Genomic DNA, 144,179 nt, shown 5'->3' with positions numbered 1-144,179 from the left:
TATTTATTAATATGTTATCTATAAGAAACAAGGAATACTTTCCAATTATTAGTTATTATTGTTTATTATGAACTATCAAACCTATTATCAAATGTAATAGAAAGAAATATGTTTACTGTCCTATTAGTATGTTTACTATTTTTTATTTCTGTATACTCGTAGATTTATTTAATACTCATAGGTCTTTTTAATCCATTGCAAATAAAGTTCGTTTTAAAACTCCAAAAAAAAGTTGCAAGCTTGGTCTCAAAGCCACAGCCTGTCTGGACAAGTTGGAGCCTGACACAACCCATCTTCTCTTATCCAAGTATTGTGAGGGACGAGGAGATTACACAGATGCCAGTTGGAGAGGCCCAGCAAGAGGTGCTGACTACCAGAGGCATGTTGCAAACCCCAAGTCCTGCTCCCCACTTTTCAGAAAGGTTACCCCCTGCAGAAAGTATCCCTCCAGGGTGGGGATTTTATCCAGGCCAGGGGTGGATTCAATGCCAATGGATGCCAGCGCCAACAAAGCCCTGGATTGAAGGGGATCTACCCAGACAGCAGACAGCAGGCACTCCCCCTCCAACCAGGCAGGGAACCAGGCAACACCCACCCTTCTCATGGCAACCACTAATGCAAACCCCAATTGGAGCAACCCTGCAGAGACCCCTCTCCCAGAGAGGCGCAACCCAGCCAGGCTTTAGGGCCCCTGCCCAGTCTAGATACGCAGCCCATTAGGCTCCTTTCATTCCAGTTCAACCTGCAGGTGCCAGGCCCATACCACCTCCCCAACCATGACCCAGACCAGACCAAATACCATTCAAAGTCATTTTTGATGGCCACCATGAGCATTTTAATTACTTCCTCACTCAAATCCAGTCCCACATAGAACAATTTGGAGATCAATATGCAACAATACGCAATAGCGCAATTTGGTTATTGCCATAACAGATGGGATGAATGAAAGGGATGCATCTGACTGGGTGGCTCAACTACACAATGAACAAGCAAGATGTCAATGGGTTTATTCGATTATTGAGACTCAGATTTGAAAATCCAGACAGGGTGGCAGAGAATGAAGAGAAGTTAATGGAAATGAAACAAGGCAAGCGACCCTTATCAGACTTTATTTGGGACTTTAGAAGGATCACGAGCCATCTCATGGATTGGCCTGAAAGGATGATTTTACACTACTTTAAGAACGCCATTGGGAAAGGGAGTGATGGCCAGCCGAGGAGAAGAGATGCGGCTCTCCTCAACCCCGCTGGCAGTCTCCCCCTTTTTCACCACCTCTACGGGGTGGCTTCAGCCCCAAATCCAAGCGGCTCAGGGTGCTCCAGCGGAAACCGTGCATGATCGTGGATTTTGGTCTGTCACCAAAGAAGCCCAAACCGGAACTCCCAGAGGAATACCAGAGACTCTGCAATCATGGTATACCAATGCCCTCAGATTAGACCGCGACATCAACCTACATAGAAAACCCCTTCCTGAAGGCCCACCTAAGAGAACTGTGGCTAGGAGACCGCTAACCAAACCCACTGAAACTATTTGTATCCAACCCAACAGGATGATAAAATGTTACCACTGTGGCCAGAATGGGCATAGAGCAGCTGACTGACTGGCTCTCACACCTGCACCACGAGCACCACAATCAAAGTCTAGTATAGCTGTCAGAGGTCAGAAAAGTCAAGGAAGACCTGAGTTTCCGGTTTGTCGGCTTCGCGAGTGGCAGGGATTTGCGAAGCTGCGCGATCCCTGCCGCGCTAGCCGTTTTTGGGGCTCCAACCCAGACGGGTACGGAGCTAGGCTGCCCTGCAGGGGCAGCTGAAGATAGGGGGATCCAGAGAAGGGTTTGGGGGTGTTGCAGACCCCCTCCCGGCCGGTAGAACCCCTTTTCCCAGGACGGTGCAGCGGCGACCGTAATGGCCGCCACAAAGAAGCTGGCAGCCGGGTAAGAATGCGCAGGAGGAAGTGGAGAAAGTGCTTGAGAGGAGAAAGTCTTTCTTGGTTCCTAGGACTCTAAGACATATTTAACAAATTTCCTGAAAAGTATGACTTTCTGAATGATACCTTCGAGAAGAGGAAAAAAGCGGCAGTTTAATGGTGCTGAAAGGATAGCTTACCCTCTTTTTTTACGGAATAAAAAGTGAACATTAAGAAACCTATTTTTTTTAGGTGAAAACTGGCTCTAAGCGGTGAGTGGGAAAAGAGAGGACTAAAAAAAAATATTTGTATGTTAAGACCTTGTTGGAGGAGATGCCTTAAGGATTAAAAGACTAAAATATATTGCAATAAGATTTTAAGAAACAGATTTGGACTTTCTTTTTTTTTAATTGATACTACCCCAGGAGGAGAGAGTGGGAACTCTGTCTTGGTTTGGACTGACTGAGAACTTTGGGATTGTCTTATTTTTCCTTTGGAATATTCTGGCTGTTGTAAGAGAAAAGAAAAGATTTATAATGGCTTCTTCTATCGAGGAACTGAGAAAAGATTATGAGCAAGCAAAACAAAATGGTAAAGATGGTTTGAAAGAAGCCTTTCTTTTTTTAGAAATGGCGCTTATTAATTATCAACAAACATTGCAACAGATGAAGACAGCAGAAGAAGAACAAAGAGAGGAAGCCATCTTTAATAAATCTCAGAACTCGACCAAGAGGGAAGGAAGAGGAAAAATAAGAGAAATAAAGGACTTAAGATTTAAAAAAACATTTAAGAAAGGGAAAAACAAGGTGCAAAATCAATATAAGGATGGTAAACAAAAGGGAAGAGGAATACGACAGAGAAGAGAAGCCAGTAAGGCAGAGGCTAGAAGAAGGGGGGCTAGAAAGGTTTGTTGGGGGAAGAAAGAAAGGGAAAAGGTGGAGAAAAGCTACAAAGTTTTGAAATTAAATGAGAAAAAAGAAATTTTTTTTAGGGATAAAGGATAAGTACAATTTCTTCAAAGAGATTTTGCAAGGTACATAAGATGATATTGTAGTATTGTATCAGAAATAGAAAATCTAAATGGCTTGAGAGTTGATAAGAGATTAAAATGTTGGAATGTTAATAATGATTGGTTTGAAAATATATTATGAGGGGAGATTTAGAATATTAAACTTTAATTAAAGAGTTTATTAAGATTATGGTATTGATGTTATTATAAAACTTTCATTATAGTATTTTGTTTTTAATATTTAAATCTATTGCTTAACTATGTATTTAATTGTTTTAGATGTATTATTCAGTTAGAATGTACCAAGCAAAATCGGATTGGGTAGTTTAAAGATTAATTTGATTAATTTAGTGGGGAGATAGAAAGGCATCATACTCTGATTAGTGATTTCAGGAGAAATTTCTTTCTTTTTAAAAGGAATGAGACAAAGGTATAATAGAGAATGGACAAAAGATATAAATATAATGACTCAAATTAAGATGATTAATTAAGATAGAATCAAGAAGAGTGAAATATGTGGAGAAGTTAATATAGAAGACTTAGAATGGTAAATAAAATAAGTAATGATATGTAAGATGAGCCTGAATATTATTGAAGTCCATGAAAAGAGAGATACCTGGGTCCAAGTTACTTTCCAAAAAGATCTTTTTTATGTTTTGTGTGTTGTGTGATTATGTTGTTTTTTTTGGGGGGAAATTAATAAAACCTTGTAGAAATAATAGAATGAGAATAATGGTAACTAAGTCAGAAAGAAGGAGATGAAATAATAATAATAAAATTGAATAAGAGTGAAGAGAAATAAAGGGAAATTGGATAAGAGGTTTTTGTATGTTTATATGGAAATGGTTTAAAACAGAATTATAGTTTATCTGACTTGTTAAATTTATAATGGAAAAAGGTTTAAACATGTAATGGATAATGATGACTTGTGTGTTTTGAAAATCAATAAAACTTGTTTTAAAAAAAAGAAAAAGAAAAGAAAAGTCAAGGAAGACCTCCGGACATTAGCTGGTTTGCTCGATACAGCTTGGAAAGTCCCCTCTATGCAGAAGGGAGCAGCAGACTTCCAGACCGACATCACCTCCTCGAAAATCCGACTGATGAAGACGACCCAATGGTGAGTGCTCCCATCATACCTTTTACTGTCAAAGTTAAGTTAGTGGTACCTAACAAAGGGGAGGCCAGGGAGTTAGAAACTGTCATTGATACTGCCATTGCCCCCACTTCCCCCCACTAAGAAAACACCAGCCGACTTGAACCCAAAACCTGAACCAGCATCCACAGCATCTAACCTTCTCCCAGATACCCCCCAAATACCCAACCAATACAAAGACTTGGCTGAAGCATTCAGTGAAGAGGAGTATAATGTTTTACCTCCACGTCGAGCCACTGATTGCACCATAGAATTAGAACCCGGGGGAAAACTACCAAAACCAAAGATGTATTCCATGACACCTCTGAAATGACTGAATTAAGAAATTACATCAACAACAATTTGGACTGAGGTTTTATTGAACCTGCCAATTTGAGGTTAGCTGCCCCCGTGTTGTTCAAGGAGAAGAAAGATGGTGGGTTTTAAATTATGTGTGGACTTTAGGGGCATAAACGCCATGTGTGTCAAAAACATGTACCCTCTCCCCCTCATGAAGGACTTATTAAGCGACCTATCGAAAGGCAAGATATTCACCAAACTAGACCTGAGAGAAGCTTACTACTGGGTCCACATCAAAGAGGGAGACAAGTGGAAAACAGCTTTTAACTGCCCTTTGGGGATTCCAATTCAGAGTCATGCCTTTCGGACTTCAGGGGGCTCCCGCAGTATTTATGCAACTCATCAATGAATTACTACATCTGCACCTGTACCGGGGGGCCCTCATATACCTGAATGACATCCTTTTATTCAGCAAAACCATCAAAGAACATGTCCTGGAAAAACTTATATCTGCCAAATTATATGTAAAGCTCTCAAAATGCAAATTCCACAAAGAGTCGCTGGATTATTTAGGCTACCAAATATCCAACCTGGGAATTGAGATGGACCCTGGAAAGGTGAAAGCTGTGCTGGACTGGCAACCCCCCAAAACCTGAAAACAACTTCAAAGTTTTTTGGGTTTTGACAATTTCTATAGACAATTCATTCCTTCCTTTGCCGAAGTTGCCCTCCCTTTAATGGAGTTATTAAAAATAGGCCTGTCACCCACCAAACCAAAGCCCAGTCAAATCTTGGCTTGGACCGTGGACTATCAGAAAGCTTTTGAAACTTTAAAACGTCTCTTTGCCACTGAGCCCATCCTCCAGCACCCAGACCTGACCAAACCTTTTATTGTCCAAGCTGATGCAAGTAATGTAGCAGTAGCAGTTGTTCTGTTACAAAAAGACTCTCAAAACCAACTGATGCCTTGCGGTTACGTGTCAAAAAAGCTGACAGACACAGAGCGAAGATGGGCAGTCTGGGAGAAAGAAGCATTTGCCGTACAATGGGCTTTGTTGACTTGGAGGCATTTTCTAGGAGGGGTGCAGGAGCCGTTTGAGGAATGGACTGATCACAAAAACTTCGAAAGCTCTAAAGACCCCTCAGAGGTTATCAAACAAACAAGTCCACTGGGCCCAATGCTTCAAGCGATTTAACTTCAACATGAAATATATCCCTGGAGGAAAAAAATGTATTGGCGGATGCTCTGTCCAGAAAACCCCAGTTTGACAAGTCACCGAGAGGAAATAGTACAAGCCAACCTGGGAATTGAGATGGAGCTCAATCGGCAGGCCAAGTAACCACTCGAGGCCAAGCCAACCACAACCCCAAACGCCTAGAAGACAAACTGACCATGGAATTGAAAGCTGCCCTATTGACCGATCCCTGGTTTCTGGACCATCAAACCAAATTAACAATGAATGAGAGACTGGCTTGGAAAGGGACTAAACTTTATGTACCCACAACCCTAAGACTATTGGTACTAAAGTGTAGCCATGACTCACGGCTGGGAGGCCACTTCAGGTTCTTAAAAACCCTACATTTACTAAGAAGACAGTTCTGGTGGCCAAAAATGAAACCTGACATCGAGAACTATGTAAAAAGTTTCTCAATTTGTGCCACAATGAAACACAGAACTGAAAAACCCCTGGCCTCCGCCAACAAGCCGCTGAACCAACCCAGCCATGGGAAGAAATCGCAGTGGACTTTATCGTAGAATTACCTGAGAATGAAGGGAATACAATCATTTGGACGGTCATTGATTTATTCTCTAAGCAGGCCCACTTTACAGCCTGTAAAGGACTTGCATCTGCAAAAAAGCTTGCAAAACTGTTCATGAAGCATATATATAGACTACATGGAGTACCTCATAGAATAATATCAGACAGAGGGGTACAATTTACCGCTAAGTTCTGGAGGGAATTCTTAAAGTCTATTGGGTCCTCCCAAGGGTTATCCTCCGCATTCCATCCAGCCTGCAACAGAGCAGCAGAATGGACAAACGCCATGATTGAACAATACATTAGATGTTATGTAAATTATTAACAGGAAAACTGGGCTGAATTATTACCATTTGCAGAGGTTGCTTATAATAATGCAATACATAGCAGCACGGTGCTGACTCCATTCCAAATCATCACTGGAATGTCCCTACGCCAGAATTATCTAAAGAACCTCCCACATCCATGGGAGCCTCCGCCAGCCGTGGCCTCAATTCACAGCCTGGGATAGCTCCCCAAGCCACCGTGGGTACCTTGTGGGCCGGCCGCTACCCTTGCGGCCGCCCGGCCCCATCACTGGCCTTCCAAAAGCCCTGGAGCTCTTTGCCGGCAGTGGCCTCAATCCATGGCCTGGTGTAGCTCCCCAAGCCGCCATGGGTACCTTGTGGGCCGGCCACTACCCTTGCGGCCACCCGCCTCCGCTGCCGGGCTTCCAAAAGCCCGTGGACCTCCTTGCCGCCGTCTGGCCTTGCCCTGGGCCTCTGGAGGCCATGGCCTCCAGCCTGGGGCCTCGCATAGCCAGCCAAGCCATCGCAATGGCTTGCACCGTGTTGCTGAAATCATCTGGAGCTCCTTCCCTCAGCCCAGCCTCATCCCGAGCTTCCAAGCCACAGCCGCCGTGATCGCCCTCCCCCTCACAGGCTTCTAAAAGCCCTCAGAGGTCCTTCTAGCCAGGCTGATGCCCATAGGCTCCAGCCTAGCCAGCCTTGTTAAACTAATCCACCTCCCTCCCCCTCCAGCCTCCAGCAAGCAGCACTTACCTCCTTCAGACGCCTTCTGCCTTGCTTGTGCTGCATCCAGCTCATCGTTGATGCCTGCCTGTTTTTTTAAATTGGGGAAGTAAGTGGCTTTTTTTTCTTATTTAAATCAGTGCAGGGGTCTTCAAACTTGGCAAATTTTAAGACTTGTGGACTTCAACTCCCAGAATTCCTGAGCTAACATGACTGGAGGAGGAATTCTGGGAGTTAAGTTCACAAGTCTTAAAGCTGTAAAGTTTGAAGTCCCCTGATTTAAAACAAGGGTCTTCAAACTTGGAGGAGGAATTCTGGGAGTTGAAGTTGACAAGTTTTAAAGCTGTCAAGTTTGCAGTCCCCTGATTTAAAAAAAAGTAAGTGTGTTAATTTTTTTCCTAAAAAATAGTCATACAAAATTTGGGAAATTTTAGCTGCTTTTCTATTTTTAGAAAGCAGCTGCTTTGTGAGGTTGTCATTGTGTGTGTATGGAAGTTCTTTTAAATTGTGTGAAATGTTATGTGCCTATAAATTAAAGCTATATTTTTAGATTTTCCAGCTGTATCTGCTTTGTGAGTGTGTGTGTGTGTGTAGTTTTCAGTTGTGTAGGGAGTGTGTTTTCAGTTGTGTAGTTTTGTGGGTCTGCTGCCAATCCAGTCATGTTACATGACTGTTACATGACTGGATTGGTAGCAGACCCACAAAACTACATAACTGAAAACACACTCCCTACACAACTGAAAACTACACACACACACTCACAAAGCAGATACAGCTGGAAAAAATCTAAAAATATAGCTTTAATTTATAAGCACATAACAACATGTCCTAGCATTTTTTTGATGTTGATGCTTGCAGCATGCAGGCCAGGGGACATTTTACGTGAAGTCCAGCTGCTTGGCAGCAACTTTACTTTCTGAGAAAATTAGTAACGTGTTTTGGGGTATAACACTTGCACCATTATTAAAGCTGGTTTTAACATGTTGAGATTTCTGGACCTGAGCCTGCTTGATGGGTTTTGAGTGTCCATGATTGTCCTGCTTTTGTTCTTGCCTGGGTCTTTTGTCTTTCCTATCATGGTGGTTAATTCTGCCAGTTATCAGGAAAAGGGGACCTCCAGGTGATTTACCTTAATAATGGCTGTACTTTAGTGTTGCTTTTTGTTGTCTTGCTTGTTTGCCTGGGGGTTTCTTAAAGGCAGAAGGGCTGAGATTTCTGGTGTGAGGTTTTGAGTCCTTGGGGGAACAATCCAGGGTTTTTCTTGCAGTGGCTTTGCCTGGGGATTAAGTAAAAAAATGGTTTTTATCTACAGTATTTTTTTTGGGGGGGGGGGGGAGATACTCTCAAAGTTGTTTATTCATTAACAATGATCAAATACTAATAATATTTGCTTATCCTTACTGAAATTTTTTATATAATTGGTGTTTTCTTTTATACTTCTACATTTCTAATTTCTGTTTCTAGCCATTGATAAAAGAAATCCCATGTTAAAAAGTATTCTAAGCCTTCTCCTTGATTGTAAATTTGTAATTGTTAATTTATTCATTTCTGCACATTCTAATATTTTTTATTCATTTTCATATCTTTGTTCTTCTAGTGTTGTGTATACACAATTCTAGCAGCTGTTAACATGTATAAAATTAAATATGTATTCTACCCAACAAAATATTTCTGATTTTAAATCCATATGTTGCTTTACCATTGTTTTAACCATGACACCACTAACAGGCTACTTGCCTTGTACTGACCTAAATACTGAACCTAATCCATATAATCAGTGAACTGACTTGAGGAATCAATTTTATAAAAAAGAAATCAGTATTGCTCTGTGAATGTACCTATGAAATTCATTCTTATTGATCTAGCTTCTTAGATGATGTTGGAAGAATTATCCTTCTGGGTTCAGTTCTGGAGAAGAAAGACTGGAAACATGGTGACTGCTTGGGAAGATGGTTTAATGGTGGACAGGATCACATGCCTTGAAGCTCTTGGGCTGAGAGATGCTGAGAGTTCCTTGGTTTTATGCCCTCTGTTGGGATTTGAATTTGAGCTTGTATTCTGATTGGTTGTCAGGCTCCCATGGGGGAGGGGGCACCTGTGGTGGCTCGGGCAGGGCCGGGGGAGATCCATTGTCTCCAGCAGAGGAAGGTGAGACCAGGGTGAGCACCAAACAGTGGTGTCCTGCAGCCCTCTGCCAGCGAAAACAGAACTTCCCAAGCTCCATTTTCGCTGGCAGAGGCACCACGGGCTGGTCCTTCGCTGTTTCCAGGGCAGCCTTGTGGGCCATATCTAAGCACCCTGTGGGCCTGATCTGGTCCCTGGCCTTGAGTTTGATATCTCTGCCCGATACCATTTCAGATAGCTAGTGATTGTTGTCCAATGTTCTCCACCATCTGAGATATTTCTGTCTCTATATTTCTTCCCAATGAATCTGGCTGCCTTAAAAACAAGCTTTTCTTGTAGATTTAAAATATTTAATGTCTTTTTTAAAAAAATGTATTGCACAGATTTTATCAGTTTGTGGGAACCCCCCCCCCCCCCAAAAGAATAAAATATTCTGAGTAATATTAAAAAGGCAGGATATTATATTTCCCTAAATGAGAAATGGAGAAACATATTTTAGAGACAGAAAGCAACTCCCACTTTCCTTAATAGCCCACAGCAGATGTCAGCACTTAAGAGATAAAGAGCTTATTGAGAACTAGATAGTTCTATTCATAGGCAAAGCAAATATTGCAAGCAGAAATCCATTCAAGACAGGATATTTTGAAACTCCCTGCAGCATAGTCTGAACAAAGACACAATGATGGGATTAGCCTTCACTCAAGATCCAAAACAGGACAAAAGCCATTAAGCCACAATAGGAATTGCCCAACACCTTTTCAGAGCAGTCCAAACTTCAATCAAACTTAGCTCAGACAAACACCTCAGACAAATTTCCTCTTTTGCTTTTATAAAGCCAGTTATGACTCCTACATAACACCATAGGAAACTGACAACAGCCAATAGAATACATGTTCTTGCACAGGAACAGGAAGCTCAAGTGCAAAGCCTAGAGAAGATATAAAAACCACCCACTCTCAACTCCCTGTGGTCAGCTGCCCAGAACCAAAAACACGTGGTTCTGGTTCATCAATAAACCATCTTTCCAATCAGCCTCCATGTTTCCAGTGTCTTTCTCTCAGCTTGGAACTGAACCAGATGGATATTTCTTCCAACAATTCGTCAAACCTTTACAAAAAAAAAATCAACTAAAGATTGTATCTTGCTAGCCAGACTCTGCTTTCCCGGGTGTCATCCTCCTCCTTTTCTCTGTAATCAGATATGATGTTGTTCAAAGCAGGGAGGAAGTGAAGAAGGCTGAGAAGATATTTCCTGACTATTTTGATCTAAAAAGTTTTTGCAGGTTAATAAAATCCAAATCCTATGTCATCTCCTTTGATTCCATACAGAAAGCAAAAATTAATGAAAGCAGTTAGATCAAAGAAAGAAAGAAAAAAAAAAAAACCTCAGAAAGAAAGAATCAGCTGAAATAAATCAGCATTCAGCCAGCCAATTATCCAATTTACAATTAAAGCCCATTTGCACCCCCAAAATAATAAATAAATTGCAGAAGGAGAAGGATTAACAATACTTCTGCGCAGGCAATTCTGAAAGAGACTAAACTAAAGTTGGATTAAACCCTTCCTTCCTTCTTTCATTCATTCTCTCCTGCCTGACTTCCTTCTTTCCCTCCTTCTTTCTCCTCATTCCCATCTCTTTCCTTCCTTCCTTTTCTTCTTCATTTCTTCTTTCCCTCCTTCCTTCTCCTCATTCCCATCTCTTTCTTTCCTTCCTTCCTTTTCTTCTTCCTTCCTTCTTTCCCTCCTTCCTTCCTTCTCATTCCCATCTTTTTCCCTCCTTCCTTCCTTCCTTCCTTCCTTCCTTCCTTCCTTCCTTCCTTCCTTCCTTCATTTTTCGGTCTGTTTTTTGTGGGCATTTGGGGGGCAATTTTGAGCATTTTTCAGGCCATTTTTCAGACCAATTTCAGGCATTTTGGGGGGGCATTTTCTGGCTGTTTTTCAGGAAAATTGCCTGAAAATGACTGAAAAACACCCCAGAAAATACCCCGGAAAATGGTCGAAAATTGCCTGGAATATGGGAGGGGTGGTGTCAGCCAATGGTAGGATTAGCCGGTTTACTGAACTGGGCAGAATTTTAACAACCGGTTCACCCAAACCGATCCTAACCAGCTGAATCCCACCTCTGCCTAACCCAATAGTAGAAACTGCAAAAAACTTGGAGTCCTAGTGAACAGTAACTTAAATATGAGCCAGCAGTGTACTGTAGCTGCCAAAAAAGCCAACACAGCCCTAGGCCGCATTAACAGAAGGATAGAACCAAGGTCACGTGAAGTGTTAATACCACTTTATAATGCTTTGTTAAGACCACACTTAGAATATTGCATCCAGTGTTGGTAACCACAATATACAAGTTCAGAGACACCCTCTTAACTCCACCCGGTCACATGACTCTACCATTCCTCCTCCTCCTCCTCCTTTCAATCTCTTTTTCCTTGCTTATTTTCTTTTGTGGGAATTGATCACTTCCTTTATCCCCATATTTTTTAGTGGTAGAACTTCATGCCATCAAAATTTTGCTCCAGGAGAGTAATTCCAATTTTAAAAGTAGATAAAACACGTTCCTTTATCTGTGTGCTTCTCTTCTTTTCAGCTCCTGCCAAATCTAAGAGAAGAAGATCTGCAGGCCTGATCTCTCCCCCACACCTCCACCTTGCTAGGTTTTTTTTTACCCTAGAGAGAAGCCTCTTTAAGTCTTTGAAAGTCACATGTCCTTTCCCATGCACTGGGTTGAACCCAATTAATGTGACCTTCAAAAGGCCTGTCAGGAAACCTGCAGTGAGATAGAATTGTAAAATAGCTCCAAGGAGATTTGAATCTTATCAAAATTGAACCACCACCACCACCCCCCCCCAAAAAACCTTTGGAACCACAGTTTTCTAATATCCCTGGAACAGCCCAGCTAAGTTAGGTTTCACAAGTTGTGAAGGGTATTCAGAAACTGGCAAAGAAATGGGACAATTCCCATCTTTTCCACAGGTATGAATCACCAGCTGCAAATGAAAACAGGATACTTATCATTTAGTTTCCTCAGGTGAGAGGAAACCTCCCTTGTCCACATTTTTGTGTGCAAGTATTTTCTCTACTACAAATTTCTACCACTGCCAGTTCAAATTGTATTTATGCTACACCAAGTAATTCCACCTGATTTCTGAAAGTTACAGTGATGGATTTTGCTGTATTCATCCCTACAAGTCATAGAATGTTCTCAGAATTCCTCAATTTTTATTTTACCACAAATCTGAACACAGGATCCATTTATTTTTGACATTAGGATAGTCTTCTTCCTCCAACTGCCCTCCACCTGGTGGCTGTTTTCATTTGATGGATTTAAAAAATTCCAGAATCAACCACTGATTGGTTTAGGCAGGTATAACTGCCAATGGGCCCAAGAATGATGTGACATCTAGATGAATTAGACAAACAATATTCATGGTAAGTACCATTGGCATTTTCTAAACAGAGAATATTTAACACTTTGAAAGAAATATGAATTGATGTTGAGTTCTTGGCCTAGTATTTATCTTTGAGTAATGGCACTCTCTTTGTATTTGAGGACTCTTTTTCCCATTCTTAGATACGTACAATTTCAAGACATACAAGTGCAAAGCTGTTGTTAACAAATTCATTCTGGGTTCTTAGAATGCATTTTAGACTCATGTGCAAATCTTGTAAAATATACAGAAAACAACATTTCTTTATTCATTTATTTAAAAGCTACTATATGACTCTGAAGAGGATATAATACAGTAATATACTAGCATTTGGATGCTGATTATGAATGTTAAGGTGCATAAGACCCCTCAAATGCATCATTACTTATTCAAGGTCTTTGATATACCCACCCACAACCCACAACTACTTCTGTCCTAGAGATTCACCTGCTAAATAGCAGGAGAAAGCACTACTTCCTTTGAGTTGGCCTCAAATTCTGGACATATCCATATCCTTTTCTTAGCAATTATTCCTTAAGCCTGTATTTCATGCCAGCCTAGTAACAGTCAACAGTTCAAGAAATAGAGTAAGGGTAGGGCTGAAAGAAGCTGCCCACAGTTTTGGATTGGGAAAGGCATGCAATGAGCTTGTTTCAAAATTGTCTTTCTACTGACAGAAAAAGGGTTGTTGTGACATCTAGTGGTTATGGAAAAATGCTGCTGCTTTTTGTTTCTAATATCTAAACCAAGGGTCTTCAAACTTGGCAAGTTTAAGACTTGTGGACTTCAACTCCCAGAATTCCTGAGCTAACATCACTGGAGGAGGAATTCTGGGAGTTGAAGTCCACAAGTCTTAAAGCTGTCAAATTTGAAGACCCCTGATTTCTAAACTGACTCCAAAATGCTGATTATGAAGGTGAGACATGGAAGATCCCTAAATTCTTCACTACTTGTCCAAAGATGTTGACAATCCTACCTCTCCGTCCCAGAAATCACTACCTTAAAAAAGGGTGAAAAAAATACTTCTTCTGAGTTGGACTCAAATTCTGCACATATCCATATCCTTTCCTTAGTAATAATGCAGGTGTGACTTTTCACTGTTTTCTTCTGGGAGATTTTTCTTAACATTCACCTAGGCTGAACATATTAAGTTTTCAAGATCACTCCAAGGTCAGCCAGGTTCTGCAGCCTAGCTGGCTTTGGTTGAACAAAATATACTGATGTTATTTTAAAACTTGAGAAAGGAGAGCAAGAATTTAAGTGTTGTCAGGAGGGGAAAATTGGTAATGACACATTCAAGAATATATGAACATCTTATATAGGATCATGTTCTCCCTGACAATGCCACTGATCCTGATAACTACATATTGCTTCCAATATCAGAGGCCATTATATTCTTGCAATTTTGAAACCAGGGAAAGATCCAGACCTTTCCCAAAGTTGCAAGCCAATTGCTCTTCTGTGTGTCACCTACAAACTTTTAAAAGACTTGTGTTAAACCAGAATAGCCCAAGCAGTAGAATCTACAATTCAAATAAACAAGCTGGATTTTGCCACAAACATGATTGCAGTGATCAAGTCCTTTCACTAACTTCTTATCTGGAGAACGGATTCCAAAGAAAAAGAAAAAATGCCTCTATTTTTTGACCTCTTGGTGACCTATGATACAATCTGGAGAGAAGAACTTCTCCTCAAACTAATCAAGGGTATACCTTGTCATAACACCCTTGCCTTGATTGGCAACATTTTGTGCAACAGGTTATTTCAAGTTTTCTATCAGACTCTGTAATAGCTTTGTTCCCTATGCCATCTGTCTGGTAAACTTGCAAGATTCATCTTTCTTGCCATGTATACATTCAAACTAGACTGTGTTATTTCTCTATGTGATATAATATATCTGGGTATATGCATACTTTTGTATTTATTTGTTTGTTTGTTTAGTCAGGTTTATGTAGTGTATATTGGATGTGGTGACCCTTTGAGAGCTGTATGCAATGACGTTTCATTTTAATATATGCCAATTAGTGTACATTCAAAGTGACAATAAAGTTATTTTAAGTCTAATTCAGTAAAATAAATAAATATTGACATCTTGGCATCGGTATATAGAAATTGATTGAAAGTACACCATTTCAGTCAGAAGACCACTCAGCATTTGAAAAACAAAGAAACGGTGTTGTTTTCATAATTAGGAGGGATATAATAAGGACAGGACTTAGTACAATGCAATCAATGATTGATTAATATCAATTAGAGTTTGTGAACAGCCCTTTAATATGACAAATATCCTTCTCTTTATGATTGTTTATTTCTTTAATTTTAAATCCAGATACCCAAGAGACCCTACTTACTGGAATCTGGTTATTTCACCTTTAACTGTGTTCTGTGGCAAAATGAAAACATCCTTGTTTGTCATCCAGTTAATCTACAACAGACAAAACTATGGAGCTACACTTTGGAATAGCAAATATTTACCTCACCATTCCTTAATGTTGTAACTTGTTTCCTTTTTCAGGCTTCAGAAAAGTAAAAAAAGAGGCTGTCCTCCGGGTAAGATAGAAGCATTTGTATTTAATTTAAAATTATAATAAAAAGTATTGTGGGGTGCAAAATGGAAATGATTTATATATTGTTATCAGTTAAAAGTGCATTCAAAGTGTCCTCCTTTTAAAGTATGATCTAATCAGACTGGAAAGACTAAGTCAATTTGCCTAGAATCTCTTCCTTTCTGGTCAATGGAGTTTCCATTATTAGATTTCATAAAATTGTCTTGCTATCAGCTCCATGTTTAATGGGGACTCTGTTAATAAATGTTACCTTGAGTAAGGCCTTTTAAATATGAAATAATGTAGACTTTAGTATTTTCATTATTGTGTTGGGTTATTTCAGTGTAAGAATGAACACTAAGTGAATTTGGGAAGATCTCTAATCTTAGTTTAGCTTAATGTGAAAGTAATAAAGCAACATGAGATAATCCCATTGATGTTACCTTTAGAAAAAACATTGGGATAAATGAGTTGGATGGGTTCTATTACATCCTCCAAATGCCAAAACATCCTTTTTTAATTACAATATTAACTTGTGTCATCAATTTATTCACCAGAAAGAAGTAATTGAAGTGCAAAATGAAAACTAACTTTTTGCTGGTCTTTGGACTGATTACTGAAATGTACATATCGAATGGAATAGCAGAAAATTCAGGAGTGGAGGTACCACAGAGCGTAATGTTAAATCTCTTCCCTTTCAATGATTCTGATAAACAATATCCACACGATACTACTCAAGAATCATCTACAGAAAGCCCTTCACCATTAGTCTCTTTGCACAATTTCACAGAAAAGATTAACAATTTTGGATTCAATCTCTACAGGAAAATAGCACTGCAGCATGACAACAATATCTTCTTCTCCCCACTATCACTATCTTTTGCTCTAGCAATATTCATGTTGGCTTCCGAAGGGGAAACCCACCACCAAATAAGTCAATCTTTAAATCTTTCATTTATGAAAGAAAAAGATGAACAGTTTCTGACTTTGTTCCAACAACTAAGGCTTAACATCACCCAAAATGAAGAGTTCACTCTTTCGCAGAATAGCTTCTCTTTCATCCAGGAAGAATTTCAGATCAAGGATGCTTTCCATAACTTGTCCAAGCAATACTTTGACATGGATTTTTTGACAGTTGATTTCCGCAACTCTACTCTTGCCAAAAAAATTGTCAATGAGCACATTAAAAAGAACACAAGAGGAGAGATCCCTACACTGTTTCATGCTTTTGATCAGCATGCTAAAATTATTCTACTGAATTACATACTATTTCAAGGTAACTGTTTTTTCATTGATTATTTCATGGATTTTAAAGAGGAGAGCTCAGGGTGCCAGCTACAGTAGTTTTATAAGAGTATCTCTCTGTAAAAATGTGGGGAATCTCTCCTTAACTTAGTCTCCCCAAATGTTTTAACAGAAGGGTTCATTCTCAAAGTTATTATTCCTTTTCCTATATGTTTTGTTTATGGGTGGAAAGGCCAATTGGTTTGCATCAATTATCCTTCTCATGTGACATACGTCACTGATATTTCCATGTAGTAAAGGCTATTATCACTTCTGGTCCTCATTTCTTATTTTGAACTTGAAGTGCAAATGTTGCAAGTGGTATTTAGATGGAGAAATGTGTATACATTATGCATAAGTGCACAATTGTGCCTACCGTCCTTGTCCTATTGTCCCCAATTATTAGTTCCTATTTCATGTATTTAAACTTGTGCTTATTCTTATTTCTATTATACTGTAAGCATTTGACTAAACAAACAAACAAACAAACAAATAAATAAATAAAATTACTTACCTTCAGGAATGTACAGTGCTATTTCATGTAAAATTTAAGGCAATTCACCACCTTCATAACAAGTGAAAAAACTAAGATATAGTGAGTGGTACAGGTAGTCCTTAACCTACAACCATAATGGAACCTGCTCATTATAGTTGTATGTTGTGACAGCCATTAAGTGAGACAGCCTTGCTTAATGATCACTAATGCTCTCCTTGATGCAGTCATTAAATGACTATGTGGGTCCTGAAGCAGAGCATGGATGCCTCAGGGATGAGAGGAGGCCCTAGGAGGTCTACCATAGGCCTAAGCCTGCCTATCCCAGGCCTCTTAAGCTATCACCTGAGACATCCCATGATCTGCTTCCCATTCCTTGGTGTCCACACTTTGTTGCTGGGCAATGTGACATGAATCTGGATGTAGCCACCATTTCTTGAGCAACCACAATTCAATGTAGCCACTCAGAAAATGGCAGCCTCTTCCAGGATCACACCACATGACCCTGCAACAAAGTGGCTTGCTACCTTTAGTTCAAAGGTAAGTGAGCAAGAGGATATGGGGCCTAGTGGGTTGGGTAGAAGGCCCAAGGCCTGCAGTGACCTGGTGGGGTCAATGGAGGAAGATAGGTGGTAGAGATAGGCAGGTGGGTACTGCAGCATTCCTAAGGGCGAATGACAGAGGAGGTGCTGCCATGGTTGTAAGTAGCAATAGCACTCTCTGGGCAGTTTACAATGTCAGCATATTTCCCCCAACAATCTGGGTTCTCATTTTACCAACCTCGGAAGGATAGAAGGCTGAGTCAACCTTGAACCCCATCAGGATCAAACTGCAGACTGTGGGCAGATTTAGCCTGCGAAACTGCATTCTAACCACCGTGCCACCACAGCACAAGGGGTCTGAATGAACTTTGAATGGCCACTAGTTATAAGTTGAGAACTACGTTTATGATATATAAATTCCTTGTGGTTTTGTGGAATTTGTCACTGAAAAAAACTGAAATTACCACAGCCCCTGAAATATTCAGAATTCCATTATTTTAATTGAACCAGAATGCTAAGCCACCATTTCAAGGGGAAGTTGATTGATTATTTGATTGATAATTTTATATGGTCCATTTCACCTAAATGACTCTTCAAAAGTTCTTTGAAGTTGACCCGGAATACATAAAAAATCCCCACATTTTAATAATCAATTCTTATATAAACCAGGAGTGAGAAATTAAATTTTCTACAGTTCTACATTAATAAAACAGAGCATGATATTCCCTACCTGGTGACTCCTATTTGTTTAAGATATTGTTAGAACCTCCAGCCAGGTTTCTGTGACCTGAGATCCAGCACAGGTAGAAGACATCAGATAGGGAAGGAGTGATCTGGAAAAATGGCTACGCAAATATTGCTGCATAATCATTTAGCACATTAGCATGTTTCTTATCCTATTTGCTGAACCCAGGACATAGCAAAAGGAAAATTCTAGTTAATTTTTGTAATGGTATTTAAGGGAAATTCAAATGGCATCTTCTCTCACCCTAATGTATTAAGAGACTTATAGTAGGGATGAAGAATATTATATGTGAAAGTGAAATGAGACAATGCTTCCTTATGCCATTTCTGATCTTTATCAATGTAATGTTAAGTCCAGAAGGAGTTTTATGTCCAGAGTTCTGTATATGTTTTGGCTGAATGCAGTTAGATTATCAAGTGAATTCTCTCCCCCTACTAAAATATTTAATGAATATAATTTTGAATCAAGGCCAGGCCTCATACAGATGTCCAGATTCATTATACCTCTTCTTGCAATTTTCATGGGAGGGTCAATTAAGTATTGCCTTATTTGGGCTGTATATTGTTGAATTTCTAATTTTTTAATGAATATCATGAATTTCATTTCTCTGTCACTTTCATAGCCAAAAAACGGGGAGTGAATGGGACCAGAAAAATATTTCCAGCATAGGCTGTTGCCTGTCAAATATTTGAAAAGAGCTCCATGGCAACTAAAAAGCCTATTGCAATTAAATATTGCTAATTTCACTTCTGTATTTTTAGCTCTTGCTCTGATTCTTTTCTAATTGCAAAGTTGCAATAAAGTGTGTTGCTGAGAGACGAGGGAGGATGAGTACATCCACTATCTTGAACATAAAGGGGCAGTTTAAATCATAGAGGGTTCGGTGAGTTTTAAGCAAATTGGAAAACATGCAGGATGGCACCCATTCCAGCTGGAGTTTACAAGGAGGTAACTAAACATTTCTTGGTGTGTGGGGGTAGGGAGAATTGGCATGATCACATTGAACAGTAAGGCACTAGCTTTTAAGAGACCAAAATATATTGCGATGGAGCCTCTAGTTCTGCCTCCATAGCTATTCAAAGAAGTCTTGTTGATCCCACAAACTTGTGCTGGGAATGATAGTGGAATGGGAGACCTTTGAATCTCCAACAGGGAAGGAAAACTGGTCAATAGCATAGATATCAAATGTAGAGCCACTGACTTCTCACTTGAGGCCATGTTCTGCCTTAGCATTGCAAGCAAAGTAGGTAGCACCAGAACCAAGAAATGGTTAAGCAGGATAATAGTTAGGTATGAATGAATGAATTTTGGATTAAATGTACTGAGTAGGATTATTCTCAAATGGTGGGAAGTCCAGATTTAAGTCTCCATTTGGTCATGGAGCTCACTGGCACTACAGTATTAATCTGTGACAGTGAAGTAGAACTGCACACTGATGCATGGAGCCAGTCAGTACGAAAAAGTAAGCAGTAGCATTTATCAGCTTTTAAAAATGAAATGAGACTGGATAGAACTGGCAATTCATATAGTTAATCACTATATCTCTAACAAGAGACTTGATTAATGTGCAGCTCCTATTTATGAAAAGGAATCTCATTGGAAACTGGCATTAGTCCCTGTCATTGGAACAGAACCAGAGATTCAAACACAGGAGTGCAATACAGATTTAAAGTTTCAGCCATACTATGGAAGAATAGAACTTCATCTTTCAACTGAAGTAAATCAGGCTGATTTGTACCTGGATTACTGTTGGATTTTCCCTCAATAATTCTGGATTATATCACAATATAAAATAACATGTTGCATTTCTTTATATTCTCAGGCAAATGGCTACATCCATTTTCTGCTAAATTTACAGAGCTGGAAACTTTCTATATAGACAATTACAGGACTGTTCAAGTGCCAATGATGTTCAAAACAGACAGGATTGCCTCCATGTTTGATAAAGCCTTGCAGTGTTATGTGATAAAGCTGCCATACAAAGGAAGTGTGCAGATGCTGATTGTTTTGCCTGTGAAGGGAGCTGATTATATGTTTGTTGAAGATGATCTAATCAATGAACGTGTGGAATCTTGGCTTCAGACCATGAAGATCAGGTACAAATCATAGCAATCATGTCACATTTTTGATTCCTAAAATCACGGATACAAATCCTGTAGTACAAATTAAAATGGCCACTCTAACAGAAAAATAGCAATAGAAACCACAAGAAGAGAAAGAAAAGTGAGTAGGCCATTGAATAGGCCATTGAAATTTGCCAAAGACAGCCTTTTGATCTTTACAATATATTGCTTCATCAAAAATAAATAAAAGCCATTGAGTTCCCTATTACAGAGTCTACTAAGAAAAAGAATTGGCTTTTACTTATTTAGAAAGGTCTATATCTTCTGTAATATCTTCTGCATCATTTTTGTGAAAGCCTTCCAGATGTCTGAAATTTTCATAGAGATTCCTCTTGCACAAGTTAAACCTATCCAATTAATTGAAGTAAGACTTGTCACAGTCATTGCCTTTGCATCATTGGTGCTCAAATTTTCGTAGCACCCAGAAAGAAGGGGACAATATGCAAATGTTCTGCTGCCCGCTATTTATCATCACAAGTTTTTTTTGTATATGCAAAGGCCAGTGTGTGCACATTTCCCTTCAATTTGCATTTATATTTGTTTCCATTACAGGAAAATGGATATTTACTTTCCAAGCTTCAAACTAGATCAGACATATCACATGGATCAGCTGCTTCAGGATTTGGGAATTAAAGATCTTTTCTCTTATAAAGCAGACCTAAGCCATCTCACAGATCATAAATTTGTAAAAATATCACAGGTAAAAAATAATAATTTGTAAATTCTGGAGCTTACTATATTGTTCAACCAAACATATTTAAGAAATAACATGAAGACCCCATTCATTTACTGGAGACCCACTTGCTAAACAGTTTCTTTCTCAACTTCATTATGCTAGCTATTTAATTAGTTGGAGGCAATAGAAAAAAAGAAATAGGATTCTTATAGTTCAGTGACCCCTCCAATCTTTTGGGCGCCAGGGACTGGTTCCATGAAGAGAGGAGAGGGCGTGGTTTCTATTCTGTCCTAGGCTTCCCCAAATAGTACTAAACAAATGGCAAAACCTCTTTTATTAAATGAATGTGAATTTATTGTATTCATACTCAGCCAACAGCCTGGCAAACAGTCTTGCAAAGGTATAATCATTAGCTCAGACCTTCTCTATTTTTGAAAGCTGCCTGATAAATATTTCCACATGCATTGCTGACAGGGAAGGATTGGGCACAGAGTCTCTAGGTTGCACAGACAAATCTTCACGAGACTGGAACAAATGAATGAATGAATTGTTTCCTGCAAAAGCCCCCCCCCTTTGCTCCTCTTTTAATCTTTATGGAAGGGGCCATTCATCGTCTACCTGTGGTCTTACTTCCACGTCGACCCTGAGTTCTTAATTAATTGTTCCTTCTTTTTGGCAGCTCTGCACACGCACAGGCTGGGAACCGGTTCCAGAAGCTCCCCCGCCTCACTGCTGTCCGAGTCTGAAGGCAGCTGATGAGTGCTAGCCTGCCCTGGCCCCATCTCTGCCTCTGACGCAGAGCCCTCGTCTGAGCCTTCCTCAGCCTCCAGGACCGGCCCAGGTTCCTGCCCAACCTCTTCACTGTCTGACTTTGCTGCCAGCTCCATCAGCTGCTGGCGGGCCACAACACTTTCACATGTTGCCTACATCCCGCAGATGGGGATGCAGGTCCAGTTCTCCTTTCCCCTCATGATTCGCACAGGCAGTGGGTTGGAGTGCACTTCTGCACACACACACACACACACACACACAACTTATGCAAACTAAGCTACATGCTCATGCACCAGCCCACCGCACACACAGCCCAGTTCTCCTCTCCCCCCTCCCAGCTAGGCTACCAACCGCAGAGGTTGGGGACTCCTGTCCTACAAGAAACCTGCTTCCTGCTAATAACTTCCTTGACTGTGTTAACTGTCCTAGTGACTTTTGGGGCTCAGTCATGTCCAGAAATCTGGAGATATTTGATCTTTTTCACTGTCCATTTTAATTTCCCTTTTCCTAATCTCCCTTCAACAGAATTTTTATTCTTTGAAGTTCAATGCTGGTGTATCCCCAGTATGTTCTTATTGAGACAAAGTGTTTGTAGCTGTGGATTTAGGATGCTGCTTCCATATAAGTGAAAAAAATGTATGCATGCTCAATTTTCAGTAAGTTAAGTGGAAATCTGCAGACCGGTTGATAGGAAATGTGAGCATTTTGCTAAAGATCTCCCTACATTTTCACTCTTTTTTAGATTCTTCAAAGAGCAAGGATTGAGGTGGATGAGAAAGGAACAGAAGCTGCAAGTGTCAGTGGATCAGAAATCATGGCATACTCTTTGCCTAATATTATGCGGATAAATCGGCCATTCATTTTTATGATATATGAAGAAATTACCAAGATTTTATTGTTTTTGGGCAGAGTTACTAACCCTACAGAACTGTGAATTAAACAAAACCTAGTAATTTCTTTTTGATGCACCCTATTTTAGTGGCATACCCCCGCTCCTACCCACCACAAGTCAAACTACTTGTTACACCAAGAACACATTTTAAATATGCCTTCTCACTAACTTCTGAATTTTCAGGAGAAAAATAGGTATGCAGAAAACAGGTAAACATTTTCCTCCTTAAAATATTTTCATCAAAAATTCTCTCCTTAAAACAATGTTTTTCTCTTATGCTATTAAATAAGGCAAGCAGTATCTTTCAGGAAAATAGAATTGGAATAGAAATCTAATGGAAGAAATTATATTCACACAATCCTTTTTCCCAAAGCATTCAGCACTAAAATAGTAAAAAGGAGCATGGTCAAAGAGGAAATTCCTCTTTGTGGAGAATATCTTCATTCAGACAAAGCAATATGTCAAAAATAATGGGCATGTTCTCCAGAATTATTAATCCATGATATATAAAAAGCAGGGAGTTGATGACAAAAAAGTATCATTTGTTCAGATGTTATGGTCATGAGGTCTACATTTAAATATAGCTACAAATTACTGCACTTTTTAAAAAGGTATATTGTACGTTATTGTTGTTTAAAAGTAGTTGGGTCCTCTTCTCAAATAAACAAATTACAAATGTTTTCTGCAAGCTGATTAGAACTGAGACCACAGCATAGTGCTATAAGTTAATGCTACTATCAAAAGTATTTATTAGCATGGGAGAATTGTTACCTCTGGTATCACGATCCATTCTGGAGCTTATCTAACAATTTCAGTCTGGCAGAGGAATTGCTGAAAGCAATCAATCAAAGCTATTTCAAGTCCTTTGTGAGTTTATCCTGATCAGCTTGGTCTTGCTTGAAGTGCACAGATCCACAATAAGAACTTTGCACTTGTTACATGGAAGATTAGCAGCAGAAGTGAAGAGAAAATAAAATGTATTTCATGTAGTTAGCATGAAAATGAGAAATGGCAGAGGTGGGGGAGCAAATCAGATTGTGGAAACTACAGAGGCATCTCACTGCTATACGACACCAAGGCAAGATCTTTGCCTGCATTCTCTTGTATGGACTTGTCATTGTCTTGGAAAGGAATATCCCACAGGTGCAGTGTGGCTTTCGGGCAGAATGGAGTACAGTGGGAGTAGTATTTGATATGAGGTGTGTCCAGAAATGCATTGAGCAGAACACACCTCTTTACTGTCTTCCTTGATCCCACAAAGGCATTAAACACTGTAAAGAGGGAGTCTCTCTGGATCTTCCTGAGACATTATGGACATCCAAGGAAATTTGTGAGGTTGATTCAGCTACTCTACAACAGAATGACAAGACAAGTTTTTTACCATGCTGATCAGCTGCATTTGTCATTTCCAATGGAGTTAAACAGGATTGTGTGCTAAACACAGTTCTATTCAATCTGTTCTTCACTTGCATGTTATCACATTTTGTCCAAGTGGTACTGTCTATCAGGTACCAATTGGATGCTCCTTTCTTTGACCTTCACCCCTTGAATGCACAAAGTGCTTCTATATAGTCACTCTATTAACCCTCTTTGCTAATGATTGTGCATAGCTGATGCACAGAGACAGTGATTTCCAATTGATGCTGAACAATTTCTCAGATACAGCTATGATCTGATTATCAGCTGATTAGATTATCAGATAATCAGCCTGATTATCAGTCTGAACAAGATTGAAATAATTTAGCTGGCCATGCTAAATTATCTATATCTGTAGAACCAAAGGTCACTATTGATGACACCTAGTTGACAAATGTAAACAGCCTCAGATTCTTGGGAAGCATCATCTCTAGTGATGGATCTTTGAACAAAGAAATTGACTCCAGAATTAGCAAGGCCAACCAGGCAATACCTGCACACTAGAGTGCTTTATCAACATATCAACCTTATCGCCACAAAACTGAAAGCCTCCAGGGTGGTGGTGATCCCTTCTTTCTTATATAGATGTGAGCCTGGACTCTGTACTGAAGACACATCAAACAACTTAAGAAATTTCATATGTGCACTCTCTAGTCCATCTTTGGCAGAAGTTGGCAAGATTGTATCTCCAATCTGGAAGTCTTGGTTCACAGAGTCAACCAGAATTAAATCCCTGATTTTAAAACCCAGATGATTAGGGACTTCCGGCTTGCAAAGCTTCGGCAGCGGCAGGGATTCGCAATTCCGCGCGATCCCTGCTGCGCTCGCTGCCGAGGTTCCTCCAATCCGTTTGGATTTGGAGGATATAGCTGTCCCGTAGAGGCAGCTGAAGATAGGGGGGATCCGGACAGGGGTTTGGGGGTGTCGCAGACCCCCTCCCCAGCCGGCAAAACCCCCTTTTCCCAAGGCGGTGGAGCGGCGGTCAGTAATGGCCGCCACAAAGAAGCCTGCAGCTGGACAAGATCATGCAGGAGGAAGAAGGTGAAAGTTTTTGTTTTCTGGCTGAACCGGGAGAAAGAGGAGCCTTTAAAACCTGGAAATTTGCCTTTTCTATTGCTACATTGTTTCCCAGAAAGACTGTGCAAGCGGCGAGAAAGTTGTGAAAGGGAAAGTTATTTCTTCTCACTCTCCTTCCCTACGGAATAGCAGACGGAAATCTGGAAAACCTGCTTGGCAAAGAAGGTAAATAAACCTAAAAATTAAAGCCAAGGGGATAAAAGATTTTGGAACATTGGAACTAAAAACTAAAAGTTTATTGCTATAAGTGGGAAGGAAGAGGTAAAAAATTTATTTTAAGACTCTATTGAAGAAGACTGCTTGAAGTTTTTAAGACTAGAAATTAATGACAATAAGGCTTCTACAAAATCATTTTGAAACTGTCTAATTGAATCACACCCCAGGAGGAGGGAAAAAAAGAAAAGAAGAAGAAGAAGAAGAAGAAGAAGAAGAAGAAGAAGAAGAAGAAGAAGAAGAAGAAGAAGAAGAAGAAGAAGAAGAAGAAGAAGAAGAAGAAGAAGAAGAAGAAGAAGAAGAAGAAGAAGAAGAAGAAGAAGAAGAAGAAGAAGAAGAAGAAGAAGAAGAAGAAGAAGAAGAAAGTGTTAATGGAACAGTTTGTTCTGATTTGGATGGTTTTGTAACTTTCTGACTTTGGGATTTTTGGGGGACTATTCCTTGAAGGACTAAAAACATTTGGGTTGCTCCTTTAAAAATAATAATAATAATAATAATAATAATAATAATAATAATAATAATAATAATAATAATAATAATAATAATAATAATAATAATAATAATAATAAAAATGGCATTATCTGTGCAAGAATTACAAATGAAATTTCAAAAGCTACAAGAGAAACAAGAAGGTAAGGGCTCTCTTGGATCTCTTTTGGAAATGGCGATTTTTACATACCAAGAAGTACAAGAACAAGAGGACTGGGATGAAGAAGGAGAAGCCATCTTTAATGGACAAAAAATCACAGCTCAAAAGAACAAGGGGGGAAAGAAAAGGGAGAATTTAGAACTTAAAAAAGCAACCAAGAAAGGGAAAAATAAGATGAAAAATCGATACAATGCCAGAAAGAAACAGAAAAGAGAAACACAACAGAGAGGGAAGATTCAAAAAGTGGAATTTGAGAGATGGGGGGGCAAAAAGATCAAAAAGATCAGAATTGATAAGAAAGGAAGGGAAAAAGGAAAGAGAAGTCATAAAGGTTTAAAACAAGATTTAAAAAAAGGCTTTTTTCAGAGACAAAGGGTAAAATCTAAATTAAAAAATATATGATTCTGCAAAAATATATAAGATTGTATTGTAGATATTAGTATTTGAAATTGAGTTAGAAAATTGAAATATTATATGAGTTAATAATGTATTAAAGGGAATATATAAAATGTTTAAGAGTAAATAATAGAGTTTAATTTTCTGTGGAATGTTGTTCTATCATACTATAAACTCAAGCCCTTTTTTATTTTTGTTTTATTATTATACTTTGTGTTAAGCAGAATCAGTATGGAAAGTATGTATTATTTCAAGTATCAAATCTAGGGGAAAGATAAAAGTTGTCATGCTTCAACCAGTGATTACAGGAGAAATATTGTATTGGAAAGAAAAGATAGATAATTGAAGAAAACAGACAAAAATACAAGTATAATTATTTAAAATGAGATGAAATAAATATAATAGAATTATGAGAGTGAATAGAGGAGAGAAAATATATAGAAAATACAGAATGTTAATTAAGATATGAGGTAGTATATTGAGTGAGTATGAACTTGATTTATGTCTGTATAAAAAGAGGCAACCCGGGGTAAGCCGCTTTCCAAAAAGAAGTTTTAGGTATTTATGTTTTGTGTTTTGTATGTCCATGTTTGAATTAATAAAATCTTAGAAGAATGTAAGAATAATGTTGGAAGAGAATAATGAAATTGTAAATAAGACAGATGGATATAAAGAATGTATACAATCTAAAGTAAAAGAAATATAATTTTAATAATAGAAGGAAGAGAGAAACAAAGAGAAGTTGGGATAAGATATGAAGCTGAATAGTTAAGGTAAATATATATACTAAATTGTGCTTGTATGGAAATGTGATAATTTGAAATTATTCTGTCTTTAAATAAGATCTTTTATTGATCTCTTCAGAAAAGATCTCTTATGTTATTACATTCTATACTTTGTTTGTTTGTGTATTGTTTTGTGAAAATCAATAAAAATTTGTTTAAAAAAAAATAAAAATAAAACCCAGATGATTATGAGTGCAACATGTCACCAGAATGGATTACCATCATATGCCTTACCAGCTGCTCTATAGCATACTGGAATCTGGGAAAAGACCTCAAAAGGTTGACCATGCAATTGCTCAAAGATGCTGCAAAATAAACCTTGGGTCACTGTGACATCCAGCCAAAGGAACTAGAAACTGTGGCTGCTGACAGAATCTACTGGCTAGCCCTGCACTATGAAGCTTCCATCAGCTTTGAAGACAGCACTGTCAAAAACTGATGGAAATCTGTGAATGGCATCATAGTGTAACACCGATAGTTACTACGGTACAACGGTGTATTTCCAGTGCCTCCCCCCTCCCCCATTGTGCTAGACTCTGCACCTGCAGACTGGGACTACAGAGCCATATCTGTGTCCATGGATAATTGCACCAGTGCTTCTTCTTTGAACCCAAAGGACCACTATACAGACTTGATCACATAATTTATAATTATGCAGCACTCTGCAAAGGACAATATGCACAAAATACTGGAAAGTTTCACTTTTGGGAAACAGTGTATGAATTGCATCATAAGAGAAGGCTGTATTGGATGTTAGTTAAGAAAAAAGGACTGACACTAGGTAAAATCTGGGACAGTGTCTATAGACATGATAAAGAAACATCACGGAGGAATTTAGTTGTTACATTTGGAGGATTGCTGAATGCTCTCCGCATGATACAAAAACAAAACAAAACCCACTTATTCCAAGGCAAGCCACTGGTTCATGGAGCTCAATATCATTCAAATATGGCAACAGTTCTCTGGTTTCAGATAGATATGATTTGCAAACCCATCTCGAAAGACCAGGTATTGAAGCTAAAATCTTCAACACAGAAAACATGCTCTACTCACTGAGCCTTTCCAGCTACTGGTGTTGCTACTTTAGTGTTTAAGTGAATAGCTTATTCTTCAAGAGGATGAACAGCGAATTTGCTGCATGTATATTAGACTTACGTATTAATCACTAATGTAGCAGATACAGAATATTTCTGTCTCCATTTTTTATTTATTTTTTCTTAAATTTAAATTAAAAGCTGCAAATTAAATCTCCCACCCAAAACATTCCAATATTTTAATGGCCTAAGTTTTATTGTGCATAAAGCATTCATTATTTCACATTGTAAAAAGTAACCACACATTTATTCATTCACAAATTAGATTATCTTTATCATACACCAACATATTTAAAAAAACAGATACTCTGATATCAATATAGTTTTGCTGATTGCATTTGTGAAGTAGAGAAGCTGACAATAGCTTCATACAGTCTCTCTCAAGTATTGGCATAAATTGAATGTTTTAAATAGAACTGCACTTTGCAGACAAATTTTGATAGGAATGTTAGCATGAATACAAACAGAATGATGTTGATATAGCTAAAAGCATGATGGCTTGAATTAACTACTAATTAAAAACTAGATTAATCATTTCTAAAATGTTGGATAAAGAGAAACTACAATAGGATATACTGGTAAATTAAACAAAGTATTTGTACAATAAAATTGCAATGTGAAATTTAAGAAATCATTCATATGCTATTTGGAGGTATCTGTTTCTTATTAAAAAGTGAAAAGAAATCCTCTTGACATTTCATACACCAGATAAGCAATATTATCTAAAATTATAGCAGAGGTTTATTTTAAAGGACTACACTTCTCCACATTTCTCTGTTCATGCTTCCAGATTCCACACTGAAGCTTCTTCGATATTTAAAAGCTTTTTCATAAGAGAAAGTGTCACTTGTTCAATTAATTCTTATACGCAGAGCAATTTCACACATATGGCCCTATTTCCATAGCAAAGGCAAATTAGAAGTCCATAAGCTTGTAAATAGCTATATTTTAAAGTAGAGGGCACTTTCATTCCAAACTGAATAACCTGAACTAGTAGAAGGCATAATTGAGAGGGGGGAAGTAGGGAAACCCTGTCTCTTTAGCTGCAGCAGATTTAAAGCACATTGCTAAAGTAACGTTGAATTAAGCACTTCACTTACAACATTGGCATTCTGCACATATTACATTATTTCTATGAAGATATTTTACAACATAGGAATTTATTTAACTGACAGAAGATGTTAACATTATGGTATCAAATCAATCCCTCCTTCCTGGTCCTTAAATTCAAAGTTGTACTCTAGCTTTGTCCAATCCTGACTTCAGCCACATTGCCTCCAGTGGTCTTTGGTGTGCATGCTTTCTTTCACCAATTCTAGGAGTTTGATTTTCTGTTTTTCCTTGAGGGGAAACAAAAACACTATTATCACACAGAGCAGATTACATTAACGGTGTTCAGAATTGCTAAATTTGTGCAGTCATCATTCACAGCTCCAAAACTGTTGTGATCTTAAACACATGTATTGTAACTAAAAAGAATCAACATTATTTCTTTGAAATCCAATAATAAGATGCTTTAAAAAAACCATTACTGATTCAAGGCACACTCACTTTTCCATCCATTGTGCCATCCAACTCCATTAGCTTCCTTCCCACCCATCCCCCATACCCAGTGGATTTTCTTTATGCTGAAATTATCCATAGATCACTATACAACAAAGAAAAGTCTGCATATAGACCTGAGAATACACGTATCTTAAAACTGTTTGGAAAAGATACATGCATACATATTAAAAGACTTTCCTTATAGAATATATATTTTTTAATCTGACTCATTTGTTTTAATAGTGATCAACAAGAAAACTGGGTGAAGCCATCCTTAAGCACGTGGGTATCAGTAAGCTGACAATATGTGGTTCTACAACTACCCCTGGGGCTGAGCCTTCCATGAGATGCTACCAAGGTGCATCCTCAATGCTTGGATACTTATGGGTTTGGTAGGAAGAATCACTTCAAGCTTAAAAATACTGAATGATAGTATCATTCACCTATGCAAAGTTGGTCTGCAATCTGAGGAACCTCTTAGACTTGTGATTCTTGTCTGAAAACCAGATGGCAACCATGGCCAAGAGATCTTCATACATACTCATTTCTGGATCAGAAGACATTTCATGGTCAATCACACCTTAGTCACCTACTGATTGAACTACAACAGCATGCTCTACACACGGGCTGTCCTTAAAAGCATTCAGAAGTTTCAGCTGGTCCAGAAATCAACAGCATATGCAATGCATATGTCTTACTACAGAATCCTGATACAATATTGCTGCCACATGAGTTACAGTGATTTCCATCTACAATTCAAGGTGACAATTGTTACCTTTAAAATTCTACATAGCATGGAACCAAGTTACTTGCATGACTGCTTCTCTGGTGGTTTCTGTCCAAATCCAACTGTGCAGGTAGGTATTAGATCCCTTTTGGTGGGCCTTAGGAATCATGCCTTCTCTGTCATGCTGTCTGTCTTGTGGAATAGCCTGCCCCTGAGATAAGGATGGCACTAAGCCTAGTAGCCTTTCAGAAGGCTGTGAAGATCAACTTTTTGACAAGGACTAGGACTAGAAGCTCAATGGGCTTCTGGCATGAGTTGAGTTTTATATATTAAAAATGATATATTTAGGGCCCTGTACTTACTCTTTATTTAATGGATTTGTAAATCTTGGATGATAATTTCATTTTTGTGCACTCCCCTGAGTTCGTTTGATAGGTGGAAGGCCTTATACATTTTTTAAATATACAAATAAATGTAAACAACAAAGAAATAGTGCTTCCCATAGAAAAGAATATATGTAGCTCAGGGTTAAACAGTGCAGTCATTGGTTTTCTCTTTTCAGTAGTGTGTAAATATGGTTTATTTCTATGTATCTATTGGTGGTTGATCTGTCTGAATGCCAAGTTTCCAGGAATTCCTTAGCCTTTTTGTGTTTAGTTTTAGTAGAGCAAGCTACTAAACAGGGAGCAAATCCCACATTAACTTGTATTAATTATGTTACCTACTTGAGTAATGAAATATCTACAGACAAATGCTGTAAGCCACCCAGAATCGTTGGATATGACATGGGTGACAAATAAATTTAATAATGTTTAATAAATAAACAAACAAACAAGCTCAGAGAGCTCCTAGGACTCCACAAGGATTCCACATTGGAATCTGTTTCTAATATGGTATCTGTCCATATAGGACAATTTTGACATATTTTTCAATGCCTGCAAAGGGGAACACTGAAGATCCTTGTTGACTGTGACTCAATGGAGCCTACAATCAACTAGAAAATTATTCAGCACGGTTACAGGAGCTAAGAAATTTTTCACTGGCAAACTGTCTCTGATTCAACTTCTCCCATCTCTTCCCTTTTCTGCCCTTTTGGCCACTCTGCCATCTATTCCACCACTGCCAATGCCATCAACTGAATTTGCCATCTTCTTCCTCCCAGTACTGGCCCAGGACCCTGGCACTAGATGAGGGGTTGACCCAGGGACATGAGCAGAAATTGCAGGAAGAGTGACAATGCCTCATTTGCCAAAAGGTATTTGCTGGGCCCATCCAGGGAAGAAATAGCTGAACAAAGCTGGTAGAAGAGACAAGGTGGTAGTGCGGAAAGGAAAAAATAGAGCGATGGACCAGTGGGGGCCAGCAGTTGCCTCAGCCAGGCATGCCCTTCCTCCTGCTGGCTCCAGTGTCTAGTGGGGCTCCCATAGTTGATTTTCCAGGAGCATCTCCAATGCGAGCTGCGGAGCATGCACTGCATCTCTGGGAAGCCCTTGTCCTTCTGCTTCCTTCAGTTCTGCCCTACCCTGAATGACATCTTCCATTTAGTCACTACTTTCATCTAGGGAGTCTCCACTGCTGCCTCTCCGGCCTTGCCTGGTGATGGAGCATGCTACCATCCCATCCTCCTGTACTATCCACAGTATGTAGGCTATCACTCCTCATACTGGTAGCAGATGATGGTGATCCTCCTCCACTTGCACCGCAGGCCTGCCTCCTCCATTGGCCAAGCTCAGAGACCTCCCTTCAGAAGACAAGGCTCCACCACCTAGCCATATTCACCATACACATCCCAGCACTTGGATACTAAGCCAATATTGTGAGGAAGACAGAAAAGTCAGCTAGGGAAAGTAGAAGTGGTGGCAGGGATAGGCAAGGTGGCAAAAAGGGTGGAGATGTGGGAGGGAGTAGAAGCAGAGGCAGTTCATGCAGGGTAAGATTTGTATTTATTTATTTAATTAAAGAATTTATATGGTCACCCACTCACTTTCAGTGACTCTAGGTGGCTTACAAAAAAAAAAACCAATATAAAAAGAGTAAAAACAATAATACCCCCACCCCATGGCGACAACAAGCCATCAAACAAGTTACTTGATGGGCTCCATCTCACTATTGGTTCCCCAGACCCATTGACAAAACCAGGTCTTCTGGGCGTTGTGAAAGAGTGTCAAAATGGAGCCAAGTGTAATCTCCATGGGGATGATGTTCCAAAGGGAGGGAGCCACCATGGAGAAGACCCACCAAATTTACCTCCTTAGGGTAATGTGACTGTGGGGTGCTGCAACCATTGTAAAGGCAGGCCAGTTGCCAAATACTCAGATTTTAATCACATGACCACGGGGACACTGCAACAGCCAGAACTTCAAGAAATGGTCATAACTACCATTACTGTTATAATTTTGAACAGTCACTGAATGAATCATCATTAAGCGAGGACTACCTGCAATTAATTCATATACTTGAGGTGTCTATTCCAGTCCTTCAAACTATGTGTTAAATTACTTTTGAAAATGGAGAGGCTTTCAAAATATGACATGAATGATGGCATGACATTTATTTTAAAGAAGAAAAATTAATAATCTATGGCCAACCAGGTTTTTTTGGGTATGTGTGGGTGTGGGTGTGTCTAATTTAGCTTGTTGGAATATAAAATATAAAAATGATAATTTAGTTTGTTCGATCCTAGCACTATGAATAAATTATATTTTTATTTTTATTCACTTTGTATGGATCCATTCTTTATGTTGCTTTCAGCCATATTCTGCTTTCATTGCTTTTTTTCTTTCTTCCTAGCATTTTCTCGCAAGTGCACTTTTTTCAGATCAGAGTGTTGACTCATTGGTTGCAAGACCAATTGGGTTCTCATTGGAGCCTGACATCTTAGGCTGAGAGAGTGACTGGCCCCAAATCATCCAGCTGGCTTTCATTGTGGGATTAGAACTCATAATCTTCTGGTTTCTAACCTGGATCTTTAACCCCTAAACCAAACTGGCTCTTTTCTGCTACCATTGCTTAACTGTTAGAAAGATTATGCTGAAAGACAACTATCTTAAACATAAATAATATTGCCAGAGCAATCATACCTACCTGTCACTGTTACTTGCATTTCTTAATTTGATGAGTAATAACGTGAATACGTTTCCTGTGTTTTTCATAAAGATATTTATTTCTGAGTACTAATGTTAAATTAAAGGAGTTGTTTAGAACATTAATAGATATTTTAGAAGTATATGCCCACATGGTAAAGTATTACTTATCCCAACCCACATTAAAATTATTCATCTTAAGAATACTAATGCCTGACTAGTTATATATTTTAATGTTTTGTGTAGGAGTGTAAGAATGTAAGTTATTATGTTGAAAGAAAATATCCAAAGCTCTTCACAATGAGCAGACATGCAAAAGTTAATAAAACCAAATGCACTATCACAGTAGCAGAACATACTTTTGTAATTCTCTATGTTTGTGATTCATGTTTGCTGTCTATTTGAATATGACTCATCGAACATAGTCTATTTGCTAGAAATGGGAATGAATATGTTCTGTTTCGAAAACTCACTGATGCAGGTCTCCTGTGGGTAAAATCGCTTTATGGATGAACTCCTATGAATAGCAATACACTACCAATGAAAGTTACAGGCCTACTGTAAACTGAAAATTGATTCAGGTATCTGGGAATTCTCAAAGCTTCCAGCTGAACACTACTGAAATACAAACTGGGATGCAATCGTATATCTTTCTAGTTTTCAAAACAATGGTACAGATAGTCCTCAACTTACAACAGTTCGTTTAGTGACCATTCAGTTACAATGGCACTGAAAAATGTGACTTGTTAACTGTTTTTCATAGTTATGAGCTTTGCAGCATCCCCACGATCATGTGATCAAAAGCTTGGCAACTGCTTCATATTTATGACCAAAGTCAAGTGATCACCTTTTGCGACCTTCTGACAAGCAAAGTCAACGGGGAAGCCAGATTCACTTTAACAACCAGGTTATTAATTTATCAACTGCAGTGATGCACTTAACAACTATGGCAAGGAAAGTTGTAAAATGGGGCAAAACTCATTTAACAAATGTCTCATTTAACAACAGAAATTTTGGGCTCAATTGTGGTCACAAGTCAACAACTACCTGTATTCACAGTGCTCTTCCATGTGCAAAATGCCTCCGCCTCCACCAGGCAGCAGAAACAGGGCTCATATGTTTGCAATCAAAGCCCTATTTCTGCAGTCCAACAGAGGGGCTGAGGTCCACTCAACAGGCAGCAATTTCAGCCAGCCCTCAGAGGCAAAAGGGAAATCTGGCAGGTGGTAGCAGCTTGCAAACTTCTCTGCTGGCTTCCCTACTGACTTTCTGAAAAAGTTAGCAGAGATAATTGCAAATGGCAATCACATGATCACAGGGCATTGGTCATTAAGTGTGAATAGGTTGCCAAATGTGGTCATGTGATCACAGGGGGAGCAGCACAATGTTTTATAGCAAGAGCACTTAAGACTTATATACTGCTTCACAGTGCTTTATAGCCCTCTCTAAGTGGTTTACAGAGTCAGCATATTGCCCCCAACAACTGGGTCCTTGGAAGGATGGAAGGCTGAGTCAACCTTGAGCCAGTGAGGATTGAACCCCTGGCAGTCAGCAGAATTAGCCTGCAATACAACATTCTAACCACTGTACCACCATGTCTTATGATGGCCAGAAGTGTTTTATGGGCCATAAAGCACTCTTTCTGGGGCAACTGTAATTTCAAATAGCTGTAAATTGAGGATCACCTGTAATATCAAATTTCAAAATTACAGTGCCTACAGTAAACAATGTTTCTTTAATTATCAGTACATTCATACATATGAATTGTGCCTCTGTAGACCATCATTTGAATCCATGGCTCAGTTTAAGATTATTCCAGAATGATGATCAGTACAAGTACAAAGTCATATGTGTGATTCACAAAGATAGTGAATAGTAATTCCATATTTCTCTTATCCACATCTAACAGCATTAACATACAGTGATAACTCGATTGCAGCTATTTCTGATAATAATGATTTTTTTAGTCATCATACTAACCAAAACTACCATAAGAATTCTAGTTCTTTGCACAGTATATTTGGGCCAGGAACATTGTTTTTGAGATGAAATAGCTTACCAAAACACACATAGTCTCCCAAATACTAAATCAGAAGGGGTGTTGGTCTTACCTGAGACGCTCCTTCTCAGATGGTGGAGACAGGATCCAGGCATGGGATATATTCAGCTCTGCTTGAATAGAAAAACTGAAGACACCTCCCCTTTGGGCTACCGTCTCCAGTTCTCAATGGAAATCGAGGTCTTATTGTAGTCGCTGTAACAGTTTCACCATTAGGCATAGCCCATAGCTTGTACCGTCCTACACACCCAAGACCATAGAGGCCAGTGAAAGGGGTGAGATTGGATCCTGTCTCCACCATCTGAGAAGGAGCGCCTCAGGTAAGACCAATGCCCCTTCTCCAGAGTGGTGTCGACAGGATCCAGGCATGGGACATACCAAAGCAAATGTCCTAAGGGTGGATTTCTGGCCGCTACTGAGAGTAAGTTTCTGGCAAAACCTTCTGTAATACCCTTTGTCCAAACGCCGCATCAGTGGAAACAAAGAAGTCAAGGCGATAGTGCCTAATGAAGGGCGAAGGGGTAGACCAGTTCGCTGCTCGACATATCTCTTCCACCGAAGCCTGTGTAGTCCAAGCTGCTGTTGTAGTGGTGTTACGGGTAGAGTGAGACGTGACATGTGTTGGACCAGGTAAACCTTCTTCTGCGTAAGCTTTGGCAATGGTCATTCTAATACACCTGCCTATGGAGGAAGAAGATACCTTCTGATCCAAGGAATTCTGATGAAAGGAAATAAACATAGCCTCCATCTTTCTAAAGATAGCTGTTCTTTTCAGGTGTATGTGAAGAGCTTGCCTTACATCTAGAATGTGCCAGTCTCTCTCTAGGGTGAGATGGATTTGGACAAAAGTTTGGCAAAATGAGTTCTTGTGCCCTATGGAAATAAGAATTGACCTTAGGAATAAAGATCAGATCCAATCGCAGGACTGCACGATTAAAGTGAAAGATACAGAAGTCAGCCCTGACTGACAGGGCTGCCAACTCTGATATCCTCCTGGCCAATGTAATGGTCACCAGGAAAATAACTTTGTAAGATAGATATTTTAGGGCGACAGTTCTTAGAGGCTCAAATGGTGGGACCATAAGGGCCTGAAGAACCTTACATAGATCCCAGGTGGGGAACCTATGTATCACTGCCGGTCTTAAGTTGGTTGCTCCTTTGAGAAACTGACATATTAATGGAATCTGAGCTAATGACTCTTGGTTGCCAAAGGACAGTGCAGATGAGAGTGCTGCCACCTGTCTGCACAGTATGGCGGGAGCAAGACCTTTGTCCAACCCTTCTTGTAAAAACTCTAACACCTGGGTGACCGACGCCTCAGTGAGGTCAAGACACTTTCCTCTGCTCCATATACCGAAGGCCCTCCATGTGGCTTCATAAATTTGAATGGTCAATGGTCGTCTGTCCGCCTGGATGGTGTTGATGACTTGAGAAGACAGATTGGCCCCCTTCAGAATCCGCCTCTCAAGTGCCAGACGGCCAATTGGAGCCACTGGGGCTCTGGATGTTGGATTGGCCCCTGGCTGAGGGAGATCCTGTCGGGGGGAATTCTCCACAGTCGTGACACTGACAGACTGACCAAGTCCGCCAACCACAGCCTTCTGGGCCAGTATGGATCCACAAGGAGAATCTCCGCCTTCTGCTGCAAGGTCTTCTTGATGACCGCCGGAATGAGGGGAAACAGAGGGAAGGCGTAAAGGAGCCCCTTCAGCCACTGACAACGAAGGGCATTGACCCCTTCTGCCCCCTTAGATGGGAACCTAGAGAAAAAATGAGGCAATTGATGATTTGTTGCAGAGGCAAAGAGATCAACTATTGGAGGGCCGAATCTTTCTGAAATCTCCTGGAACAGAACTGAGTGCAGGGTCCACTCGGGAGTGATCCATTGTGTCAACCAATCTGCCCAAACATTCAGCACCCCTGAAATGTGCTCTGCTTTGACTGATATTATGTTCTTCACTGCCCACTTGCAGAGATGAAAGGCCTCTTTCATTAAAGTTCTGGAATGCATCCCCCCTTGACGATTGATGTGCACCTTAGTGACCACATTGTCCGTTAGGAAAAGCACATCTTGTCCCACAATTTGCAACTCAAATTCCCTGAGAGCAAGGTGGGCTGCCTGTAGCTCTAGCCAATTGATGTTGTTTTTTAAGTTGGTAATGGTCCAAGTGCCCTACACGACCTTGTTTTGACAGTGGCCCCCCATCCTGACAAGCTGGCATCAGTAGTTATTGTTATACGGTCCTGCTCTCTAAACAAGCACTCTTTATCCAAGGCTGGGGAGGTCCACCAAAGTAAAGATGACATTTTTGGTGGTAATCTCACTTGTATGTGCGAAGTTCCTTTCTTTGCCCTCTGATATGGGAGCAAGAACCACTGTAACTCCCGTGAGTGCATACATGCCCACGATACAATATTGATGCCCGATATCATCTTACCCAGCAGTTGAGACATTTGGGTAGGGGAGGCCATCCTGGTGGAACAGAAATGATGTGCTAACATTTGTAGACCCTCCCGTCATTGCTGGGAGAGATAAACCACTTCGGTCGTCGAGTCTATTATCGCCCCAAGGTGCAATAGATGTGTTGTGGGATAAAAATGGCTTTTTACCCGGTTGACTAGGAACCCGTGAGTCTCTAAAGCCTGCAACGTAGTTTTCAAGTCATGTACTGCCTGATCTTGGGAGACCAACTGAATAAGGATATCATCCAAGTAGGCCAATATCCGTATTGGGACAGTTCTGAGGTGAGCTGTCAAGGCAGCCAGGATCTTGGTAAAGATCCTGGGAGCCGACCCCAAGCCAAACGGGAGGGCTCTATATTGAAGGTGCCTGCCCGCGTAGCAAAACCTCAGGTACTGACGATGGTCAGATAGGATGGGAATATGCAAGTACGCCTCAGTGAGGTCTATTGATGTTAAATAGTCCTCATTTCTCATGCTCTTCAAAATGGATTGAAGCGTGTGCATCTTGAACCTGCAATACATAATGAAAGAATTTAGTCTTTTGAAGTTCAGAGTAGCCCTCCAGCCCCCCCAAAGCTTTTGGAACCACAAACAGCATCGAATAGAAGCCGTGTCCCTGCTGCTCCTCCGGAACCACTTCCATGGCTTGAATTATCAGGTGGTGTTGAATCGCCTCCTCCATCAGTTTTCGTCTGGAGTTGTTTGTCGACAAAGGGCAGCAGATAAAAAACCTTGGGGGACTGAATCGGAATTCTAGGGCAAGTCCCAACCTCGTTGTTTGTCTAACCCATGTATCAGAGATCATTTGCTCCCATTGGTCTGCGAGAAAATAGAGTCTGCCGCCAACAGGAGTCACAGAGTGAGGTTCATTTGCATTTGCGAAAGGGCCTGTTGGTAGGCCCTCGAAATGGCCATTTGCCCTGTGGTTGAGATCTTGCCTTGTAACAGCCACCTTGTGAAGTCTGGGTGTCTTGTCGCTGACCAAAGCTCCCTTGATTCCGCTGTGCAATTGTCCTGTAGTATGGGGCACGAAAGAAATGACGAACAAAGGGTAGGAACCTGGTTTCTCCCTTCCTTGAAACCGACTGCAGGATCTTGTGTTTGTCCCTGGACTCAACTAGAACAGGATCTAATGGGGCACCAAAAAGTTTGCCACCTTTATACAGTGCTGACACCAACTTCCACTTTCGTTTGGTGTATTGCCTGCCAATATCTGAGCCACAGCAAACAGCGAGCTGCTACTGCTGATGACAATGCACGGGTTGCAAACTTCACAGAGTTCAGTGTTGCATCTGCCATGGACTCAGCCGCTGCAATTACCTGGTTGAAATCCTGTTGTGTTCTAATGTTGCTGGTAGGTACCTGCCCCTGCATTTGACGTAGCCAGATTAAAGATGCCCTGGTAAAGAAGGATGCCGCTGTGGCGGTCTGAACTGCCCATGCCGCTGCCTGGTGCATCTTTCACCAAACTAAGTCCTCCTTCTTATCCTCACCCTTGAGGACATCGTCTGCATTGTTAAGTGTGGCTGAAGAGGAGGCGAGTGCTAGGACGGGGTCATCTACCTCCGGATGATGTAGAGCTTTTGCAAGCAGTGTGTCCATGTTGTAGAAATGCTTGTCGAAGGCAGTAGCCCCTGAACAAGATCCTGGTAAATCTAACTGCCTTTAGACCATATTGAAAAATATCTTGTATGAGGGAATTACTTCAGCCTCCTCCTTTGGGTCTGTGAATAATGCTTCATTACCCTCAGCCTTATTTGTAGGGATCGGGAGCTTTGTGTTAAGATCTAGCCCAGTCGCACTCTTGGCCTTGGGTAACAATGGCTTAAATAAATGGAGTCTAAAAAGCCCTTTGAACCCAGATTTTTTGGGTTCAGTTTCCTCCTCCGACAGTTCCTATATCTCAGGGTTTGCCAACCTTTTGGACCTCAGGGACCACCAAAATCATAATTTTAAATCCCGGGGACCACTAATATGAATTTTGACTGATGGTGGCTTGCTGACATTGGTGGGAGAGAGAGAGAGAGAGAAAGAGATCTGATCTAACCTCTGTCTCTTTCTCTGTCTCTCTCTCTCACACACACACACAAACACACAAACACACAGAGGCAGGGGTGATATTCAAATTTCTTAACAACTGGTTCTGTGGGCATGGCCTAATTTGTGGGTGTGGCTTGATGGTCATGTGACTGGCTGGGCATGGCTTGTGTGTAAATATTATAAATATTTATGTAAATATTGATTGTTTTTATTTAAAAAAGAGCAACTTTTACCCAAAATCAGGTAAAGCAGGTAGGCAGACTGAGTTGCTCACAGAATCACAGATTAACTTAGAGATCTATGATTCTGCAATTGGCTGCCTGAGTCTGTCACATAAAATTTGCTTGCAAGCAAACTCATAAAATTTGCTAGCAAACTCACAAAATTAACTCACAACGCACCATGTATGCAAATATTGAATTTTTTATTTAAAAAAGAGCAACTTTTACCCAAAATCAGGCAAAGCAGACAGGCAGATTGAGTTGCTCACAGAATTACAGATTCACTGCAGTCGGCTACCTGTACTGAATAATAGAAGCTTCAGTCCTAAGGAAGGTTCGGCTCTGCAGAGCCGAAGATCTAAAGATTAGCTAGAAAGCAAGAAATGCAACGATTTCCTTCTTTTAGCTAACCTAAATCTCCTGGCACAACAGAACAGCTGATGGTCAGGAAAAAAAAAAGGAAAAATAGCAACTTAGCAGGCAAGTTTGCCAGGTAAGGATTGAGTGGGTGGGGAGAATTCCGAGGGGCATGTGGGCAGCACAGTCTTGTGTTCCTGTGAGCCTGGATTAATTGCTTTGGGGGGTGCTCTGGGGGAGGTGACATTTCTCTGTGGACCACCAAAATTTTCTCGTGGACCACCAGTGGGCCGTGGCCTACCAGTTGGCGACTGTTGCTCTATCTCTCCTTCCTCAACAGAATAGTCAGATTGGTCCTCCTCTGGGGAGATCAAAAAATAAGGGTGGAACAACATAGAGTCAGTCCTTGGAGGCTGACTCTTCTGTTGACTGTGGTGTGTAATGGCTGGGATAGCACCTGACCGGATGGGATACCTTGCTGTGTTTCCCCCATCAGTCCCTGTCTAATTACCTCGGTAAACCATTGTTGCACCTCCATTGGCATTAATTGAGCCCCTATAGTTGGGAGGCGGAACGAGTCAGAGACTGGTTTGGGCACTATGCCACCAACCCCAGCTTGTTGGCACGTTGGGACAGGTGTAGGTGGAAAAACAGGTACCATTGGAGAGCAACCTGGCATCTCTGAAGTTTGAGGATTCCTAATCGATTGCCCCAAAGTCTCTGCAACTAAGACTTCCCACTAGGGGTCAACTGGACAACGTGTCTGATCCCCCCGGGCTCCATTATTCTCCATAGGAAGATTAAGATGTAGCAACTTCTCCTGCTCTTTCATGTAATTTTCCACTTGTCTTACCAAGGCTTTGTGGAGCCTACGTTCAGCCTTCTCATTTGCCTTAGATCTCCTGATTGCCCTGGCCTTGGCCCTAATTTTGCCTGCTGCCTCTTTAACTGAGCCCCCTGAATGAGAAAACGTTCCCTTGGATTTACAGGCCCGTTTTCCTCTTCCCTTATGCCAGATTTTGGGAACCTGAGAGGGAGAAAGAGTGGCGGAAGAATCATCCACTGTTTCTATACTGGATGCCTTTCACCACTCGTCTATCCACTTCTAGGGCTGTGCTCTCCCTTGAAAGCGGAGACCTAAACACTAAATCTTGCTATGAACTTATATAGATAGATTCTAATCACTTACAAATTGTGGGTGAAAGGCAAGGATGAGAGGACCTAACCTGCACTATCAATGAATCAGGCAACCTTGAATTGCCTTTAAAACAGCCAAACCAAAGGGAAAATATAAACAGTCCTGGCCGCTCTTCAAGCAGAAACAGTCTGCCTGACAGACAGACCACCAGCTGTTATGGAAAACCAGATGCCATTGAATGAAGGAGAAAGCCAAATGCTGCACACTATGGCTGAGTCTCCATTGAAACACAACAGCAAGACAAACACAGGGCTGCTTCAAAAGTTCGTGGCCACCAGATTGCTGTTGCTGTTGTCACTGATTCAATTAAGCCTCAAAATGGCACTCCCGCCAAAACTGCTCTGAAGGCCGCTTGACAGACTGATGCGAATGTTGAATTCCCAGCCAGGCAGATAAACGGCAATAACTGGGCTATTTTAGTCCTCTTAGCCATGGATTGCATCAAATTAAAAACAAAATCTAAATTGTCCAGCTGTGGCTTCTGTCACTTCGAATCTTCTTCGCTTCAAAATGGCACTCCTGTCAAAATTAACCGCTCCTATGAAAGGGAGAGTGAAGCCAGGGAACTGTCACAGGAATCCGCTGCTCTGACTAGGCAACACTCCCTTCTTGGGCAGGCTGCCTATTAGGCAGGTCAGCACTAGACACCCCCAGTACCATTCTCTAGGCACTGGGTGCGCAATCATCGGAATTGTCAAAATCTGAAAACTGGGGCTCCCCTAGCCAGCTGACAGGTGCGAAGCTGGTTTCTTCACTTTGCAGCCGCTCCAAACACTTTTCTTTCTATTTTCTGTGCGAAGGAAACATGAAGGTAAACCAAACCCTCTTGTGTCTCTAGTCCTTTTAGGACTGTTGGTGGAATTTAAATCCAAAGAAATTTAGCCTGACAGCATCCCTCTATTTTTAAAAAACAGAGGAGCTATCAATAAAGCAGTCTAGGTAAGCCGAGACTGAATAGAAGAATTGGAGATAGTAGCCTGGAGGGGGGGTGTCTTCAGTTTTTCTATTCAGTCTATAGCCAAGCAGAGCTGAATATATCCCATGCCTGGATCCTGCCAACACCACTCTGGAGAAGAGTTAAACCATTACTTAACTCATGGGTTGTCTAGTCTTATAAAAAAATTATAATGAATCTGTAACCACAACTTCTGTGTTTTTGCTAAAATAGTGGTTAAAACAATCATAAATAATCATGTCAGCATAGCTATAGAACTGATGACATAAACAGTATTTATTTTTATCCTGAGTAGGAGAAACACCTTAAAAGTGTGAACATGAAAATTCAGTTATTTATTGTAATCTTTAATTCTGCACTAATTTTAGTTGATCACTTACAAGCTAACCTTCCGTGAATGGCTCTCTTTATTCCCATTGCTTTTTTGATCAACTGTGTTATTTGTGTTACGAGAAGAAGATGGTAAGGTGGAAGTAGAATTAAAAGCAGCAGTGCCACTGACATTGGTGGGGCGAGTTCGGAAGGAATCATCTGAAAGAAAATATATAAAATTTCAGAAAATCAGGTTATAATTAAACTAATTTGTTTTGGAGCTACAAATTTTGTTAGTTGTGTGAACTGATTATCAAGCAGGCATGCTGGCTTATATAATTTCTTGCATTTGGGGCAAAACTAAGAGCATTAAACTCTTAAAACGAAATGAAGCCACTAATAGAATTGTAACATTATTTTATTTGAGGAAAATGAGTAGTTAAGAAGTATGAAATATAAATAAATATATAAACAAACGAATGAATGAATGAAAAGTAACACAGCTTTCTTACCAGTAAATGAGAACATAGAATTCTTTGCTACTCCTGGCACAGAAGTATAGCCTACTGAAGAACTTTTGCTAAAGGAATAAAAAATATATAATGGAAATGTTACAATGTTTACTTATTATTATTGGGTTTTTTTTTATAATTTTTCATTTCATAACAATTTATAACGTTACACATCATGACAAAATGATAAGGAATAAAGTTAAAGCGGGAACAAATCTCAAGTTCACAATATAAATCAGAATCATAAGCAACCGGTGAGAAAGAAAATTTGCAACCTTCCACAAATAAGTCCCTGCCTTGCCTAGGAATTATTCAGGCATTTACTGGCAAGGGTAAACAAAATAATGCCTTAAATGATTAACAGAGTAGGACCATTGACCTATGCGGAAAAAAATATGTTTCAAACATCCTGGCCCCTAAAATTTAGAATGCTTTAAATAATAGCCAACATGTTAAAGTGTGCCTTAACTTACAGAGAATTTTCTTCAAAGACATAGATGTGTGCACTACTTCAGTTCAGTCACAATCTAATTACATAGCAATAGTCCTCAACTTATCATCACAATTACACCTGGAATTTTGGTTATAAGTCGTGGTCATAACCTTTTTGCTTAACAATTGCAATCCTGGCTCTCCCAGTTGCAATCATAAATGACCACATGGACTGTTGAGCAGACGGGGTGAAAGACGTGCCTACCAAAAGTGGGCAGGGAGCTCCCTGCTGTGCATGAAAAAAAAATGCCTGGCTTGTGTTTCTCCAGCTCAGTGCAAGAGTTCCCCTCCCTCAATCCAAGCTTCATTTCTGCAGTATTCTGCAGGCCAACCAAGGGATTTCCCTTCCCCCTATGAATGGAGGGAAGGGGGAAAATCCTTTGACAGTCAGCAGTATGATACAGCCTTTCCTATAAGTTTCCCCACTGATTTTTCTGGGAAGGCCAGTAGAGAAAGTTGTAAATAGTGATCACATGACAAACCACCACAGGAGTTCATCTCCCCTTCCTGCGTGGAAGCCAACCACTGTGCTGGGTTGGAGAAAGGAAGCTTAGATCTTCAGGATCCAAGCTTCTTTCTCTGGCCCAGCACGGTGGTTCTCCTTCCATCTGTGTGCAGGAAGGAAATGATCACTGGGCTGCAGTAAGGAAAACCAAAACGTCTTCCTTTTCGGGCCTGTTACAGGAATTCCCCTCCATGTGCTAGCTTTTCTGTCTTCAGAAACATCTGTTTGCTAGCTTTTTAAAAATATAGATACATTTAGCCCATTCAACTTTTTATCTACTTAATTTTTAAAGTACAGCACATCACTCAAAGAACAAATTTTTTCAGCCCTTCCTTCTCCAAAAGAACTGTACATTTGAACTGGCAAACCAAATGTTATGCTTCCATAATGAGCAGCTACAGTGCAGGTTGCATATTACAGTCATAAACCTAACAATAGAGGAAAAAATATTATATACCTGGGGCATTTGTCAATGTTGCCATATTTTGATTGCAGAGCTTGACTACTGAAAGACTGACTTCGAACCAATTTAGACTTTTTTACTTCTTTGCCTAAAAGAAAAAATTATAATGAATATAGCTCTTTCTGAGCAAATATATAACTGCAAATGCAATCCATAATCTGCCAATGAGTAATGCATGAATATCTTCTTCTTCTTTTTTGGAAACCATGGTTATGTTCCAAAAACCGTTATCCTCACTGAACATAAAGGTCCAGTTATTAATTTTATGGAATTCTGACAAGACATGTGATCTAATTTCACTGAATACAAGTTAATCATACAGGTTATCAGAATTAAGTCCCATTATTTACATTATTATACTATGCTATCTTTACCATATTGAGCTCCTGGAAAAAGGTGGATAATATATACATTCCATCACATATCCCCCTTTCATGGTAAACAAGCTTAAGAAAAAAATATACAAAGAATTCAAATAGTAAACAAAAGAAATTAAAGATAGAAAACAAGGAAAAAAGAAAAGTATTTGCAAAACCTGGAGCAAAAATGAGATCAGAACTACCTGAGGCGACCCCCCCCCCCCCAAAAAAAATACGTAGTTTGAAATCTAGTAGATTTCTAAGTAGTACATTAACCCATATACATACCGCCCCAATCATTTAATCTTTTTAGAGGCAAGCAGTATTATATAGAGTACAGAAAAAAAGTTCAAATCAGAAGGGGAAAAATGAAAGTATGAGACAAGAAAAAACTGTATCTAGTTCACACCAATATCCATAATTTTCAATAACTTCCTATCTTTGCAAATCATCCTTACAACCACCATTTTCTTATGCTGCCTTTTGTTCTTTAAACTTTTCAATTCTTTCTTTTTGAGGATCTCATCAACTCTTGCATAACAAAATATTCTTAGTCATCTCCTTTGTCTTGGTTCATTCAGTTTTCCCCCCACAGATTTGTTTACAATTCATCCCCATTTGTTCTCTCTGTATTATCAAAATACCTCAATTGTGTTTTTCATACTGGTCATTCACTTTTGTTATCAGCCCACATTTGTTCACTCCCCAGTAATTTTTGGCCATCTTTCTTCTTTTTTTACTATAACATGCTTCTTATGCAATATATTGGATTTATAAAAAATTGTGCGGAAGATATTTGTTTCTTACTTGCTGAAGCGCCTGAAGGGTTTCCAGAAACAGATATTGGGATAGTTTTGGCCAAAGTTGATGATGCTTTACTGTCTCTACCTAAAACAAAGGTTATTATATGCACTATATAAAGATCAACTACAAGAATAAAACTAATATTCCTACTATTTTAAATTAAGCACACTTCATCAAATATTACAAGCATTAAGTATCACTTGTATCATCAAGTGCCATATTTTGAACCTCACCAAAATGTAACAGATACTGCAGAAAAATAGGCCATCATTTTAATACAATGTTTAGTGCTTAAACTCTTTATCAGAACAATTAGCAATCAAGTATTTCAATTGAAGAGTTAATCCATAGAACTTGAAATAAGCTCAATATTGTTTGTTTCTACACTTAAGAGTGGCATGGTCAGCTTGCTGGTAGAGCAAAATTGGAAACAAATATTTTTTAATGCTGGCTTTAGGGCAATCATAATGCAATACAGAAGGAATTAGCCTCATATTTCTCTTTCTTCTACTTCTTGGAGTGATTTTTTTCAACTTTCTCCCATCATTAATGTGCCAGTGTACAAAAATAAAATATACTTAATACAAATAATGTAATGCTATATTTTCTTTTCTGTTGTAATTTTTTACTTATTTTTAAAGCACTGTTTTTATTATGTATTTTATGTTTCTTCTTCTTTTGCTCTATTATTTAAAAAGCAATAATAATATTATTTAAAAAGCAATAAAAGTTTATTTAAAAAGGCTTTTCCATAATAAAATTTGCTAACTGTGTCAATCCATTTCAAACAATATATAATAATATAATAAAAATGTTGACTCAATAGTGAACATTTTGGCCTGCAATGATTTTGTGTTGAAACTTTTCCTAGAAAATAAGGACTAAGTCTTTTCCATATTGTAAGTTTGCACTACCTACTTCAAATATGCTGAGGGTCAATCTAGAAAAGTACAGACTGCTATGATATGCTTTCATAGTAAGTTAGCAGCAATTATCCCTAGAGGGTTTTAATTAATACAATATCTACCACCTCCAGCTGACCACTTTTTGTTACCTATAAAAATAAATAAACAAGCCTTTGGAGAAAGAAAACAAACCAACAAAAATTACAACCACTTACGCTTCTTTTCATAAATTTTATCACTCATATTTGTAGACCTGTTCTCATTTTGCTGTTTCTCTTTTTCTAATTGTTCCTAGTAGGGAAACAGTGTAATAAAAGTGTTAATGGAAAAATGAAATCTTGATTAATAGGCTGCAGCTTTCATGCTAGCATGTTTTTATGATCTGCCTAGTTTCAAAAACTCCCTGAAATACTTTATGTTATCAATGTTAAAATAATTGTTTGTTCAAAGTATATTTTGGTGCAGAAGCTGCCAACCTCCCCTAAAATTAAAGCCATCAATATATAAATAAGTTCTCCTGTGATGCTATCACACTTTTAGTTGCTTTTTCTCTGAAAAAGAAGACACAGCTGTAAAATTCTATGAGAGCACCCAGATTGGTTTCTCTGATTAGATGTTCTACTTGTGGAGACCAATAATTTCTCCAAAGTAACCTTGATTTGGACCTAAAAGGTCTCAATTTGATACACAGAATATATAGAGTTATTAAAATAGAGTCAACATAGAAGGGAGTGTAATTATACTCTGGAATTTCCTGGTTATTAAAATCATGCCTATTATGAACAAAGCAAGTCCTCCTATATAGCAAAATAAACTAATTTCACAAAGGATGAAGTTAAGAAATATATGAAGGCAAAAACTGGCATCTGAATCATCCAAACATTAAAGCAAAATATCATGGGATGAGATATTTTTTGGATACCACAGTAGACAGCAAAATGTTCAACGCCAGTTCTGACTATGAATTTATGTTGCTGTCAAGCAAGCCATTATAATTCCATTCATAACTTGAGAATAATGTTGACTACATTTTAGGATTACTGAGATGATGTAATGTGAAGTGCTATTAACACCTCATATCAGTTATTATTAGTATCAACTATTTGGTGATGTACTTCCTAATACATTTTCTCCTCACAGCAATCTGAAATCTATCTGTTTAAAGTAAGCTACATCCAAGATTCCATGTTTTTTTGCACCAATATTTCCCCACATCTACATGGATACATTTTCCCTCAAGTATCAGGTTAACATGTAAGAATTTTTAGAATATTTTTAATGCAAGTTCATAAAAAAATAATTGTAAACCTTAATTAGATTTCACTGGTACTTTGTATAATAGTCAAGTAACACCTTTTTCATGCAATAAACATACCATTTCCAAAAGAAGTTGTTCCTCTCTTTCTTTCTGCTGATCCAATAGGTCATTTTCATAAAACCTCTTCTGAAACTGTTCAAATGTGAAACCAGAAGATCAGCAATCATGCTAGAAGTTTCAGTATATTATTACTGCTATCATTTTAGTTTATACTTACAGCATCTAAAGAGGTATCCATTCTGTCAAGTTCTAGTACCATCTATTAAAAAAAATAGTATTATTATAGGTCTGCCATAACTGTTTTAAAAGAATCTCAAATGGCTTGGATTTCCTACTAGCAATTTTAGAAAGGACATGGGCTCAGCCAGAGGATAAGATATCAGGCTAGCTTGGGAACTGGGATGCCTACCTATTAGAAGCCTGTAACATTCTTTCAGCAGAAGTTTACTGATCATAATATAACAGCCTTATAATTATAGATGCACAAGTTTGAAATATATATGATCCAAAGGAAACCCCTTTACTGCTATCTCAGCTATAGCATGTTTATTATATCTATACGTTTCTATGCATTTATAGTAACACCATTATATTTGATTTATCTCAGGATGAACAGAATTAAAAAACTTTGCAACTCATACATTGGGTTCACATATCACACTAAACCAAGCTGTTACTTGGGTTCAATTGTTGCATTAAGCAAACCATGATTTTGTACAATGAAGTCTGATATCTTAAGAATTATTATAAAAATATAAGAAAAATACTGAATGAACAAAAGAACCTCACATACTTTTTTAACAATGTTCAAGACGTCTTTATCTTTTTCCTCACATAGCAGTTTTCTTACACTCATTTCTAGCTGCTGCAGTAAATGTTTGTCTGTGGGAACCTTGAGGGTTGACTTCACTTTTGGTAATAAATAACAAAGCTTCATTCTATATAGGGAAATAATGTTTATATATATATATTTAATTGAAGATTATACTAGGTTAAAAACAAACAGAAACATGCAAACTGTAAAGTGATAAATAATATTGAAGTAAATAAAATGTATGCTCTTCTAAAGCCTCAAAAGAAGAATTAAAGCCCCAGTAAAAAATGATAATTGCTAAAATAGACAGGACTGATGATTAGGAATTATTCTTATTATCTGAAAGAGATCATTTGTTTATGTTGGCTTGATATTATCTATGGAACTGTGAAGAAGACTGTCCCAATTCTGTTATGTATAGAAATTTTTCATGCTGTTGTCTGTTTCCTTCATGGACCTTTAGGCAAGGTTATACAAATCAGATTTTCATTTTTCTGCCATTTATTGTACAGTATTTATATTTCTAAACATTTTAAAGAGTTTTTAAAAATTACTTTTATTTTAGATTTTTTTGTTCCACCTTTATTATTTTTATAAATAAGGGGGCAAACATATCTACTTCTTCCTTCTCATATTTTCTTCAAAACAACTCTGTGACATGAGTTGGGCTGAGAGTATGATTGCCTCAAAGTCACCCAGCTGGATTGAACCAGATGAAATAGGGACAGGCAGATTCCTTTAGGATCAAGACATTTTTCTTATTATAGAGGACAAATGTACTCTTATATCAAGAATGATTTTAACTGCCAAATAGAATGATCTTTTCCCCCAGTTATCAATCATTTTCAACACATGCTCCAAATATTTGGGTTTCTGCTTGTAGACCTCCGCCTTAATGGAACAACCTATTTTATTTGATTCAGGATTAATTAACTTTTCTTGCTGCTCATGATAAACTCCAAATCTGTAACTCAAATCTGTTCATATTTCTTTAATTTGCTCTTCATCAATGTCCAGCTTTCATAGACAAATGTTACCATTAAGAAAAACACTGCTTTAACAATTTTGATTTTTGCTATCACAGAAATATCCTCACCCTGAATTTGTCTCCACCATCACCTTCCTGTAATTCTCCAGCACACCCTTTTCATTAACTTTTCTTTAGCTCAAGAAAAGAATTCTGTCTATCATCTTTGCTTCTTTACTGCCTGCCATGAATTCACTAACCATGGCATTTAACACTGCTTTGACGTCATGTTTTAAATTTTTTTTTAAAACAATTCAAAAAAAAATTCCACACCACAAGCCAGGCAAACACCTGGACACAAACAGATCCCCCCTGAAACCTCCAGCTCAGATACACCCCAACCAGGCACCCAGATGAAACCTAGCTTCCTAATAAATGATAGCCATCCAATTTACTCCAATTTACTCCATTTACGCCAAGCTCCACTAAAAGCCTCCAATACAGGAACACAATGTTGCCAGCCAATCAAGACACAAAAAACCACAAAACAGACAGAAGATATTAGAAACACCAATCAAGCAGAACAAGGCAAACTCCAAGACCAATAAACACAGACCAAGACTCCCAACCAATCAGGATTAAACTATTCTGGCACAGCAGTAGGCTAGCCCCAAATTTAAAACTGAAACGGCTGTGAAAGTCTGACTCACAGACGAACACAATACAGAAGCCTGATGATGGCAGATGAGATTCTGCCAAAACATTGCTACAACTTTAAAAGCACAACTATAATGACGTGGGAAAATACCCGAACAAAGCTGAATACTATATATATATAGTATAACCAGCCACATGAGCAAAGAGATCCAACAGACTATCATCCCAAGAGAAAAATCTTCCAGATGCCCCAAACTATACAGCCTCCCAAAAATACACAAAGAAGGCATACCTCTCAGACCCATAGTCAGCTCCAGAGGAGCACCACTACAAAACCTAGCTAAACACTTAGCAAAACACCTACAGCCCCATGCTGAAACAGCAGCTTCACATGTACAAAACTCATACCACTTCTTGGAAATGATCAAAGATCTACACGTGGAGCAAGAAGATCTGCTTGTAAGTTTCGACGTGGTTTCACTATTCACTCAAGTCCCGATAAAAGAAACCCTTGAAATTATCAAAAATAAATACCAACCAGCTAAACACCTCATGGAACTAACAGAACACTGCTTAACCAACACATATTTCATATACAAAGGACAAAGATACAAGCAAATTGAAGGAGCCCCTATGGGATCACCACTGTCACCTGTCATTGCAAACCTGTTCATGGAAGAATTCGAATCCAGAGCCCTGGCTAATGCCACCCACAAACCCAAACTATGGTTAAGATACATCGATGACACATTCGTGATTTGGCCCCATGGAAAAGAAAACCTAAACAATTTCCTAACACACCTAAACAGCACACACCCCAAAATCAAGTTCACCATGGAAACGGAAACAAACAAACAACTACCATTCCTAGATGTACTAATCTACAAAAAAACAGATGGCACACTAGGACACACCATATACCAGAAGAAAACACACACCAACCGCTACCTCAACGCCCAATCCCACCACCACCCAGCACAGATAAACTCCGTGGCCAAAACACTAATCACCAGAACCAAACGCCTGGTAGACAAGACACACATAAAGACTGAACTATGCACCCTGACTAAAGTACTGACAGCCAACGGCTTCCACAAAAGCAAAATCACCGGCTTGATCCACAAAAACACACTGAGACATAATGGAGACCTAGAAGATGAACAGACCTATGGAACAGCTGTCCTGCCCTACATAAGAGGTACTACAGACAAAATCAGTAAGATACTACACAGGCGTCACATCAAGACTGCCTTCAAAACAGACAGAAAAATAGCAGCCATCCTTAGAAACCCCAAAGATAAAATTGACCTGGAAAAGCAAGGCATATATGAAGTCCCCTGTGCATCATGCCCGGCCACATACATTGGACAGACCAAGAAGAATAAGTACACGCCTGGATGAACACAAAAATGCAGTAAAAAAGCTGGAACACACTTCCTCACTTCCTCACATGAAAGCCACAGGTCATAGCATCAACTTCAATGGCACCAAAACCCTAGCCACTATAGAAAACCCCAGCCACAGAATCATCAGAGAAGCCATAGAGATTGAAAAAAGAGCATGAACAAAAAAGCATGAACAGAAGAGATGATTCCACCAGACTGTCAATTATTTGGAAGCCTGCACTCACAAGCAAAAAAATCTCCACACCACAAGCCAGGCAAACACCTGGGCACAAACAGATCCCCCCTGATACCTCCAGCTCAAACACACCCCAACCAGGCACCCAGATGAAACCTAGCTTCCTAACAAATGATAGCCGTCCATTTACTCAGAGCCAAGCTGCACTAATGGCCTCCAATAAAGCAACACAATGTTGCCAGCCAATCAAGACACAAAAAGAGCCACAAAACAGACAGAAGATATTAGAAACACCAATCAAGCAGAACACAGCAAACTCCAAGACCAATAAACACAGACCAAGACTCCCAACCAATCAGGATGAAGACAAAACCATTCTGGCACAGCAGTAGGCTGCCCCAAATTTAAAACTGAAATGGCTGTGATAGTCTGACTCACAGACGAACACAATACAGAAGCCTGATGATGGCAGATGAGATTCTGCCAAAATGTTGCTACAACTTTAAAAGCACAACTACAATGACGTGGGAAAATACCCGAACAAAGCTGAATGCCATATATGTGGATCTTTGGTTATTCGGGTTTTCTCCCGCGTAAGATTGGAAGTATCTAGGCAACGCTTCGATGAAGTCTCATTCATCATCTTCAGGCTTGTGTCTTCGGCTCTGTGCTTCTCAGAGTGATGTGAGCTTGCAGCTGCTTCTTCCTTTTAACTGCTAGTGGGGGTGTGACTTGATTGGGTGGGGGCTTGGCTGTGTTCTGATTGGGTGGGGGTGTGTTCTCATTGGTAGGGGTTTTGGCTGTGTTCTGATTGGTTGGGGGTTGGCCGTGTTCTGATTGGCTGGAGGCGTGTTCTGTTCAGATGGGGGCTTGGTTGTGCTCAGGTTAGTCTTATTTGCTTGGGGATTTGAGCTGGTGAGCTGTGATCCTGCTGTTTGGCTTCGAGTTCGTGGTCGTGCCGCATCTTCATGTATAATACATATAAAATATATTATGTGTGTGTGTGTGTGTGTGTGTGTGTGTATAAATCTTCAGAGCTTTAATATATGAATTCTATTCCAGAAACCAGGGCAACCTGCATTAAATGGCAATACGAAGCAATATGATTAAATCAAAGTGTTTTATTAATTTAGTATAACTTATACAGTACCTCACATTTGCTACTGGATCATGTGTAAGTTCAAGCACAGGAAGAAAGAAGTATTCACAGAAAAATGATTTGGAAAAGAGGTCTATGATGAATTCACAGGTATCTAAAAAACGTAATCTATTCCAATAGCTTTTTCCTTGGCCCAGTTCTGGAGAGAAAAAAATACCACTGATAGGTTATTATTTTGATAGAAGAAATGAACAGAAATCCAGTGCTTAGCTATCCCAAAAATACTTGTTAATATTCTCAAATATAATGTAATGGTGTTTAACCAGCTCATCAGTATAATTATAAAATATGCTTTAGGTAATTTTTATAATGCTCTAATTGTACAGCCTAGAAGCAGAAAAGTCCACCAGGAGTGATATAAGGATGGCTATCTCTTGATAGGGCACTACTACTGCAGCAGCTCCCCATATTAGCATTCCAACTGCTTTCTGCCCATGCTCTCTATCCTACAGAACACCTGTTAAACATTTATATTTAAATGTGACATTCATATTGGTGCTGCATCATATAAACTTTTTAAAGATTATTGTGAAGCACTTGAATATGAATTGTCATGGTAAACTTGCATACAAATATTTGAAGCTAATGCAGCTGAAATCTTTATTGTGGAAAACATCTATTCTATGGTAAAAATGGGGGCTTTCCTCTCTCATCCACAACAGCCTTCCCCTCTTATATGCAACAGCCCTGGTTTTCACTTAAATTCCACTAACTTCCTCATGATAAAGAGGACATCAAGACTTACGTTCAATCAATTTCTGGATGACCTCATATCTCTGTTCTTGCTTACGATTATATCGTAAGTATATACATAGTGTTCGAGCAGCTGCTCTTTGGACAGGTAAAACATTCTTGAAGAGAGAAAAAATACATTTCATTCTACAATATGTATAAGTAATAAAGAATTACAATTTGTTCATTGATGAGGAAATAATAGTTGAAAGTAAAAAGACAAAATAATAAAGCATCAATAAAATGTTGCAGAAATGAGGCTGAGATAAATTCAACTTAAGGGTAGTCTTCTTCAAAATTTGAAGCATGAACGTGTATTTTTTCAAAAGCGGCATGAAGCCAGACTATTAATTAACAATTTAACAGCTAGTCTAGTTTTTATTGAATATATTATCTTTTTGTGCTTGCTTTGTATCTTTCACCAGCAAACACATTCTAAGATCATTTAATTTTTCCTACAGGAAAATCATCCCAGGAGGGGGAAAAACAAGTATGTTTTTATTCTGCTAATGAAATCTAAACCAGGTAATGGGGTAGTGATGGAGGGAGCACATTAGGCATATGAAAAAGTCAGTATATTTTACTTGCTATTGAAATGGCATGATTTGTAGATAAGCAATTGTATGTGAGTTTGTGAATCTGGAATATGCAGCAAGCAGTAAAATGAGATGTATATGTTTTATATCTTGATTTGGCTTCTTTTAAATCAGCATATTTAGATACAAATTTGAAAAGGGTTTTTTTTTGGCTTTGTTTTGCTACCCTAGACAATTATTAGAGTTTAGATGATATTCTACAAACATGGAGCAGTCAGCATTTTTATATTTAATTTTGAAAAATCAATTGGATTATTTGGTAGTTAAAAATAAACATGTTTAAGCTCAATAAGAAACATCTATTAAGTTTCAGGGCAGAAATTCGCTTGCTTTCTTATAATTTATTTAACTGGATTTATACACCATGGCAAGCAGAATTGACTGTCAGTGCATATTTCCCCTCTGTAATTTAGGATAAAAATGAAGCTAAAATCATACAAAATATAATCAATAAAATTGCATATATATAATCATGGGAATAAAATGCAATTGATTAGAATTATTTCCACTGCTAGAGAGATAAACAAATCATTCAGACTCCAGGTCCTACCTGAACAGCTGCCTTAATAAACCATCTGAATATTTAAAAGTTATAGTAAACCATAAGAAGTTGTGGGAAATACTCCCTCAAATGACAAGGGGGAGTAATAAAGCAAATGTGCTTCTGCAGAACTCGCAGCTGACAGTCCCTGAGACAGGCAACGTGAAGAAATCCAATTCTACTTAATCTTATCAGTTGGGCAGATTTATTAGAAGAAGGTGGTCCCATAGATATTCAGGTGCTGAACTACAAAGGTCTTTAAAGGTGACAGTGAACATTTTGAATTGCAATCAGAAGCCAACTGATAACCAGTGCAACTTTCAAAGCAACATTGCTATGTGGGTCCATTAGGTACCCCCTAGTTAGACCACTGCATTCTATACCAAGTTTAGGTTCCAAATGTTGTTCATGATTAGCCCAACATTAAGCACATTACAACAGACCAAGCAAGAGATGATTAAGGCATGAGTGACTTGTGAATAAACCTCCCATCCAGGAATAATCATAACTGGCACACAAGATGGAACTGTGCAAAGACTCTCTTGACCACAATTGCCACCTACTTCTAAAGTAGGAGCTGTGAGTCCATGAGACTCTCAAATTATGAGTCGGTTCAGTACAAGGGAATGTGATCCCAACCAGAATTAAAGGTAGAATCTCTCTGGATTGGATGGCTTACAAACACAGAGACACTTTGTCTTACTTGGATTAAGCCTCAACTTGGAGAGAATTACCGTATTTGCCGGCGTATAAGACGACTTTTTTGCCCTGAAAAACATGCCTCCAAGTGGGGGGTCGCCTTATACGCCGGGAGGACTCCGATTCCCACTTCGAGCTTGAGTTGCAGCCGGGAGGGAGGCTGGGGGAGCGGTGTGTGTGTGGGGGGGGTGTCACTCGCCACGTGCTGCGCAACCTTTCCCCTCTTCCTTCCTTAGCGGTGTGGGAGGAGAGGATTCAAGATCCTCACGTGCGGCGTACTTTTCTTTTTTCTTTTTTTCTTTTTGCACGCAGGTTTTGCATGCGGGCGGCTGTAGGTTAAGGATGGGGAGCCCCGGGTGGGTTATCAGGTTTTACGGTGCTTCCAACATGTGCGAACGGTGGGAGAGCGGAGAAGAGAGCGAGCGAGCGCCCGCTGTGTGAAATCCTGCCGTCAAAAGCAACACTGGGGGAGGCAGGGTATAAATTTACCAGGTTAATGTAGCAATGGTGATTAATGCCCAGAACATTGTTTGCGGGTATTGGGTGTGTGTGTGTGTGGTGGTGGTGAGGAGAGGTTGTCCTTTGAATGCGGAAAAGTAGGTGTGACCTTGTGTAGGAAAATAAAGAGATCCTTTTAGCGTGTTTGGCTTCTTTGCCTCCCTCGTTCGTTTTGACTTGGAGATAATGGCCTTCGGGCGGGAGGGGAAGAAAACGGTAGCTGGATCATTTCAAATTTCACTTACTCTCCTGCCTCACTTCAATATGTCTGAGCGACTCCAGATACTGGAAGACTTTTTGAATGAAAGTGTTACCTCCATTTTTTTTTTTAAAGAGGGCCACTTGGGGAAAAAAAAAGATTCTAAGGAATTCCTTGTTTCTTGATTAAAGAGAAGGCATTGAATATACTGTTCCTTGGCAGCCTTTTCAGTGTCCGGGTTTTTGGGGGTGTGTGTGTGTGTGTGTGAGAGAGAGAGAGAGAGAGAGAGAGATCAGCTGTATTGAGAAGAGAACGTTTCCTGTGTTCTCATTTTATTTACAACATATTTTACGCTTAATGGTAAGCAATGAAAAATATTTTTAAAACTCATTTCTAAACTCCATAGCTATTTGCATATTCTTGGTTCAAAATTGGATTAGCTCATTTCAAAATTGTCCAAAGCAGAAAAGTGCGTCAAAAAAAAAAAAAAAAGTGCAAAAGTGGAAGGTGTGTGGAAGAGGGGGTAGTCTTATACGACGAGTATATAACAAACTCTATATTTTGAGTGGAAATGTTGGGGGGTCGTCTTATACGCCCAGTCGTCTTATACGCCGGCAAATACGGTATGTTCTAAGCTTATTTATTCATAATTAAAATGCATACATGTCTGTAAATCTTTATTATTTCTTGTAAATTGATTTTAAAGGGCCCTAGAAATTCAAATCATAATCTCATATACATATGCACCACACTCTATACATATTAAAAACTGTTCATGATTCAAAAATGATTCAGAAATAATAGTTGGAACTGATATGAAGAGATAATGCATATATTATATAACATTTATGTATGCTATATATGTACACTATGAACTATTTTGCACTTTCTCTCTATTGGGTTAGTCTGCTTCGAAAAAGACAAATGTTTTTATCAGCTTCTTGCAGACTAGCAAAAAACATAGACAGGTATGTTTTGTAAAAAAAAAAAAAAGAGAGAGAGAGAGAGAGAAAGATAGCAATTTCAGCTTCATGAAAAATTAATGAACTTTTTGAACGCGCATTTTAAAAGGATTTTTATTATTTATTTGTTTGTTTATTTATTGGACTTTCAGTTAATATGGCCAACTGACCAGTTCATAAAACTCTTTCTGGACTGAAGCTTTTTCAATTCACATACAGAGAACTGAGTCTGCTAAGTTTATAAAACTCTCCTGGCTTAAGGAGAGTCCCAGAATCATCCCACAAGATCCACCTTGTGGTCTGCAAGGAGACTCTGGAGTGGTGCTCCTGAACAGCCTCTGTCTGTACATCAATCCTGACGGATTAATTGGTTTAACATTACAGTTTAGGAAGATGAAACAACAGAAGAAACTCCTTAGTGGCCTGCTGAAGAAACACAAAAATTAAGTCTGGACAAATGTGTGTGTTCCTATATTGATGATTATAAAACAAAACAACTATTTTTCTGCTCTGTTTGCAATGGTGAATTGTTATCGGGTGACCCTGTTCAGAGTGACCATAACCTTATCACAGAGGAAGGATCTGAAAAAAACCCGAAAGGCTGCGGTGAAGATTATTGCAAGATCTGACAGATACAATCACTGAGATCTGTTCTGAATTGGACTCTGCTACAAATCCATCTGAGTTGCCTAATTCTTGCTCTATCTGTTGTTATATCTGTTAGTGCAACTATTTGTAAGTTAGATTCATGCCTTCCTGATTAGTCAAAGCCACCTGGGAGATGATATTTGGATGGATCTGCGCATTGGGGATTTTATCCTTGGGTGACAGAGTAATCCCACATGCTTTGAAGGAAGTGATGGTGTCCTCCTTTCTTAAGAAGCCATTACTGGATCTAAGGTATTGGATTTCATTAGTTTTCCTCTAATACCTGGGGGGAAGCTAGATTTTCTTGAAGTCTGGAATGGTGAGAGAGAGGCATTTTGCTCCTAAATTTAATATAGAGCTCCAAGGTCCGGAGCTCAAACAACATTATTCTTCAAAAAGATCACCTTGCTCTTCCAGCAGAATTTTACATACTCTCATGACTGTTTTAAGATTTGCATTTCCTACACAGTTATTTCCTATTTAGTTCTTTCAGCACTACATTTTTAAAATTTGTCCTATATGCCACTTTGAGTCACTTGACAATTAAATGGCCCCATATAACCAGTTAATTAACTGACTTTAATCCAAAAACAAGTTTGTGCTTCCATGGATGCTATCTAATCTAATGACAGCATCCTGGATTCTGTGATATAAAACTTCCCCAGAATTATTTTTGAGGGCTAATGTATAAAGCCACAATGCATTCCTTACATTTCCCATTGATATTGGACTGGAAATTAAACAGCTTATTCTCCACACAAAAGTGCTTCCTTCATCTATTGCTACCAATTATTTTCTAGCCCTTCCAAATAGCTTTCCTGATATCTATAGCAAGATAAAGATGAAAAATGAAAAAGAAGGGGTCTTGCTAATTCCAACCTCTTCATATCTATCTGAGTAGGTAAACAAGCATTCTACCATCCAAAAATTCTCATCCAACTCTGATGTGTAACATTTAGGCTTTTATATACCACATGCATTCTGATGATCTAAGTATCAAAATACTGTTAATACATCATAATAAATTAAAACTGATTTGCACTTGTATTTTTTAAAACACTGGTTTTTATTTGAGAATGGGAATAATTTTGATTCAGCATTAGCAATCACATAAATGCTTTTTCAACTGAAGTATCATTTTTTCATGATTTTCCAAAGTTTCAAAACTTGAAAATGGGGAATCCTACAGGGGTGTCAAACTCGTGATGAGACAGCATCATGTGACATATCGCAACTTTTCCCCTTTCTTAAACCGGGGATGGGCCTGGCCAGCACATGATGCATCTGGTCCACAGGCTGCAAGTTTGACACCCCTGGTTCAGAAGAAGCAGGACAACCTCCCCCCCCCAAATTATTTTTGTCCCAGGTAAAGAAGTCCAATTCTACATACAAACATGATTAGAATGTATAAGGATTCATATTGTTTTTCATTAATTAAGTTTCACTTTTGGAATTTGCAATCCTGACTTATTTGGAAGCATCAGATGAAAATGAGCAAACCGAAACAGGCTACAGGTATTCAATTTAAACAACACTGGCTTTTCATTAAAAATACAAATTAAACTAAATAATTCTTGTTTGTTGTTGATATACTTGTCTCAACTTAAATTTATTTCAGTAGCAATGTTTATATTCTAATCTCTTGGAAAATGTTTTAAAACAATGTCATATACTACAGAGAGAAGGGTCACTGAGAACTCACATTTGTCATAATGATTGTCAGCATTCTGTGCAAAAAGCGGTAATAAATCTGATCACTTGAGATGACATGAGGCAAGCAGGCATACTTTTGTAGTAACTTCTCATGTGTCCTCCATTTTAAAGAGGTTGCTGCCCTCTGTTCAGCTCTTGTTAGTGCTGGAATTAACTCTGGAAAATTTAAAAGCTGAAAGGAAAACATTTTTAGGTATAGTTATCCTAAGATATATCACGCATATTAAATCAGAATCACCAAAATACAGTAGCATATACCACACATGATTATCCCAACCACTCCAATATCCACATCACTGAATTCTATGTCAAAGTTTTTAAATTATCTTTGAAACTTACATAAAATGCATAAAGTCAAACTCTGATTTAACTAACATTTGAGTTACTGATCCTAAACTGTAAGCTGGGTTTTCCAGTTACTTTTACTACCTGTAATATGCAGGAGAATGCCAGAGCCGCAAAACCTCAGGAACTAATTCATCCAGATTTTGCTGTATAGCTTTTTCTAGTTCACCATACATTCATTTATAATTATCAAGGGAGTACCGATAAAAAAAAACTATTAGCACTTGGGATCATTCTTCTGATTCTTGTTCATTTCTGTCCCTTCCCACTTTCACTGTTCTAAATTACATTTTGTTTTCTCTAATTCTCCCAAGGATATTAAGAAGACCTGTCCTGGAGACATACATACTATCAAAGCTTTCCCCACAACATTGAAAATAGGGTACTCAAGGTTTACACACTCTCTCTCTCTCTCTCTGCATTAACCTAATCACAGCCTCACAAATGAAAACAGAATAGTAACAAATTTCAGGTGCTTTTAGGGTGAGAAAAATGATAGTGCTTAGATAAGACTAAGATTATAAAGTAAGTTAAGACATGACTCCATCTCTACCCTGTGCATGTCTTGCTTGCTTCCTCACCATTTTGGTTAATTTTAATTCAAATTTAATGTATCTAAACATTTGTATCTTATATTTCATATTGCTATTTTTCCTGATGGATTGTAAGCCATCTAAAGTCACCTTAGCAAGATAGGTAACACATAATTTTAATTAATAAATAGTGGATTTTCTTGTTGTTTAAAATATGATTCTACTGGCAGAGTCATCTACTTTACCTTGTTCTCTGATCCACTGTTTTCTCCTCCAGTAGACAGAAGTTCAAGAATTTCTGGAAGGTTATTTATTAATGCATCTATCACCTAATTAAAAGATAATATATTACTTACATTTGCAAAACCTATCTACCTAGCTAACTGATCTGAGTGCAGAACTGCAGAAAAAAGAAAGTATTCTGATCTAACAGCCTGCAGAAGGCAAAGTTAATGTTGTATGAAGAAACAGAGTGCAGACAGCAAAGTGTATGAATTTGATGGAGAGAGAGCAGATAAGTTAACAAAGCAATAAAAGGTAAACGATTGCTTGAGTCCAAATGATAGACCATGAAAACATCTCAGACAAACACTCTCCTAATTTACATGAATATAAAAAAGGGAGGAGGGGAAGTACAAACATGGTACTATAGCCAATTGAAACAAAAGTATTTCTTAGTCTTCCATGGAGCCTATTTCTTGGCCTGTTCTGCTTCCTCACAGGGCTGACAAAGGGTATTTGGAATCATCCATTGCTGTAGAAACACCCATTCTTATCTGTAAAATACCAGGAAGCATTGGAGATGTTTCACGTACTATTATATGAATTTATCATATAATTAGTTCATCTCTAAATTGCCTTGCAGCAATGGCATACAGTTCCTAGTATTGGACCAGCTGACTAATCACCACGAGTCAGAGTGCTTATCTATCATAGATTCCCACTTAAAACTGGGGGGAGAATCTTCCATCCAAGAAACATAATTGTATAAACACACAGAGTGACTTATCTATTCAGCGCTTCATCTAATCCCTTTCTGTTCATCAGAGAAGACAAGTTTAAGAGGAAATACCATAGTACTCAAATATAGTTGTTCCGCTTTCTAGCATTTAAAAAATATTAGTAATTATTTCCCTTTTGTTTTCCTAGTCAGAATATTCCCAGTCCATTTCCTAGTCTGAATACTGTATGTCTTCCTTGCATAACTTTGTCTTCTATTGTCTCACCCCATACATTCTGATTTAACAATATAATTTCTGGAGCAAAACTGAACATATCATACTAAAGGGAATCTTACTTAGCACTAATCAGACTGGTTGAACCTAAGGCATAGCAAACTGGAGTGAGATCGAACTCTTATATATGCCTTTGAAGAGTGATTTCTTTTGCAAATTCAACTTTAGACATTTTCTATTTCTCCTGGGAAAGTGTTATAAGAGTTATCCCTTGTCACTTTCAGATGACTTTACAGCAAGGGTCTTCAAACTTGGCAAGTTTAAGACTTGTGGACTTCAATTCCCAGAATTCCTGAGCTAACAATTCCTGAGCTAACTCCCAGAGGAATTCTGGGAGTTGAAGTGCACAAGTCTTAAAGCTGTCAAGTTTGAAAACCCCTGCTTTATAGTGATATCATTCTGTCCTTTATGTCTAGGGTCATGAGACAAATGGCTATGATTCATCCTATGTTTGAGCCATCAAGAATTTCTTCCTTTAATAAATATAATTTGGAATAACTGTGATTTATCAAATATAAACAACAAATAGGTCATTACCTCTACTGATTCATCCTGCAATAAGGCTATCAGTTCTTTATGTATTATATACACATCAGTATTTAAAAGCTTGGCAACCTGGAAAATTACAAAACAATATACAGATATTAGTTCTTTTAATCTATGTTTTATTTTTAAAAACAAAGCTTGAATAGTACCTTGAATAGGAAACTAAGGTATAAACTAAATCTAAAATGCCAATACCCATACTTTAAGGCTGTTGAAGTCATGTTTTCAACATTAATGTCCATATCATCATGTTGCATTGATTTAGAATCAAAGAGATTTATATGGTTTATTTGTTCAGTAGTTTGTTTCAATAGTAAAGCTGAGGTTCTGCAACACTTTGAGTCCAATATGACCTCCTATACAATTTAAAACTTAAGTGAACTGTGGGGATATATCTGGAATATGTTGCCATCAATAGGCTAATTCTTTCTCAGAGAGTGAAAGGTAGTGAAAGTTCTGGACAGGTTTCTGAAATCAGCAAACTGCAGTTCTGCAATTTTATTGACAGGGGAAGTGAGGTTAAATCTTCCCAAGGAACTATTTTCTTCACAAGTACTGTATAAGTAAACTAACAGACAACCAATATACATTGAGAGGATAGTGGGTCAAATGCTAAGGGTTCTCCTTAAAGGTATCTTTTCAATTAACACAATGAAAAAAAAATTATACTTGGGATATAAAGACCTTTCAGAAAGTTCAGTTAAAATGGTCGATACCAATAAAATATAGAGACTCCATTTTATCATTAAGTGAAATTAAGGGAACTTACTGTATGGCTATAGCCATGCTTATTCACAGCTATGTTTATAACTGTTCTGACTTGTAAAACTTTAATAAATTAATCAAGGGGCTAAAGTATTATTACAGAACAAGTGTTTGAAAGCATTGGAATAAAGTAATATTACAAACAATAAGAGATTAAAAAAGAAAAAAAAATGTAATTTGTATTCTTATAACCTCTACATTGGATTACTGCAATGCACTTTACCTGGGACTGTCCCTGAAGATTATCTGGAAACTGCAGTCGGTTCAGAAAGACAGTTTCGCAGTATAATATTTATATTATGGGTGCTGCATTGGCTTTAAAAAGTGTTATTCAAGGTGCTGATATTGACTTTTATTATTTATATACCACTGAAGGCAATTTATATTAATTAAAAATATTAAAAACAGACAATTAAAACACCAACATAACCCAAAAAGAAGAATCCAAATAACAAACAATGATCATAATACATGTCTCACAATGTTAGGGCATCATTGACAACTTCAGCTTCCAAATGTTTCATGAAATAACTCTTGTATTAATGGTTTTTGAAAAGAAATCAGAGTTGCAATAAGGGATTGTTATAGAAAGTAGAGCCATCACCATTCCCGATCTCACCTTTTGTGTTTCCTTCAACATTTCAATAGGAATGAACAAACTGGTTACCAACAGAACAACAGATTTGGAAGAGACCTTGGAGGTCTTCTAGTCCAACACTCTGTGCAATCAGGAGACCCTATACCATTCAAGACAAGTGGCTGTCCAGTCTTTTCTTAAAAGCCTCCAGTGATGGATCATCTACAATGGCTGAAGGCAGCCGTTCCGCTGGTTAATTTTTGTCAGTTCTTTAGTTCTCCTTAGTTCTAGGTTGCTTCTCCCTTTCATTAGTTTCCAACCATTTTTTTTGGCTTGCCTTCTGGTGCTTTGGAAAATAGGTTGACCCCCTCTTCTTTGTGGCAGCCCCTCAGATATTGGAACACTGCTATCAGTGTTCCAATACTGCCATCTGCAAGTGGCTAGGAGCTATTTCTTTAAAAATCGAAATCAAACATCTTGTACAATGCATTTTGCAACCTACTGGAAACCAATGCAGCACCTACAATATACAGTCACATGGCTGCAATGGCTCTCATCCAACACTATGTGCTATTGCATTATATGTGGATTGATGTTTTTAGATAGCATTCAGGGCACTCCTGGAAGAGAGGCAATTATGCAAACTTCCCCTGGGAGAGAGTTCCATAACTGAGATACTACTTATATTACTGAAGCTACTGAAATATTTTAAATACATAAATAAAATAATAAGATGGCCTACTCATGATAATCACAACATGAAGCAATTCTATCAAAAGGCCTCTAGGTAGCATCTTGAAACTGATCTTAGATTGCATACTCAATACCAATAGCAATAGCACCTAGACTTATATACCGCTATATAGCCCTCTCTAAGCGGTTTACAAAGTCAGCATATTGTCCCCAACAATCTGGGTCCTCATTTTACCCACCTCAGAAGGATGGAAGGCTGAGTCAACCTTGAGTCTGGTGAGATTTGAACTGCCAAATTGCAGACAGCCGGCAGTCAGCAGAAGTAGCCTGCAATACTACACTCTAACCACTGCGCCACCATGGCTCATGGTTCTAAGGGGTGGCAATCTTTTAAGAAGTACTTTTAATAGGTTAAAATGTGATATTTTAGATAATTATAAACATGACAAAATAAGATTCAATATTTTAAATATTTATTAACGTTAAATCAAACAGTGTTTCCATAACATATATTTCCTGACTTACTTCATAGAAGCTACTAGCCATAGTATGTCTAACTGGTACTTCAGGATCATGACAGAAACAGAAGAATGTAGAATACAGTTCCAAATTGAAATTTTTGGGATCCACAAAAATCATCATGGCCTAGAAATATAAAGGATGTAATGTATAATAAAGTTTAGCACATATATGTCTGCCCCCTCCTCCACTTTCCTATTTGCTCTCCAAAAATAACTGGCAGAAATAGAAATTATAATCTATCCATTTAGCTGGAGTAAGCAACAATGGCCATCAAATCAGGCAAACCTTACTCCTTTTAATCTACCCTTTGTTAAACTGTAGTTCAGCCCCACTAACCTTACTGATCTCTGATTTAGGAGAAAATGTGTTTCAGAGGAAATAATCTCTCTTTAAAATCAGAAAGAGTTTCACAAGTCTATCTTTCACACAAATTACAGATAAACAAAAGAGCATTTCACTCACAGGTAAATTGTAAGCACAGTTCTTCCTCACTGATATGTATTTCTTTTCCTGTTCTAGGGTTTGCAGCTGAATCTGGTTGTCATTGTGCCCATTTTCCTGTTCTAATCCCAGTGTACAAAGCTTCTTATAGAACTCCAAAAATCGCAAATGCTGCTCTGGTGTAAAAATTCCTTTAAACAAATAAAATGCTTGTTCAATATTTTATTTTCATAAATTGATTAATCATTGCGCTTATAGTAGCAGACATAATGAATTCAGCACTTTAAATCTCTGCCATGCCAAGCAGTTCATTGACAATACTGGCAAATCTCATCTCCTCTTTCCCTAGTTGCCTCGCACAACTGTAAAGTTTACAAACTCTAAATATAGCTTCTGAAAACACTTCTACATTAATATGAAGAAACATAGATTTGATTAAACTAAATATTTTATTTTTATCACTTTGAAATATAGCATTTGCAGATCAAAGAACCATAAAATAATTGCCATGAACTTCTAATATACTGAGGCTTTCCTCTCTGCACTGATCAAACCCACATTTTGTAGTGCTAACAGCAATGTAATACTTCTCCAAAATATGAAGATAAGAGTGACTATATTCTATGTGATTTCACTTGCATATTTCCAAACATACATATATACTTTTACATCCTAAAAGTATATATGAAGTCCTGCTTTAGGGCTTTTCTATAATATACTAGAAATATGTAATTACCAATGTATTATTGATCTCTGAGGGGAAAAGCCCTGTCAGAATACATTCTAATTTGCTTTTAGATAAAAACTTAAAGCTAACTATTTCCCCATTTCATGGATTGTTACCTTGCAATGCTAAAGAGATTTGCACATGCCAATGATACAATTTGCTGTATATTGTTGGGAGTTATATGAAGTCCAAGCTTGTTTGTTTGCTTGCAGATATTTCATTATCAGATTAGGCATTTCTTCAGAAAATGTTATTTGGTTTGATAATGAAACATCTGCAAGCAACAACCAAATTCAGAGAACACCAAGGACTCTACAATTCTGCCCTGAGCTATGTATGTTCTCTTCTATGGGAGTTATACATTTCCAAAAGGTTAACACATGATGGGTAGGTCATACATGAACGAGCAATCACACTGGAGAAGGAAATAGCAACCCACTTCAGTGTTTACCAAGAAATCTGATTAAACATATCATCTGAACATTAGTTCTACAGGTTACAAAGTATATAGCAAGCTACTGGGGGGAAGAGCAGACAACAAACATTTGAGTTGTACTGGTCTTTATGATGTGGCTGGGTTAAAGATGAAAGCACAGTCAGCTGCTGATATCATTATCAAAAGGATAAATTGATGCTGCAAAAAATGTACAGTGAAATGTCGGAATCATGATCCAATCATGACATGATGAAGTCTAGCAGAATTATAAGAATGAATACTGAAATAAGCCATTTCACATGAGATGACATCAGAGCTTCTAGTATGAACACAAATATCATAGAAGAAAGGTTAACCTTATTAACAAAAGGGAGCCACAGTCAATGCTTGGATACCCATGACAGAATTGTCTCTATTTGAATTCAAGACAAGCCAATATCCAAGTCTATACTCCAACCATAGTTTTAGAAGAAGGAGAACTTGAAAAGTTCAAAAGTAACTTGCAACACTGTGTCAACGCAAAAATCACATCTTACTAATGAAGCAAAAGACAGGCTAGGGGAATACTATGAATATTCAGGGTTTCTTCCAATAATTTAAAAGACAACCTAACATATGGTCATTACCAGACAGACAACACCAACATGGAACGGTCTATGTATTTTGCAAGCAAGTATGGCCAAATTGTTCTGTCAGTCAGAACTAGACATGGCTCTGAATGAGGCTCAGATCTGTTGTAAGTCACTATTTTCAGTTCTATTGTAACTTTGAACAGCTAAACAAATGGTAGTTAAGTTGAGGACAACCTGTAGGTTGTCAGTAAGCTTCTGTAATACTTTCAATTCAAAGTATTTGTAAATAACTATGGTACAGCACCAGGCTTTCTTACATCCACTGAACAGTTCCACCTGTTGAGAACAATTTTCTTTTCCTTTCAGCTCATTCCCCCTCCATGTAAAATTTGCAGGATGTGAATTAAATACATTAGAAATCCATTTTTGGTTCGGGTTCTGGCATACCCTTAAGAGGTCATGGGGGGGTGTAGACCCCTGCTTACCCCTTATTTTTCTTATTGTTTAATTTTTCTTTGTACCCATTTCGTTTCCAACTGATACACTTATACTTATATCATTTGTTTAAAATAAAATAAATAAATATCATTTGTATCTAGGAAATAACTGCTTGCTTGACACTATTTTATTTGGTATTTAATTATTTGAATGACTTTTAAGTGAATGTTGATAAATCATATATTTTCTAAATTATACTATATTATATATTAAATACTTAAGTATTTAAGCAGATATTGATTAAAAATTCATATCAATACTATCATATCATAGATTATCTGGGGGAAAAGTGGCAGATTTTGTCATTTAATTATATATTTCCTTATTATATTTAATTGAATATCAAGTGTTCTTTATTCCAGAAATAAGCACAATCAACTACAATGTTAAATGTTTCCAACTAAATATATACAAATGCAGCACCCTTAAAATTGTATTGAGAACTTTTTAGTCATACCATATAGTCCATTACAAAGCTTCCCTAAATGAAAAGATAATGAAACCAGAATAGATTCATCTGCTTTAAAGGACTTTTCACAGAATGATTTCACTAATGGGAGAACAGTTTGACTTCTATCATCTGAAAAACAGAAAAGATATGATTAGAAACGGATGAATAATCAACATATGATTATTAGCATATTAGAAATGGATCATAACAGGCAAAAAATAGCTGCAAAGCTAATGAATCTTACCTGCATCAAACATTTCTAACAGATTTACCAATGTTTCAAAAGCTGCAAGACGTACACTGCTGCCTTCATCCCTTGCTAATTCTACTAGTTCTGGAAGCACTACATTTTTTGTTAGCTCCGTTCTAAAAAAAAAAAACAACCAGCAAACATTTAGGAGATAACTCATAATTGTCAGCTATACTTATACATAATTGTCATACATTGGAAATAAGCAATAGCAATAGATTTATATACTACTTTACAGTGCTTTACAACCCTCTCTAAGCTGTTATAGAGTCATATTGCCCTTAACAATCTGGGTCCTCATTTTACCCACCTTGAAAGGATGGAAGGCTGAGTCAACCTTGAGCCTGGTGAGATTTGAACTGTCAAATTGCAGGCAGCCAGTAGGCAGCAGAAGTAGCCTGCAGTATTGTACTCTAACCACTGTGCCACTGTGGCATGGAGACAGCTTTCAATATGTATATTTCCTTAATCTATTTCTACAGAAAAATGTATTTAAACATGAATAGAATTCACAAGTCAAATAATAATTGGTTTATTAAAATCAATGGGGCTAACTATTAAGTAGTGTCTATTACATTTAATTTCTCAGTAGTATACCAGTAAAATTTCATACACAAGAACAGCATAACCTAGAGCAAAATTTATGTGTTAGAATTTGAATTCTGAAATGCTTTCAGTAGAGGTTTGTTCTACTTTGTGATCAGTTGAGTCAAAGTATTGTTGGCATTCCAGTGGCAGCAGTAAACTGCTACACACAAGACCACATGAAAAAGATTATTCTCTACATCTACTGCTCCTTTGAAATAATTCCATCCATCTTTTATGAGAGAACCATGTGCATATGTGCCTGTGTGTGTATGTGTCTAATCCAATGCTCGCTGAAAACCATGACTTAGGGCATCACCTGGAAAGTCAAGAGAATAAACAGGATGATAGAAAAATGAAATACTAATTTTGAAAGCTCAAAACCTACTTCTTTTTCATTTACCTGTCTCAAGATGTCAGTTTCATAATTAATTTGGTGAGCTCCAATTTAGGAAAAAATTAAACTGAAGAAGAATCTTTAAACTTTTAACTGCCATGGCATGAAAACTGCTGCCAAGCACTCAGATCTCAATCAATGACTGCTCGCCAGGACTACAGGGATTGATCGTAACCAACATTCATTTAGCATTGGCATAACTTAAAATGGTCATTGAATGGTCATAGGTCAAAGGCTATCTGTACTCCATTATATTTATGCAACATGCCAAGTTTAAAATCATGTTTCCTAAATACATCCAAATTGTTTACAAATATTGAAAAACATAGAAACTAGAACAGAGGGCTACAGTATGTCACTCAGTGCACTCAAGCACTAAACATAATGCAGAACCACTGATATACTGATATTGAGTTATGACTGCTTATCTCTGGATTCACCTAATGGCAACATAGTCACACTTTATTAATTGACCAAGATCAGCTTAGTGATAATTTGAATTTGGATTTTTTTTTCCAGATATTTTAATCTTTATGTCACATTGGCTGTGAGAGGAAATAGCCCAGGATTCAAAGATGAATTTATTAACAATTGCAATTTAAGAAAAGCATACTTGGTAGCAATAGGAAAATGTTTGTCTAACATATCTAATATATCTTGGTTGTTCATAAAAGGAAATCACTTGTAGTTGGAGTAAATAATTTGAAAACTTATATTGTATGAATTCAACCTAACAAATAAAATCAATCCAATTTAGAAACTGTGTGATCTCTTCCAGATTAATACAAATATTATCTAGAATTATTTTCACTGTTTTATGCATTATGAATTATCAAGCTTTGCTCACCCTATTCCTTGAGCAATTAGTTCTAGCTGCCGGCACATGTAGGAACGAACTTCATATTCTACATCCTGGCAAAGAGATTTTACCAGGGGAAGGATTTCTCTTTTAATGCTAAAAAGGAAACAGTTACTTAAATTGTAATAGAAAAAACTGTTCTGTAATTTTATCACATATATTTGAAAACTGTAATGAAAAAGTAAAAAGACTGATAATTATAATTTATGTAATTGTTATATTAATGTATGTAATAACTGTATTTATGTTTTTTCAATGTCAAAACAACAACACGCTACAATACATATAAAAGATAATTTACACTTCTCAAATGTTAAGAACATAACAGGCCACTATACCATCATAACAATATTTAATAATACTAGAAGCACAAATGTTAGCAAATAAACAGAACTGCAAACTGTAACTCTATCAGTATTAAAGATATATAAGTAGATAAATAATTGGGAAACATATCAAAAATTCTAAATTTCTGAACAGACAACATATCACACTTGGTGAATAAAGAATTCTATTCTATTCTATTCAGACCAGACTTATCTGAAAAAAATCTTCTAGAAAATAAAGATATTATTAGAGTTGAACTTTAAAACTCACAATTTACTTTGGAAACAACAGAATGTTCTTAAGAAGACAAAATATATTTTGAAAACCTGTTTCTTTATGAGTCATTTTGTTTTCCATTTGCTCATTTGTTCCCTATCATTTGTTTATGGAAATCTTTTGATTGGCATCAGGATGAAGGCAAGCATTCTTTGGATTTGCTTTCATAGAATCATCACAGAACAAAATATGACTGGCTACTTAGCATCATCCTGAAGTCAAATCATATTTTGATCAATGCTTTCTTCTTTCCTTTGGGCATGCAGGAAAAAAAGGGACAAGTCAAGAAATCTAGCCATCTATATTATACGCGCTATCACTGTTAAAATATGGTGGGTGCCTTTATTTCCTGGTTATCCACCAGACAGTTCTCAAAAGGAGAGTGGGGTTGTCTCTACAGCAAGATAAAAAATAAAATAAAACCATATGTAGCTAAAAAGAAGACAAGGGATTCAAGAACCATTCACTGACATTATTTTTAATGTCTTCACACCCACATAAAATATCCAACATGCTTTATAAGCCTATCAACACAGCAATGCAAGGTCTGAACAAAAATTAAGCAAATCACAATGAACCTACCTTGAACATTCATAAATCTCAGCTCTTATATAAACTCTATTCTGAGTTACACTATCATATTCTTTGAAACTAAAAGACAGGCAGACAAATTCAATACCTTTATAAGAGCAAACAAGGTGGTACTTCTGAACAAAAATGAGGTTCACTGTTTCTGAAATTGCTTTTATGCTGGATGGCATGCAATTATTGTATATCCTTCAATATGGTATACCAGTCTTGACAAAAAAATTTAAAAACACTTCCAAACAAATAACATAAAATCTAAAATGGCAACTAGTAGGGAAAATCATGGAAATAAGAATAAAATTTGCTGAAATGACACTGTGCAGGGCAAAGTTGACAATTGAAGTTGTAGGAAATATTTATCCTTTTATAGAGGATGCAATTCAGGACCTACAATTGCTATGTAGACTCCATTATTCTCATTTAGATAAAAAAAAAAGATTCTGCTCACCAGAGCTTTATGGATTGTGTCTTGCGATCACTGTGTAATAAAAATGTTGTCAATATCCAAAAGTAGCATTCTTTTCTATTGCAACAAAATGAGGTCACCTTGTTTCCTTTGTAGAAGGCCATTTATTCATTAGGGCATCTAAAACACACACAAGCTACTCACATATGAGCTTCAAACTTGTTAGCTAATTTCCCCAAGATTTTACAACTAACCAGGCGAGACTGAAGCGTTTGGGAAAGCTGTGCCTTGGAAACAAGAGGATTCAAGATCTGTAGGACAGAAGAAGAAATCCAGGCAACAAATGTAAAATTAGATAAATAAAACTCAGGCAACAAGAATATGCATTAAGAACTACTTCACATGCTAAACCTTTACTGATATCAACTTTCTAAGTCATCCTTGCAGCAAAAGTCAGAGAAATTATAGACATGTGATACAATTTATTTATTTTTCCCTATATCAGAAAAATATAACCTATGGCATAATGGCCAAGTTAGTAAAACCACAAAGATAAACTCAAAGTTTATACTCTTGGGTTTAGAACAATGTAAACGTCTTTTAAGTTTTGTACAATTTTAAACATAACTCTTGGTTTTCCCCATTCCATATAAATCTTGAATATTCACTAATCTTTGCTATTATATGTTGTCGAGTGAAGTTTCTAATTCTCCAGGTTTCATTTGGATTAATGTCTGTAGTAAAAAAAAAAAAAAAAGTCCATTCTGAATTATCAAAGGTTTTTTTCATGTCTAAAAATATTACAGCTGCCCTCTTTTTATTAATGTTGACAAATTTTAGTCTATAATAAATGTTACCTTTTATTTTCTTTTTTGGAATGTAATTATCTGATTTACATGTACAGTTTTGGGAATGCACTTCATACATTTGGCTAATGTGTATTTGTAAAGAAATTGGATTATTATGTATTAACCTTATAGACATCTTCTTCTCAAGCTTTTGCTATTATTTTTCTTGTTTGATTTTCATTCATCATTTTCAATTGTTCTTCTATCTTTTTGTTACACAAAGTCAACAGCATTTCTGTGCCTGGCGTCTTACTCGTTTTAATTTTCTTTACTGCTTATTTAATCTCTTATGTTCATATTAAGATTTGTCTACATTTTTAGTAAATTAATTAAGCTGAGTTTTCAATAAATGCTTTTGAATGCCTCTTGTAATTTTATACCTGAAATATAATTCCACACAAAATATTCTTTTGTTATTATCAATCTTATATATAATAATTTGTTTTTTTTTCTTCACAGCTATATCAGCCTTCTTTCTTTCTTTTTTCTGATTTCATATGACAGACGTTTCCTTGGTTTGTTTGCATTTTCAAAATGATTTTGTTTGTTTTTTTATGTTTTGAAATTCTATCACTTCCAGTAAATCTAATAGTTAATTTACTGAACTCTTTCAGTGCTTGTTGATCGAGACTAGTTTTATGAATCTCTTCTAATGATCATTTCTATTATGTTCTTTTTCCCCCGATTTGCTGCAAGCCTTATTAAGGTTTTACTTGTCTCCCATATAGTTGTCTCTTTGTGACATATTTTTACAAACAATCATTCTTATTTCTATAATTCTTTAAGCAACACTATATGATTGGTGTTTCTTTAAATAGCACATATCATTCATCCTCCATCTGAAGATAATTTCTGAAACCAGGATATTACAATTAGAGTATGATCCGTATACATCACTGAACCAATATTACTTCTTCCCATTAATATTGTTTGGGAAAACAATATTACCTCATGTCTAATAGTTTCTTTCGGAAGAGCTTCTATTGCAGCAAGAAGTGTATCCAGCCAAGCATTACTGACACCTGTAAAGTACAAATAAACTACATATATAAACACCACAAACCAGTTCTGTAAAATTCTTTTAGGCAATAACTTCAATTAACAACATTGTGACAACAGTAACACTAAAATAAATATATAATATATACACTATAGAAGGTAATATGTTAAAATATAATTTAACAGATCAAATAGGAATTTGGCTGTAACAAAGTCCCACCAAATAAAAGCCTACACTCAACTTACTTTCGAGTAGACCACATTTACTGACTGCATTGTTCAGTGACCATATGAAGTTTTGACAGTACTGAAAAAATAACTTTAAGACCTATGTCTACATTAATGACCTTTGTAGTGTTTCTCAATCATGTAAATACCATTAAAGTCAGTACATATTTTTCTGTGCTTGATCTGTTTTTCTTTTTGTTTCCCCCTTGCAAATAGGAGAGATTGGAGAAGAAGGGATCACAAGTGAGTATGTAGGCACAAAGCGGGAATACTTCGGGTTGTTTGTACAGTACTCTCATGGTTTAAATCCCTAAGCATTCTTGGGATTGCCAGCACCACATCCTTTTGATGTGTCTTCCCCATTATGTGCCTGGTTAGTTTTTTGTAATTCCCTCTTTTTATAATTTTATTAAAACAGGTTTTTTTTAATAACAAGGGAGAAATAAAACAAAAGCTAATCAACTACATGATGTAGCACTAGCAAACCTATTCTGTAATTACTTATTTTATTTTATTCCTGCATGTACTGCTTTAAATAATACATTATCAGAAGAAAAAGCAGAGCAAACTAAGAAATCAGCAACACAGTATTCCTCTGACCTGCATCTCTATGTTCCAGATTCTGTAGAATGAGTTGTAAGAATGAGTGAGAGTAAGTATGGATGGATATTGACTCCTCTTGAAGAATTGTCAAAAGAGAAACAGCTGCTGTTAATTGCATTTCCACACCTGCAACAGGTAGAACTTCCTGTATAATCAGAAAAAATAATAACTAACAAAAGCAAATATAGCAAATATAAAAAGACATCTGTTTGTAAAATTTATCATACCTAATTTATAATTATTGTGTTTTATTGTAGTTTGCTTTCTCACACTTTGAGGACAATTGAACATGGCTGCCTTAACACACCCATTTCTTCTCAGGCACTCCACTGCTGCTGATCCAACACAGGCATTCTTAATCAGCTGGCTCTCCACTAGCAGTCCTCTCCCACCATTGGCCCACCAGCGTTCTTCCCTATACTTCATCAAGAGCGTTTCACAGAGGGATACTTTTCCACAACCATTTGGCTGTGTGGGACATATGAATGTGCATCTGGGCAGCCAATCCACCCACCAGCCTTGGGCATGGGTGGCCTCAGGCACGGGGAGGTGGGTGGCGTTGCTTTGGTGTACATGCAAGAAGAGGGGGGGAAAGCGGCCCGCACAGGGGGTAGTCAGGGGCAGGGCCGCTTTTTTGTGGATGAAACCCTCCCTGCTTTTATTCTTTCTCGCTCTTTCCCTCCAGCAGCATCTGGGTGGAGTTGGAGGAGGTTAAAAAAAAGAGATGGGAGAAAGGGGGAAACTCCCTTGTGTTCTTTCAGTTTTGGGATGACCTCAACCCCTCCTTTTGCCCAACCTGGGACCAGATTCAAATTTCTCACTTCTTGACCACGAGGCAAAAATACTTCCTCACCTATCACATCTCCCCAATGCTGACTTTTTTGGGGTGTGAAGGCCTTAGTGTCTTCACGTGTCTTTGAGTGTGTGTGTGTATTGTGTATGTGTAAATCACCTGAAGGGCTGCTGAGAGAGCTGGGTTGGAGGTGGGGGTGGAGTTAGCATTAGAGTTAGGGTCTAACCTTTCATTCAAAACTAGTCAGATTTTTTTGCCTGCTCATTTGTCTTCCTGTGATTGCAAGATTCTCTCTTTAAAAATCTGCAGTTGGGAATCAGCAGCAATTATTTCAGCATTGCTGTTTCTCATTAATATTTGGAAGGAAATATTGGCCTTGTAGTATTTTGCAGCTAAGCAGTGAAGCCAGTGAAGCTTGTTATTAACCTTGTCATTATGCCAGCGGGGAGGGGGGGAGTGCTGTCTCCTGAAAGGCTGGGAAGGGAAAGGCCTGTCCCCAACTATCCTGTCCCGTATGGGCCCTTCCCCCCCTTGCATGCACATCGAAGCACTGTCCCCACAACCCTGCACCTAAGGACGCCCACCCGTGTGAACTGGCTGCCTTGATGTACATTTAAATGTCCCAGACAGCACCTAGGATGAAGAGGCTGGGGAAGAATGCTGGTGGACCAATGGCGGGAGAGAAGTGTCAGTGGAGAGCCAGCCAAGTAAGAATGCCCATATTGGGTCAGCCGCAGTGGAGTGCCCAAGAAGTGGGCATGTTAAGGCAGCCATGTTCATTTGTCCCATTCTGACATTATTTTGCGGATTTGAAGAATATTTTAGCAATGAATAAATTTTTGGATAAACGGTTTCATTTCTTTTTCCTAGATTATACAATCCAACTATATATTCCAGCTAATTTTCCCCCCAACTTCAGCTCAATCTCAATGCCAGCCTTATAAGGTAGACCAGATTAGGAAACAGATATAGCATGGGCCAAAAGCTACTTTTATTAGAACAGCTATAGTAGCAGAATCTCAGGAGGGACTATTTTATCAACTGGAAACTTGATCAGAGGCTTATTTAGGGATTTGGGACACATAGAATATCTTTTTTCTATTATTTAAAAATATATTGTATTTATTGATATCTGATTTCCCAATTTTTTCTTTTTGTTCAAGAATTAAGTTATGTGCCACTGTCTGTGTCTACTCTTTAGCAACCACATTGATAGATAAACTGACTTAAATATAAGTAAATTAATTTTATAATATGATATGGAATATTACTAGTTTTGGTCAACATGAAAGAGGGATTAAATTTAATAGAAAACTGAATATTACTTTTACAGAGTATCTCAGGGGTGTCAAACTTGCATCGTCACAGCATCGTCATGTGACGTATCAGAAGTTTTTTCCCCTTTGCTAAACCAGGCAGGGGACTGGGCCAGCACGTGACGCATCTGGCCCCCAAGCCACGAGTTTGACACTCCTGGAGTGTCTTATCCAAGAATATTTGAGGGCAAGGGTAGATTGAATTTAATTTGAATAAAGTACAGGGAGTCCTCAGCTTATGACAACTGAGCCTGAAGTTTCTGTGGTGAAGTGAGTTTTGCCCCATTTTACAACCTTAGTTAATTTAGTGATTAGTGAAAGTGAATCTGGCTTACCCATTGATTTTGTTTGTCAGAAGCTTACAAAATGTGATCACATGACCCAGGGACACATGACGCTGGGATACTGCAACCGTCATAAATATGAATCAGTTGCCAATTTTGATCACATGGCCATGGGAATGTTTCAATGGTCATAAGTCACGTTTTTCAGTGTCATTGTAAGTTTGAAGGATTATTAAACAAACTGTGGTAAATCGAAGACTATACAGGTAGTCCTCAACTTATGGTCACAATTGAGCCCAACTTTCTGATATTAAGCAAGATAGTCGTTAAGTGAATTTTGCCCTATTTTATAACTTTTCTTGCTACAGTTAAGTGAATCATTATAATTGTTAAATTATAACAAAGCTGTAAAATGAATCTGGCTTTCCTATTGACTGATGGTCACAAAAGGTGATGATGTGACGCTGGGACACTACAACAGTCACAAATATGAGCCTGTTGCCAAGTGTCCAGATTTTGACCATGTGACCATGAGGATGCTGCAATAAAGGTAACTGTGAAAAACAGTCATAAGTCACTTTTTGCAGGGCTGTTGTAATTTCTAACAATCACTGAATGAATGGTTGTAAGTCATTGACTACCTCTACATAATTTTTTCTTTAATAAAATATTTACAACTGTTAAAAACAATGGGAGTTTTGTTCTTGTATAACTGGAACGCATACAATACTTTAATAGGAAATCATGCTATACCTACTCGAACTTTTGGCAAGACTCTCCTCAGTGTCTCTGTAGGATTCTGTCGCATCAGGACTGGAAGATTTGCAACCACACTTGTCCCTTGGATGTCTTGACCAGAACTGATTTTTTTAAAAAAAGAACAAACATTTTCTAAACATTTTCTATGAGATTAAGTTTAATAAAAAGAAAAGAAAAGTTGCTAGGAAATGAAACCTTATATATGTATGTGTGTGTGTGTGTGTGTGTGTGTGTGTGTGTGTGTGTGTGTGTATATATATATATATATATATATATATATATATATATATATATATATATATACACATATACATATACATATACATATACACATACATACATACATACATACATATCACGTAAATCTATTTTAAAAATAAAAACATGTGAAAAAGAAATAATTATTTACACATACTATTAATAAAACACAATAAAAGGAACTCAGTAAAGCATAACCCAACCATTATGATTTGCTTTAAATGAATTCAAAATATTTCAACTTTTACTATCAAACCTTCCTTGTGTATCATTTAACTGATTTACACAATATGATCCTGAGACAGACAACTGAGCTAAAATTTCAGCTTATAACAATGTAGATTTAGTCACCCAAGATCACAAGTTTTGGAATTTTTCTCATTTCCAAATTATTACTTGAATAAGAAATCTATTTTGACACCATTGTATTTTAAAACATAATAATCTAATGTGAATAAACTTGAGAAAAATTATTTTGTATTCATTAGTGCAGTTCTTTGAGTGGTTCCCTGAATTCACACACATGGGTAATGCGCTTACACAAAGACCAGGATGCCCTGCCTCCCATGTATATAATATGTTTAGCTGAACCTTTTAGATTTTAAAATTAACACAGCAGATCTGAAGGAAAAATAAGATCACCTGAGACCAAGCAAAGTAGAGGAGTGGGCTGTGTGAATTCACAGTTGACCACTCAAGGGATGCAGTTAGAAGTAAATATCCAACTCTTCTTCATCATGATCTCTTCATACACAAGTTTCAGCAGCAAATTATTTATCTGGAGAAGGGGAGTGAAAGAGATGACAGCCTTTCTAAAGGTTGTGTCTTTCTAGGAGTGGAGGTCCAGTTTTTAGTATGGGATTAATTGGGAAATTAATTTTGGTTCGGAGAATATTGGAATGACTACAGTACAAATTGGAATGGAGTAGGGTATTTGCTCAGTAAATACAAATATAATAATGGGCGCTATCTCTTTGAAGAAATCTGGAAATAACATATTCTTTAAATGCACCTGGACAGCTATTCTCCCCCCCCCTCCAATTGACTCTAAAAATGATACTGCACAGTTCTATATGAAAAATGAAAGGATGGTGGACATCCAATGGATGAAATAATGTTCTGAATTCTGGACCAAGTATCTTAGATGCAGAGTTTAGAAGGGAAGGTACTAGTGGAAAGGAATGCACTGAGATAGAAGACACAAAGATAATATTTTTGGTAAGATACAGATACAGAACAGTAACAAATATGCAAAAAGTATATAGTTACAGAGAATGAAAACTGAATTGAAAAATAAATATAGTATATAAAGGAAGAATTCATAGGGAAGGGGAAGACAGAGAAAAGTCATGGCTAGATGAATATGATGAGATCCGCAAAAACAACAGAGTTTAAAAGTTTAAAAACCCAAGGATGATGTATGAATTAGTCTTTAGATGTGATAGAAACACAGAGAGTTTGCAAGGACAAAAATATAAAGAGACACAGTGAATTAAAGTAAGCTAGATCTGCATAGGTTTCCTTTTAGTTTATTTATTTATTATTTATCATTTATTTCTTGCCTTTAATTTCTTTAGCTTATTACCACTGTGTATAATGGTTTTTTTCAAACAGCAACAGCATGATGAGTCTGTATATATGAGCAAAACCAAAGAAGGATCCGAATTACAAAGAAGTAGGATTATTTATGTGATTGGTATTTCTCTGGCACATTGTGGGATATACTGTTATGCTTGTTGTTTTTGTTTAACTGTTTTGATCTTAATATGTATTTAGGTATGTAAGCTGCTTCCAATTCATTTCAACTGGGACAGCATATAAACCAAGCAGGGAAGGAAGGGAAAGAAGACAGGAAGATGATACCAAGCTGATGTTGCACTGCAGACAGTGAAAATGCCAGTTTGGTATATGGCTAAGCAGACCTCTATGTGGTAACAATGTGAAACTAATAGAACTCAAATGTTGCCTACTGAGTCAGTTGCATGACAAGCTGTAATTACTTGTTTGATAAAATGTTGCTTCTGCTTAAAAATGCTGGCAAACAAGATAGGAATGAAGATAACTTCTTCTACAAAAAATGAACATATATCAAAGAACATAACACGGATCCAAAACTAATTTACTGCCCTCCTTATCCTGAATGCTGATTGCAGAATATTGTTTCTGAAATCCAATTCTGATGTTTCACTACTTATTTCGTACTTAATGTACTTAAATATACTACCAAACAAATATAGACTAATAGTGGCTTCCAAAATTGTCAACAAAACTTATGAGATTTATTTATTTACTTTATTTATTTGTATGGTACTCAAACCCAAAAAGCTCTAAGTAGTTAACCTAACCTCATCATAAAATAAAACACTGATTACACAAAAAGCCAAAAACCTAGAAACCAAAACTGATCAAACTAAAAAAAAATAATCCAGAAAATTATAGCAATCGTATACCTGCGGTCTCCTTTCTAATCAAAGCATGCCCTCCTCCAGTTCTTAGCAGCTTTCCTAAAGCTTAGAAGAAACATAGATAACCAAAACTGTGCAAGAAGGGAATTTCAAAGTGTGCAGGTGACTATTGAGAAAGTTCCCATCAAATTATGAAAAGAAGGGATTTGGCTTTACTCAGATCCATCTGACTGATAAACAGAGTAGAAAGCAGTCCCACAGATACGGGTGGTCTTCAACTTAACTGTTGCTTTAAAATTGTTTGACGCTACAAAGGATCCAAAACGAGGAACTTATGACCCGGTTTTGACATTCTGATGCCCCCTGTGGTCATGAGAACACTTTTTGGATGCTTGACGATCAGTCCCTATGTACTGCACCACTTCTGATTTCTAGCACAAAATGCCCATTGTGGATAATGGATGTTAGGGATAACATTGGTTACCTAACTTAGTTTGGGTAGAATAATATATAAACTATGTTAGTGAGTTTAAGTGTATGTATCACTTTAAACTGTAAACCAAGTTTTTGGGTGCGGTTGTAAAATCACCATAAGAGGGAGCAAGAGAGCTCACTGTTTGCCTGGCTTTTACTGGAATGCTGACAATGGATTGATGGTGATAACTGCGTGTTTGCTGAGAGAAGAAAAGGGGTTTGATTTTTCTTCATATCTCTGACTGCAAAAGAGATATATCACTGGACTGATTGATTGTAAGTTTAACTAACTCTTTTTCGACACTGGACTTTGCAAACTGAATAACCCCCGGACTGACTGAACTTAGTGTATGATATATGGACTGTTTTGACTATGCTATAACTCTTGCTGGAATAAAAACTATTTAACTTGCACAGTGTATCTGTCTTACTGAGTGTAAGCTACTACAACGTTTTTATCTCACACATATCTGCCTGTCTGCTAGACTGCCGTTGCACGTTCTGCTAGGGTGTGTATCCCTAACAATGGGTTTACTTAATGATCATGGCATTCACTTAACAACTGTGGATTTGCTTAACAACAACCACAAAAAGTCAAGTGATAATTTGATTAATGACCAGCATGAATTACAACCGTAATTCTGGGCTCCATTACTGTCAACTCAAAGACCATCTCTAGGCACATCTGGAGTCATTATGACTTTAAGAATTATAACTATACATTGAATCACACCTAGAAACCAAATGGCGGCCAGTGTAACTATAACCAGTCAGGTAACTCACATATACTAGGATATACCTAACACTGCTCAGATACCTCCAACTATAAATTCCAAATGTTCTTCAAGGTACACCACTTGGTGATGAGTATGCCTCGCAATCCAGGAATGCCTACAATTGGTACACAAGATGTAATGTGTAAAAACTCTTCTAGCTGGAGCTGCCATTTCTTCGGTGAGCAGGAATTGTCAGTCAAGAAGGACCCCCAAATTACAAACTATCAGTAACTAATCAAATTTACAATAAATTACAGTAATAGTGATAAAGAAAATCAATAAAATAAATTATAAATATCGTAATTCAATGTAAAATAAACTAAAGACTATCATCTTCTTTGAACGACCCCCATAATCCCTTGCGGGGTGGAGTCTAGGCAACTGAATGGAGCTAGCAGAGTGTTTATTGGCTGGATGCTCTTCCTGTCGCCAATGCAGAGTTTTGTTCAGCAGATATATTCTCACTGTGCCCAGAGAAATATCTGCCTCTATATCTAGGATCGAACTCACAGCCTCCTGATTGTGAGGCAAGAGCTCCACCTCTAAGCCACCGTACCATTCTAAAATAAACTAAAGACTATGATAATAAGCTATTCAACCAAACATTCTTTAGAAGTTCCATTTTTAATAGCTTCCAGAACATTACAAGGAATTAAGCAATAATTAATTCTAGGGTGAGACACTTTCACAAATGTGGAGCAGCTCTAAGAAACAGTATATCTTGGTATGCATTCTTCATATATGCATATTCCTTTACTGTATAAAAAATTCTCAATATGAGGTTCTCTCCAACCCTATGATTTTTTTTAAGGATGTCACTTCTTATTTAAACAATACACAAATGTATAAACAAATTTTGCATGACCTCTTGCGATTGTGCAACAATTCTAGACTAATTTCCCACTTGAGTCCTCCTCCTTGCCTGGTTGGATGTTTCTCAACATCCCCAAAAGTGTTTTGGAGTCCATGGAGGTATAAACAGCACATGTTAACAACTCTTTAAACAAACATTGAAAGAAATTCCTGAAACAGGCACCTCTGCATTTTTATCCTGTATGACTTGATTATTCTTCCTAAGACTCAAATTCTTCAGAGCCCTTAAGGGACATCTGAGTGAGCTGAGTTGAAAAACTGGGGACTGTTACCAGGGAGGCATGTCCTCAGAATTCAACTCAGTCTGAAGAGCAACAAGGCTAGAGGCTACCCAACCTGGATTCTCTCATTGACTCAGTGGAGAAGAAACTGATTGTGATTAACTTCATAAATAACCTTAACATTACAAAAACAAAACAAAAGAAATCAACACCACCCACTCCCACTATTACTATTTTGACAGGCTCTGCCAACAATATCAGCATTCACAGCTGAACAATGAAACACAGAGCCAATATCCAAGTACAACCACTGTGCTAAGTACAACCAAAACAAACACAGGTAGGTATTTCAGATTTTTAAATGTATGCAGAAGTCAAACATCTACAAGATAGAAGAGAAATAAATAGAATCTATACACCTATACACCTCATCCAAAAAGCAAAGAAACCCTTGACTAATTAAACTTCCATTTTAAATGCACTCTGAAAGCACTACAGCAAGCACAACTGAATCAACAGGCACAAGGTCCACAGGTCAATTAACATCCAACCAAAATCAGCATAGCAAAGTATTATTAAAAAATATAATCATATTGCCTTGGTAAGCTAAGTATGAGAGTTCACTCTTTACCTGTGTATTCTACTGATACAACAATTTCAGAAAGAGTTTGAAAATAAAAGACTTGGTTCAATTTTAAGGACGACCTGAAGTTCAAACAAAATTAAATTCACTCTTAAGAGGTAACTTAGACCACTGACTCGGTCCAGCTGCTCAGTACAGGAATGCAATTTAATGCACCAAGAGCTAGTTGTCTAATATCTTCTTCAATATATCCAGTGAAAAGAAGCCCAACAGCTCTCTGGTTCCACTGTTACTTTTCTTAATATTCTCTTCTTAACTTTTACTTGGAAACTGCTTAATTTTTACTGTTGTTCTAATTTTCTAACATTTCCCCTCTAATTCTGAGTATTTCATTCTGCAGTTTAAATCCAGAAGAACCATGTATCCAATGTGCTGAGGAAAACAGATCCCATTCAACCATAGAGCTCAATGGATGACTCTGGATCAATCATTCTTGTAGCTCAAACAACTTTACAACTACAACTACTTTGTTGTTGTAGGAAATAAAATTAGGAAAGCCCCTAATTAAAGCTTGATGTCACAGAGAAAAGGCAGACTAAAAATGCAATTAATAAAATAATATATGATTTTCCATTTGAAGAAAGGCCCTGTCTTCCTTGAAATCCAGGTTATCTGGAGGTTTTTCTATTATCTTTTAAAAGGACAGAATCTAGCTTGGTTTACCAGCATGTATTTAGGAAATTCATCACAAAAAATTAATGGCTAGCAGCAGCTAAAATAATTGTGCAGAAATGACTCAGGGAATTGCCCTTCATATTATGGATACCTAAAGTTACAACTGAAATTTTCATCCAATAAAAATAAAAATCCACTCAGTATAATGCATTTAATTAATTATATCATAAACAGTTACATAAAGAGAGCCAGTTTGGTCTAGTGGTTAAGGCACCACAGTAGAAAACAGGAGACTGTGAGTTTAAGTGCCATCTGAGCCATGATGACCTTGGGCCAGTCCAACTCACCTCACAAGGTTGTTATTCTGGGGAGAGGAAGGTGTGCTGGATATGTTTGCCACCTCTAGTTATTTGTAAAAATTAATACAGGTGAGATACAAAAAAAAAGTATAAATATTATAGTGCTGTCTTTCTTCTTTCAAATCCCAGTTTTATTTTTTTTTCAAGGCTTTCACTGACTCATCCGTTCAAATTCTACCAGCCAATCCATCTCAGGAACTGGTCCTGTATTTAAAGGGTATTTAGAATGGCAGCTTTGTATATTTAACCATATTCCTCCTGTTATTCCCCCCCCCATTTTTCCTCCCCTTCTAACTAGAAATTGTTGAAGTATGAACCTACTTGTTTTTATAAGACAATAACACGGTCTATATATTAATATACTATAGCAAATTAATCCTTTAAAGTCAAGGAACAATAACATAATTTGCTATGTCTGTATGTTTTACTTGATTTAAGCTAGTCACTGAAGAAAATAATTTCTATTTATTTTTCTTTAGAAGCATATTTGCTGTAAAATGCCTTTCCCTCAGCAAGCCAACTTGTCTATCACACATAGCATCTTCCAGAGACAAATAAAAAGTTTGAGTATTAATCGTTCAGGCTACTGTTCTCTTGTTTTCATCTAAACTTCAGCAGTTTAAAACAAATAACACAGCTTAAAAATACATGTGCCAAAGGTGATTTTTAAATACTCAAAAGGAACTTTAAAAAGAAATCCATGACCCTTCTGGCAATTCTGCATACCTGAATCAGAAAATCAGTTTGAAAGCCAAAAGACTTTTCGCTTAAAAGATCTCACACTGTTTACTTGTCAGTCTGTTTCACTGGAATAAAAACAAACACACTCTATATACCAAGTTCTAGCTGCAGCTATTTTTTTAAGCTCTCTGGTTAGACTTTTCCTTCCACAGTCTGTATTTGAATAACACGGGCAACTCAAATCCTACTGTGGTTCTCTTTAAAGTAAAGAATCTTTGCATTTTAATGATTTATCATTAGATAATTAGTATCACTCAATGTTGTGATGATTTAAAAAAATAGATTTGGCTACCAGCTATTGTAACTATGTATCATGGTAATCTTGTTGACCAGGATCAGTTTGCTAACTCGATATTTTTAATCTTTTGTTTTCTTAATGAAGAATTGCCCCCAAGAATAGAATAACTCAGACAAATAAGTCCTATATTTAAGATGCTACCCAATCAAATGATTAATAGTAATCTCTTTTTCATACCGATGTTAACCAAGATTAAGCATCAGTTCTTGTTTTGTAACAAAACAAATACTAAAGAAAATGTCGCAATTGTAAGTAAATCCCTGGCTCACACATGCTAAGTCATGATTTATTTAAACACTGCTACTACTAAATCACAACTGACTTGGTTCAACACAACAAAGCTACAGACAAACCATACAGTAGCTTAGCAAAATTTGTGAATTAGTTTACACTCTTTATAAAAAAACCTGGAGCAACAGAGGATTACTTTCCTAACAGCAAGTTGACATGTTAAAAGCTTTGAATTGCAACATCTCTGAAAGTGAGAAAAGTAACATACAGGTTTTTTCTCTTATGCTCAGATATAGCAAAAACATTTTATATTAAAAAAACACCTGTGAATTATGGTACAAAGATCATACTTTCCTTCCCTATTTCTGACTTTTATAGAAGCCTACTTTCAAGTCAAATGGTATCAACAGCCTGTTGACTTTTTGCTTGTTTAGCATGAATATCAGAAGAAAAGCCTTTATGTATTTGTTATGTACTTAGGCTTTATTATTGAGGTCCCGACTCTCATAGAGGTCTATACACTCACCAGTATTTATTTATTTACAAGATTTTTAAAGTCATCCAACTCAACAGCAGTTCTGCGTAGCTTGGATACACCACCACATTAAACCAGAAAAGAGAGAAAACATTATAATGGGAAAACTAACACTCCAACTGACTCAACATAAGTTTTGGTCTTCAAAGTCTTGGAGCTGTTCAAATTTTTGGTGTGAAGGAGAAAGTGCTACAACAGATACTGCCCATTTCCTAAGCCTTGTCAGATGGTCTTGCTTATGAAAAGAGGTGAGAAGTGAGCCCTATCAATTTTAAGGGCTGGGCAGAAACAATGGGATAAAAACTGTCTCAGATAATCAGACCTTACAGCATGATTGGCTTTGTAGATGACAAACTGTACCTGAAAGCTCACTGGCAACTAATACAGCTTATATTGAAGAGATGTTAATGTGGTTGTGCCAAGTCATACCCATAATTGTTTATTCTGCTGCATTCTGATCAACTGTACCTTGTAAGTTGTCTTCTAGTTTGTCTTCAAATGCAGCTCCACATGTGCTACATTACAATATCTGTTTTCAGAGTGACTACTGTGTGAATGACAGTAATAAGGGACTCACATTTCAGAAATGATGTACCAAGTAGATATGTGCAATGCCTTCCTGTCCACAATTGCCACCTGCTCTTCATGGGAGTGCTGTAATCAATTTGTAAGACCCAAATTGTGCACTCCAAATGTTTATTTATGGGTCTAATTTATATGGCCACTCATGTCATACTCAGAGTGGCATACAATAAAACCAACAATTAAAACATTGTACAAAAACAACTAAAAATAATAAACATGAATAAAATAAGACCATGAGATGGAAGTTATTATAAATTATGCAGCCAATATACAGTATCCCTAATTAATAGGGGATTCCCCAGGCTTGCAGAAAAAAACATATCTGAGGGCTTTCTGGAAGGCCATAAGGATTGGGACATTGAGGCATGATGTTCCAGGAAATAGGTGCAAAGGCAGAAAAGGCCTGTCTCCTAGGTCCCGTCAGATGAAACTCTTTGCAGATAGGACCCATGGTATGCCTCTTCTGCCAGAACCAATAGGATCCCAATCCCGACAGTCTCTCAATATTGGAATAAGATCTTGACAACATCATTTGGTTGACCTCGGATCAAGATATACAATTTAGTGTCATCTGCACAGTTATGATACATGACCATGTTAATGGTTGACCAGTAGATTCATAAATGTATTAACAGTGTCAAAGCCTATGACCCACCCTGGAAACCAGAGACTTCAGGCACAACCTCTCCCTCTTGTCCGTACTGAATGAAATGGCCATGGAGAAAACAGGAGGATCAGCACAACATTGTGCCTCCCACTCCTAATCTCTATAATCAGTATAGATGGATACCCTGATGGATGCTATTAAAAGCAACTTGGCTTTCTTTGTAAAAACTAATTAATATTTAACTTTTAAAAAATGCTTCAACAGAGGACACAAATAAGTTGCTTTTCAGATGAACAAAGTGGCAGAAGAAAAAAAATCTTAAATCCTTGAAAAAATATTATTTAAATCATGCCACTGATATAGATTTATGAAGAAAATACATTATTATAACCCACTGGATTTATATTTTAAGAGAACTGTTGTGCACCAAATAGATGTAATAGCTATAAGATATCTGAGGTTTTTAAAAGGGAGATCAGGTTAATAGGTATAACTTGTCCTTAACTTGCCCTTAACTGCTCATTGGATTAAGTCCTTGAGTTACATCTCTAACTGGCACTGAAATTTCCATAGCCAAGCAATGTGGTTGTAAAGCACATCACATGTCCATACTTCTTAGAGACAGCAAGCCAAGCAGCCCTGGTTGTTTTGTAATCTCAGATACGTGGGTTGTTAAGTTGGAAGAGAAGGGAATCCCTGGTAAAGTGTGCGGGGCTGCTGCAGGGAGGTGGGGAAGCCTTGGGAAGTACAGCACACAATGCACACAAATTGGGAGAGGTGTGCTGCCATTCATCCCAACCTTGGGAAGGGAAAGAGAACAGAAGGTGTGTGAGAGCACAAGCAGGATGGAGAAAGGAGCATGCAGTGTGTGTGTGTGTGCACGTATGCAAGTGTATGAAGGCCACTTAAAGAGGCCATGGGAGGTGTTCATATTTGTGAGTGGTGGAAGGCCAGAGAAAGAGGATGTGTAATGAGTACGTGCCTAAAAATGCAGGAGAGAAGGTCTGTGCATGTATGTGAGTGCAGAGACCCGCAAAGAGATTGTGGGGTACATGTGTGCATGCGGGACTAAGGAAAAAGAGTATGAGGGTGTAAGCAAAGGAGGGAAGGAGGGTATAGTGTGAGCAAGAAATGCTGTCAGGTGGGAGACACTTACTAAAGCAACTTGCAGTCTTCCCTACTGGTTTCCCCACTGACTTTACTTGTGGGACGCTTACAAATGGCAATCATATAACTGCAGGACATTTCAACTATCCTACATAAGAGCTGCTTGCTAAACTCTCTAATTTTGTTAATGTGACTGTGGATTCTGCAATGGCCAGAACTTTGAGGATCATACTTGACTTAAATTTAAATATTCATTGAAATAATGGTCATAACTCGAGGACTAACTATATCTTTTATTAAATTATAATATTCATGTTTACAGAACAATATTTTATGTATTTATCAAAAATAACTCTATTATCAATGGTATCGAATTCCAGATAAATTGTCAAAAATATGTAAAGGAATTCCAAATAAATGTTGGAAATGTAATCAATCTGAAGGTATTTTTTATCATCTTTAGTGCACATTAAGAACGCTAAGAAATTTTTGAATTAAATATTTTTGTTTCTTCAGAACATTTTGAAAATGGATGTAATATTGAAATCTCAATGTTTTCTTTCAGAGAAGGCAGATATACAGATGGGAAAAAAACATGAGACTTTGTTTTATATATGGCAAGGGCAGCAAGGTTATTATATGCCCAAAGAAGGAAGAATATAATGGAAAAATGGATTTTGAAATTAATGAAGCCAGCCAAGATGGCAAAATTGACTGCTTTTCTTACAGACAATAATTTGACTAAATTTCATGTGATCTGGAGGCCATAATAAAGATATATTATATTTAAAAAGCCATGCAATTAATTCCATGTGGCATAGTTCCAGGTCAATGAGTTATGGATTGTATTTTTATTGACATTATGTCACTTTTAAAGGAATTTTCTCATCATTCTAAATGTAAAGATTTCAATGAATTATGGAAAAAACTGTAAAAAGCAATAAAATTAAATAGTATTAATAGATGCAACATTCAGTATTTTGTTTTCTCAATTTGTCATGAATGTTAAACAAGAATTGTGTCACTAAAATATCCTCATTTTTCTGTATTAAAATAGAAATTAGAAGTAAATAAGAGGAGCAGCCTTCTACTCATTTTGATTCTGTAACACTACTTCTACATCCAATATCCTTTAAAATAAGTATTTCCACCCCTAGGCTTGTTTAAACTTATCCTTGGTAGTGATACTATTAGTATTTTTAAAGGGTAAGTTTCATTTTCAGTTATTATGTGAGAGAAAACTAATTCTCCTTTTGTTGGGTACATCCACACATATTTTTAACACACAATTCAACTAGAATAAACATACTGTATTTCATAGAATTCTTTAATTATGCACCCAAATAATATATTAAAATTGTTTGCAACTATACAAAAATTGTGTATTCATCCATTGCTTGATATTAGTGCAAAGCTCCTTTATTCAAAAGCTTATAAACATCAGCAGCATTTCCCTGCCTTTTCCCCCCTAAAACCAATTATATTGTCTTCTTGTCAGCATGGCAATTTAAGTAATACTTTCAATGTATATACATCCCAGAAATGAGGACTTTAGTTCTCCTCCTTCTTTCCTGGTTCGAGTATATTTGTTCTGAAGCAATAATTAATCTTCAGTTGAACACTAAAAATTAAAGTGAACAAAATCACTTTCCTTATACTGCTATACTGCATTTTCCCCCAATGATCAAATACAATTAGGTAAAAATGTAAGGCTCTTTTGAATTTATTACATCTTTGGAATATGAGTGAAAGAAACTTGCATACTGACATTGACAAACTGCTGTAAAAGTGTTTGCTTTTATAAGTTTTGCTTACTAGGGTCCCAGATAATGCCAAATAGTTTTAATAAACAGTTTCATGTTCAAGATATTTAATTTAGGAGTTCAAATGACTGACTTTTAAAGAGAAAATGTCCATATGTTATCTCTGTCCACATATTATTTTTCCCATATGACAATTATTCTCATTTGTGGAACATTTCTCTGTTTTATTTTTCTTTGCTTGTTGCAGCCAAATCCTAATAGCATATCATATTTACAACCATTTACAACAGTTGGGCTTCCCTCATGACCTCCTTTATCTCCTCATTTCCTCAGAAGTTCTCATTACTGAATGTTACTTCCAGAAGAAGAAACCGCAAACTGAAGATTAGCTCTGCAAAAAGCAGAACCTATGACCATAGTGAAGAATGAAGTGCCAGAAACTAGACTAGCTCTTCGAACCTCTCCAGATAAAGTAAAAACCATAGATCATCCATTATTGTAGTGTTCCAGACAGTTGCTCACCACGATGAGACTGATTAATACTTAAAGGGACATACAAACAATAAACTAAGAGAGTGGGGAATAATTTTTTTATATTGTATTACAAAAGAGAATTGTTGAAGCTTATTTATAATAAAGAAGAAATGAAAAAAATCAAGTTCTATAACATTATTTGAATGGACTAAAGATTAAGATTGTTAGAACTAAAAGGAAGAAATATAAAGTTGGTTTATTTGATCAAGGTTACAATAAGGTTAGGGTTATTCCTGGCAGCCCTTAATGGAGTTTTGTTGACACCAGGACTACAATAATAATACTTTATTTGTTCATAGATAAGAGATAAGATATGGGAGAAAGTATCATTTGTAATTTAAGAGGAGATGAAAAGTTGCTATACAATTTTTTATATTTGTGATGGTTAAGAGTCTCTCTTTCATACACACACACACACACACACATTCTTTACAGTATTATTTTTCTTTTTTCTTTCTATTTTTTGTCTTTTCTACTTTTTCACTTTTACTCCTTTTTCTGTTTTTTAGTTTGTATTGGTTTTTACTATTGAAATTGTAATCTTTCATAATTACTTTTAAAAAAGAATATCCCATTACTATTACTATTACATTACTAAGCACATGATCTTGTGGCAGCAAAGAACTGACTGGCAATTAGTAAATTAAAATGAGGTAAGAAGCAAAAAAATCACAAAAACGTAAAAACGTAAAAAATGACATATAGTCTCAAATTAAAAGCAATGCACAATGTTTCAGGAACAGATTTCTTCTTCCTCTATTGCTTCCTTATGCCCTGCACTACAAAATTAACTTTGGGAAATGAGGGGTTGCAGCAAAGGGGTCTTTTTCACCAATATTTATAAATAAATATTTATATATTTATTTGATATTTATTTAACTTAAAAAGGGGACAATTACACTGAATTCCGATGATATATTTTTAACAGGACTTTCTTAGCCATGTACCACATAAATTTACACATCATACCTGTGATAATCTTATCCCACATTTCCTCCTGAAGTATTTTTACAAAGCAGATATACAGCTGGTGTCAAGGATAAGCATCACAAGGATAAGCATCACAGACAGTCCATCTCCTATTTATATTTAAAAATATGAAATACGAACATCCCCAATGTTCATGTTATATTGTATGCACTGCTTATGATAAAAGTATTTTTCACTAACCTTACTCAGTGTTTGTCAGCTGAAATGTTTTGTGTTGTTTTCTCTACCTACTGAAATTTTATAAACTGTTGTCACAAGTCCTCCTTCCCCCTCTCAACCTTTTCCCTTCAAAGTAAATGGGAAATGTCTATAAGAGACATGATATATTACAGTTAAATGGCAAAAGATAAAAATGGTTATACTGCTTAAATTCCTCTGATTACTAAATCTACAATTTATGGCAAGATACTGAAAAAGAAGTATGAATAGATATTTACTTTAGATTCCCTTTAGTTATTTTGTGTGACACATCAAACTATTCTTTCCTAAAATAAAGGAACAATAAATTAGTTTCTTTCTCCAATGTCTTTAATAAAAATGTATAATACCCAAAGAAGAATATAAATAAAGTCTATATTACTCTTTAAAGAGATTAAGGTCTCTATTTGCTCATCAGATGGTCACCTTCTGAAAAGAAGAAATGAATTGAATCAAATTTGGTATAAGGGAGATAGGGACAAAAGACTGGAGTTTGAAAATCGGTCAGATCTGGTTGAGAATTCTAAAGAACATTCCCACTAAAGAATCCCTATGGGACAGACACCTGCATTCAAATACACAAATGAAACATGAGATAACCAAAGCTACAGGCAGAGAGGCATGTACAGGAATACATCTATTTATTCAATTATTTATAGTATTTACAGCATAAGGCTGCCCAACTCAAATACATGCTTCTATGCAGTATAAAACAGTAAATAAAAACATAAAACAAAATAAAACAAGCAATACTAACTAAAAATAGACATAAACAATCAGCTATTAGGAACTTGAAAGTATTGCATTCTTTAGGATAGGATTCTCATATCCATATGGGAGTGTATGCACAATCTCTTATTAGTTTCTGGGAGAAAGCTCGATTTTGACAAGGGGCCAAATCAGGCTGGGAGACTGCAGCGGAAAAAATCCTGACAAATTTATCTAGTGCATCCCTATGAAAAGAGGCAGTTCAGCATGCTGATTGCTCCAGCTTAAAGCTCCTTTCCTATTTCTTGCTTGTGGTGTGATCCAGAGCAGCAGATTCAACCTACATCATACTTCTCAGTGCATATATAACTTACTGTTATGCAGATGAAGTGGTTCACTGATTTTGATTAGATTGTTTAATGCATGGTGCTTCGCTAGTCCAATCAAACAATATTCTTCTATACTGTGTCTTATGTACTGAAGGATTTCCTTCATCTACTCATTGTGCATGTGGATTTGATACTGTTAGACTTTGCATATATTACAAAATATAGGCAACAGAGATAAGGCACACGAACAGTTTATAACAAATAATTCAAAAAGAGAGAATAACTATGCAGGAAAGCTATGCCTACAACTTGTTAATTCTAAAATGCAAGTGGTTGAGGATGATAGAGTTTATGATATTTAAATACTAGTTTCATATTTGAAAAAAACATAAAAACATTTTCATTTTTTTAGTTGGAGTAGGTCACTTTGAGCATTGGTTCACCATAATTTAAGGTTCTGTTACATAGTTCAGAGACATAGTACTATGCTTCCTTTTCTTCTTTTATGCTATCTTTGCCTTAAATGATTTGCAGAGGGGGAAATCTTCCAAAAAACTATTGCAATGGAACATGTGAGGTTATCTGGATTATGATTTGCAGGGTAATATCCACTAAGAGGTTTTTCATCTCATTCTGCCAAAAATGGAGTGGTATAATGAATTCCCATTACTGTATTATCCTACAACCAAATATTTTTTTTAAAATCTCAACTCAGTTGTCTATGTATCAAATCAGTTCAAATCAAATATTACTCCTTTCAAATCTTAAATTCAAATTGACTACAGTGTTCTACCTATCTCAAATCTTAGATAGATAGATAGATAGATAGATAGATAGATAGATAGATAGATAGATAGAATTGTTTATTGCCCATGTGTGATTGGACACACAAGGAATTTGTCTTGGTGCAAATGCTCTCAGTGTACATAAAAGAAAAGAATACATTCATCAAGAGTGAAGAATCATAAGGTACAACACTTAATGATAGTCATAGGGTACAATAAGCAATCAAATCATACTAGGAAACAGTCAATATAAAATGACAAAGTTACAGTCATACAGTCAGAAATGGGAGGGGATGGGTGATAAGGAATGATGAGAAGATTAATAGTAATAGTAATGCAGACTTTGTAAATAGTTGGACAGTGGTGGGGGAATTATTTGTTTAGCAGAGTGATGGCGTTTGGGGAAAAACTGTGTCTAGTTGTTCTGGTGTGCAGCGATCTTATTAGATCTCAACTAAATCAATTAACCCTAGCATATGATTAGGAAAAGAAACCCATAAAATTTCAGGTTCATGTGGTATCCCCTTTTTTCAGTACAATTAGCAAAGAAATGTAGGTTTCACTTTTGCAGATTTTATTGGCTCCCTAAATTACATACTGCAGCTTAAAAGAAAGTTTTCAATTATTAGAAGCAAAACTTCTGACTTCTTTTGCTGGCTTGCTTAGAAAGGTAGACTTTGATAACATAACACAACAATGAAGTAAAAGGAAACTACATTTTGATTTACAGTGTTTTTTATTCTCCTTACAATACTTTAAGTCACTCTTATAAAGAAATCCATAACATTACATAGTCACAAACTCAAGATCCTATCATTGCATATTGGCATTTATGTCCAATCCTTCACTAAGTAAAGTATAATTTAACAAAAGCAAAGGTATTTTTACAGGGGTCCAGAATTTATGGAACGCTCTCCAAGAAACTCATTTGATTTGTTCCTAATCTCTTCTCAGAAGCAGATTTACAATACTATATTTATATTCAGCAGGTGGCAACATTTGGGCAATCTTGGCTGATAACAAAAGGTAACTAAGGTTTGATATAATTAGTATTTGGATGGAAACTCCAGGAATGCTGGCTTGACTAAAAAGTAAAAACAAACAAAACCAAAAGAGCAAGCAAACAAAAAACCCAGCTTGGGTGAAAACAATGGCATAATGGGGGGGGACCCAAAGCATCTTTGCCTTTTTTTTTGTTTAACTATATATCTATTTCACCATTGCTCTGAAAACTGGGAATGATCCCTTGTTAGTATGATTAATATTTGTGACATTTTAATTGAATTCTTTGTACTTTTAACACTTGAAATCTACAACTAATAACAGGATACATTTTGTGCAGTTTCTCTAATTTCTCTATTCCATCAAGGATAATACTCACTAGTTAAAGTGATATTTCTTTAAAAAAAATAGGGTATTTTAATCTAATAACTATATGTTATTTAACATGAATAAAAATTATTTCTAATATAAGTGGATCTACTATCTTGTGATAGTAACCACAGTAATCCACTTAAGGCCTTCTACTATTGAAAATACTTCTATCAACAGGAGGTAGTAATCGCTCATTTAATTGGGAGTTTACAGAGGATTCAGGAGGATCAGAATAATAAAAAGGACATTAAAGACCACAGGCTGAACATTCTCATGCAATCACATGGCAGAATTACCAAATAATTTTAAATGTTAAATGTACATTACATTAATTATTAAATGTATATGCCATTTAACTATGAGCAGTTTAAAAATTGTAAACGAGATTACTTTCAATATAAAAACAGTCCAGAAAGAAAACTTTAAAAACTCATCAAAACATTTCATTACTAAATATTTAAAAAAATTAGAGATCAATTTTTTAGATGAGGCTGCCTAAGGTATTGCATAGTTTTGCTATGCATAAGCAAGTTCTTTACATTGGATCACTTCACATTCTGTTCAGAAGTACATTTATACTGGAAACAGCAGCAAACCTTGAATGTACATACATTACATTTATATACATAATCAAGTAGGCCTCATTGCTGTAATATCTATAATAAAGCAAGTATTATTCACACTATTAAAAGATCAGAGGTTAATTTGTTCAAAAACTTTATGGCAGGAATTATAAAATGTACATGGGAGGGATAAGACACAATTTTAAAACAATTAGAGGAGATGGTATTACAGCAAAGAATAGGCTCCAGTCAAACCAGCAACATCCTAGTTACTGGTCATATATAGCCACAAATGTGATAACATAATACAAAAGTATTGATGTTACTTGCTCTTCACTTTGTGACTGTACGAAAGTAGAACCTCAAACAGAAGGTTATTTGGAGTTTAACATGGAAAGAACAACATATAAGGCAACTTAAGCTGATGTCATGCTATTATGTTCATATGCTTTAAAAATAAACACACAGCTATATTTCATTTGCCTTCATTCAAATTATTATCTTTGAAGTTAATGTTTTTAATATTTTAATATTTATCATTTTAATTGTAAGCTGCCCAAAGTCACTCTTCAGAGTGAGATGGGTAGCATATAAATTAAACAAATAATTTCAACTTTGCATCAGAAGTTATATGATCTAGTCTGCAAGAAGTACTCTCCAAGCCCAGGAATGTGTAACAAACACCTAAGGAGAATCTGAGACCAGGATCACTTCCAAGAAACAGGCAATGCACAGTAGACTTGTTTTCTAAACCGTAAAAAAGAAACGCTTGTACCTGCATATTGGTAACACAAGAGTTTTAGATGACATTTTACACAATATTAGATTTTATTATTTGTTTCAAGATAATAATATATTGAACATTAATCTTATGTATTTTAACAAGGGCTGAATGAACTTGCTTTTCATTTATACTCAAGACTGCAATTTGTTCAAAGAGTAACTATAATTATTATTATTTTTTTAAAAAAAATCAATGAATAAAAAACCCTAACCCTGAAAACACAAAACCAGAAAGATCAATCCTAGTTATCCCTTATCCATAACAGTAATTCTTACCTCATATCATAAAATTCTTTAATTTTAAAAAGCATCTAAGATTTACATGCATTCAGTGAAAATATATTATCCACCCTTGCCAGCTACCAAATTTATTCTTATGAGAAATAAAGTAGCACAAACCTGCCTTGCATCTTTATAGCAACCACATACTAAGAAAAAGGTAGATGTTATCAAATGAGTCACCAATGACTATGAGTATGGCCTCTATTACTCTGCCGAGCAAGCAGACATTGTTCCAACCTATGCCTACTTAATGAAGATACTGGAAATGGATTTTATAGGGTCAGAAAGAACTTTATAATTTCTTTTAAATAAAATATTGGTTTGCTGCTAGAATAGGTTGCTAGATTGTCTGTCTAGGTCTAGAGCATATAATAATGAAGGGCTGAAGTTCCTCAACCCATTCTACCCACCTCAATAAATTCCTTGTAATGATTCAACATTTGAACAAATAGCATATATTAAAAAGGAGATGATGAATCCAAACAAGTATTCTACAATAACATTTTGCTTACAATAATATATCTAAAAGAACCAATGAAAGATGAAGGTATTTAATAGACAGGACAGTTATAAAATATATAAAAGGTTGAAATAAGTGGTAGCTTAAGATATATTAGCAAAATAAAAGCTTCATTTCCAAGAATGAGGTAAACATTGGCTCTCAAAAGTGCTAAATATAACTGATCAAATTTAAAGTAACCTTACAGCTGGTACTTCTTTCATTTAACACTGTGTAAAAGTGTATAGGCCAGCCTATATCAAAATCCTTCAGCACTGCACCTCTGCAAAAAGTCACAAATCTGACTTTTAGGCAAATAGTGCTGAGGGCAATTAAATGGTGCTCCAGTGTGCATTTTAAAATGCAAAAGGCAAGTATGCATTTTATAAGGAAATACAGATAAAAATTAAACTATGATTAAAAGCCAATACAGATTTAAATATTTCTCATCCTTAAAACATATCCTTTAAAAGTTTCCATTACTATATATATAGCCTTTGAAGGAGACAAAAAGCTGAGTTACTGCATAATCATAGTAAAAACTGTTCTAGATATGTAAAGTGAATTAGTAAGACTGATACAGGTATCATCATTCAGTTTTGTAACTTTCAAACAGGAGCAAGGTTAAAGTATAAGGCCCAAAAATAGCCTAGCAACCATTCTAGTATAAAAAAATATATTGCCAATGGAGTCACACTTTATTTTAATCTTCCTTTTACAGTGTTATTATAACTCAGAACTCAAGAAATAAAATCACTAAGAACATGGAGAAGGAAACATTTAAATAAAAGGTACTAAAATAATAGTATCTAAACTATACCTGAGGAGATACACAGCCCTTTCAATATCATTGAGTTCTTCATCAACTGTCAGTCTCTCTATTTCTTCTGGTGTCTGTCAGACATGATACAGAAATCAACATTATTGACATCTCAGCTGCATACTTCAATTTCTTAACAACTACCTCCATTTTCAAATTTGAATATTCAATGCCACAAGTATATTTATACTACAATCCCACACACACTTACCTGCAAGTAAGTCCCGATGAATTCAAAGGGGCTTACTTCTGAGTAGGCATGCATAGGATTGTACTATTCATCACCAGGACCACTTTTACTTATTCCAGAGTAAGTATGAATTCTGCCTGAAACACAAGAAATTAAATGAAAATAGATGTAATTACAAGAAATACTAATGGAAGTGTGCTAGCTTCAAGTTTGTCATGTATTTGACTTCTATGAGTCAGATTGCTGACTATTTTGTCCAGTGTTATCTATTTTAAATGTCAACTGCTCTCCAAGGCCTTAAATAAGGGCCTTTTGCTCTGCTATTTGATAAACTACAGAGAGCATGAAAAGAACCAGAGACAAATATGAGCTACCACTTATCCTCCTTCTCAATTTTTGAATCAGAATGACAGCCAGTAATTTTTAAGCCACTTTCTCTGGAACAGTCTCCTGGAAGACTATGACTGGTTTCAGATATGATTTTAAAGACCTTTAATTTTAATTCTCCTAATCTGATAGCATTCCAAAAATGAGGCAATTAACATTTTAAATCAGTTACTGTAATAAAAGATAAAAATTATATAACCATAAAAGTTGCTGAAATCAAAGCAGTTGCTATCTAGGATTTCTCTCCCCCACCTCTCAAATGCCATTTCTGAAAGCATTACAACCACTGCTGAGATTCATTACCTTATCTATGCAAAACATCTTTCCAATTTAAAATATGCCAAGCCTGCAGAAAAAGATGCCATCACTTTGTTTAAGACGTTCTGAAATAAGTGCGATTTGATTTATCTAATTTTTCTTTTTTAAAAAAAACCGACAAATTCATACAGCATATATAATACCTTTAAGCTCCTGCGCACCGGCCTTTCAATGATAGTAAGTTCCTGCAGATCTTCTATATAACCAAACAGATTGTTTTGGCTAAAATCCATTTTGTATGAGAAGATGATTATCGGATGCATGTACTAGGTTGACGCTCCAATCCTTGGCAAATCAGGGTTTTTAGTGGGCACGCTTCACATTGCACTGAGGCCCGAAAAAGAGCACCAACCCCCCCCCAAAAAAAAATTAAAACAAAAAACAAAAACCCGGAGGACCTCTCTCGTCTAAAAGATGTACTAGCGAAGGTGGGCGATAGAAGCTGCTTCGCTCCAGCTGCTCCCTCCTCCTCGTAGGAAGCTGAGCCCCCACCAGGCAGGAAGATCCTCAGCAAACACAATGCGGCAGCACCACAGCTCTCCGCCGATGCTCGTTCGGCTCTGAAAGCATCCCTCGCTTACTCGGCCCAGGTTTCGGCAAGGAAACTTTCTCTCCTGCTGCTTCACTTTCGCCTCAGTTCCTCCGCCGTTTCCAGGGAGAAGGAGACACCAACATTTCCCCACCTCCGCACACGCGCGCGTGCATACACACGCCCTCTTTTTCCCTTTTGCTCTGGTCGGGTGGGGGTGTGCGAAGGGGGCCGGATGAGAAGCAAACAAAAAGATGGTCCGAGGTGGCAACTTTTCTCTTTCTTTCTTTGTCCTGGTTATGAAGTCGGAGGCAGCTTTAAGGTGTTCAAGACCAATTCAAAGGCAGTGGTGGCGGTGGAGGAGGAGGAGGCGGCCGGCAAGATCCTACTGGAAGCCAAACATAGGGATGGAGAGGACATGCGAGGCAAAGAGCAATTCCGTATCCTTAAAAAAAAAAACTTTAAACCTTAAAAAGGGGGTTTCTTTTGAAAAGGGAGGGGCGTACAGTTAGCCAGTCATCTTACGACGCGGTGGGTCGATAAAGAGGGGGGTGAAGAAAGCAGCTTAGTTATGAGGAGTTATTCGTAGATTCCCAGGATGGGGACTTTGGCGGGGAAAGAGAAAACTGGGGACGAATCTTCTAGGGAAGAATCTCTGATTGAGAACAGACGTTGTATCGGGTGTGTGGCGCGAAGATAAGCTTTCTAGAGGTTTCTCTGCGATGGTTTGTGCTAAGAACAGCTCCTATGTATGTGCGTGTGTCTGTTTGTGTATGTATATATTCTACTCCTCTTCGCCCCCAAGACGGCCCGCTGTCCTCCCGGAGAAGGCGAGGGGACAACGAGCGGGAGGGACTTGCGAGCCAATCTGTTCCCGGACGGGCTGAGGCGAAGGGAGAGAGCCTTAGCGATGGGGCCACTTAGGGCCCGCTGTAGTGGTCCGGCTTCATGGGCCCTGGAAGCTTGTTTTCGCTCCGCGGCCAAAACGAGCGGGCCCTCCGGGCGGACTCCTTCCTTTCCCCCCCTCCCCCCGCACACGACTCGCGGAGCCCAAAGCCGCCGTGCGGAGATCGGAAAGAGTAGGAGCCGCCTTCGCCTCTGCTGGTAGTGGCTGCGCAGAGCCCGTCGCCAGGGTAACAAGCAGCTACAGGGGCCGCGGCGGGGCAAAAAGGACTCCGAATGTGAACGCTTTTAGGTGAGGACCAGCGCTGCTGCAGCCGCTGTCCGGGATTTCACACCCCCCACCACTTAGTCCAGCCTGGGGCCATTTTTGCCGGCCCACCCAATAACTATCCGTGTGGTTATTAGTCAAAAGTGATGCCCCGTGGTTTTGACTGCTGGCAAAATCTCTGAATATCTGCTGCCGTTCTTCTGATTCCTGCTATTGGGATGGGGGGGGGGGGGGCTGCGGTTCTGGCTTGATGCCTTTGGGTTAGGTTCTTTATAGCTGGATTCATGTACAGCCAAGCACAGCCTTCTTTAAACATAGTTTACCTTATTAAACTTAAAATGACTGGATTCACACGTTAAGCCAAAACCAATCCAGTTACATCATGGCATGACGCAAATACATGAATACACGCTGTTTCTCAACCTGCCAAAAAAAACAGGCACCCTAAGAAAGTAAAGATTATGTTTCTTTCCAGGAGAGCTCAGTTCCTAAATGATTCATGGACTCATGCACTTAGTTTTCCTGGCAACATATAGACATGATTTTTCATTTATACATGTTGCCGTTTTCCAAAGTATTATTTCCCAAAGGACCTGATAGGGTAGCTCTTAAGATTGCTAGTTAGGTCCCTTTCAAGTCCTAGTTCGCTCTGACCTTGTTTGGTTTCTGAGTTCATCTGCAGTTTCATATCTAGAAGTCTTATCACAGTGCTCCATTTTGACCATGCTTTTTTAGAAATTTTATTTATTTCAGGTAGATTTAGTATCATCAACTGAAAGAGACAAAAGTTCCATGTGGTATAACATTCCTTTCCCACAGTAGTCAACCACAGCCCTATGGGGAGCCTCTTGGAATGAAAATAGTAGCACTCCTGTTCTTCAGTAACAGCATATTCTAAATGAGTAAGCAATATATAAACATTGCAATTGGCAGCTGTTTCAAATCTTCCTCGTTGGTGGACATCATTATATTTTCTGATGCTTCTCCTAGCATGTGGTTCATATTCTAGTTCTCCCATCATATAGCTCCAGTAGAGATGTGGATTTTAGTATTGTTAAAAGGTAAAGAAAATCTGTTCATGAAAAATGTTCTTCTTACATTCCTTTTACATTGATTTATTTACCCATAAGGCATATCATACATGGACTTGCAATATATATTAACATTTCACCTTGATTAGAAACACAGTAAAATATGAATGTTAAAAAGATCTATATTCAGATAATGTCTAGGTAATCTAACAATTGAAGCACGTATTTGTTTATGTGGAAAAAAATCAGGACCGGTATATGTCCTGTTGGCCATATAGAAATATCCATCTGGTTCAGTTCCAAGCCAGGAGAAAGACACTGGAAACATGGAGGCTGATTGGAAAGAGGATTTAATGGTGAACAGGACCACCAAGCACATGGTCTTGGTGCAGCTAACCACATGGAGTTGAGAGAGAGGTATTTATACCTTGTATTGGGCTTTGCACTTGAACTTCAGGTTCTTGTGCAAGAAGATGCGTTCTATTGGCTGTTGTAGGAGTCATAGCTAACTTTGTAGGTTGTCTTGAGTCACATGTTTGGTTGAAGTTTGCTGGGTGATGCAATGTCCCCAGGTGATTGTGCTCAGGTGAGCTCTACTGCTAGATGGATTAACCCTATTATGTCCTGGAGCGTCATGTCTTGGAGCTAGAGGTCTTTTGTCTTGTAGATAAGCTGGCCCAGTCTTTCTAAATGGGCACCAAATATCTGCTGGGGGTAGCGAACTGCTTTCTGTCTTTAAAACATGTTTCTTCTTTTATCAATCAGGAAATGTAATATTCTGCCTTATCAATATTTCCTAAAATATTTCATTTTTCTAAGAGAGGAGTGGGTGCTAACTTGCTCCACCCTCAGTGTGATCTACAGTTTGATTAGGACCCTGCCTTTTACATGATGACCTTGGTTAAAATTCTATTCAATTAAACTTACCAGATAAATCTGTCATTTCTCAGACTAATCTATTTTGTGTGTGGTTGCTGTGAGAATAAAATGGAGAATATAATACTATACTTAAAACCATTAGGAGTTAAAATATGACAATAACTATACACTATATTGAATCTTAAATATGTTATCTAATCTCAGTTAAACCCAGCCCTCCAATGCTGATGATATCTTCCAGTAAAGATTGTCTGCCATCACTATATTTCTTAGAAGTTCAGTTATTTTCAGGATGAGAAAACTGCTTCTGTATCTATTTTCTTCTTGCATGTTGTCCTAGAAAAAAAAACTAACAGCAGAACCAAGATAAAGGTATAAATTAAATAAAGTGGTTTCTTATTTCACTTCATGTTCGTTCATATTACCCTTTCATAATGAGAAGTCACTAAGATACAAGGAAGCAAAAACATTTCTGCAAATGATAATAATGAAACTATGAAGCAGCAGTTTCTTAGCAACAAACTGAAAACCATATTAAGTAGTATTCATATTTTTAATCAAAGATTGTGATTATAGGAGATGTTCTTATGGATCAAAACTTGATATTGCTTTTAGTTGTGTTGCTTTTCAATATAAATATTCTACACTTTTCAAGAAAAACTGGCATTCTTATGCAACATATTCAAAGTAGGAATTACAGTTAGACTAATGGAAAAAATCCTCAAAATATCTTTTTTTTTTTCAAGAGCATCTCCTATATTTGGTCAAAACATCTGTATAGATTTAAATATAATCATCCCCATGTTCCAAAAGAAATAAAGCAACTTGAAGGAATATATTATACTTAGAAGATACAGTAGCTCTCTTTAATCATCCTTCTTTACCACCTGTTTTGCAAATCCTCACCATCTATGGAAATTTTCATCCCAAGTTCCACACCCAGAGACTAAGCACCAACCAGAAAGAGGGCAGACAAGGGGTGATGAGTATTAAAAGCACTGGCCAGAGTATCCAAGAGTATATCAGTGAGATGGCACCCAAAGAAGAACTGCTGAGAGAATGGCTACACAAGAGCAGACATGAGAGATTAAGCAGAGGAAACAGCATGATTAAACCAGAGCTTGCCTAGGATGTGCCATCAACAGATAGCTGAGGTAGCATATATTGGAAAGGGCTAGACTAAAAGATCTCATGGAGATACTCATCATAACAGCAAAATTACAGCACTAGGTACCTGTTCTGTAGAAGCAGAGGTCTACCACACTAGATAGGACTTGAGGTACAGAGTATGTAGAGGCCTCACAGTTTGACACATAGTTGCAGGCTATATGATATAGGTAAGAACAGCACACATTAAATGGCACAACCAAGTAGCTGGCATTATGTACAGGAACTTCTGCACAATACTGTATATTGAACAGATCAGGTCATCTCCCTACAGGAGAGATTACATAGAAGGTCATAGGAAACAGGAGGGTTACAATCCTGTGAGAATTACAGACAGGCAAGTAGGTACTAGGCAATCATCCAGACCTTGTGGTAGTAGACAAGGACCAGAAAACAGCAGTGATGATAGATGTAGCAGTGCCAAGTGACAGCAACATTAGGAAGCAGGAGTATGAGAATCTGGAGAAGAACTAGAGCCTGAAGGAGGAACTAGGGATGTTGTGAAAAGTAAAGATCAAAGTAGTTCTGGTGGTGCTAGAAGTCCTTTGGCCTGTGCCTTCTCAACTGGGAGAGTAGCTCCAATCCAGGAATGACATCAGAACTCTATGACCAATAGAGAGCAATGTTAGGAACAGCCAAGATACTGCACAGAATGTGATAGATGCCCAGAGATTGAGAAGACACATACCAGAGTGAGAAAGGAATTTTTTTTATAAAGATACCCTTTACTAAGGGAGCATTGCTTAAGGAGCAGATTTGTGACTTGGCACACAGCTCTTGCTAGAACAGCAGGTAGAGCCTATGGCAAACAGCTTTGGCTACTGCACCAGTTGCACCTCTACATGGAGCAGGGTCATCTTGCTGTGATGATTCATGCTCTCATCAACACCTGCTGTAGACAGTAAGGAAGATGCCCTTGATGGAAATATGCAAAAAACTGTAATCCAGGAAAAAGAGGCTGAAGCATTTTTTTAAGACCACAACAAAGAGTTAACATTTGTAAGCTGCTCAAGGAGATGCCTCTGCTTCATTGAATTATGAGGAGGAGGAGAAACAGCTCAATCGGATTTAGCTTTCTTGTGGAGTTCATTTTTTGTTCTGGTCTATCTAATGGGGCTTATATCTGCTTGACTAATGTAACACAGTCTATATGGGGTTGCTTTAAGTTCACTCAGATACAATAGGTTCAGAGTGCAATGTCCCATATGCTGACTGACATTCACCAATCTGAGCATATTACTCCAATGCTGCAGGGTTTATATTAGTAATCAATAAGATTTTGAGTGACCTTTAAAGTGCTGATTCTAATCTACAAACTCAAGATAGTCTTACATAGCTTGCTGCTTACTTATCTGCAGCAATGCATTCTCTAGATAAAACCAGTCCAATCAGGCCAGAAAAAAAAAATAGGAGGGACCCAATTGATGGAGGGGGCAGAGGGAGTGGGGGATCAATGGTGCCGTTTTTCAGTGTTTGTTTGGAGTAGCTACATAATGGACATTAGTTAGGTTTGACCCTAATTGCCTTCCAGAAGCTGCTCAAAACTTAGCTTTTCCAGAAGGCACTTATACATTGACCCCATTGTTATTTGGTTTGGTTAATTTAACATTCTTCATTGTCTTTTATTAGTATTTTTACTCTTTATTTTTCTTATGTACAATTATTTGTATTTATATACCCCTGAGAGTTCTTAGGGAATCAATGATCTATAAATGTAATCCATCATCATTATCATCATGTACTCTGTCATGGCCCCATCAGACCCTGGGTCTGCGGAGGAGGATGAGCCAGAGCTGGGGTCACAGAGGTCGAGGGGGCAGCCTCATTGGCTTTGGAGGAATATGGGGAAGAGTAGGTGTCCTTGGATTTGGGACAGTTCGCCAGCAGGGAAGAATGGGGGCAGGATGTTCAAGAGAGGGCAGGCAGTGGAGATGAGGAGCGACGAAGCTCAGGCGTTGAGCGTGGACTATCCCCTCCTGATCCCCGAGCATGGAGAGTGGAGAGGAGGCGGGAAAAGCGCAGACCGACCCGACAATTCAGGAGGAGAGCACTCCGCCCCTCTTCACAAGGCACATCTAGGGACTGAGATTTAAGGAAACACTGGGAAGGGGCGCTTGTTGGGAACAGACATTAAATTCGTGAGGTTTTGTATGCTATTGCCTATGTCTGGAGTTTGCTGGACTTCTTGCCTAGTTCCTTTGTTTCATGGAGCTCATTGCCTTGTTCCTTTGCTTCGTGCAACTCATTGCCTTATTCCCTTGCCTTGCTGGATTTCTTGGAAGCCAATGTACTAACAGCATTTTGCTGGACTACTCGCAGCCAGAGGCTGCTGGAGGTTTGAGTGTGAGCGTTTTGCTTCGGGACTTGCCATAAACATGGGAGTGTTCGGGGGGAAAGTTGGAACAATAAAGGGGAGTTTGAAGTATCAGCTGACTGTGTTGCCTCTGTACCTTGCCCCGGGTCATCACATATTCTAAAGAGAAGTTGAAATCAAGCATATGCTCCCCAATTAATTCACAATTAGCATCAGTATAATAATCAAGCTCCCTATAACCACCAGTTAATACAACCAATGCACATAAAGATGTCTGAAAAGTTCTTAAAAAGCAGTATTTTCGGTGCCTTCCTGAATACGGTATTAGTAAAACAAGGCTACCCTGATATGAGGCAAGATGCTGCAAATGGAAAGAGGCAGAGCAAGGGCTCATTTCTGATGCTTTACCTCTCCGTTTTTCTTAACATGAGTATTTGCAACATGCCCTCTCTGCTTTTTTGCATTGGTGGGCAGATTTTATTCAGAGCAGGTAGTCTCAGAGATAACCTAAGATCAAAGTCTGTAAGACTTTATTAGTGATTACTAGACCTTTGAGTTGGCATGTACTGGCCAATGCATCACCTGCAACAGAGATATTACAATTTCCAGGTGGACTTTCAGAGTAGCTTCATATAGAATCAGTCCCAATTATCTAAGCATGATGTGACAGCATGTAGGTAAACATAATGCATTTCATTGGACTCAGCAGGCAGGTGCACCAAGCAATAAACAACATTTTGCAATTATTAACTCTCTATATACAATAGAAATTACTAAATAATGAAAGTATTTTGTCACAGAAGAAATTAAGCTGGTGGTGCAAAGCCCAAACGGAAGAACAATCTGAATTTATTTCTAGATAATACAGGTAAATTTTAAGATCATTTGCCACAATCTCGTAACTTCAGAGGTTTGGGATTAATATTTTTCTTCCACAGCTAGGAATTTGCCCAGCACATCAGGATGATTCCACACTTGGAAAACTATCACAACTCTCTAACTGGGCAGGTAAATGCCATTAAGCTCTATGGGAATGTACATATCTGCAAAGAATTGTATCTTTATGAGGCAGCATTACGTGATTCACATTTTTTGAAGAAACGTCCCAGTTATTTGGTGTATATCAAAAATATGCCCCTTAAATTCCACAAAGTTATATATAGTCCTAGTATAAAACTAGAAGCCTTCTAAATACTGTTAAATACCAATGACCACAAAGTGAAGACAGTCGTGACCAAATTCAGTGAGAGTTGATAACCTGATGACATGAGCAGCCAGGAATAAAGACCATTTTATATTACAGGTAATATTGACAACCATGATTGAGCCCAGAATTATGGATATGACTCATGGCAGGTGTAAAGAGATTCACCATGTGACCTGACCCAATTTTATGACCACATTCTGGTTTTCCCATGTGTGGTTGTTAAGTAGCAGAAAGGGTCATAAAACAAGCAGGACTCCCTGTTAAAGGGGAGCAGGCAGATCCTCTATTCGTAGAAGGAAACTGTAGCACCCGACTGGGGAGAAGCTCAGATCTCTATATTAAATATAAAGATTACTATTGGACATTCCCAAGACAAAATGATGAATTTCTCTGAGCAGTCTGATATACAAGAAGCAACACTATTATGTTAATTTCCTCTTAATTATAGAGACAAAGAACAGGCAAAAGATGACCTAAGGCCTTATAGGGGAACTTCATTTGAGAAACAGACGAATAGAGCATAATGGAAACAAACGTACATTCTTCTATTAATTCTATGGGGAAATTAGGAAGTTGCCTCTTTTCAAGCTGCATACTGTGGTAATATTGGAAAGAAAGCCATTTTTCAACTTATTGGCAGAACAGAAGTGTAGTTATTCTCTCAAGGCATTCTACTGAATAGGCATGACCAGAGAAAAGGCCTGCCCTTAAAGAGATCTTCAGTTGAACAGATGCCAATGCTTTATTCTTTGTTTTTGTTAGTCTGTTCCTAAGGAAGATAATTAATAGAGAGGTCAAATTCAAACATTAAGCAACATCCTCCCCTTCACCTATGTTGTATTTATCTACAGCAAGCCATAGACAGCACAATCCAAGTTTTGTAAGAGAATATGTATTAGAGAATGAAAGAAGAGAAAACATGGGAAAACATAACAAAACCCGACCACATCAATGCATGCATGTATGAACCATGGTGGTGCAGTGAATGGAATGCAGTGATAAATAGTGAATGGAATGCAGTACTGCAGGCTACTTCTGCTGATTGCCAGCTGCCAGTAGTCTGGCAGTTTGAGTTTCAGCAGCTCAAGCTTGACTCAGCCTTCCATCCTTCTGAGGTTGGCAAAATGAGGACCCAGACTGTTGGGGGCAATATGCTGACTCTATAAACTGCTTAGAGAGGGCTGTAAAGCATTGTGAAGTGGTATATAAGCAAATCTCCTGAATCATATGGTGAACTGTATAAAAGGAACAACACACATACACAGACCATAATCAGACATGAGTGGGCAGAGGCAAGTAAAACATACAACTCACTTGCACCTACAGCTGATTTCTATCATGACATCATTATTTATTCTGTCATTCTAGCATGGTTAGTTGCAGAACCTATACCTCCCCCATCTGAGAAATCAAATGTGTGCCAATGTAGGGGAAAATGGCATTTGAGCCATTACACTACAGTGATGAAATGCTTTGTCAAAAGCAATTCATCTCCTTATGGATTTAAGTGGGCTGTAAAGATACATTCCTTCCACACTTTACAGTTTATGGTTTATGACATTTTTTGGATAGACCATTGATTTTATGATACTTTATGCCAGTGGTCCCCAACCTTTTTTGTGCCAGGGACCAGTTTCAAGCAGAAACACTTTTTCAAGGACCGGGGGGCGGGGGAGTCCGAGTTTGGTGGTTTGCTTGCAGACGTTTCATTACCTGACTAGGTAACATCTGATGTTGTTACCTAGTCGGGTAATAAAACGTCTGCCAGCAACCACCAAGTTCAGGGAGCGCCAATGCCTCCTCATTGCAACCCTGAGCAACAGATATTCTCTTCTATTGGGACATTTAAAACGGAGGGTTTCAGCTGCAGATTCAGGAACTGCGCCGGGCTGAGGAGCGCCTTCAAAACTGAGCGCTGGGCGGTGGCGGCCCACGGCTGTCTCCGCGGCTCAGGACAAGTCCCTGCAGGGCGGCTGAGAACCCCCGCCTCTCGGCCCTGCCACCCTCAGCCCCATCCCTCAGGTGTCTGCCTCGTTCCTCTCTCAGTCGCTCTCTCGCTCCTCCACCAGCCCAGGAAGAAACTGCTTCAAAGAAGCCGGCAGGGTGGCTTTTCCTGTCGGCGCAGCTCTTCCGAAGCGCCCGTTCACCCCCACCCCACCACCCACGGTTCAATCCAGTGCTCCGTTCTGCCTGCCTGCCTTCGTTTCTGGTGGTTTCAGAGCACAGCTCCTCCGAGCACCCGTTCACCCCCACCCCGCCGCCCATGGTTCAATCCAGTGCTCCGTTCTGCCTGCCTGCCTGCCTGCATTTCTGGTTGTTTCGGAGCAGCTTCGGCTGAGTAAAAGAGGCGAATAGTTATTATTCTCAGCCGAAGCTGCTCCGAAACAAACGAAGGCAGGCAGGCAGGCAGAACGGAGCACTGGATTGAACCTGGATTGATTGGCGGGGGGGGGGTGAACGGCGCTGGGAGCTGCGCTGACAGGAAAAGCCACCCTGCCGGCTTCTTTGAAGCAGTTTCTTCCTGGGCTGGTGGAGGAGCGAGAGAGCGACTGAGAGAGGAACGAGGCGGGAGGAAACCGAAGCCACTGAGCCGGAGAGCAGGACAGGCTTTGGTTGCTTCCTCCCTCCCCTTCTTTCATTTGTGTCCTTGATCCCTGATCCCAGCAGCATTCACCGAAGGCGAAGAAAGCCGCCATTTTTATTTTATTTTTATTTTCTTTACGGCCCGGTGCAAAGTGATCCACGGACCAGTACCGGTCCGCGGCCCGGTGGTTGGGGACCCCTGCTTTATGCTAACTGCTATGCAAATATTGTTATATTTAAATAAATACTGGTGGTTTAAGCTTTTTGCAATTTGGTGCTGTTTGGATGGGTATTGTGAATTTTCTTTCATGTTTACAATGACTATGAAAACAGATTAACTGATGCGTACCCAGTGGCATACGTTTTGCAATTACTAAGACCGATGCTAGTGTTTTGTTAACATTTTTATTGTTTGTGGCCCTGAAAAGGACCATTTAGGTAACCAAACATGGTTACTAATATGAAGTTGGCCAGCCCTTATTGCTTATCACCAGGTGGCATCACTTCAGCATAGACTGTATAAGGTGATCGACTTTTTCTGCTGTTGCCCTGGCTTTATGGAACATTATTCTCTCGGAAGTGGCCTCATTCCTTTTAATTTTCTAGAAGCCCCTTAAGACCTGGTGGTGTCATTAGGCCTGAACTTCCTAGGTAATTGGTGAAATAATGAGATGGTTCCAATGTCATTGATACATGCTCTTCACTCAATGTATATTTTTTGTTTTGTGCCTTTTCCAATTCTTCATTTTTAATAAAAATAATTGTTTTTGTACACACTGCATTGTTTTTAACTTTGTTGTATGCCACCCAGAGTCACATGTCTGTGAGATGGACAGCCATTTAGTATGACAAAAGAAATAATCAACTTTATTATTGCAGTAATTCTGGCCCCTCCTTCCCTTTGCCAAAAATCTCTTGTTTGCAGTCTTTGCCTGTGTGTCACATTGTAAGAGAAGCTGTTTCAGCCATCTGTCTGTCTTCATACATAATTCAAAAACCACCATCATCTTTTCTTTGCCAAGATGCTCTCTCAAAAGCCTTCAATCACAGAAGAGAAAATTACATGCTTTGTCTCCTTACAGTGCACTTGCCACCAATATCCATTTTGAACATCCCCTCCAAAGTATTTCTCTCAATTTAAAAAAAATGGAGAAAGTAATACAGCAAAGAATAAGTAAAGAAAACCACTTGAGGTAGCATTTAAATTCATATTGATAACTGCATTAAGAACACTGACTTGCTGGGCCAGAATAGCAAAAATGTAAAGGAGAAATGATATGCGCTGCAGTGTGTAACCTTTGAATAATTCAAACTAGGTGTTGTTACCAAAAGTTTTATTTTAGGATGATTGAGTGTAAATGGAAGGCAGACATTCACTTTCTGCCTAGTATAGTTGAGCTGAAAAGGGCATTTTAGTAACTGCATCCGACTATAAGTACAGTCTATATAAATGACCTTTGTGATCACCTTATTAGCAACTGCGTCCTCTTCGCTGATGATGTATTCAACACCACGGTCAATGCTACCGTCCTTCAAAAAGACGGTAATTATGTGTCTGAATGGTCTAAAGGTTGGAAACTCAAAATCTCGACCAACAAATGGTCTGTCCTACACATTGGTAAAAAAAATCTCAACAACACAAGAGCACACAACAGAAATAAGGTATAAACTTAATGTAAACCACTTCAAACTTGATTGCAGGAAGTACGATTTCAGCAGCAGAGTGGTCAATGTCTGGAACTCACTACCTGATTCTGTTGTCACCTGCTCAAACCCCCACTCCTTTACCCTCAAACTAACCTCTATTGACCTCACCCCATTCCTAAGAGATCTGTAAGAGGCGTGCATAAGCGCACAATCGTGCCTACCATCCCTGTCTATTGTCTCCAATTATTAGTTCCTATTTCTTATATTTAAACATGTTTATTCTTGTTTCTATTGTAAGCTTTTGACAAAATTAATAAATAAATAAAAAATAAATAAGTAGAGTCCATAGCAGTAGATTGCACAAATGGGGCTGAAATACTAAAGAAAGAAGAATTCATGATAAGTGGGGTGCCTCAGGCAGGTGAGGGAAGTCTGGTGTAGGCTGCACATAACTTTCTCTGTGCTCAGGGGTTGAAAAACTTAATTGAATTCTGGCAAGGAGGATTTTTAGCTCCTGAGCAGAGAGCCAATGCAGTAAGAAAAAAAAATACAAGATATCTCAGGAGGATGGAGGACCTGGTGCAGCCAAACCCGAGTCTCTCTCTTTGTTCAGACTGAAAACCTGCAAAGATTTCAGCAGATTTTTCAGCTCCTAAGTGGAGCCTCTCAGAGTCTCCCTCACTCTCCTGAGGCACTCCATGCTACTTACCTAGGGCCCCATCCATTTAACAACCCACATAATTGCTTAATGAACATAAAAGGGAGTGCCAGGATTGTGGTTGTTGAGCAAAGAAGTCATGGGTACTCAACATGATGTCTCATTTAACAACCTCTTTGCTCAGTGATAGATCCCAGTCCCAACTGTGTATATAAGTTGAGGGCTATCTGTGCGAGCCATTTCCAATTAAAGTGATAAGAAATGAAGCAGACAAATCCAGTGTGCCTTTGAAAGCTCCAAACTGCAGCTTTACCAAAGCTGATTCTTCTGGCTCCCAGAGCTCTGAAACCTGAGAGAGATTGCTAAATGTACTGTCTTCTCATAGTCATAATCTACATGGAGCCATGTGAACAGTCCCAAGTGCTCCTTTATCCCAAGAGGAGTCCAAGCAGCTGATTCTTTTCCACCATAGTTGCCAACTCCATTTCTTAGAGAGCTGTCTTTAGTTTGCCACTGCTTCTATAGGAGTCCTTTCTACAACTCTTAGCAACATGTGAACAGGATATAACCTATGGGCTAATAAAGAAACTAAACTTAAAAAGTATTAGAAAGTATTTTAACTTCTTTTGCTTTTTATATTTTGGGATGTTTTGTGTCCCATGATAATCACATAAATTTGAGTCCACAGCTCTATTTATGAAATTTAATCCATTAAATTCATAATTTCACTACAAAATCAAACAAGACTATTGCCGAGACCATATCTTGGTCTTATTATATTGCAGTTATCTACAGTTTAACATTTTGCAAGGAGTTTGTTATCTGAATTGCAGTTGGAACTAATTCTGGTTTTACTAGTTGAAAAGAACTTTTCCGTCTTCTTGCTCAAGGATTTCCAGATGCTCCTTCATAATCCTTTAGATATTAGCCTATGTTAGCTAACCACCTAACATCAGATTAAAAGCATAAACTATTCTTAATTCAATTATGAACATGCAAATATCCAGATGGACAAAAGATGCTAGTAAAAATCTCACTTTCATCTACTGGTCATTCTAATTGTTTTAGCTTAGATATAGGCCCTAGTCACGTGAACAGTCAATATAGTTATCACAATAGCCATCAACCGATCATGTCTAATTTTCCTCCATGTAGTAGTACAGTAAAGGGATGTGTGGGGAAAACATCTGATTACTTGCCCCAAATTTTTTCCCATGCAGTTGCAAATACAAATTAACCTCAGCGAAAAATCTCAGCCATGTCTGCTTTGGCCATAACATCCATCGCGTGTTAACAGTAGTTATAAGCGCTGTAAAATTTTTAAAAAAACACAGACACAAACTCATCCAACTCAGATTTTTCCTTGCTTCTCATTTAAAATTTATTTTTTATTTATTTATTTTATTTGATTTGCCAATTGTTTACAAGACAATAAGTATAAATGTATACATAGTTGTGAATACATGAAATGGCTACATATAAGAAAAATAAAGAATAAGAGAAACAATAGGACAGGGACGGTAGGCACGTTGGTGCGCTTATGCACGCCCCTACAGACCTCTTAGGAAAGGGGTGAGGTCAATAGTAGACAGTCTAAGGTTAAAGTTTTTGGGGTTTGGGAAGAAACTACAGAGTCGGGTAGAGTATTCAGACATTGACCACTCTATTGCTGAAGTCGTATTTCCTGCAATCAAGTTTGGTGCGGTTGACTTTGAGTTTGTATCTATTGTGTGCTCTTGTGTTGTTATGGTTGAAGCTGAAGTTTGACCATTCTGATACATAGTCAAAATCAGCGAATCTCTCATTAATCGTTCATATTACCAATGCAGGTGGTAATCGGTGGGAATAATAATAGTAATAGTAATAATTATGGTGATGATGACGATAACGATAATAATTTTTTTAAAAACGCTGCAGCCTTTATTGCAAAAGAAACGACCACCTCTTTTAATCAGGCTTTGGTATCTGTGGGCGCCGGATGATGACGTCAATTTGTCATGGATGCTCCCGAAAAGCCTCCACGTGGTATAGTTTCCGGGAAGCATCGCTGTAGAGTTCGGCAGTGGCTGGGACAAGAGAGTTTTTCGGATGGTGTAAATGCGTTTTGAGCGGCTTTTAGGTCCGTAAACGATCTGAAGTACCTTCTGAACGGGTAAAGGAATACGGGGGAGAGGGTTGTTATCCGATCAGAGGTAGTTGAAAGGATAAGGAAGAAAGCAGTTACAAATGTGACGGGTGGCGGCGGATACAGTAATAGAATCGTCCTACTTTTCCCCTTTTAGATTCATGTTACTAAAGCTGTTTTCTACGTGTCATGAAGCCGCCTTGTAAGGCTTCATCCCTAAACACATGTATTTCTACTTAAATACCGACCTTTTAGAAGCCCCGGGATGGAATTCACGCTTTGCTTTATGAACGCCAATCTCGTATACTATCCTATCAGTAGGCATTTTCGGAAGTTAAGCAGTTAGTATTGTAACTGGCTCAAAATCACCCAGAGAGATTTATAGGTGAGCAAAATGATAACGGGGGTTTGGAGGGGGTGTTATTCTATTTTGATTGAGACAGTTTAGCTTGATATTTATAAAACTCTGCGTGACATGAAGAAAATGGACGGGGAGAAATTTGTCTCCCTCTCTGGAACGGTACAAACCCTCTAAAACTGATTGGGAGATAATTAGAACAGGCAAAAAGAAAGGATTTCTTTACACAATATGTGCGGTACCATGCAATCAGTAACATCCACTACTATGGATGGTTTTAAAATAAAATTGGATAAGTTATAGGGAAGGGAAAGGTTGATAAGAGGCTATCATTTAATTTTTATCAGTTTCAAGGAAGCACAGGAGAGGAAGGATGTGCATCCATCTCCTACTTCTGAGGACTCCAGGCCTTTTTTATTATTATTATTGTGACAAATGAATCCTGGACTAAAGTAGATTAATTTTTTACAATAGAACTTTGAAATTGTAAAATATCTAAAGGGTATAGTTAGGATTGGCGAGTTAGTCAGGAGAGGATATTGATATATTCCCAAAAAGCATAACTTTTAAAAAAAAATCAGGATAAGTTTAATTGTTTGCAGTGGCAAGAGTAAGACCTATCACCTTAATTTTCAAATGTTAAAAGAGTTTATTTTATTCATTACATGTAACTGCAGGCAATTAAGAACACAGCAATCTCAAATGTTAAAAGCCACTTCCTGACGAGGACATTATCAGTGTAGGACAGGGGTCCCCAACCGCCGGTCCGCGAACCGGTACCGGTCCGCGGAACAAGTCTTACCGGGCCGCTGGTTGCTGGGCACCGCCATCTTTTTTTGGTAAAAAAGTGCTTCCGGTGAGCTTTTCCGGTAGAAAGCTCACGGAAGCACTTTTTCATCAAAAGATGGCGGCGCTAGCTTCGATGAGCTTTTCCGGGTAGAAAGCCATTTCTACCCGAAAAAGCTCACCAGAAGCGCTATGCCGCCATCTTTTCGTCAAAAAGATGGCGGCGCCCAGTTGATGCCGGTACCGGGCCGCGGCGCCCAGCTGATGCCGGTACCGGGCCGCGGCGTCAAAAAGGTTGGGGATCACTGGTGTAGGAGACCTTCACTCAGCCATGATGTTTAATAAATGTTGGGATAACCATCTTCTTCTGTTGGTACACCATCTTCTTAGAATGATGTTGTGAAAATAAAGTTGGAAGTGGCAATGTGTGATATTGGGTGTTTTGGGGAGAAGAGGCAGAATGAAAATGAATAATATATTAAAAATTAAGAATACACATATACTAATAGAATAGATAAGATATATAACCACTCATTTTGGTTTATGGCTTTGTTCAGTGAAGTTAGCCAATTATGCATTCAGTAAACTGTACTTAGGCAAATTATGGTTTGGCATCCAGTTTTACAGTTTCAACAATCTAAATGGTTACTTTATCTAGTTATAAAATTAATATTGTCATGTTATGAATCCCTTAATTTTCACTAATATTTGATGGTATTTATTATACTGGTATAGTTAAACCTGTCACTGAATCCCTTTTATAAGGGAATATATTCCAAACATATTTCTTCCCACTTCTATCTGTGTAATTAATATATATGCTTTAAAAGTATTTCTATTTTTTTAATCTTAGTTCATTGCTTATCACCATTTTTTTAAAATAAAGTTTTATTTGGGTTTTCACACATACAAAATGCAAGTAAAACATCTTTTTTGAAAATAGCATGGTCCCGGGTTGAACTTCTTTATACAGACACAAAACTCAATTTCATGCTCCTTTTTGTGTTCTATTCCATATCTTATACTATTCTACATTTTCTATATAGTTTTTCCCCTCCTTTAATTTTCTCAATTTTATTTTGATTATCTCATCTCAATTCAAATCATTATATTTATACTCTTGTCTGTTCTGTTTCAATTTCATATTATCTTTTCTCATTAAACAAATTTTCTCCTGTAATTACTAATTGGAGTATGACACCTTTATATCTTTTAATTACATCCATTCAACTCTTATTTAAACTTCAATATATACCTTAAGGTTATGACCTGTAATATAATACATAATGCATAACTTCCACTCGAATTCTGCTTGGTACATTCTAATAATACACACTATATTCTTTTTTTAAAAAAGATTATAAATACATGTAATTATAAACCCTCATTCCATTCCAATTCAGTTCTAATCATTAATAATCATTAAAATCTTAACATCTAACACTTCTTTTCAATTAAATATCATACTTCCTTAAAGACACATATAATCTCCATAATTAATTTTTACCTTATTTCTCTTCACATATGTTTTGTAAATCATTAAATATTCATTTTGTTACATTTATTTATTGACAAGCATTCTACTTAATTACGATAGCTATTTTATCAAACATTTTAATAATACATTGTTTCATATTTTCTAAAATTATTTCTGTTTCTAATATAACAATACTATCTTATCTGCCTTTGCAGAATCCCTTTTTCCCTTAAATTTTCACCCGTTATCTCTAAATAGGCCCTGTTTCTCTATATTTTGTTTCTGTTGTTTATAACTTCTTTTCCTTTCTTTCTTCCCTCTCCTTTTTACCCCCTTGTCTCTCTACTTCTAATTTTCTCTTCTGCATTTCCCTCTTCTATTGCTTTCTGATTTTATACTTATTTTTCACTCTATTTTGGGGGGGAGTTGTTTTTCCCAATCTTAAACTTTCCATTCTCTTCCCTCCTTTCCTTTTTTCCCCCCACTTAAGATTACTTGTTCATTAAAGATGGCTTCTTCTTTGTTGCAATCTTCTTGTTCTGCAGGCATTTCTTGTTGTTTCTCATAATTCCAAATCTCCATTTCTAAAAACTGAAATACGAAGCCAAAAGAACCTCTCCCTTCTTGTGCATCTTCTTTGTACTTTTTAAGTTCCATTTTCAGTTCTTCTAAAAGTGGAGCCATTTTAAACAGTTTTAAACAACCACCCAATTGATTTTAGTCATTCAAATACAATAACCAAAAATTGAGAAATCATCAAGTAATCCAAATAGTCCCAAGTTATTTCTTCTTATTTCTTTTTCCACTTTCTCTTCCTGGGGTTTTTGTTGCGATATTTCAGTTGAAATGTATCTTTTGGAAGTCTTGTTGAGATTTTGCTGTAAGTTCTTTTTAATTCCAGACAGTCTCCTCCCTTCCAGATCCTGCCCTTTTATTCTTTTTCTCTCCTGTTTTCAAAAGCTTTTGATTATCCAGAAATCTTTATTATCCCTTTGACTTTTTATTTTCAGCATTAAATGCCTACTAATGTCAAAGTGGATTTTTTTCCAATTTCTTGCTTAAGTCTCTTAGCTGTCAGTATAGGAAAAGGAGAAAAAAAAAACCAAATCTTTTCCCTTTTGTCTCTCCTTCGCAACTTAAAAATCTTCTTAGGAAACAATGTTATTGTTTTTTTTTTAAATAGTTTAAATTCCAGGGTACCTTATTTGTTGCTTTTGCTGTTTGACCCGGTCAACCAAAACTTTCTCTTCTTATCTTCCTCCTGCACATTCTTTTCTGGTCGAGTTCTTCTTTGTGGTGGCCATTTTTGACTACCATTACAACCACCTTTGGGAAAGGGAGTAATGGCCAGCTGGGGAGGAGAGATGCGGCTCTCCTCAACCCTGCAGGCAGTCTCCCCCTTCTTCACCACCTCTACAGGGTGGCTTAGCCCCGAAACCAGCCGGCTCGGGGCGCTCCAGCGGCGAGCACGGATTGAAGCCTCGCAGAGACAAGGTTTCGGTCTGTCACCGAAGAAGCTCAAACCAGAAGTCGCTTACCACCAATTTTTAAATCTTTAGTCCAGGGTACAGTTGCCAGTAATTATATAAGTTGCATGTGAATAATGCCTGCAATTAAAAATCTACAGCTGAGACCAAAATTGAGAATGCTGTACAGAACAAAATATGCAGAACCAAATGTTCAAAAACAAAGAAGACAGCATAGGCATATGAAGGCCATATTGAGGCCTGTTGAAGTAGGAGTATTCCTAGGACAGATTTTTTTTCTTCCTAAAAGAATTAGTAACAATAAAGCTCCAGTAGTTATTATGTTTTTAAAAAATGGACTTTCAGTATTGTTAAAGATAAACTATCATTTCTGCTCATAATATGTACAGTTAGTCCTTGACTTACAACTGTTTGTTTAGTGACTGTTTGAACTTACAATTACAACAGCACTGAAAAAAGTAACTTATGACCAGTTTTCACACCTACAATTATTGCAGCATCCCCGTGGTCATATGATAAGAATTCAGACAGGTAGCAACCGGCATGAATTTATGTCAGATGAGGATCCTGGGATCATGTGATCCACTTAACTGTAGTGATTCATTCCACAACTGTGGCATAAAATGGGGCAAAATTCACTTAAGAACTGCCTTACTTAGCAACAGAAATTTTGGGCTCAATTGTGATCAAAAGTTGAGGATGACCTGTATATATATTTTCTTGGAAGAGGAAAGACCCATTAGATTCTTGTTTTTCTGGTTGTTTTGTGACTCTCTTCAGTTTACATGTTTGACATTTAATATTAGCATTCTGACATCATTTGATTTGGAGAAGTGATCTGCAAAGTTTTACTGACAAGGATTATTGTTGAAGAATAGTGATATAAAATAAAATCTAGATTTGTTTTTTAATTTCTCCTGTCCTGGGAGAGGGATTGTCTTTATGGAAAAAAAAATCTTGTGTTTTAGAATTGATACTATGGTTTCTGTATTTAGCATTTCAAATTGGCAAACAATGTGCCGCTGATTTGGAGACATCCCGCTATTAAAATTTGAAACTCACAATTGCACAGACAAACAATGTTCTGGGGTATTATTTATTTCTCTATATATTTCAAGTATTTTTATGCCTCATTAGCTATTCAGCTCTAAGTGCCTTATGATTGCACATAGCTCTTCATCTTGTAGATTGCCTAGCCTGCATTAGGATTTCTCTGTGTATGTGTGCCTGCATGTATGTATTGACTCCTATCCTAGCAACTACCTGGGCAAGTCTCTGCAGTTTCCTTGGAAAGGTTTTAGAAGTGGTCTGTCATGGCCTGCTTCTTAAGGCTGAGAGTGAGTGAAGATCACCCAACTGATGTTTTGCTTAAGGCAGGACTAGAACTCATGATCTCTTGCTATTTATTTATTCCTTTGCTAACTTTATTATTTTTACAAATAACTCGAGGGGGGTGATCATATCCAATTTATCTTCCTCTTCCTCTTTTGCCCTACAACAACAACCCTGTGAGGTGGGTTGGGCTAAGAAAAAGTGACTGGCCCAAAGTCACCCAGCTGGCTTTCATGGCTAAGGTAAGATTAGAACTCATGGTCTCTGGGTTTCTAGCCTGATGTCTTAATCACTGCACCAGATTGGCTCTAGAATTTTTTGTTGTTGTTGCCTTCAAGTCAGTACTGACTGCTGGGAACTGCCTGGCCTACTTCTTGCATTCTTCTTGGCAAGATTTTTGGGAAATAGTTTGCCATTGCCTCCTTTCTAAGACTAAGAAGGAATAATAGGCCAAGGTCACCCAACTGGCTAGCTTCATGCCTAAGGCAGCACTAGAAATCAATCTCCCAGTTTCTAGATTGGTGCCTTACATAACATTATTCTCTTTAAGCGTTGACACTAAAGTTAAAATAGGGACAAAAAGACTAGTTTGCAATCTTTCATTCATCAACTACTTTAAATACAGATTGGCACTTCTATCCACAGTACTGTAGTGTTGAAGGCTATACTATATGTAGGCATGTATTATAAATATATTTGAGTTACGTTTTATTTTTTAAGATGAAAATAGTTAAACTGATGATAGTTCTTTTCTGGTGAGGTAACTTCAGGTTGTCCTCGACTTAGTTTGTTTAGTGACCATTTGAACTTAAAACAGCACTGAAAAACAATGACTTATGACTGCTTTTCACATATACGACTACTACAGCATCCCCATGGTCACATGATCAAAATCCAGACACTTAGCAATTGACTCATTTATAGCGATTGCATGTGATCATCTTTTGCAACCTTCTGACAAGCAAAGTCAATGGGAAAGCCAGATTTACATAACAACCATTTTATTAACAACAGTTGCAGTTATTCACTTAACAACTGCTGTTGTTAAATGGCGCAAAACTCATTCAACAATTGTCTTGCTTGGCAACAGAAATTTTGGGCTCAACTGTGGTTGTAAGTCAAGGAATATCTGTACTTGGTTGTACCAGACCACACATCTAATATTCTGTTTTTAATAATGGCTATTGAAATGTCGTTGAGAAGCTCAAAAATACCTTAAAACCATTAAGTTTTTACCTGCTCCCAGCATCTATGTATCTAGAAATTGCATTTAACTAAGAGGATAACAGTTATTATAAGGGAGGACCATAGGTCAAGAACTGGACATAGGTTGCATGTAGAAAATCCTCAGTTCAAATCAAGGTATTTTAAAATAGAGCTGACAAACTCCTCTCTTTACTTGGGTTCATGCAGAAATGGAAAAACTGAAATTCTCATTGGGCATACCCAATGGTGAAGAACGATGTGAGGGATTACACATAAATTTGTAATCTGGAGAAAACAATAATGAACAAGGTTCATCTATGGCTTATTCAACACATCAACTTCCAACGTGTATTCAGATGGCAGTTTTGTACCTAGGCAGGAAAAGAGTCTGAAGGTTGCTAAACAATCACACTAAATAGTTAACCAGAAAAATGAGTTCTATTTTTAAGCTTGTGAGTTTTAAAGTGTCTCCTATTATGGAAACCTAAGAAAAGAACTCAAATTTTGCTATTTTTCCCAAATAAGTAGCAAAATGAATATTTGTACTTCAATTTCATCATATTTAGCCCTGCTTTTATAACTGAAAACATGAATTGCTTAATTAAGACAAATCGTACTGCATAGCTAAGATAAATTTTAATCAAAGCTGCCATCTGTGTATATTTTTCCAGCATTGTCATTCCTTATCTGATCCCAGCATGAGTGCAAGAGTTTCAGAGGACACATAAAACTTCTCTGCAGAAAAAAAAGGTTCTATGTCTTAAAGGAAAAATATAGAAGGAGAAATAGACTAGATGTTACTAGTGAGTAATTTTAATTCATTGCTTTTAAACTAATCCTTTAGTAAGGAACACTCTTAAATGGGAAAGTGTTGTGATTATATAGGGAGATTGAATTTCTTAAGGCAGAAATGCTGGCTGCAACCAACAGTTACATAGCTCCAAAACTGAAAAGCAAAAAATCTAAATATCTGTTATAATTAATAATTAATTATTGTGAATATAAAGAGAGTCTCCTTATTGATAGAAAGCAGTTTAGCTTACTAGTTTCATCTTAACATGTAGTAAATATTCTTATCTAGCCTTGCCATGTTGAGTAATTTGTGACAGATTGAGATGTGGCAGTCTGAGAGATACTGTAGGCTAAACACTCTTGAGTGAAAATTCCATATTGATGGGGTAGTAATTCAATCATCTTTAGCTGTCTGGCTCGATTATAAACTCCTAGCCTTACTTTCAGTATTTCTCTTCCTTTGTTTAAAGGTCCATTATGAAGCTTAAAAGAAACAAATTTAAAGCATCATCTAAACCGAAACAAAAAGGCATCAAAGTTACAGGGCAATGGAAACCCATTGAGATCGACCCAAATCTCTTTGCAGATGAAGAGCTTGGAGGCATAGTATGTTTTGAAGAGCTTACCAATTACCAGCTGGTCTCTTCCTTGAAAGAGGGAGAAGAAAAATCTACAAAAAGAAAATTTAATGATGAAGAGCTTGAAAAAGTATGTCCCACCACTCCCCCCAAAAAGAGGAAAAAGAGGAAAAATTTAGAACATGGAGAAAGGAAGAAGGAGGAACTTGAAGTAGAAGAAAAAGTAATTGAACAGGATGCCAGTTGCAAAAAAGCCCTTGTTAAGTATGAGCGACATGATTATGAGCCAACGGAAGTGACTAGCCTGGAAAGAAAACCTGCAAAGAAAAAGAACAGGGGGAAAAAGAAGAAATCATGTTCTCCCCAAAATGTTCTTGAACCAGCTGGAGCTTCCAAAAAAGCTAATAATTGGGCAGCCAAAGTCTTATCAACCAAATCAGATCACAAAATGGATGTTTCTGCATGGAACAGCCTCTTTGTTCCTAAGCCTGTCCTTTCGGCATTGAGCGAATTGGGGTTCAGTACCCCAACTCCCATCCAAGCACTGACTCTACCATCTGCCATTCGAGATAGCATGGATATCCTTGGTGCTGCTGAAACAGGTATGCCTCCATACCATAAAACATGGAAATACAAATAATAAAAATACTGCTTTTTGTATGTGCTCTATTCTACTGTTCTGGGTTTTGTATTTGGTGAATTGACAAATGCACAGCAAAAATGTGAAGACTCGTTCCTTTTTTGTTTGGGAACGTAGTAAAAATATTCGAACAGGGTCTGGAGAAACTGGAGAGGTTGAAATGAGTGGTAAGGACTGCAGGGATTTACTTTATTGATTTCCATCGCTGGCAAAATAGGTACAAGTGTGTAACCTTATTCAAGTAACAGAATTTAGCCCTCGGAACAAAATCTGGGTTGCTTGGGAACAAAAACTGTTTCTGTTTTGTTTTTGTGAACAATTCTATCTGTTGCTAGCATGTTTATACAGTGTAATTGTTTTTGCTGCTTTGGCACATACTGGTCCTGTAACAAAAAAAGCAGTAATATTTTTTGGGGTGGCTTACATGGAAAGGCTGACACATTCTCAGAATGCAAGATAGTTCCTCTGATATGCTTCATTATTGATCAAAAGGAAGTTTCTAAAATTCTGAAATATTAATTACCAATCAATACAAACTAATCAAACTGATACTATTCTATTTCTGGCTGTGCCTGATAAGATGTCATTTAAGTGAAATTAATAGGCTTAATAGACTTAAGTAAAATTAATAGTCTCCTTTCATTCATGTTGCCTTTCACAGCCCAGGGATCTACAGGAGCTTGGGTTTTTGTTTTTTTAAAAAAGGATTATTCATTCAAGCCTTTTTAACCTTGATAGAAATAATTGAATGGCCCATTATTCAACAACTGACATGTACTTAATATATTTAATGAATTAAATATTATTTTACATCTTGTTCTTTTCCTGGCTTCATCTACATTTTGAGCACAGCCCCCAAAACATGGCATCTCACAGACTGGTCATTGGTCACTCAAAAGTGGGTCCTTCCTTCCTATAATGTCTTCAATAACTAAAAAAAAATCAGAAAGATCCCTTGGGTGAATTGTGTAGTAGCAATTGTGGTTCAGAGGGACAATTTATGTGTTGGCATAACTTTGGCTTCCCGTATGTCCTAACATTGGTGGTTGTGTGTGTTTTAGGGAGTGGAAAGACTCTTGCTTTTGCCATTCCGATGATCCATTCCATTCTACAGTGGTACAGCTCAAAAAACAGGACAAGCAGCACGTTTGAAGAAACAGTGGATGGTGAAGATGAAATGGCAAAGCAGCACACAGATACGGATGAAACTAATGCCCCTGAAGATGACAATGAGTCTGTGGCAGTAAACTCCATGGAGTTATTGCAGGATTCAGGATTTGATGTGGGTTCCCCAAAACAGAATACTGTTAAAGATAAAAATAATCCTCTTCTGGGATTGGTCTTGACTCCTACAAGGGAACTGGCTGTCCAAGTAAAGCATCATATTGATGCAGTGGCCAAGTTCACAGGTACGTCTCTTCCTAGTTTTGCATTGTGCTTCAGGTTTCCTATCCTAATATTTAATTTTTCTGCAGAACTCCTTTTCCCTTCCATCCAGGAAAAGTATAGAATGTGATACGGAATGCAGTTCCAGCTTTATGAGAAGATCCTTGCTGGTGTTTTTAAAAAAATATCTATTTTTCATTTTTTTCTGTAAACATATGCTTAGAATTTGGTCAGCTTGCACTGTTTGGAAATACAGCAAACTAAAGCTTTCTATATTAGCTGATACAGTACTATCTTGCTGGCTTATTCACGAATTTATTGAGATATGGAGGCAATCTACATTCGGTATGAAACCCATTCACAAGTAATGAAACGGATTAGGTTTTTTTGTTGCTGCTCTTAAAGACAGAATGTAAACGAATGGATTTAAATTAGAAGAAAGTCAATTTAAATGCCAGGAGGAACTTTCTGGCACTGCAAACTGTTTGCTTCCAGATGTGGCATCCTCTCTTTGTGAGAAATTTTAAACTGAAGTTGGATGAGCAGTTATTGGACATAGTTGAGTATATTTTCTGCATTGACAGGAGTTTGGTTTATATGGCTTTTCAGTTTATTTCTATTTTTGATTACCTGTTAAGATTTGTTAATAGGTCTTTGTACTTCTTTTTTCCTATGATAGAATATAGTAGAGTATTACTATGGCAAAGTAGAGTAGGGTATAGTAGTTTCCTTGTTAAATCAGGGAGGAACATAGGTAACTGTCATGCCAGGTCAGAGTATTTTTCCAACTAGTCCATAATTGCCTACAAGTTGGCATGCAAAGCACCCTGGCCTACAATTGAACTATTATCTCCTTGATTTATTTATGAGAAGTATATTTAGAATTATTTGCAAGGGAATGCTAGTGGCAATCCCTATAAATAGTTCTGCCTGTTAATGCAGTATCTAAAACCTCTTGTGTTGCTCCATGAAATAGTACAGGTGAAAGTCGAAAAATTAGACTATCATGCAAAAGTTCATTTATTTCAGTAACACAACTTAAAAGGTGAACTTAATATATGAGATAGACTCTTTACATGCAAAGCAAGATAGTTCAAGCCGTGATTTGCCATAATTGAGATGATTATGGCTTACAGCTCATGAAAACCCCAAATCCACAATCCCAGAAAATTAGAATATTGTGAAAAGGTGCAATATTCTAGGCTCAAAGTGTCCCACTCTAATCAGTTAATTAAGCCATAACACCTGCAAAGGGTTCCTGAACCTTTAAATGGTCTCTCAGTCAGGTTCAGTAGGAATCACAATCATGGGAAAGACTGCTGACCTGATAGTTGTGCAGAAAACCATCATTGACACCCTCCACAAGGAGGGAAAGCCTCAAAAGGTAAATTGGATGTTCCCAAAGTGTTGTATCAAAGCACATTAGTAGAAAGTGTTAAGCCTGAATTCCCCAACAAGTGTTAAGGAAAACAAACTAAACAGAATGTGTAGCGTAGTCAGATAGGCAGACAGGTAAATGTGTGAGATAAGTTTGTATTTTAGTTAACACGCAGTAAAAAAATACAGATACGCTTGTGCTATCAAAAATATAGTTTATTCCATTAGGAATTATAGCATAGTCAAAATAAACGGTCCATTAGTCATGTATCATTTCAGTCAGTCCAGTCGGGGATACTCAATTTGCAAAAATCCGTGTTGAATAGCCATTGTCAGTTCACTTACAATAAATCAGTCCGTACTATCTCCTCTCCATTGAGAAATCAACACTCCTTTCTCTCCTCCGTTCCAGTAAGGAAAAACGCAGTCATCAATCCATCCAGTAATTAGGGATCATTAAGCCAGAGAGAGAGAGCTGCAATTGACTTGTTTCTTTTATGGTGCTTTTACGACCACACCCTTAATTACATTCTTGTAGTTAAAGTTACACACACTTTAACCAACAAACCATGATAACTTATTTATTATTTTTTACCCAAACCAGTTAGGGTAAACAATATTATCCCTAACAGAAAGTTATGTGGAAGGGAAAAGTGTGGAAGAAAAAGGTACACAAGCAGCAGGGATGACCGCAGCCTGGAGAGGATTGTCAGGAAAAGGCCATTCAAAAGTGTTGGGGACTTTCACAAGGAGTGTTGGGGACTTTCACAAGGAGTGGACTGAGGCTGGAGTCAGTGCATCGAGCCACCACACACAGACAGATTCTGGACATGGGCTTCAAATGTCGTGTTCCTCTTGTCAAGCCGCTCCTGAACAACAAACAATGTCAGAAGCGTCTTACCTGGGCTAAAGAAAAACAGAACTGGTCTGTTGCTCAGTCCTCTTTTCTGGTGAGAGCAACTTTTGCATCTCATTTGGAAACCAAGGACCCAGAATATGGAGGAAGAATGGAGAGGCACACACTGCAAGATGCTTGAAGTCCAGTGTGAAGTTTCTACAGTCTGTGTTGATTTGGGGAGCCGTATCATCTGCTGATGTTGGTCCACTGTGCTTCATTAAGTCCAGGGTCAATGCAGCCATCTACCAGGAGATTTTGGAACACTTCATGCTTCCTTCCGCAGACGAGTTTTATGGGGATGCTGACTTCATTTTCCAGCAGGACTTGGCACCTGCCCACACTGCCAAAAGCACCAAAACCTGGTTCAATGACCGTGGGATTACTGTGCTTGATTGGCCAGCAAACTTGCCTGACCTGAACCCCATAGAGAATCTATGGGGCATTGCCAAGAGAAAGATGAGAGACATGAGACCGAACAATGCAGAAGAGCTGAAGGCTGCTATTGAAGCATCCTGGCCTTCCATAACACCTCAGCAGTGCCACAGGCTGATAGCTTCCATGCCACGTGCCGCATTGAGGCAGTAATTGCTACAAAAGGGGCCCAAACCAAGTACTGAGTACATATGCATGCTTATACTTTTCAGAGGTCCGACATTGTTCTATGTACAATCCTTGTTTTATTGATTGCATGTAATATTCTAATTTTCTGTGATTGTGGATTTGGGGTTTTCATGAGCTGTAAGCCATAATCATCACAATTATGACACATCATAATTGAACTATCTTCTGCTTGAACTACCTTGCTTTGCATGTAATGAGTCTATCTCATATATTAGTTTCACCTTTTAAATTGCATTACTGAAATAAATGAACTTTTGCACGATATTCTAATTTTTTGAATTTCACCTGTATATGTTTTTAATCTCATATTCAGAAACATGCAGCAATAAATTCACAGTGCCATATTTTTCAACTCTGATCGATGATGATCTAAATGACTTGAGAAGAGTTCACACTTTCTGACAATCTTTTAAACATGCATATCATATTGTAGTTTTTTATTGAATGTTTAGGTAAGTTAACATAACATATAGATTAACAATCAGCATAGATTCTGCAAAAGTAGATCTTATCTTCCTCATTTTTATTGAAGATACCAACATGGACACGGGTGGAACAATGTTTATTTACTTTTTTATCACACGCATTGGGCTACCCATCTCACAGAAGTGACTCTCAATGTTGTATACACAGATATTTTAAAAACTATTGACATTCTTCATCAAAGGCTCTTGAATAACTTAAATGACCATGGGATTAGATGAATTTTCATGAATTGCTAAATGGTTCAGAATAAGGAAGCAGAAAGTAGGGATAAATAATCAGCTTTGTCAATGGGGGAAATTAAAAGCTGACTTTCTACGGCCCTATGTGGAGATTTTCTTAAACAGTCATTATTTAGAGGTAAAAAGTGAGCGTACCAAGTTTACACAGGTAAAACCCAAAATGTTTTCTAGAAAGATCTATTTAGAAGAGATCAATAGTCAAACTATGACAAAGGAATTTCGGTTTAACAGTAAAGTAATATAGATTGGCACAGAATCCCCTAATTTCAGCTGTATGGTGAGGAGAGCTTGATTTTTTTCCATCATGTGGAAGTTAACGGTACCTAAAGCTTTTGCAAAAGACAAGGTGACATTCCCAGTGATGTGCCCCATATCCTTCAGACACTGAACTGGCTGCAAGAAAGTTACTTGTCCATCACACAAGGTCTTCTCACAAAGTAAATGCCGTCATTCCTCTGCTAGGAATACCCTCAAGTTGAATATAACATAGCAAGAGCAGTGATTCGTACATTTAAATGTTCATTTCTTTGCTTCAGATATTAAAACAGCCATTCTTGTTGGAGGAATGGCTCCTCAAAAGCAGCAGAGGATGCTGAAGAAGAAGCCAGAGATTGTCGTCGCAACCCCAGGGCGCCTGTGGGAGCTAATCCAGGAGAAGCAGCCCCATCTCTCCAATCTACGGCAGCTCAGGTATTACATACAGGGGTCTCTCCAAGGCTGAAACTCTTGATATACTTACATATTTCTGGGTCTTAATAAAATTATATATTATTCAGAATCATTGAGATTCTTCCCTGAGATTCAGACTTGTCAACGTTAATAATTGAGGTGCTTTTTAAAGTAGGTATGAAATAATACTGCAATCAAACTAGGAGATTGGTCTCTGTGATTTCATAGCATTTGTGTCGCTAACAGCTGCAGAAGTAGGTTTATGGTTTTAAAATGCTTAATTGTTTTATCCTTGATTATGAAAATTTGCTTTTGCCTTTGTGAATGTTGGGAGAGTGTGAGTTAAATTATTTCTATTGGCCTGGTGAATATTATTTTTTAAACCCTTCAACCTTTCTGACATCAAGAGCTATTGTTATTGATTGTAGTAGTCAGAAAATTGTTCAGAAAAAGCAGCAACCCCTCTGATAATCAGACCCTAAACTCTTTGGGCTAATCACAGCTTAAATTATCTCAGTAAGCACTTGGCTGTCGTATGATATTATGATCATATTTAATGTTTTAATGTCTTTTTATATATGGTTTAAATTAAATATGATTATGTTTAAATCATAAATATAAACGCTGTCCAGAATTAACTGGCCAGAATTGCTTTTTAGAGTAAGATGGGCAGCACATAAATTTAATAAACAAATAAATATGCTTGTTAAGAGTTCGGCTACTGCATTGTGCATGCAACTTCTAATCTCTTTTTAAGAGAAGCCCACACCGGATGCCTTATAGTAATCAATTGGTGGCAATTAAAGTATGGATCTACTCAGAAAGTAATAGCTGATAAGCTAATCTTAATTGTATCAAGGTACACAGTTTTTTTATTATTATTGATCATGCTACTTGGTTCAGCAACCATAAGTTCCTTATTCCTGTCTTGGGTCTTAATTATTTTTCTGTCCTGCTATTAATTGGAATTGGAGTTACACATTATGCAATGGGTCTGATTGTTGTTTAGCATAATATATGAACTCAGCTGGTATGGTTTATGGCACAGTACAGTATATTGCATAAATCTAGTCCATTAACACATTTGCTAAACAGCCACTTGGTTCACTTAATGTCTGTGCTGACTTGCTTAACAGCCATGGGAAACAAGGTCATAAAAGTAGATGTGACTCACTTAATGAACTCATTGTTCAGCAACAGAAGTTCTGGACCTAATTGTGGTCATAAATCAAGGACTACCTTTACATTGTTGTATTATGTCTGAGCTTTTCTAAGATATTCCCTTAACTTGTACATCAACAAAAATTGATAACCCATTTATAATCTGACAGCTGCTGATAGATGCAAAGAAGATCTATATAATCATAACATCTGGTGGGAAGATGTTGTTTTCAGAGTATTTTAAATAAAAGTGTGAGCACACAATCAGTGCAATCACATTGGAAATGTCTCGATGGATCAAGCTAAGGACCTGCTATAGCTGCTGTGGGAAAGAAAAGTAGGCTTTTCTGAACCCTGTTTCATTTCCAGATATCTTGTATAAAAACTTTCAAACTGTCTTGACAGATGCCTGGTGATTGATGAAGCAGACCGGATGGTAGAGAGGGGACATTTCTTAGAGCTGTCTCAGTTGCTGGAAATGTTGAGCGACACACAGCATAACCCAAAACGTCAGACATTTGTCTTCTCTGCCACCCTGACTTTGATCCATCAAGCTCCCACTAGAGTTCTGCAGAAGAAAAATGCTATCAAAATTGACAGGAAGACCAAGCTGGAAATGTTGATGCAAAAAGTGGGCATCAAGGGAAAGCCCAAAGTGATAGATTTGACCAGAAAAGAGGCAACTGTGGAGACTCTCACAGAGACCAGAATCCATTGTGATACAGAAGAGAAAGATTACTATCTCTATTATTTTCTGCTACAACATCCAGGCAGGACCATGGTTTTTGCAAACAGCATAGATTGTATCAAACGACTTACTGCACTCTTGACCATCATGGACTGCAATCCACTGCCTCTTCATGCAAACATGCACCAGAAGCAAAGGTTAAAAAATCTGGAGAGATTTGCTGAACGGAACAGGTTAGCATCTAATTCTTCTTTTTTTTTAATATATATGTTTTTATCCCAGCTTTCTTTTCATAAACAACTCAAGGTCATGAACGTACCAATATACCTTCTTCCTCCTGTTTTCTCTACAACAACCCTATGAGGTAAGTTGGGCTGAGGGAGAGTGACTGGCCCAAAGTGACACAGCTGGCTTTCATGTGCAAGACAAATCCAGAACTTATAGTCTCATGGTTTCTAAGTCAGCACCTTAACCACTACACCAAAATGGCCCTCTAAATGTAAAATAAACTAATAATTCAATATAGTTTAATTATATATTTTATACAATATATAAATACCGTGTTTCTCACAAAATAAGGCTGGGCCTTTTTTTTTTTAACCCGAAAAAACGGCTAGGACGTCTTTTCAGGGTGAATTAATTTCTCTCCCCCCCAGCGCACTAGCGCCGTCTCCAACAACAGCATCTGAGTCACTCCTGCTTTTCCCTCGTCCCCGTAACAACAGGAAAAAAAACATTTTGAGGTACCTGGGAGCGCCGCGTGCTACGTTTTGGTTTAGTCCCGAGCGGCTGGGTGGCCGTGAGAAGAGCCGAGCGAGCGTCTCTGCTGCTGCTACGCTTGGTGCTCCAGCCTCGGGCTCTGCAAGTTTGCAAAAGTCCCGGTGCACAGCCCGTTCCTACATTCCAAGCTCCCAGGCCGAACTGCAGCTGTCCCTCTCTCGCCAGCGCCGTCTCCAGTAACAGCGGCAGCAGTGGCGGGAACCATGGAAGTTACGGAGGCAGCTCCCCCACCCGAGAAGCAGCTGAAATGCTTCCACGGTTCCCACCGCTGCTGCCGCTGTTATTGGAGATGGCGCTGGCAAAAGAGCTCACGACCACCCAGCCGCTTGAGATTAAAACCAAAAGTGCAGTGCAGGTACCTCAAAAAAATTTTATTCCTGTTGTTACGGGAACAGGGGAAAAGCAGGGGCGACACAGACGCTGTTGTTGGAGACGGCGCTGGCTAGAGGCGCCAGCACCGGTGGGAACCGTGGAAGCTACAGAGGCCTGAAATGCTGCCGGACATCCACGCCGATGCCGCCCGCCTATTGACCTGGGTAAGGGAGCCCTCTGTGCTCCACCATGGTGTTAGGAGTGGCTGATGGTGAGGCGTAGCTGCCTGCTGGGCACTCCTAGTGGCAAGTTCCCCCCGCCTTCCCCCCCCAATTTCGTATGTTTTAAACTAGGCCTAAATTTGGGGGGAGGGGCTTAATTTCATTTTATGCCTAGAAAACATGCTGGATCTTCCTATTGGGGGCGTATTGTTGGAGAAACACGGTACATATGTGTGAGTATGTATGTATGTATGAACACACATACATACACATGCTAAATTTAGTTTATATGCTTGTTTCTCTGGTAAATATGAATTGTCCAAAATGGATCACGTTTGTGTTAGGTCCAATAAAAGAAAGTATAAAGAGAACAAGAAAGTTCAGAAATTCTCCACAAACAAATGAAGTAAATAGAATAGAAGGTATGACAATTCATCTATAATGGCAAAAACTACTAGAATCTCCCTTGTATTACTTTTTAAAACAATTCTTATTTTTATTTTAAGAAATGCTGGTTTCATTCATTTCAATCGAATCAGTAGCCAATCTTAGCTGATCAGATTTTGGCTGGGAGATGACCAGGAAATACCCTGGCTGTGGGCTAGAATGGGAAATTGAAAACCATCCCAAAAGGAGGCAGTAGCAAAACCTATTTTGTTCTGTTGCTGTGGAAACTACACGGATGTCCCTGTAGAGTCTCCAGGAATTGTACTTTATTCAACAAAGGCCCTACCTTTCTAAAGCTGTATTTATCTACTACAGTATGAATTAATTATATCCATTAATCACAGTTAACTGATTTATTTGCTTTATTCTGTTTATCTTCTGTTTGTCTTGGTCCACTATGCTTTAACTTAATCTCTTTATCTTCATTGTGACATATTCACAATCCATACTATTTTGCTAGGTTAACCCACCTGGCCATCTGGTGGAGTGCAGATGAGAACATTGTAAAGAAGGTTTCTCACCCCACCCACCCCAATTCTGTTTAATAAACTGCTGCTGTCCTTCTGTAATTTCAGCTGTCCCCTATTGACAACAGATGTAGCTGCTCGCGGTCTGGATATTCCTTATGTACAGCATGTCATACATTACCAGGTACCAAAACAAAATGTGTATGTCTCCGGCTATTGCTTGTAAGTTATGTTTTATGCGATTTTAAAAGAACCAGATGGATTTTATGGTCTGTGAGTTTTAACATGGCAAAAGGAAGAGAATTTGATGCATAATATAATAATAATATAATATGAGCCTCGGTGGTGCAGTGGTTAGAATGCAGTACTACAAGCTACTCCTACTGCAATTTGATAGATCGAATCCCACCAGGCTCAGCCTTCCATCCTTCCGAGGTGCCTCAGCCTTCCATCCTTCCGAGGTGGGTAAAATGAGGACCCAGATTTTGGGGGGCAATATGCTAACTCTGTAAACCACTTTGAGAGGGCTGGAAAGCACTAAAAAGTGGTATATAAATCTAAGTGCTATTGCTATAGTGCTATAAGCTAGGCCATTATTTGACAGAGGATAAATATAAATCTCTGAGAGTTGAGGCATTGCCATGAAGTTTGATGTTGCTGCCCACTGCATTTTCTCTTCACGTATGTCTTTTAAATATTCAAGCATCTTCAGGTGATAGACTTAGCCACTTTGTTTTCCCTTGCCCCTTCCCATCCATTCTTTTCCATTGCCATAATAATAGCTTCCTAACCCTAACCTTCTTCATAAGGAAAGAAGAGCTTCATTGCACAAAATATATTCTGTCTCCAAGATAGAACATTCTGAGAAAGATTGAGCTTTACTAGTCCATCTCAGTGTGGCATTCCAGGAGTGGTCCAGCAATTTTCCAGAAACAAGTCTTCCTAAAAAGAAAATGATGCATGTCATTCTAGTCACTGGTACCAGAGCGTTAATGTCTCTGACTTTTCAGTGTTCACATCGACTTGTAGATAAGTTCTACAGAGTCAGAAGTTTTGATCTTGGGTGTTCTCTGCATCTCCGTGAACTTACTCAGGCTATCATCACATTACAACAATGTAATCCATCCAACCGTGCTAGAAAGGATTCTATAGAATTGTCTTTTTTATATCAGCATTGTCCTGTCTCTGTGGAACTGTTGCATCTCTTGTGCTGTTCCAGGTTCCTCGTACTTCCGAGCTTTATGTTCACAGAAGTGGCAGGACTGCCAGAGCTGCCAATGAGGGACTGAGCTTGCTACTGATTGGGCCCCATGACTTGATTAATTTTAAAAAGATTTATAAAACCCTGAAGAAGGATGAAGAGCTTCCTTTCTTTCCAGTTGAGGCAAAATACATGACAGCAATCAAGGTAAAAAAAATAATTCTTTCTTTCAGAATTAACTATGCTTTTAACGGCATAACTTTTCAGGCTCATGGAGATCTTAAAGCAAAAGGTAATTTTAATTCAATTTGGGAACTTAATTGGAGAACCTGTGTATAGCAACAGTTACATAGTTTTGACGTTTGTTTTTGTGAATCCTTCCATGAGGTGACTATGGCCTTAGGTCCTGAATCTGCTCCTAAGGTAGTAAGAGAGAATCTGGAACTCAGACCATTGGATTCATTCTTTGTTGTACAAATCTGTTCAAAAAACTACACCAAAGATGCCTTTGTCTTCTTGGCTCACCGGCTATCTCATCACGCTACAGTTAGTCCTCGACTTAACCACCACAACTGCACACCATTTTAAGAATTTTTCTTGCCATGGTTGTTAAGCAAATCACTGCAGTTTTTAAATGAACCTTGCAAATGTTAAGCGAATATGGCTTCTCTCATTGACCTTGCTTGTCAGAAGCCTTGTGGGAAGGTTACAAACGGTGATCAAATGACCCTGAGACAGTACAACTGTCATGAATACATGCCAGTTGCCAAGTGCTCAAATTTTGATCACACGACCATGGGGAAGTTGCAACAGTTGTAAATGTGAAAAATGGTCATAAATAACTTTTTTCAATGCCGATATGGCTTTGAACAGTCACTAAATGAATGGTTATAAATAGAGGACTATCTCTACATATTCAGTTTGTACTCAGCTTCTGGACCAAGGTCTTTTTCAGAAATACAATTACCATCCCAAATATTTCACATTTCATACTGCACATTTGATTTACATTCTTAAGTGAAAAAAAATGCATGTGTCACAGTTACGATCTCAATATATTATTTTCAGACCCCTGCCGTGATAGTTTAATCTTTCTTTTCTGGAATATTAGTTACCCCACCAATTTTGTGTCCTCTGCAAATCTGATAAGCCATTTCTCCATGTCTTGTTTTTTTAACTAATCAGTAAAACGGTTGAAGAGTAGAGACTATGGGGTTGAATCTTTGACAGTGGAAAAGCTTTGCTGGCTAGCTTTTCCATTCTGCCACATCCGGGCTTTCGGATGTTTTTCTCATGTGCCCAATTTCTGGCCCTGTATGAATCACACTTGTACATAACCTGATAGCTTAGTTATCCTCTTTTCTTTGTTTCAGGAGCGTGTGAATCTGGCAAGACAGATTGAGAAGATTGAGTATTTCAACAGCCGAGCCAAGCATCAAAACTCATGGCTCCAGCAAGCTGCAGAAGCACTTGAAGTTGATCTGGATGATGATGAGCTAACAGGCAAGTAGGAATAAATGTGCAGACTGGGGAGGTCTCCAAAAAGATGCCTTCTCTCTTAGCCAGGATGCAGTCACAAGGAATGGCCACATGCCCGAAAATCCTGGTTGCATCATGGTATCGTCTCACAAATTAGGCAAAATTCGTGATATCATTTGTTCCAGTTCTAGAGGGTGCCCATGTGGTCCTGGTCTCTCTTTTGATCTAAAATAAATGTAGCTATTTTGGGGCAAGGACAAAATTTTCAGCTGCAGGCTTCATTCTAACTTGGTAAGAACGATTTAGGTATTCATGAGATGAACAGCTTTTGGCGATTGTATCCTGGAGTTAAGATGTTGCAGTAAGTACAACCATAATTGCAAATTTGTTTGAGTGTATCTTTCCCTCTCATGTTTTTTTAGAAAGATTTCGGGTGGGGAAAGCTGTGTGAGAATACAGTGCTATGCTATATTAGAACTTAAACTACAATGTTCATACATTCCCACCTTAAAACGACAAGAAGTGGCATCACTGCATTTCAGACAGCAGCTCCAGCAAGACTAGCAAAATTTACTATTGTAACTCAAGGGCAGAAATTGCTCACCTTTTTCTTATAATGGGAAGACGGCTGATATTGAACTACACAAGACACCCCTCTCCCATTTAAACCCCCGGTTTTAGCTCCGGTTTGAAATGGGGGCTCTTTGGTGTTATCTGAGCTTGGTTGTTTTCTTGCAGATGTTTCATTACCCAATCTAGTTTGGGTAATAAAACATCTGCAAGAAAACAACCAAACTCACAGAGCAAGGACCCCTCAGCACCAATACTCAATGGCAAAACTACCCATATTCAGTAGTACAATATTTCATGCCTTTTTCTCCAAAAATAAGGGTGCTAACCGGAGCAGGACATTTCTGGGAGGCAAACTTCTTTTATTTGTACTGTTAATACACACACAAAGATAGAAAGAAATGGATGGAAATTATGTTACCAAAATCTAACTATCTTGCTGGCAAATTGCAGCACCATGATATTTAGTAATAGCAATAGTGCTTAAATTTATATACTGCTTCCCAGGGCTTTACAGCCTTCTCTAAGCGATTTACAGAGTCAGCCTATTTGGGTCCTCATTTTACCCACCTCGGAAGGATGGAAGGCTGAGTCAACCTTGAGCCAGTGAGAATCGAACTGCCAAACAGAAGTAACCTGCAATACTGCATTCTAACCACTGTGCCACCATGTCTCTTTAGATGACTTTATTAAATTTTGTGACTGGAAATGGACACTTTTGCCTCTTAGAGGTCTGCCATTCCACTGATACTGATATTACTATTAATCTTCTGGAAAGTTGTAAGTCTCCTGCAGCTTTCTTGGAGGCTGAGAGGTGTCTCCTCCCCCCTAACCCCCCCCATCTCTCAAACATGATGCTCTGCCTTTTAAGGTAGATAGGCAGACTTCGCTCTGGATCCTTCCCAAATGAATAGATGCAAAAGGCACATGAACGTTAATACAGTTTATTGACTTGTACATCTTCCATCACACCCAACATTGGCTTCTGTGGTTGGCACCAGCACACCAGATCTGACACACTATTGTTTTCCAGCTTCATTATCAGAGATCTTTGTGAAAGAAAAGCTTGATTGAACCAGAGGCCCTCTATGTGAAAAATATCTGCCCTGCCATTGTATTTTGGTCGTCCTATAGTTAAATGAGAAAAATACTTAGAAGGAACATCTAATACAGCCTACTGATTGTTTTAAATAGGAATGGATAACATTGAAACTGGGATGTCAAATTAGATCATTATACACCTGAGTCCCGAGTTACAGCCTTGCCAATTTATATGGGTTATATATAACTGGAAAGGACGTTGTGTGTTTCTACTTGAAGGCTGGGATATTTTTAATCATTCAAATTATGACTTCAGTAATGAGCTTGACCTTTTCTTTTTATGTGTTATTCCGTGTTTTTTTTAAAAAAATATTATTATAGGAGGCCAGTTCACTGAGCAAGAAGAGAGCGAGAAGCACAGGATGCTGAAGGGGATGAAGAAGCAGCTTAAGCGCTTGCTCAGTCAGCCAGTATTTAAAGGTCTTATGAAAACCAAATACCCAACCCAGTCGGGGAAATTAGTTCTGTCTGACTGCATAGGCCAGCATTCTCAGTCTGCCTTGAGTGCTATATCAAAAGTACAAGTGAAGAAGGCAAAGAAGAAACAATAATAGACACATGTGAAACAATTGACAGGACATATGAAGATGAAAGCTAGAAAAATTTTCTTTTCCTCCTTTTGTAGATATGACTTACTCAGAATTCATTTCATGCAATTATCTGTCTTGAATAAATGATTATGATAATCTGCTACTGTTGTTTCCATATCATCTGTGGATTCAAAAAACAAGAGTTGGTAACTTTTTCATGTGCTGGGCACCATCAAAAGATCTAGTACAGTAGCCCAAGGATATGATGAAACATTCACATAAAAATGCTCAGATCTTCCAAGATTATGAAAGCTTGAAAGATGTTGGTCTTATATTTCAAGATCTCAGGCAAGAAGACTGAAATCTCATGAGATATTAGCCTACTTGAATGAAGCTTTGGGCATTTTGAAACACTTAATTGAAAAAATAATGGGACTTATCAGTGCTGAACTAGAAGACCTTGGCATAAAGATTTCCATCCACCTGATTTTTACCAAAGCAACTAATGCTCGGTTGTATATTTAGCACACATAAAAGAAAACATCATTAATTAATAGCATTTACATGTGATACATTTTGATGTAAAAGCAGTGATCATGGTAAGCACAAAACATAGTCCAGCTTTTTTCAATTTGGTGTCCTTCAGTTACATTAGGAAAGGCTCTCCCAGAGTTTCAACCAATATTGTTGGCCATGCTTAACAATTCTTAAAAGTTGCATTCCAAACATATTTATAGGTTACCATACTACGGGAAGCTGGGATAATCTTCCTATGAACCAATCCTATGCATTGGTCCAAAACTATCCCAACATCTTCCACAGTGGTGGGATTCAATTTTTTTTACTACTGGTTCTGTGGCCGGTGGCTTGGTGGGCATGGCAGGGGAAGGATACTGTAAAATCTCCAGTCAGAGGTGGTATTTGCCGGTTCTCCGAACTACTCAAAATTTCCGCTACCGGTTCTTCAGAACTGGTCAGAACCTGCTGAATACCACCTCTGATCTTCCATATCTAAAGGAGACCTAAAACCTGTTCCCTGTTCCTGGTCCAACTCCTTAAAACACTATGCCATACTGATTGTCAAATCTGCTCTACATGTCACTATGTATTTTGATATCTCTGATGACTCAACACTAGATGGCATCAAAGCATTACATTTCTGATACTCATGAAAAAACTGATGTAGGACAAACACATTTAATCCTCCCTTCTATTTTCCCCAGAACGACAACCTGGTGAGGTGAGCTGGGCTGAGAGACAGAGTGAGAGTCACCCAGTTGCCTTTCAATTTTGTAATTACGTAATTATAACAACCAATATTTTAATAACAAGTTATAATTATATATAATTGCATATCAAAATTTATGTTTGAACTCTCACTTTATTACCAGATCATCTGGTAATCGGGAGGATTTGGTCCAAGAGTTTCTGAGACTTTCAGGGCCAATAGAGGATTTGAACACAGGCCTCCCTTCTGACCACCATCGTATCTCTTTTTGTGAATCGCTGTGTATTTCGCTGTATTTTCATCACCAGAAAAACAGAATCTAAACAGTCTTTTTCATTGAGTAACTTGTGAGATTAGGTCAATGCATTTAAAACCTCAGCTGCATTTGAAAAACTTTCCACTGATTTCTTTTTTAATATATTTAATAAGACCTTTCTGGTTTATCTACTTTATTAATAAATACAATGCTTTATGGCATAATGAGCTTTATTAATATTAACTTCCACTTCTGGTTTAGAGTCATGTCTCTATAAAAGAAATTATGACAGGATCCTGCTTTAAGATTTTGCCCTATCATGCCCCCAATATATCCACAAATAACTGGCTTCCTCTCATCCCAGGCCATGAACCAGACAGGCTTACATCACCTTAACTGGGTTAATGTTACAGTAGTATCTCCCTATTCTGACAAAGTTCAAGAAGATTTCAAGTGCAAAGTCCATTTGACTGTATTATCAGTTACCTTAAAGCAGCGTTTCTCAACCTCAGCATCTTTAAGAAGTGTGGACTTCAATTCCCAGAATTCCCCAGCCATTCTATTGACTGTCTATACATCTTAAAGAAACACTGCCTTATAGGAATATCAGGAAATTGCAGTGACTTGAAACAAAGGAAATGAAGGCAAGAGAAAGATTGACATTGGGAACAACATATTGGGCTGGTATAATTTTTTTCAATTCAAGGAGGAGTGGGAGCACTTTCACTCAGAAGTGAGGAAAGAACCATAGTCTATAATTTTAGGAGATATAAATGTGGGGTGCAGAGCATCAGAATTATCCAAACCAAATTTAGGACTATATAGATTCGCACAAATGCAGAAACAAACGATGGCATGAACATTTTCACAGTTAAAGAAGAAAAAAGCAAAAAATATGTGCCATTATTCAAATCCATTAGTGATTACTTCTATGGGTGCAATATATATCCAGATTTGAAAGAGATAACTCAGAGCTGGTTGACATTCTGCAGCATTTGTTTTTAATTACGAATCCAATTGGAGCAAAGTTGCTAAAATCATTGCTAAAATAGAGGTGCACAATTATGAATCCCCAGGCCACTAAGAACCTTAAATTCTTCTTTCAGAGACCCTTCAAAACTTATCTCAGACTATGTTTATGAGAGAAAACAGGTTTCAAAATTATGTGTTGTGTTTCAAATATATAGATATAATTACGTTTTTTATTTATCAGCTGTGGATGAATGAAATCAGATGTGGTATGTGCTGTACCACATCTGCCTTGATCCTACCAATTATCTGGAATGAATCCCTAATCAGGCTTTAATTCAGCCTTAACCTTGTAAGGTTGCACACTCTTAAATATACATTATGAGCAAACAGTTAGCATCTACAGCTTTCATAATAGATCACTAGAACATTTTTACAGAAATGTTCACATAATACTTAAAACAAAAATTGAAGGTGAATCATTGTTGGTTTTCCTCATGGAATGTACTTCTCCCATCCAATTTCTGATTAAAATGCAGGGAAATATGGTACAAAATGTTGGCTTTGTATTCTGTTTCTAGTAGACATTTCAGACATTTTATCTGTGGCTACAGACATTTGTAAATATTGAATCTCAAAGGTGCAAGAGGACCAGGTTATATGCAGGTTTGCATAAATCTCCCGAGGATTTATGCCCATTCCACCAGGTCAGAAATGGTGGGTGTGCTGTAGATAAGATTTGAGGGGGAGCTGGTTCCTCCCCATCCAGATCTTCCCAGCCTCCAGGCACCATGTGGCTTCTTAAATCCTCCCTCTTTCCCCTCCCCAAAGGATAAGAGAGGCCCCTCCTTTCCCTTCACTCTGCCCCACAGGTATGATTAAGCACTTATGATTTTGTTATAATTAAATAAGCATTTATACATATAAAAAAATTATATTAAATATATTATCTTTTTTTAAAAAATTCATATTAGTGGTCCTCAGGATTTAAAAGTATGAGTTTGGTCCCTGAGGTCGAAAAGGTTGGCAACCCCTGCTCTAGATCCTGTCACCCCTTCAAAGTAGACATATAGGAAAATGAAGTTATGACTGCTAATTCTACTTTTATTACAAGATTACAATAACAGAGTCTTGTAAGTGTGAATATGTTTCCACCTCCCTCTCTTTTTTTCTGTGAAAACTTGGGAGGAGCAAACATGAAGTACTTTCTCAAATTACATGTCTTCCCAGATTGAAATATCTTTTTTCTGATTGTTGTTTTGGTTGCAGCTCTTCCTCTTGTTCCTCAAGATTTTTCCTTCTGTCCATTACAGGTCTCATCACTTAAATGTTGTCAATTGATAGAATCCTTGAGACACACTTAATCTGTAGCCACCCCAGCCTTTTAGAATAGTCTCCCACCCAAGATTCAAGGAATGCCTATTCTTTTAGCCTTCCGGAGGCCATGAAGACCTGGATCTTTCTCCAAGCATTGGGCCAAGGATGGAGATTTGTTCAGAAAGCTGATTTGTCTAGCACCTGGTGGGAAGAGTGGTATTATCTGTATTGTTAGGAATCTGTCCACCAATTAGTTGGGTTGGCAATATATAAACTAACAATGTATGTTTGTAGCTTTAAGACAAAGCCACTGTGTTGATTTGTACTATATTCCAATTGGTTGGTTGTGTTGCGAATTGCCATGAGAGGGAGCTAGAGATCCTGGCTTGCTCTCTCTGACATTCTGTATTTCTTACATTCTGTTGCTATCTAAGCTGTGCTTATACTTTGATATCTTTGTTTGCTGTAAATGACAAAGGCAACCGGTAAGAAGATTTTGTAATTGGATATTATTTGGACTGTTAAATATATATGACTTGGACTGTTTATTGGACTGTGTTATTTCTTAAAGTAAACTTTTAACTCAATTTAGTATATCTGAGTGTGGCTGAATAATTATTCATAACTACTCTCATAAACGTTTCAATGTACATATCCTTGTTACTCAAGGGTTATTCTGTATGGGCCCAGAGAGATATTGAGAATCAGTGTGAATATACAGTTTCATATTCAGACAGCTAATTGTGGTTTATTGTTAAACTACAAGAACAGTCAACCAGTATATCCCAGATAACCTGGTTGGCTGGAACAAACTATATTTCCTGGTCTATGAAGTGCAGCCTACTTCTGCGTAAAGACAGATTATGGACTGTAGTTAATAGTCCACCGGATGTAAAAGCATAGGGCCCATTGAATGATGAAGATAAAAAGAAAATAGCTGACTTTAACCGGGATAATGAAAAGGCTCTTAGTATAATTGGACTGACACCGAGTGATCAGCAGTTAGTCCATATTCATGGTGAAGAATCTGCTGCTAGGTGTTGGGACATTTTAAAGAGGATTTATGCTTGAGATAGTGTGGGTGCACACATACACCTTACACATAAACTGTTTAGAGCCCGTCTTATAAAAGGTGGTGATATGTTAGCTCATTTGGAGTTTATGAAAAGGACTTTACAAGAGCTACAAGAAAAGCAGCTGATTTTCTTGGAGTTGCATCAAGTTTACATCATTCTTTCTTCTTTGGATGAAACTTATGATGATTATGTGTCTTCACTGGAAGTTTTAAACAGAGATGAACTTGCATTGACTGGCATAACTGGAAGACTGTTAGAAGAGTCAAGAAGAAGGCAAGATAGAAATCAACTGAGAGAGACAACCACAGGAAGAAAAACTGTCTTCAACTGTCTATATTGTTAGGAAATATTTTTCTTGTGGGATTAAAGGTCACATAGCCAAATACTATAAAAAGGGTAAGAAACAGAATGCTATTAATGTACAGAGAGCTTATAAAGATGTTAGTTTAGCCATATTTAGTACAACTACAACTATAAACCATGATATATGGTAGTTGACAGTGGAGCATTGCAGTGTATAACTAACAGTAAAGAGAGGTTTGTTAACATGACAAAGAGTAAACAGCATGTATCATTAGTTAATGGATGGAAATTGAGAGCATCTAGAGAAGGTACTGCATATTGTTCATGTATTAATGAATGTTTACCGATGTTATATGTACCTAGACTGATATTTAATTTGCTATCTGTGAGAGCACTGGTAAAAGCAGGATTTGTTGTAACCTTTCAGAGAGATAAATGTTTAATTGAAAAACAGGGTAAAAGTTTTACTGCAAGATTGGATAATGGTTTATTTATTATACATGATAATCCATTAATTAATATCAACTCAGTTTATGAGAATAAAAAGTCTCATGATGAATGTATTCATCTGCTCCGTAGATGTATGGGACATATAAATTTCAAAATGCTAAAGAAAACTGTTGAGTTATCTAATGGTATAAAATTAAAACCTTGTACAAAGTATTTAAATTGCAATGTTTGCAATCAAGAAAAAAGCAACTCCTGCAAATAGGGTAAATGGATTCAAAACCAGTGAACCATTAGAGGTTGTTTTTGCTGATATTATTGGACCTAAGAAACCTAGTTTAGGTGGAGCCTGTTAAGTACAATTGATCATTTTCCCAGATATGGTTTCTGTTATTTAATGAAAATGAAGAAAGAAAC

The 144,179-nt window shown here is 37.8% G+C and overlaps 3 protein-coding genes across 10 annotated transcripts; 2 read left to right on the top strand and 1 right to left on the bottom strand.

The window, feature by feature from the left end:
• Nucleotides 1-15,183: 15,183 nt before the first annotated feature.
• On the top strand, nucleotides 15,184-23,089 carry SERPINA10 (serpin family A member 10). Its single transcript, XM_026679231.2, has 5 exons — nucleotides 15,184-15,220; nucleotides 15,774-16,492; nucleotides 20,103-20,376; nucleotides 20,956-21,103; nucleotides 22,593-23,089. The coding sequence occupies exons 2-5, from the start codon at nucleotides 15,796-15,798 to the stop codon at nucleotides 22,782-22,784; spliced, it is 1,311 nt and encodes a 436-aa protein (XP_026535016.1). The 5' UTR covers nucleotides 15,184-15,220; nucleotides 15,774-15,795; the 3' UTR covers nucleotides 22,785-23,089.
• A 5,466-nt stretch (nucleotides 23,090-28,555) lies between these two features.
• Nucleotides 28,556-100,252, bottom strand: PPP4R4 (protein phosphatase 4 regulatory subunit 4). 3 transcript variants are annotated; one of them, XM_026679147.2, is made up of 25 exons: nucleotides 99,710-100,252; nucleotides 98,672-98,745; nucleotides 78,314-78,416; nucleotides 75,161-75,308; nucleotides 74,282-74,355; nucleotides 72,690-72,796; nucleotides 70,877-70,984; nucleotides 69,042-69,163; nucleotides 68,804-68,926; nucleotides 66,135-66,304; nucleotides 65,676-65,795; nucleotides 63,107-63,184; nucleotides 61,580-61,663; nucleotides 60,446-60,628; nucleotides 54,614-54,719; nucleotides 53,860-54,007; nucleotides 49,484-49,628; nucleotides 48,908-48,949; nucleotides 48,748-48,822; nucleotides 47,588-47,663; nucleotides 46,471-46,551; nucleotides 45,299-45,392; nucleotides 43,845-43,912; nucleotides 43,401-43,551; nucleotides 28,556-29,712 (listed from the first exon to the last, which is right to left on the bottom strand). In XM_026679147.2, the coding sequence occupies exons 1-25, from the start codon at nucleotides 99,827-99,829 to the stop codon at nucleotides 29,688-29,690; spliced, it is 2,625 nt and encodes an 874-aa protein (XP_026534932.2). In that variant the 5' UTR covers nucleotides 99,830-100,252; the 3' UTR covers nucleotides 28,556-29,687. The 3 variants fall into 3 exon arrangements, with proteins under 3 accessions (XP_026534932.2, XP_087808241.1, XP_087808242.1); XM_087952115.1 differs by having other exon boundaries at nucleotides 43,409-43,551; nucleotides 99,710-100,235; XM_087952116.1 differs by lacking the exon at nucleotides 99,710-100,252 and adding an exon at nucleotides 98,883-98,968 and having other exon boundaries at nucleotides 43,409-43,551.
• A 129-nt stretch (nucleotides 100,253-100,381) lies between these two features.
• DDX24 (DEAD-box helicase 24) lies at nucleotides 100,382-138,326 on the top strand. Of its 6 annotated transcripts, none has more exons than XM_087952122.1 (9): nucleotides 100,382-100,535; nucleotides 122,221-122,326; nucleotides 122,786-123,495; nucleotides 124,595-124,942; nucleotides 129,077-129,230; nucleotides 130,776-131,291; nucleotides 133,394-133,469; nucleotides 134,505-134,693; nucleotides 135,860-138,326. In XM_087952122.1, the coding sequence occupies exons 3-9, from the start codon at nucleotides 122,793-122,795 to the stop codon at nucleotides 135,995-135,997; spliced, it is 2,124 nt and encodes a 707-aa protein (XP_087808248.1). In that variant the 5' UTR covers nucleotides 100,382-100,535; nucleotides 122,221-122,326; nucleotides 122,786-122,792; the 3' UTR covers nucleotides 135,998-138,326. The 6 variants fall into 6 exon arrangements, with proteins under 6 accessions (XP_087808248.1, XP_087808246.1, XP_087808247.1 ...); XM_087952121.1 differs by lacking the exon at nucleotides 100,382-100,535 and adding an exon at nucleotides 114,757-114,904 and having other exon boundaries at nucleotides 122,195-122,326; XM_087952123.1 differs by lacking the exon at nucleotides 100,382-100,535 and adding an exon at nucleotides 114,759-114,871 and having other exon boundaries at nucleotides 122,195-122,326.
• Nucleotides 138,327-144,179: the final 5,853 nt, after the last annotated feature.

Source organism: Notechis scutatus, chromosome 1 (genome assembly GCF_049901735.1).
Source record: "Notechis scutatus isolate UNSWTSFEM ecotype Mainland chromosome 1, rNotScu1.2, whole genome shotgun sequence".
NCBI lineage: Eukaryota > Metazoa > Chordata > Lepidosauria > Squamata > Elapidae > Notechis > Notechis scutatus.
This window is presented reverse-complemented; position numbering and strand designations above follow the sequence as displayed.

What these genes read in the sequence shown, in the direction of transcription:
- DDX24 (XM_087952122.1), top strand. Translation starts at nt 122,793, where the DNA reads ATGAAGCTTAAAAGAAACAAATTTAAAGCATCATCTAAACCGAAACAA. An exon ending in CCTTGGTGCTGCTGAAACAG is followed by an intron (nt 123,496 to 124,594) that starts GTATGCCTCCAT and finishes TGTGTGTTTTAG; the next exon opens with GGAGTGGAAAGACTCTTGCT. An exon ending in AGCATGTCATACATTACCAG is followed by an intron (nt 133,470 to 134,504) that starts GTACCAAAACAA and finishes GTGCTGTTCCAG; the next exon opens with GTTCCTCGTACTTCCGAGCT.
- SERPINA10 (XM_026679231.2), top strand. Translation starts at nt 15,796, where the DNA reads ATGAAAACTAACTTTTTGCTGGTCTTTGGACTGATTACTGAAATGTAC. An exon ending in CTTCAGACCATGAAGATCAG is followed by an intron (nt 20,377 to 20,955) that starts GTACAAATCATA and finishes TTTCCATTACAG; the next exon opens with GAAAATGGATATTTACTTTC. An exon ending in AATTTGTAAAAATATCACAG is followed by an intron (nt 21,104 to 22,592) that starts GTAAAAAATAAT and finishes ACTCTTTTTTAG; the next exon opens with ATTCTTCAAAGAGCAAGGAT.
- PPP4R4 (XM_087952115.1), bottom strand. Translation starts at nt 99,829, where the DNA reads ATGCATCCGATAATCATCTTCTCATACAAAATGGATTTTAGCCAAAAC. An exon ending in TGACAATCATTATGACAAAT is followed by an intron (nt 54,720 to 60,445) that starts GTGAGTTCTCAG and finishes TCTCTCTTCAAG; the next exon opens with AATGTTTTACCTGTCCAAAG. An exon ending in TTCTATGTTCTCATTTACTG is followed by an intron (nt 43,552 to 43,844) that starts GTAAGAAAGCTG and finishes ATTTTCTTTCAG; the next exon opens with ATGATTCCTTCCGAACTCGC.